The following is a 121,896-nucleotide window of genomic DNA, read 5'->3' on the forward strand; positions in this document are numbered from 1 at the left end:
AAAAGAAATAAAAAAGTAAATCCATTTATAATAGCCACACAAAAAATTAAATACCTATGAATTCACTTAACCAATGAAATGAAAGATCTCCAAAATGAAAAGAATGAAACACTGATGAAGGAAATTGAAGAGGGCACCAAAAAAAAATATTCCATGTTCATGGATTGGAAGACTCAATATTGTTAAAAAGCCCGTATTATCCAAAGCACTTTATAGATTCAATGTAATCCCTATCAAAATGTGAATGACCTTCTTCACAGAAATAGAAAAAACAACCCTAAAATTTATATAGAACAACAAAAGACCCAAATAGCCAAAGCCATCCAAAGCAAAAAGAACAAAACTGGAGGAATCACATTGCCTGAATTCAAATTATACTACAATGCTATAGTCACCAAAACAGCATGGTACTGGCCTAAAAACAGACATAGACCAATGAAAGTGGATGTGAAGACTGCTGCCCAGCCACTTGGGGCTCCTCATACCTCTAAACCAACAGGCAAAGAAGGGAGTTACCTTGCTGGCTGGGGTGACTGATCCTAACTACCAAGAAGAAATTGGACTACTACTCCACAATGGAGGTAAGAAAGAGTGTGTCCAGAATTTAGGAGATTCATTAGGGCATATCTTATAACCATGCCCTATGATTAAAGTCAATGGAAAACTACAACAATCCAAATGACATAGTATTACTAATGGTCCAGACCCTTCAGGAATGAAGGTTTGGGTCATCCCACCAGGGAAAGAGCCATGACCAGTTGAGGTGCTTGCTGAAAGGCAAAGGGAATGCAGAATGGGTATGGAAAAAGGTAGTTATAAATTTCAGCTACAACCACAAGACCAATTATAAAAATGAGGACATAATTGTCATGAGTATAAAACAAATGTCTTTGCTTTCTTTCCTTTCTTATTCCTTTATCATGTAATATAAGATACACTGAGTTTATATCATAGTATTCAGATATTGTTAATTTTACATCATAGTAAAATTACAAGATATAAAGAAGAGTAATTATCACTCAAAGACTTTGCCTTCTCCTCTGGAAAAGGGGTTAGTGAATATACAGTCGTATGCAGGACAGTGGTATCATGTTAGATGGAATTATGACCTTGTTATTGTCTTTATTTGGAGATTAAGTATGCTTAAAGTGAGGTGATGCGTATGAGTGCTGAAAAGGAAAAACTCTGGTTTTCTTCTGTACATTCCCAACACTCTCAATACTTCACTCCTGACATGGGATGTGTGTGTGTATGTGTGTCTCTGTGTGTGTGTGTGGTTTTATTTTCCACAACAAATCAATTTAATTATCCAACAAACACCAACTGGATGTCATCTGATTAAATGCAATTCTGCAGCCATCTACTTGTAGTTAGCATCATATCCCCAGATTAAGGGCTCAGTTCCACTATACTACTTCCTATCATCTCAGATGCCAATTGCGAGTAGTGTCTCCTCAGGTTACCCACAACATCTCTACAACTTGGCTATAGAACAAGGGTTCCCATACCCCATTTTCAGTTTTAATAATTTGCTAGAAATACAGAATTTGGGGGAAAAGTCTACTTACTAGGTTACCAGTTTATTATAAAAGGATAAAATTCAGAAACAGATAGAAGAAAGAATTAGGGTGAGGTATGGGGGCAGAGTGTGGAGCTTCCACACTGTTTCTAGGAACACCACTCTCCAAGCACCTCCACATGTTCACCAACCAGGAAGCTCTCTGAACCCCAGCCTTTGGGATTTTATAAGAAATTCATTACATAGGCATGATTTATTAAATCATTGGCCATTTGTGATTAAGTCAACTTGCAGCTTCTCTCCCCTCCTTAGAGGTTAGAGGGTAGGGCTGAAAATTTCAACCTCCTTATCACATATTTGATTCTCCTGGCAACCAGGAAAATCACTTTAGAAATTACAAGGGGTTTAGGAGAACTACCCAGGAATCAGGGATAAAAAGCAACTATTAACTTCTTACTATATCACAATATCACAGGTGCAGTTGACAAAGGGTAGTTTATGATGGTTAGTTTTATGTATCCACTTGACTGGGGCCATGGGGTGCCGAGTTATTTGATCACATATCATTCTGGGTGTGTCTGTGAGATTGTTTAAAAAGATTAACATTTAAATTAGTCAACTGAATAAGGTAGACTGAGATGAGTAGACCAAATGGATTAACATTTAAATTTGTAGACCAAATAAAGCAGATTTCCCTCCTTAATGTGGGTGGGTCTCATCCAATCAGTTGAAGGACCAAATCAAACAAAAAGTCTGAGTAAGAGGGAACTCTTCTTGCATAACTGCCTACAAGATGGAACACTGCCTTTGGACTCAAGACTGAAACATCAGCCTCTTTCTGGGTTTGGAGGCTGCTGGCCTTTGGAATGGACTATACCATCAGCAGTCCTGGTTCTCACGCCTTCAAACTCAGACTGCAATTTTGCAAGTGACTCCCCTGTGTCTCCATCTTGCCAACTGTAGATCTTAGGACCTGTCTCTCTCCATAATCACATAAGCCAATGCCTTATAATATACCTCTTTATTTATAAATATAGGTTGGCAGATTAGATAGATAGATAGATAGACAGACAGACAGATATCCTGTATTATTTTTGTTTCTCTAGAAAACTCTGACAAATACAACTAGAAAATAAAATTAAAGTAACCTATATTGGAAAACAAGATGTGAAGCTATCTCTATCTATAGATTACTTGGTTTTATTTATTGAAATCCTAAATAATCCATTTAAAAACAATGAGAAGTAATAACCAAGTTAAGCAAGGTTGTAGGATAAATGATTAATATTATCCCACAAGCACAGGCGACCAAAGCAAAAGTGACAAATGAGATCACATCAAGTTAAAAAGCTTCTGCCCAGGAAGGGAAACAATAAACAAAATGAAGAGACAGCCCACAGAATAGGAGAAAATATTGGCAAAGTACCCATCTGACAAGGGATTAATAACCAGAATATATACAGAGCTCAAACAACTCTATAAGAAAATAATAATCCAATTCAAAATGGGTAAAAAATCTGAATAGACATTTCTCCAAAGAAGATATTCAAATGGCAAATGGATATATGCAAAATGCTCAAATCATTGATCATCAGAGAAATACAAATCAAAACTACAATGAGATATCTCACCCCAGTTAAAATGGCTTTTATCCAAAAAAAAAAAGCAATAACAAATGCTGGAAAGGATGCGGAGAAAAGGGAACTCTGGTACACTATTGGTGGGAACGTAAATTAGTACAACCACTATGGAGAACAGTTTGAAGGTCCTTGAAGAAAAACTAAAAGCTACGATATAATCCAGCTATCCCATTTCTAGGTATATACCAAAAATAAAAGAAATTAAGATATCAAAGAGATATCTGCACTCTCATGTTCATTGCAGCATCATTCACAATAGCCAAGATTTGGAAACAACCGAAGTGTCCATCAACGGATGGAAAAGTAAAATGTATTGATACCCAATGGAGTACTATTCTGACATAATAGAGAATGAGATCCTGTCATTTGCAACAACATGGATAGAACTGCAGAACATTATTTTAAGTGAAATAAGCCAGGCACAGAAAGACAAACTTCCCATGTTCTTCACTTATTTGTGGGAGTTAAAAGTTAAAACAACTGGGCCAGGCCCAGTGGCTCATGCCTGTAATCCCAGCACTTTGGGAGGCCAAAGTGGGTGGATCACAAGGTCAGGAAATCGAGACCATTCTGGCTAACAGTTGAAACCTCGTCTGTACTGAAAAAATACAAAAAATTAGCCAGGCGTGGTGGTGGATGCCTGTAGTCCCAGCTACTCAGGTGGCTGAGGCAGGAGAATGGTGTGAACCTGGGAGGCAGAGCTTGCAGTGAGCTGAGATAACACCACTGCACTCCAGCCTGGGCAACAGAGCGAGACTCCATCTCAAAAAAAAAAAAAAAAAAGTTACAACAATTGAACTAATACTGATAGTGTAGAATTATGGTTGCTAAGGCTAGGAAGTGTAGTGGGGAGGGGGGTTATGGAAGTGGGGATGATTAATGGGCATAAAATAAGTTAGAAAGAATGAATAAGATCTAGTATTTGATAGCACAACAGAGTAACTAAAGGCAATAATAATTTAATTGTGCATCTTAAAATAACTAAGAGTATAGTTGGATTTTTTGTAACATGAAGAATAAGTACTTGAGGTGATAGATACCTCATTACCCTGATGTGATTATTACACATTACATGCCATCAAAATATCTCCTGTACCCCATAAATACATACATTGACTATGTAGCCACAAAAATGAAAAATAAAAAGTTTTTTAAAAGATCAATATTAAAAATTCAATTATATGCCATACAATAACAATGAACAACTTGAAAATCAAGTTAATAATACAATTCCATTTCAGTAGCATTATAAAGAATAAATATCTAGGAACAAATTTAACAAAGCAAATTCTAAATGTATATGCCGACAATGGCTAAACATTGTCAAAAGAAATTAAAGAAGATCAAATAAATGGAAAAATCCCTTCATGTATAGGAGACTCAAAATTGTTAAGATGGCAATGCTCCACAAATTGATCAAAAGATTCAATGAAATCCCAGCAAAATTTTCAGGTGTCTTTTTAAGGAATTTGCCAAGCTGTTCCTACACTTAATATGTAAGCAGAAAGGACCCAGAATAGCCAAAACAATCTTTAAAAATAACATGGTTGGAGGACTGACACTTCTGAATTTCAAAATTTATTATAAAGCTGCATTAGTGTAATATTGTCAGGAGAATAAACGTATGGATCAATGGATAAACATATGGATCAAAATTGAAAGTCCAGAAATAAGCCTTCACAATTACAGTTAATTGATTTTCAACAGAGATGTTAAGAAAATTCAGTGAGAAAAGAATCATCTTCTCAATAAGTGGTTCTGGGACCGCTGAGTATCTACATGCAAAAGAATGAAGCTGGGCCCCTTCCTCACACCATATAGAAAATATAAACTCATCAACCGAAATGGATCACCAACCCAAATGCAGAGGTAAAGCCATGAAACTCTTAGGAGAAAACATAGGGGTGTATCTTGTATCTTCGTGAGTGTTTTGTTCTGTTCAAACTGCTAAAATAACATAGACTGGATGGCTTATAAACAACAGAAATTTATTTCTCACAGTTCTGGAGGCTGGGAAGTCCAAAAGGAAGCCACTGGTCTTAAACAAGTCCAAATTCCAAGACAGCAAACAATATTAAAACTGAAGTCTCAAGAATAATCTTCTTTGATGCTCTGCCCTCTAGGTCCACTGGTGTAGAAATCTCACCCTGCAAATGTGGGCAGCCTTGACTGCATGGCTTTGCTGGATGCTACCCATACAGCAGCTCTCACTGGTTGAAGTTAGATGCCTGCAGTGCTCCCAAGCTGTAATCACAGGCTCTTGGCTCTGTCTGTATGGGATTGTGGAGTTGGCACTACTCCCATGGATCTGCATTGTCCTAGTGGGGAGTCTCTATGGTGGCTCTTCCCAACAGCAGTGCTCTGCCTTGGAGATCTAGACAGAGGTAGCTATACCCTCACAGCTTTGCTAAGCACAATGCACACTGCATCTGGCTTACTGGAGCTGCATCTGGGGTGGCTGCAGAGTGCTGTGACAGAATGTGGGGAACAAGTCTGCCATGTGAGGTGGCACCAGCATTGGTGGCCCCTTCTTTGAAATAGTTTTGCCTCCTATGCCCTTGCACTCTGGGACTGTAATAAGAGGGACAGCCTTGATTGCCTCCAAAATGGCTTTAGGGTCATTCTTCCATTGTCTTGGATAGTATGTCCTGGCTTCTGTTTAGATGATTGACAAATCTCCCCATTGTCTACAAGAATATCACGTAGCTTTTGATGGGATGGTTGATCCATAATAAACTCATTAAGTTTTGTCACACCATTTGTATTCTTTCCCAAAAAGCTTTCTCATTTTCTCCAGTATGGATAGGCTGATAATTTTCCAAATTTTTACATTTTGCTCCTTTTTGATTAACTATTTCATTATTAAGTCATCTCCTTTCTTGCGTTTTACTATAAGCACTCAATTAAAAAGTCCAACCATGCTGCTCCTTAAATGCTTTGCTTAGAAATTATCACAGCCAAATATCCAATTTTATTGCTCAAAGTTCTATCTTCCACACATGATTAGGACATAAACATAATTAAGCCAAGTTCTTTGTCACTTTATAATAAGGATGGCCTTTTCCCAGTTGTCCAATATTATATTCCGCTCTGTCTGAGACCTCATCAGAATGGCCTCTGCTATCTATATTTCTATCAACATTATGTTCATGACCACTTAGATGTTCTCTAAGAAGACTGAGGTCTCTCTACACCCCTCTTCTTCTTCTATTTCTTCATCAAAATTTTCTTTGATGTTCTGTTCACCGCAATTCAGTCTTTTTCTAGAATGTACCTCAAAATGCTTCAAGCCTATACCCATTACCCAGTTCCAAAGCTGCTTCCATATTTTTAGGTATTTGTTACAGGAGCACCCCCACTTCTCAGTACCGATTTTCTGTTTTAGTCCATTTGAACTGCTATACCAAAATACCACAATGGGGTAGTTACAAATAAACAGAAAGTTATTTTAAAGTTTCCAGAAAATTTAATGATTTCCTTTTGGAGCCTGGAAAATCCAAGATTAAGGTGCTGGCAAACTCAGTGTCTGGTGAGGGTCTTACAGGTTCATGGATGGTTATCCTTTTACTATAACATCACATGTCAGAAGAGACTAGCTTTCTGGGGTCTCTTTTCTCTTTTATAAACACACTAATTCCATTCTTGAGTACTCTGCTATAATTATCTCATCATCCTGGGAGTCAGGATTTCAACATATCAACTTTGGGAGGCACTAACACTCAGACCATAGCAATGATCTAGAATTAAGGCAAAACTTTCTTACACATGACACTAAAAGAACAAGAGTAAAAATAAATAAATTGAACACCATCAAAATTAAAAACTTTTTTTATTTAAAGGATGTCAACAAGGAAGTGAAAAGACAACTCATAGGATGTGAGAAAATATAAGAAATGTGAGAAAGTATATAAAATATAAGTCATAAGAGACTTCATCTATAATTCTAAGGAACTCTTATATCACTATAATAAAGACAAATGGCCAAATTTAAAAATTGGAGAAAGGATATGAATAGATACATTACTGAGAAGATTAACAAATGGCCAATAGTCATATGAAAAGACGCTCAATATCATTAAACATCAGAGAATGCAAATTAAAATCACAATGACATATCACTTCACATTCATTAGAATGGCTATAACCAAAAGGAAAATACCAAGTAATATCAAAATTGTGAGGAAATTGGAATCCTCATATACTGTTGGTGGAAACGTAAAATGGTATGGCTGCTTGAAAAATCAATCGGATAATTCCTCTAAAGGTTAAACACAGAGTTATGACATTGTGACAGGATCCTTGGGGTGTTGCTTTGCCAGCTGGAAACCTTGGTGGCTAGTGGTGGCCTTTGCCAGAGTTTTGCTGGGGATCACTGGGCTCTTTCTTCCCATTTGGCCTGGCAGGCTGCACTCAGTTTGCACTACTGGCCCGAATCCCATGCCTGTCAAGGATGAACCAAGTGTGGAGTGGTGAGGGGTGCATGAGTGAGCAAATGTGGGGTCCAGACACACTGGCTGTGGTGGGGCAAGCAGCTCCAGGTACAGGCACAGGTGTCAGCTCCCTGTGATCCTGAGGCTGGACCAGGTGTACTGCAAGTGGGTTCCACTGCTGGCACCAGGGAACATGGTGGTGCATGGAAGCTTGGAGATGCCAGAAACTGCAGAGCCTCAAAGAGAGTGTCAGAGACCTGGCTCAGGGAGATCCTAGGTCTGGGCCCCCAAAGGGCTGCAGCTCTTCTCTTCTCTCCTCCTCTCTTCTCTCTTTCTTGTCACCTGCAATGTGGTAAGCAAGGGGCAAGTTTCAGCCCTGTTTGTGTTACAACTCTTTCAGTCCTGCCGTTTGGTGGGTCCTATGTTCTTGTCCCACATCCAGGAAGAATGAGGTACACGGACAACTGGAGGGTCAGTAAGGTGATGAGGTGCTTTACTGAGCAACAGTACAGCTCTTAGGAGATGGGAAGTGGGTAGCTTCTTTCCGCAGGTAGGTCATCCTGACGAGTGCAGCTCTCAGTGGAGAGGCGAACGAGAGTGGGTAGCTCCTATCGGCAGGCAGATTGTCTTGTCCAGTGTGTAGCTCTCAGTGGAGAAGATACCTGGAGTGGGTAGCTCCTATCCACAGGCAGGTCGTCTCAATGTCTGCTCAGCTCTCAGCTACAGGAAACTCAACAGTGGGTAGCTCCTCTCTGCAGGCAGTTCATCCTGATGTCTTCCCGAGTCTGGCTGAGTCAGGGGTTTTTGTGGGCTTCGGGTGGGAGGAAGTACATGCTGATTGCTCTGTGGGCAGCCATGTGTGGCTGGGAAAAAGCACCATGAGTTCTCATGTTGGTCCATGGAACTGGCAGCCTGGCCCTCGGGCTTCAGGCTGTCCCAGGCCTGAAGGTGGGGCATTACCAGGGACCCACTCCTTTCTGCCCAGGAGCCTGTCTGCCTCCCACTGCCATCAACCTAATGTCCCTGGCACCCAGGATGTTCGTGCTGAGGGGCGCCTTCAGGCCCACACTGAGCCACCCTCAGCTCCCCTTCAGCCTCCCACCAGTGCTCATCGGCACCCAAAGTCCAGAGAGGGGGCCAAGGCAGCAGGGCCCTGGCATGCCAGCACTTCCCTGAGTGCACGCACACTCAGCTGGGCCAGGACAGGGCCCAGGCTTGGCCTCAACTTTGTACCAAAATTGGAATGGCAGTGGGAGCGGGGAGAGGCTGGGCAGTGGGAGCAGGCATTTCTGAGTCTGCCAGGGCAGAGGGACTTCCAGCTTGCCCAGGGAGGCGGGGCTCCCACCCCTCCAACTCAGAAAGGGGCGGGGCTTCTGCCTGTTCTTGGCTCCAGCTGGCCTGTGGAGTGCACATCCCCAGTAGTGCCTTCCCAGCTGCAGCCAGTGTCTTTGCAGCAACTGCTCCAGGTGGGTCGTTGCTGTCATCAATATGACCTAGTAATTCTACTCCTAATGTACCCATGGGAAATGAAAATAGCTGTCCATACAAAAACTTGCATGAATTATTCATAGCAACATTATTAATAATAACCAAAAAGTGGAAACAACGTAAATGTCTATTAGCTGATGAATATATAAATAAAATGTGGTATATCCACACAACAAGATATATTATTTCGTGATAAAAAGGATGAAGTACTAATATGTGCTACAGCATGGATAAACCTTGAAAACATTATGCTAAATAAAAGAAACCAGCCACAAAAGACAATAATTATATGATTCCATTGATATGAAATGTGAAGAATAGACAAATGTATAGAGATAAAAAGTAGGCTTGCAGTTCCAGGGGCTGGGACTGGGGACAAATAGGAGTGACTGCTAGTGAGTGTAGAGCTTCCTTTTGGGGTTGATGAAAATGTTTTATAATTGATTTTGGTGATGATTGTACAACTCTGTGGATATACTCAAAACCATTGACTTGTATGCTTTAAGTGAATTCTATGCTATGTGAATTATATATAAATAAGTCTTATTTTTAAAAAAGAAAAAGAAAATAAATGTCAGAGTCTTGCTTTTAAGATATGGTTCCTCTATATTCTAAAACACCTTCACTTAAGGCCATCAACAAATGTATATGATTTATTAAAACAATTTTTTTCTAAAGTTTTGTTAAAGGAAATACATTCAAAGGAACTCTTGTTATAGTAATGAAATGAACAGCAGATAAATTTTCATTATACTGGTACCACTTAAATGAAATTCTGTGATAGCAATGATCTGTCCTGTGAGTCTGTCCATGGAAGCTGAGTACAGTGAATCTGAGAAGCTTTCAAAAACAGCTAAATATTCATTTTAAGTTAAAAACATCAACACTTTAGAAAAAAGCTTGGCAATATTAAGCCATGTTTAAATTAGTTCATTTATAGAATTAATTAGGTAATATTTACTGAACAATTATCTCACTGTGCTTAGAGTTTGACCTACTCTGTATTTTCAGTTTTGTTAAATAATAAATTTGCTTTTTGTTTTTAAAGAAAATCATTCCTAGATTCCTTTCTTTGGTAGTAGGATTATTGTATCCAGTTTAAGAGAAAAGCAGGCCATAATAGGTCACGGAATTACATGCGTATTCCATATCCTTTGGGTTTTGCTAGTCTAAAGATGTTTAAAATCATGTTACCTTATTATTCTAACACATTTATTTGTTTGTTACAGTAAATGACAGAAGACTTGAAATTGCCAGTTTCCCATAATAGTAAGGAAAACCTTTTTACAAAACGCATATTCTAGTCAAAGCTACGAAGCATTATGTTACATTACAAGAACTAACCCAAATATTATTGCGAGAGAGTCCAAATGAAATTATGGGTCAAATTTGGCAACCATATGCTACAACTGAAATTAATAATATTAACAGTAATAGTAATAACACAATTAAAATTGATATAGGTCTTTAGTTCACAAATGATTTCACATATATTAGTTTCTTTGATTCTCATAACCTTTGAATATATATTTCAATTATCTCTACTTTGTTGATGGGAAAATTGAAGCTAATAATTTAAAATACATGCCTGAGTTCTCTAAGCTAGTAAGGAGTTTCATGTAAAGATCTGTCCATTTGCAGAATAATTGGGTGTTAATCACAGGCTTAGGGTTATAGCCTCTCCATCATATTAGCTATACCTCATTTTAATCACCCAGAATTAAGTGCTTTTAGGTTGTAACTGTCATTTGTGCTATTCAAGTATTTTTGACCTCTGACTACTGAGCACAGGGTATGATTGTACTTCATGACCCCCTTTAGGTTGAGTGGAGCTGCGCAATCATTTCTGGCCAATGAGTCACAAGCAAAAGAAACATGAGTTACTTCTGGGCCAGAAGGGGTAGGATGGAAAGCAAAAATTCTGCAAGTGGATTATTAGGCGTAACAGCAAGAAGAGTCACTCCTACTTCCACTCCTTGATTCCTGGTCCCATGTGTTCTACCTATGGGAGAGACCACACCATATAATGGACTCTGATGCAAAGTGTACATTGCATCCTCTAAGATAGAACCCCATTATTTCAGGATGTTGTCTCCAAAATGGCAGCATAACTGAGTCTACAGTATGCCAATCCACCTTTCAGTCAAGCCAGCTACTTCCAACCTATGAAATATATAGTAAGAACAGTTGATTTTATGTGCATTAGCCCACAGTGACTTCTTTCACCATGAAGTGAGTTCCTTGATCAGATGTGATGCTCTATGGAATGCCATGGTGGTGAATAAGACATTCTGTGAATCCATAAATAGTGGTGCTGGAAGAAACACTAATGGCAGGGAAGGTATATTTATATCCAGATTGTGTTCATTTCAGTGAGGATGAATCTCTACCTACTTCATGAGGGCAGAGATCCAACATAATCAACCCGCTGCCAGTTGGCTGGCTTGGCCCCTATATCCCAGGAATGGTGCCATATTGAGGGCTCAGTGTTGGTTTGTGCTGTTGGCAGATTAGGTATTCAATGGTTACATTAGCCAGATCAGCCTTGGTAAAGGGATGTTCATGTTATTGAGTCCATGCGTAGACTCCATCCATGCCACTATAGCCACTTAGTTCGTGGACACATCAAACAAAGAATATAATGGCTAGGGAGAAAGGTTGACTGACATCCTGGAGTGCATAATTCTACCCTCTTAAAGCTACCTCTGCAGTAGTGGCCCTCTGGTGGGGCAGTAGTGGCCCTCTGGTGGGCATTTCACATTCACAAATATTTTAATCTGTGGCCATTCTGAAAAGTCAACTCACATACTTCTTCTGTAAGCTCCCTTTTGACTAATCATCTAAAACTGTTCCTTCCAAGTCCTTGACAATCCGACTAAACTATCTGCAACTACCCATGCATTATATGAACCTGTATTTCTAGTCATCTCTCTCTCCAGACATATAGATGACCAAATGTCACACTTGAAGTTCTGGTCAATGGGACAATGTTCCTTCACCACTGCCCTTCAGGTTTACCCTTGAGTGGGGCTGCAGTGCTGCAGCTGCTCTTTTCAGATGGTGCTAGCATATTGTGAAGACCTAGCTCTATGCCAGGCTCAAGGTTTTTCTTCCTCAGTCACCTGGTTGTAAGGAGATTCCCAAAATGCCATTTTTGTAGGTCTATCTTCTGGGACCATTCCTGGTAGCAATTCTGTATTGTTCCAGGTCCAGTCAGGCAATAAAAATCACACAGTCATTTGAGGAGGCAAAATTTTATATAAAGCATTATTAACAGGGAATTGGAGTGATGAAGAATTAGCTAATGAGAGTCAAAATAATTCTAAAAGTACACAAATATAATATAAAATGCGACCACTACCCATAGTGCTGAGATAAGTACCCACGGACAAGCCCTTTCTTGCTAGGAGTGAGATCCAGATGTCACCACCTTAGCTCCACCTTAGCTTCCTGAATGTTGGAGAAGTCAATGAAGTACCTCGTGGTAGGACTCAATGGAAATCTACCCTCTGGTAGGTGTTGAGCTTCAGAACTTGTTAGATGCCAGAAGAAGCTGCTGCCTGTTGGAAACTATCAGACTCAGGAGTCTCACAAAGTCCTCCTCTTCAGGAGTCTAGTGCACTGGGTCAGCTCTGGGCTGCTGTGCTTGACAGACGTCAGGGAATGGCTGGACTACAGTGTCCTGGTGTGTGTCCATGCCTGGAACTAAGAAGAGGGAAGGGGGTGCAGCAACCTGGGCTGGGGGCAGGCCCACAATATCTGGGACTATGCCAACACAGCTGTGTGAGTTTGATAGTGAGTCAAATATCATAAAAAGTTTTGCCCTACAGGAACCTCACATTGAACAGTGGAGAAAAAGAGCTCTCTGCAGGACACTGGTAAGAGAGCACACCAGAAACATGAAGAGGAAAAACCTTTCCTTCTGCAGTATCCCTCCAGATTCTCTACTGACAATGTTTAACATCTTGACAGGTGGCAAAGGAGAAATATCTATAAGGCTCATCTCCATTATCACAGAGCAGGCAATGAGAGTCCATTTGGAGCAGAGAGGCAAAGAATTAACAATCAGCACACTGACTATACTTTTCATTTCTAGACTTTTTGGTTCTTTTTATAGTCTGTTGTAGTTATTCTTTTATTTATTTAATAATGTATATTTTGTATATTGTTTATTTAAAGTTCTTTGAGGCTCTACTCCTAAAAGTTTTATATGATGCTTCTGATCCATGATAGTTTCCTCAAATGCTTTAAATTATGTATTATGATCTCATCTGCAGTATAGTTTTATCTGTTGAAACTGTCGAGAGTGAGTTGAGAAAGAGATCTTTTTATTTGATTATGCCAGAGTTCCCAGTTATATCACTAACTCAAGAACACTTTTAATATTTTGAACTGTGACTTCCCAAACCATGAGTAAGATTTTCGGGCAGATATCTTTCCTACGTGGAGCCCAGGCTGATCCAAAAGAGTATTGTTATTGACTGAATCTCTTATAAGTTTATATTTCCCTTATTCCCATGATAGCTCAAACACAAACCTTTAGATTATTGAGACCAATCCTACACATTCCACCCTGGGGACAGGCAGACTAGCAGCCCAAATATTTACAAATTTCATTCTCTGACATAAGGTTACTTTGTTTCTTGTCTCCTTAAAGTTAATTACTTTTTTGCAAATTCAACCATGAATTTAAAGATTCTTGTTACAGTTCTTCAGGATTGGTAGTGGAAGAATTTTAGAATTATCTGTTCTGCTAAATTCCAAGAGCTGAGAATCCCTGAATATCCTTATAAATCCTCCTTTATATTTTATTTTTCTTTAGAGTCTTACTCTGTCACCGGTCCGGAGTGCAGTAACACAATCATAGTTCAGGGCAGCCTCAAACTCCTGAGCTCAAAAGATTCTCACACCCCAGCCTCCCTAGTAGCTGAGACTACGGGCATGCACACCACCACCAACAGCTAATTTAAAAAAAGTTTTTTTTTTTTTTTTTTTTTTTTGAAGCAATGGGGTCTCCTTATGTTGCCCAGGCTGGTCTCGAATTCCTGGCCTCAAGTTACTCAAGTTATCCTTCTGCTTCAACCTCCCAAAGTGCTAGGATTACAGGCATGAGCCACCATATTTGGCCTCTTTTCTATTTTTAAAGACAACATTATGTAACATTCTTTTCAGTGAGGAGTAAATTATTTCCCACTTATTACTTACCTTGGGTAAATTACTAAACTTCTCTGTTCATCAGTCTCCTCATCTGTAAAATGGGGATGGTAATAATAGCGTCTACATCCTAAGGTGTTTGTGAAGATTAAATGAGTGCCCATGCATAAAGCACTTATAAGAGTGTCTGACTCAAGTAGACATTCACTACCTTTCACTGTTTTTTTTTTGTTTTGTTTTGTTTTTTGTTTTTTTGAGACAGAGTCTCGCTCTGTTGCCCAGGCTGGAGTGCAGTGGCGCGATATCGGCTCACTGCAAGCTCCGCCTCCCGGGTTCACACCATTCTCCTGCCTCAGCCTCCTGAGTAACTGGGACTACAGGCGCCCACCACCACGCCTGGCTAATTTTTTCTTTCTTTTTCTTTTTTTTTTTAGTTGAGACAGGGTTTCACCGTGTTAGCCAGGATGGTCTCGATCTCCTGACCTCGTGATCTGCCAGCCTCAGCCTCCCAAAGTGCTGGGATTACAGGCGTGAGCCACCACGCTTGGCCTACCTTTCACTGTTAATATTACTGATGAGCCTGTAGAGAATAAGGATACTCTGTGGGGCCTGTGACAAGTTCTGAAAGAAAATCAAAAAGACTAATGTTTTAGAGCAAAATGTGCTCTCTCTGATAGATTTAAGAAACCAGCCATTGGCTTGTTACCAGGTTTTGGCGAAGATGAGTGCGTTAGTCTGTTTTGTATTGCTATGAAGGAATACCTGAGGCTGGGTAATTTATAAAGAAGAGAGATTAATTTAGCTCACAGTTCTGAAGCCTGTACAAGCATGGCATCAGCATTTTCTTGGCTTCTGCTGAGGCCTCAGGAAGCTTACACTCATGGCAGAAGGCAAAGGGGGCACAGACAGGCATGTCATAGGACAAGAGAGGGAGTGAGCGAGAGAGAGAGATTCAGAAAAAGAGTCAGAGTGAGAGAGAGAGAGATAGGTGCTATGCTCTTTTTTTTTAAACAATCATTTCTTGTGTGAACTAATAGAGCAAGAACTCACTCACTACCACAGGGAGGGCACCAAGCCATTCATGAGAGATCCTCCCCCATGACCCAAACATCTCCCATTAGGCCCCACCTCCAACATTTGGGATCACACTTCAACATAACTTTAGGAGGGGACAAATAGCCAAACAATATCAACTAGATACATAAGCATGTGACATCAGGTGACTATGTGATCCAAGCAGCTCCTCATGAAATGGGTGCTATAATGAAAAAAATCCTAAAATTGATCCAGCCTTACTTCAGCAAGCCATGCTCATGTGGAAATGTAATATTTGAAAGTGGTCCTATAAGCATACATTGCATGAGCATTTGGCTTTTACTCTCAGCAGGTCTACCCCTATGATCTCATAGGGAGTTTTATCTGAACAGTTAACTAAGGGGTAAAAACTCCAAAGTTGGTTTACAGATGGATCTTTATCATTTGCGGGAATCAGTTAGTAGTTATTGCAGTGCAAAAGGGCAGTGGACAAGGGAAATCCTCCTCTTGGTATACAACAGTGCCCACTATGCTTCAAAGGGCAGTTAGAATGAGGCTTCTATGCTCTTTCCAGGACAAAGGCTAGAGGTTTGACTTGATGAGACTTAGAAGAAACAAGGTAGGATCTCGGGGTCAAGAAGGTTTGAGAAAATGTATGTAGGTGACTTTCTTGGAATGGCCCCAGAATAAAAGCATATTTGTATGTAGCCCACAACAATGCTCTCCAAAAAAGCCTTTTCATTTGATGAATTTATGTCATCAGAAATAAGTTTGAAAATAATGCTTATTCTCCTGTGGATGTTAATCTTACTGCTTTTCTAGAAACTCCAGTGCTTGTTCTATGGCTTCACATACCATGTGGCCATGGTGGCAGGGATTTATGCTATGCATTGGCTCAAAAATAAGGATTTCCTCTCACTAAAGGATAATTGGCTGCTTCCATTGCTCAGCACTCAGCTTGCCACAGCAACTATGCAGGACCCTTACCCTGCCACACTGGAGGATGCCATGATTTGTCTTTAGTGGAAAAGTCAAATTGGCTTTGCTTTTTCTGCTCATCAGATTTCCCTCAACACGCTCGTCCATGAACTTATTGACTGGTCTATTCCTCAGTAGATTTTGCACATTATATTTTTTTCTAACTAGTTAAATCACTTTCTAGCAAAAGAAGTAAAGCCTTTGGGCAATGCCCATGGGGTAACTTGTCTCATCACAAAACCCATTACTAGAAACAGCAGACTTCATAGATGGTGGAATTGAATATTAAAGATCCAGTTATGGTCTGAAGAGATCCCATCTGGAAAGTATAAGGGAGAGAAAGCTTTTTGACAAGATGTATATTCATGAAACCATAAATTAATGTATGATATTATTTCTCTTAAACAGGACAGGAGTGGGTAGGGCTGCTCTTAATATTATACTTGCACTCCAAGTTTTGGACTATGCTGGTTTAAAGGCTTTAGTACCCAAGTAAGAATTCTTCCATTAAAAAACCTAGTGATAGGCTGGGCACGGTGGCTTAAGCCTGTAATCCCAGCACTTTGGGAGGCCGAGGCGGGTGGATCATGCAGTCAAGAGATCGAGACCATTCTGGCCAACATGGTGAAACCCTGTCTCTACTAAAAATACAAAAAATTAGCTGGGCGTGGTGGCGCACGCCTGTAGTCCCACCTACTCAGGAGGCTGAGGCAGGAGAATCGCTTGAACCCGGGAGGCGGAGGTTGCAGTGAGCAGAGATCACGCCACTGCACTCTAGCCTCGGCGAGGGAGTGAGACTCTGTCTCAAAAACAAACAAACAAACAAACAAAAAAACCCAGTGATAGTCCCACTTAATAGGAAGCTGAGACTACAGGAGGAATAGACATACTGCTTTGGAGTTGTACTAATAATGAGTAGGTTTGGGATTATCTCCCTTTGAGGGGCTGTGAACTGCATGCTCAGGTGCTCAAAGCATGGAGGTAGGGGGAGTATGTGAAGAAAGGTAATATTAATTGGACAGCCAAAGGGGCAAATTATAGTCACGTTTTCCCTACTCTTCTTCCTCATCCTACCCCTCTTCCTATTTTTCTTGTTTTTGGTTGACAAGCATCAATATGGCCTTTCTATGTTTAGAAAATTCTCTGCCTTAGGAATTTCCATGAAACTTGGCCAGATTGGCCAAGCACACATACTCTCCAGGGTTTTAATACTAGAAAAATCAACACAGAGAAACAGGGTGATGGAGACATTTTTGTGGCAGTAATAGCAGGGAAGTTCTCAGAGGTAGCTGTGGTACTGCTGCCAGGGAAAGCAACTGGAGTCCAGTAACATCAGTGTTAATGACAATATTGACACTGGTGAAGATGGTGTGGCAACCAGTATCAGGCAATGGTAGCAGCAATGTCTGTACCACTGGTTCTGTGGCCTTGCTTTTGGCTATAATCCAAGCTGTGCAGCCTTGCTTTATTCTGCCCATTTTCTGAGCCCATTCTCTATGGTTTCTAGCAATTCTGTGAGTTACAGCATTATTAAGAATTTCCTGGTTCAGATTGCAATTAGAAAACCTTGAATCTTCCTTACTAGTCAGAATAAGCTTATCAAGGAAAAAATAAAGTCTTTTAATAACTTATATTATTTACAGAAATTAGCAGAGAGCATTTTGAGAGTACATCTGATACTGTGGTTAATACATATCAGGATCCTCAACCTGAAAATGTTATCATTTACTAAGGAATGGAAAACTTGTACATGAAACAAATACAATCTGCAAGATGGAATAAAATTAAATGCTAAATTGAGAACAGACTGTCATTTAGAAAGTCTTTCTGAAAGAGATGGGACTATATTTAATTTCTGAAGGATGGGCAGGAGATGGCATTTAAAGTACAGAAATCATCAAGCACAGAAACAAATGTGGATACTCATGGGGCAGTGACCAACCTGACTGAAGGGTGGGTGCACGTCTGAAATCAATGGGAATACATTTGAATGATTAGGAGATAATATATTATTAAGGCCTTGCCTCTAATCAGAAATAAAGATATTCTCTATTTCCCCAAATAAGGAATTCTTACATAGAGCTTAATGTATTTAAAAATTTTTAAATGGGCCTACAGAAAAGAGGTGGGGCTGACGGAAGTAAATAAAACCTGAAGATAAATTAAAGAATATATCAACGTGGGCAAAATTTTCCATTAGTTTTGGAACTTAGTTTTGTTTTTGAATAATAAGCAGTTAAATAATTAAAGCTTTGCCTTGGCAATGCAAGGACTGAAGATTATTTCTCGGTGGCAATTTTCCAGACTTGCTAGTTGTCCTTGGGTCTTGGTAACATTCTGCTCATTAACTTCAGGAAGACGTCCAGGAGTAAAGATGCATTTGAAAGTGGCTGAAAATAGTTTGTAAAGCTCAGCTTTCCTGGCTCGACAGTGAAATGACCGCACAGGCCAGTCACTGGGTCAAAAATCAATTAACAAAACGGGAAGTTTTCATGTCTTTATTTTTACATTAGCTCGAAAATCACAACCAAGAAGAAAGGCAACCACTGAATACAGGAAATACAGTATTGTTATTGCTGTTTTTTTTTTTTCTCTTGGCAAGGCTGGGTCGGGTGCCTTCCAGCCTCGCTGTGGATCCCGCGAAGTGGACGGTTCGCTTCGTGGCTTCTTCCCAGACCCCGCCACTGCGGAAACCGTCACTCGGTGGCCCCCGACTGGGTCAATGCGAGGACGCCCACCTCCTACCTTTGAGTCTCTCCTCTTCTCCAGGGTACAGCCAACCCTTTCTCCAACGTAGCCGGAGTCCGAGAGTCCCAGTTCCGCCCCTCCAGCCCGCCCCAGGCCAGGTGGGGATGCGCCCGGCCCGGGCCAGCGCTGGTCCCGGCAGTTCCGCGTCTGCGCAGCGGGCGAGGGGCTGGAGCGGGGCCGGCCGGGGAGGTGCAGGAGACGTGGGAGCCAATGGGCACGCTCGGGGGAGCCGGGCTGGCGGCGGCGGTGGCGGCCGGCTGGGCGCGCACTCTCGGGATGGAGGGCGAGCGCCGGGCATCGCAGGCGCCCTCCTCGGGCCTCCCGGCCGGGGGCGCCAACGGGGAGAGCCCGGGGGGCGGCGCCCCCTTTCCGGGCAGCAGTGGCTCTTCCGCCCTGCTGCAGGCGGAGGTGCTGGATCTGGACGAGGACGAGGACGACCTGGAGGTGTTCAGCAAGGTGAGGGCGGCGGCGGCGAGTCCCGGGAAACTTCCAAGGCAACTCCGGGCGTTGCCAGCATTGCGCCGACGGCTGCCTCTGGCGCGCTTGCCCTCCCGGGGCGGTGGCTCTGAGCTGGGGACGAGTGAGGTCCCCCGGGCTGCTGGACCCCGCCTGCCAGCTCTGGCCGCACCCGGGGCCGCGTCGCCTCGGGGCCTCAAACCGCAGCCGCTCCCTCCTCCGCACTTTGACCTTCCGTTCGGCGGGGCTGTGGCTTAGTGGAGTCTGCAAAGTTGTGATTTGTTTTCCCTTTCTGCTTCTCTGACACAGACATCTTCCTCGCGGCAGCTCCCGAACCTGGGAGGCTGGTGGCTCAAAACCGCTCCCGCCAGCTGCTTTTCGGGCGAGGCCAGCCCTGAACTCTGGGAGAGCAGCCAAGTTTAGAGAAATTATTCTTAATTTAGTGTTGTTGCTTGTGGATTTGAGACTTGGGTGAGTCTCGGGTCTTGTGGGAATAGGTTCTAGGAAATCTCCCTGAACAGGAGAAAACGGTTGTTTCTAACAGGAAGCTCCTCCGCTGAGGAGCTAAGGATTTTTCAGATGGTCAGCTACTGCCACCCAACCCACAGCCAGTGCTTTCGTTTTTCCTTGCCCCCGGGAAATTTAGGACCAAAGGCTCTTATTTGCTTATTTTACTGTTGGAGGGAAATTGACTTGTGGGGGCTAGTGGTAGACTTTTGGTACGTGTAGACTGGTGTTTGTAATTTCTTAAAGGGTTTTAGAAAAGAAAAATACCTTTCTTGCAGGGAGGTTGAATGTCACTCCAGTTTCTCAAGTTGCTGCTGAGAGAAGACCTGAGTTCAGATCACAACGCTGTATTCATTACTAAGAAGCCTGTTCATTTTAACGTTACCTGGAGATATTAGGTAAAGCAAACGACCTACTTAACCACCGCATTTACTCTGGGAGAGCAAACCAAAGTTAGGAAGTGACCATGCATACTCTGACTCCAAAGAGGAGTATATAAAACTTATTTCTACTTCGGTTTAAATGGAATGATAGGCCCAGGTTTGTATTCCGAATATTTAAACAGACTATCACAGTTTTGTGCTCTTGACTTTTCTGTTAAGTAGTAAAACAATGGAATTATTTTATGTTTAGTTGTAAACTCTGCCTTTTTATATTCCACACATACTTCATGTTCAGATCAACGACAGTTGGCCAGTTGGTTATTTACTTTCTTTCCTTCTTTACATTGCTGTTTGGATAAGGAATATTAGTCTATGGTTATGCATTGTGAAACTTTGGGATGGGATGTTGGAAATAGCAATGGTGTATCAGAATCATCAGGGTTTCTTTCTGGTTTTTTTTTTTTTTTTTTTTTTTTTTTTTTTTTTTTTTTGTCGGGGCTGGACCCATCTGGCCTCAAGGGATTCTACCACCTCCAGCACCCAAAGGGTTTGGGATTACAGGCTTGAGCCACAGTGACTCGGATTGTTTTAAACTTGTCAAGTGGTTTCTCTTTCCCCAGATTCTAGGTGTTCTAGCTGACTCTTAAGAATCAATGTTTAAATGAGGTCCTCTTGTCAGAGGCAGATCCAAGGTGAAGCTAATGAAATTGAAGCTTCAGCGCTATTCGTTTGCTTAGACCTCTGGGCGTGTTGGGGGTTGCTGGAGTCGCAGATGTTCTAGGTGGGAAGGAAATGACAGGTCCCGACCAGAAGCATTTCTAAATAAGCATTTCTGGTGAATTGCCTAAAGCTCTCTCAGACTAAGGAATCTAGATCTCCATGGCTCCAATCATTTATTGAGATTTCTTTTCTCATTCTGAATAATGTGTTTTTCCACCTAATTTTGTATTCTTTTAAAAGGGGACCTTCCAAACTCTAAAAGCCCGTACACCTGGGTCCACCCTGCTTGTTAGTGTTAACTGCGCGTGTTGGATGCTTAGAAAAAGTTAAGAACAACTTCTGTAGAAACTGCCCACATAGATTAAGGCAAAGATATAATATTAGTGAAAATCCAACAAGAGTAGTTGGAAAAGTTTAAAATTAGCCACTTTCATCCATTTCAGTAAGTTGAATTTCTCAACCGTTATCTGTAGTTAAGCAAATTTAAGAAAGCCTGCTCCACGTGGCCTTCCCTTTCCACTACCTTCCTTGCCTGCTCCTCTATAAAACAAACACCACTGCTGTTCAGCCTATCCTAGGATGGAATCTCACAATTACTTATGAAGCAAACTGTCCTTCCCTTTTAGTAATTTGAGATTGGCAAACTACATATTTAATTTACATTCACCTTTATAGTCCCCTTATTCTCTTAGATTATTTGTGAATATGTGTCTGGTATACTCTTCCAGAAGCTTTTTAAAGAGTATGAATTTCCCCAGCACTTTGGGAGGCTGAGGCTAGCGGATCACTTGAAGTCAGGAGTTCACAACCAGCCTGGCCAACATAGTGAAACCCCATCTTTACTAAAAATATAAAAATTAGCCGGGTGTGGTGGTGGGAGCCTTTAATCCTAGCTAACCGGGAAGCTGAGGCAGGAGAATCTCTTGAACCCGGGATGCAGAGGTTGCAGTGGGCTGAGAGATCACGCCACTGCATTCCCACCTGAGTGACGGAGTGAGACTCTGTCTCAAAAGAAAAACAAAACAACTTCTTATTATTTTTTTTCCACAACGTATTACAAGTACATGGCAAATATACATTTTGTGTTAAGTATGCTTTAAAAAAAAGAAATACAAGATTTAGTTCTTGCTATCACAATCTTATACTCCAGGTGGGAAGATGTGACAAACTCTAAATGGCAATATAAATCAAGAGGGATGGAAAGTAAAACAAAGTTGTTCTGAATTTTCTTATAATCCAGTGAGAAGAAAATGATGCCAGACCTCAAGAGAATGCAGAGGACATTGATTTAAAAGAACGGGGATAGATGTTAGAAGGAAGAGAACAGAACCAATCATACAAAAACAGTAAAAATAAAAAAATAAAAAAGATACACAAATGGTAACAAGAGCCTAAGAATTATTTTAGAACTAGGTCACAATGAGATGAGGCTTCCAAAAAATTTAACTGGAGAAAAAGGGCCAGTTTCTTCACGTTTAAAGGAAAAAATCCTCCTCTTTGGGGAAAAACAATAAATTAAAATAAATTGCCTTTATTTTTATTGAATACTGTATAAAAGAAACAGCTGTGGATACAGTGTATGTGATTAGGCCACAATGAAGCACTGAGATGCTTATCTGGTACTCAGTAAATGATAGCTCTAATTGGCCTCTTTAAAGATATTCGGGATCATAAAAGTGAGATATATATCATCTAGGATAATCAGGGAACTTACAGGTGTAATCATCCTCATCACCACTAGTCATCTTTGAGAAATCATGAAATGCAATAATGGTTCCCTGAAACTAGAGATAGGTAAATATTGTTTTTAAAAATAATGGGCAAAATGGGAGTTCTGGAAGGTAGCGAACAGTAGGTTTCATTTCAATCTCCAAAAAAGCCATGAAATGAATTATTTAGTATGTTGTTTATACACACTTTGAAAAAAACATGATCAATAGAAGCTACAAGTTTTATAAGAATAATGAAAGACTTAAGATTGTGTTTATGGTAAATCAGAGTTATAATGACATGATTGAGCAAGGCTTTTGAAAAAAATCACTCATTTCTTCAGAAAAGGTTATTTATTTATTTGTTTATTTTTTGAGATGGAGTTTTGCTCTTATTATCTAGGTTGGAGTGCAGTGGCACAATCTTGGCTCACTGCAACCTCTGCCTCCCGGGTTCAAGCAATTCTCCTGCCTCAGCCTCCTGAGTAGCTGGGATTACAGGCATGCGCCACCATGCCTGGCTAATTTTTTGTATTTTTAGTAGAGACAGGGTTTCATCATGTTGGCCAGGCTGGTCTCAAACTCCTGACCTCAAGTGATCCACCCGTCTCGGCCTCCCAAAGTGCAGGGATTACAGGCGTGAGCCACCGTGCCCAGCTGAAAAGTTTATTTCTGAAAGAATAAAGTTGAGACATCTAACATACACATGTATACATATCTTTATATGTATATATATATTTTTTTCTTTGTCAATTTGGAAATTCAGTATAGTGATGGAGCGGCATAATTATACTATTCATCTATTCTATCAAATAATTAGAAAAAGATTAGGAAGTCCTGCTTACTAATTTCTCACATATATTCTCTGCACAGTCTATTTGGTTTCTGTTGTGTGCCTATATCAGTCATCACTCTGATAAAAATCAGAATTCTCTCCAATGATTTAAATGAGAGTTGAATGCGGGGACTATTTATGGAATTATTGGCAGAGTTAGTGAACAAACAAGGAATACTGAGGCATTTAGAGAGTTGTAGTGGGAAAAAGCTATTAGCATCCCTAGCTTTAAAGGGACAAGAAATGGAAATAGCATTGCTGGAAACCAGTCAGACCTGGAGCTGTGGAGATGGGGACACTTCTTCAGGAACTGCATTTACAGAGAGAGGTAGCTACTGCCGGAAACGTGCCAAAGCAGGAGGAAATAAGGGGTATGTTCCCTGAATTCCTCTCCTCCTGCCTTTGGATCTCCTGCTTGCACTCCTCTTTGAGTGGTCTTGCTAAGGTGATGTCATCTATAGGTGCCAGCCTCCTAGGGCACAGAAAATAGATGGGTGGGGTCGTAGGACATAGTACAACAATGTGGAGAGTTACTTTCAATAAAGGTGACTGTGTCAGTATCTCTCATTGTATATGCTCTTCTATGATGTGACCTGCCACTCTCCTACGGAGAGATGGTATAAGTGCTGCTTTCCTTGAACTTGGGTGGGATTATGACTGCCTTGATCTATAGGATATGGTGGAAGTGATGCTGTGCAACTTCCCAGGCTAGATCATGAAAGGGAATGTAGGTTTCGTGTTGTCCAGTGGGACACTGTGCTTTTTGGAGCACCATGTAAGAAATGCAACCTAAAACCTCCATGTTAGGAAACCCATGTTACATTGAAACCATATGTAAATGCTTGGTCAGCAGCCCTAGCCGAAGTCCCTGGCACTATCCAGCATTAAGTGGCAGGCTTTCATGTGAAGATGTCTGTATGATTTCAGCCTCCAGCATTCATGTGCCCTCAGCCATCAAGTCTTTTCAGTTGAGCCCTCATGTATAATGGAGGAGAGACAAGACATTTCTGCTGTGTGCTTCCTGAATTCCTGCATAAACCAGTGAGCATAATAAAATCTAAAACAATAAAATCGTTTTATACGACTATGTTTTCAGATTGTTTGTTACACAGCAGTAGTAACTATAACAATAGCTAATAGTCTGTATATCATAATCAGCCTTCCAAATCTTTTGATAAGTTAGAACATTGTATTCAGAAGTAGACTATGGAATTTAATTGGGATAAATATGAAGTTCTGAAGAAAGCTCCATTAGTCATTGTAAGTAAAAATACCATTAAGATATAAGCTTAGTGGTTAGGAGTAGAAACTCTCTTTTCTTTTTATTTGAGACAAGGTCTCACTCTGTCACCCAGGCTAGAGTGCAGTGGCGTGATTTTGGCTCACTGCAACCTCCACCTCCCAAGGCTCAAGCTATCCTCCTACCTCAGCCTCCCCAGTAGCTGGGACTACAGGTGCACACTGCCACACCCAGCATTTTTTTTTTTTGTATTTTTAGTAGAGATGGGGTTTTGCCATGTTGTCCAGGCTGGTCTCGAATTCCTGACCTCAGGTGATCTGCCCACCTCGGCCTCCCAAAGTGCTGAGATTGCAGGTGTGAGCCACCACACCTGGTCCAGGAGTAGGGACTCTAACTACATTGCCTGCATTTGAAATCCTGGCTGCACTGCTTACTAGTATTATTGCCTAAGGCAAGTAACTTAATGTCAATGCGTCAGATTTTTCATCTGTAAAATGAGGATAAATACTAATGACGATTACATGCCCTAATATGTATGTTCCCCTTTCCCTAAGGCCTACATCCTGATCTTGTCTTAGTGGGCCTTACCATTTTGATGATTAGGAAAAAAAAAACAAAAAAAACAAAACAAACAAACAAAAAAAACAATAAAACAAAATAGGGCTGATCCAGGACTACTTATATTTCTCTTGCAAAAAATTTCACTCTGTGCCATTATAGCTCTCTTATAGGTTAAGTATTCTTTTATATTTCTCCTTGGGGAGGAAGTCTAGGTAGGTGAAATAGAAAGAAGGTGAAAAGCTCTAAGTTTCTCTTTTTGAGGTAGCATATATGATCAACAATAAAACCAAAACAAGGAAACTTCAGAATAAGTTTGGGGAGACCTTGTATAGGACCATTTTATGTGCAAACATTCCTAGTGGTTTTCAGTGACTGAAAAACCAGTATACACAAATGACATGATATTGAATTTAAACACCATATTTTCAAGGTCATATAGGGTATTAATTTTAATGTAAATTTGAACTCTCCATGCCACTTCAGAAGATCCATTCCACTCTCAGCATTTTAAAAGGAGAATTAACAGTTGATGTCAAAAAATGGCAGAGGAATAAGGCCTCATCTTCAGATGCCAGTGCCTTGTTATGGATTCTTTGGAATACTGTGTTAAGATGGAGCTGAAATCTGGTCTGAGCTTAGAAAGAGGGCTTAGATCCATTAACACTGTCTTCCTTTGGCACAGGAAGTAGCAACAGTTTTGACACACGTATTTGCTATCCATGAAAGAGAGTCCACTAAGGGATTTCACTGATGATATGTTCTGTTAACCATGGCCTGTGAAGAAAGTCTGGTGAAGAACAAAAAGTGATTTAGCTTGGAAGAGATGGGTTAATTCTTTTAATAACTCCTTATGAACACTTACTATGATCTAGGTGGATTAAATGTTTACAGTTTTGAAGGGCAAAACTAGGACCACTGGGTCAAAAAATAGAAGTTTCAGGTTAATTCAGAAAATAGATTTCTAATTAAAGTTTCCAAAATGAAAGGGATTGCCCAACAGGATCGTGAATTCTGTCACTAAAAATGTTCTGGTACAAGCTGGATGACTAACTGTCCCAGAGGAGAGGAGGGTGTGACAGTTGAACTGTCCTTTTTTACTAAGGCTGTTCCAGTGGAATTTTAACTTACTAAATTTAACTGTAAGAGCAGTGGAAAGTCTTAATTAGATGGGCCTATTCATCCCTTCAGTTTATTTCCAACTGGACTATGTTCTGCCATTCTCCAATTCTTAATTTCTCTTCCCCAACCCGTTGTCTTTTCCATTTAATTTTCTCCTAGTGATGTAATAATTCCTTAGGTGTCCAGGATAAAATCCTCAGTGTTTACCTTCTAATCATCCCTCTCATGCACTCTCCATGTCTGTTCATATATCTGAATGTCCCCATCATTTTTACCTTTTTGATATCTCTGGAATTAGTGCCTCCTTTCAGTTTCCTCTCCTATGTTTGGGGTGGTTGTGTAGTTACCTCTGAGAACTATTGAAATAGCCTCATAAGGTCTTCATTCTCCTAATATTCTGCCCCCATTCTATGTGTTCCCAGCAAATCAGTGTTTCCAGAGCACACAGCTCTGATCATATTGTCACCATTTGCCATTCACAGCTGTTGATGTTTAGGCTGTCAGCCTTCTCCTTCACCCCCACTCTCTTTCCTGGAGAGCCTCACTATTCAGTTCCATGACTGTTACATCACCTGGGAGCTGGTTACAAATGCAGTCTCAGACCCCAGTGAATTGGAATCTGATTTAAACAGGATTTGTGGTAATTTGTTTCCACCGTACAATTTGAGAAGCACTGATCTAGGTTGGTCCACTTGCCACTATGTGAACTTACTGTGTATTTTTCTACTTTTGTGTAGTTATTGTTAGGGCAGTGAAACAAAACCTTTTCTGTTACTCATCATCCCTAAGAACCTTCTTCAATCCTCAGCTGGAATTAATTTTTTCCAGTCTGTGCTCTCCATACTAGTGTTTTGAATCATCTAATGCTTAATACATTCTGCCTTATAAATAGATATTATTTCTCTTTTCCAAAATCTTGATTGCTTGTCTGTTTTCAATAGATTAAGCTCTCAAAGGTAGGAGAGTAGGAACTCTATTTACAGAATAAATACATAAATGAATGACGTAGCCTCTGACTTTTTTCATATTTATAGAGACAGTTATTACAGCAATTTGCTGGTGATCTGTTTTTAGTGAATTCAGTTTGTATCATACTGGTCTTTCCTGTCAGGATACTAAACTACATAGAATTAAATTAGTCTTAATTAATGGTGAGTAATGTTATTGTTTGATGATACAGAGAGCTATGTTGAGCCTCAATCCTGAACAAAATCTCCCATTTAGATTATATTAGAAGAAATAAACACAAAGCATAAAAAATCCAAGATAACAATTTAGAAACATTCTTTTACTTGAAAAAAAACCATATTAAGCTATTAATACTATAATAGCACCTGCCTCAGGGAGCTTGATTACAAGTAGTGGAAGCCAACTCTGGCAGGAAAGAAGTGCAATCTTGAATATTAGATTGCTCACAGAGTAGATGTAAAGGCTGGAAATGCAGCTGCAGAAAGGGACAGGCGCTAGCAGAAACTATAGCCAATCGTATATAGTCATGTGCTGTGTAAGGAACGTTTTGGTCAATGATGGACTGCCTAAGATTGCAATACTGTGTTTTACTGTACCTTTTCTAATCATGTGTTACAGCTGCCTACAGTTTTCATAACAGTAACATGTACAGGTTTGTAGCCTGGGATCAATAGGCTATACCATCTAGCCTATGTATGAAGTAGGGTATATGATCTAGGTTTGTGTAAGTGAACTCTATGATGTTCACACAATGACAAAATTTCCTAAGGATGCATTTCTCAGAACCTGTCCCCATCATTAAATGACACATGCCTGTATTTGGAAAGGGGATTGGATGTTGTATAAACAAAGAAAAAAAAATTATGAGGACCTATAGGAAAGAGAGCTACAGCTCTTTTATGTAGAGACAGTGAGTTTTATTTATTTATTTATTTATTTATTTATTTATTGGTCAGGAGCAATGAGGAAAGTTATTACAAATATTTTGAGAAAATGATGTTAAAAGGCTCCAGATTTAAACTTAGTGTACTCTAAAAAGAATACTTTATTTCCGTGAGTTTTAAAGATAAAGTTTTATGTTTGTATCCTTGAGGGTCCTCATAGCCTGCTGTAGTTTTACAAGTAGCTAGTGTGATCAAAAAGAAACACAGATTCAATAGCTATGTGGTTACAGTGTTAAAAATTTATTTTATTCATGTTTATTTATTTGTGTCCCACACTTTCCAAAGAAGATATGAGACTAAAAGTTAAACATTTTCATTGGAGTCACCTTAAGTATATACAGTTTTCTCAATAAACAGGTAAAGAGTTATATGCTTAAAAGATTTTGCTCATTTTAAACAGAATATTTGATTAACTTTGGATTGCATGTATCAATCAAGCTGGATAATAGTGTGTTACCTCTAGTATTAATAAAAAAAGACAATTAAAATTATTAGCAAATACTGACATAAAAATCTGCTTGTGTTAAAACATAGGGTTAAACCAACAGTTTTAACATTGAAATGGAAAAATTTTATTATTTTTGACTTTGAGAAATGCTTTTATATGACATGCTCTTTTTTTCTTTTTAAATTCAATTTTATTGAGTATAATTTACATACCATAAAATTCACCCATTTTGGGTGAATGATTTTTTTAAGATAATTAACCAGATTGTACAACTATCACTATAAACCAGTTTTAGAACATTTTCATCTCCCCAATATGATCCATTATGCCTGCTTACAGTTAATCTCTGTTTTCTCTCTGTCATAGACAAAAACCACTCATCTAAATTTTCTGTTTATATAAATTTGTCTTTTTAGGTAATTTCAAATAAATAGAATCATATCATATATGCTTTATCACAATTTTGAGATTCTTTCATTTGTCATATTTTTAGGTTCATTTCTATTAGAAAAATGATTTTATATCATAGTTTTATTTTTAGATAAGTTTTTAAGATAAACAAGCTGAATCATTTAAAGTGAAATATTAAGAAAAAAAGTCTGTTTAGAATGAAAATTAAAGCCTTATGTGTAACCAGAAACAAATGGCAAATTCTTGTTATATGAATCTTGAAAATTAGAAAAAATGAATCCCTAATTTGTTCTGAGAAAAATGTGCATGTGTATTTTGTAATCTAATTGAACACTGAATACTCTCTTCATCAGCTTTCATTAGGTTATGCTGCAGTACAACCTCGAGATTTCAGTGGCTTGCTTACAATTAAGTTTTCTTTCTTGCTCGTTTATCTGTCAGCTGTGGCTAAACTGTGATTCTGCTCTCGGCTTTGACTCTGTTCCACATATCTTCTTCATTTTGGGATCAAGACTGAAGCAGTAACCCCTAACTGGGACATGCCACTCCTGTGACAGAGGGAAAATAATATGAGCACTGGTGGAAATAGACAATGGCTCCCAGATCTTCTACCCAGATACTGCCATTGTCCAAAGCAAGTAACTGGTCAAACCAATTGGGAGGCACTGAAAATCACCTGGCAGCTGGCCAGGAGATGTAATCCGCTCACAGGAAGAAAGAAGAGGGATCATTAGGAACAATCAGACCACCTCTAACAATGGTTTTGTGGCAAAGTTATAGGCAAATGGCATCTTGGACCTTTCTGAATGAATAAAACCAAATTTTTAGAATAGAGTATTAAATACAAGAGGTAAAATTTTCTACTAAGTAAGAAATTATTCAAGTGGCCGGGCGCGGTGGCTCACGCCTGTAATCCCAGCACTTTGGGAGGCCGAGGCGGGTGGATCTTGAGGTCAGGAGATCGAGACCATCCTGGCTAACAAGGTGAAACCCCGTCTCTACTAAAAATACAAAAAATTAGCCGGGCGCGGTGGCGGGCGCCTGTAGTCCCAGCTACTCGGGAGGCTGAGGCAGGAGAATGGCGTGAACCCGGGAAGCGGAGCTTGCAGTGAGCCGAGATTGCGCCACTGCAGTCCGCAGTCCGGCCTGGGCGACAGAGCGAGACTCCGTCTCAAAAAAAAAAAAAAAAAAAAAAGAAATTATTCAAGTGTAATCAAGATAAATGGAGCTGCATTTGATATGATTAATCACCTCCAATTGGCTAATGCTCATGAAGAGTCTGAATAAGACCATACACATGCTTAACAATCTCTAGCTGTGCAACAAGTGTTTTACTTTGGGATTTTCAGGTGTAACATTCATTTATCACAGAGTGCTCCTCCCTTTTTAAAAGACTATTAGATAAAATGTATGAATACTTGAATTCTGATACAGCAAATGTGAAAATGAGCTTTGCTGGTCATTCCTTCATCACAGTCTATGTTCCAGCCATATGTCTTCTTTCTGTTCCTCAAATATTCTTCCTGCCTTGGGCCTCATTGGTTGGTCCGACTGGAATCCTGCTCTCCAAGTGTTTTGTATAGCTGACTCCTTCTCACGTTACCTCCTCAAAGAAGCTTTCCCTGACAGCTCTATGGAAAGCATTCTTCCTGCTCCCTGCAGCCCCTTTATTCAGCAACCTGCTCCATTTTTTCCTAACACTTATTCTTCTTATCTGAAATTATCTTACTTATCTATATATTTATTTGCTCATTATATGTACCCTCCCCTTCCCTCTCAACTAAAGTATAAGCTTCATGAGAGCAGGAACTCTACCAGTCTTGACCACTATTGTATCCCCAGCCCAGTGCCTGACACCTGGGTGACATGCAGTGAACATTTGTTAAATGAAATCAAAATACTATACTGAGTGCTTTTCATGTGCACATGGATGGTGAGGGTGGTTGAGTCTTGCTATCAATTAAGAGATAAGTGATTTGGGGAGAATGCTTATCATCCCTATACCACAAATTTATTCACCTGTAAAATATGGACAATGATAATTATACTTCCATCAGATTGTGGAGAGGATTAAATGAAATAATGCATGTATGTGTTGCTAAGGCACATAGTCTCTGGCACTTAGAAAACTCTCAGTATTTGCTATTATGGTATATAAGATTAATATTTTGTTTTTGACTTGTGTAAGCAGCCACTTTGAATTTGTAGTGAGATCTTCAGAGGATCACAGAAATATACTGGTTTCTATCTTTGAGGAAGCTATGTGTTTTATTTATTTCAGTGGTAGAATGTTGGAATCATCTAATTGCATTAAAGGAGGGTGGAAAAAAACATTCCCAGAAATTCCTGGAGTTGACTACTAACCTGTTAAAAAGAATGGAGCAAAGTTGAAATATTTTAATCATGATTTCTTCCTTTTAGCTTTGCCTCCATCCTCAAATTTTTATTGTGTACCATTTTAAGTGCAGAAATGCTGTGTGAGTTTGCCAGGGCTGCTGTAACAAAGTACCACAGACTGAGTGTCTTACATAACAGAAATGTATTGACTCACGGTTCTGGAGGCCAGAAGTCTGACATCAAGAAGTCAGCAGAGTTGGTTCCTTCTGAGGGCCGTGAGAGAGGGATCTGTTCCAGACTTCCCAACATGGCTTATAGATCCATGTTCTCCCAGTGTCTCCACACATCCTATTCCCTCCATCCATGTTTCTGTGTCCACATTTACCCTTTTTATAGAAAGATAGCAGTCGTAATTGGATTAGGGCCTATCCTAATGACCTCATTTTAACTTTATCAGATCTGTAGGGACCCCATGTCCAAATAAGGTCACACTCCACGGTACTGGGGATTTGGGCTTCAGCATATAAATTTGGGTGAGGGAACAATTCAACCCATAACAAATGCTTATAATAAACCCCGAGTAACAACAGAAAAACTTACACTTAATTTGTGATTTTTGCAATAAATTCTATTATCATGCTAACACCAATCTAATCCATTTATTTCAGTTAAGTTATTTAAGTGGTTTTTCTGACAGTGGATGTATTGTTTTGGAGTAAGGATAAAAGACCATGAATTCTTGCAACACAGGCTTTCTTCTCTATGAAACTCACTCAAATCTCAGCCTGAACCCATCCCAGGACTTTCTTGTGTGTGTGCATTTTCACTGTTCTAGCTACAGGAGTAAACGTGATTTAAGAAGTAGAGATTTGTCACACAGATAATTTTTATTATGCTATAATCTGTTGAAGGAAAAAATAAAAAGATATATTTTCACCATTTAAATGACCCTAAGATAATGGTCTTATATCCAAATAGAGACAGAGAGACACACATCCATTATTGTGGAGGTGAGACCTTTGTTTGGAAAGAACAAATTTTATTGATCCATTTCTCCTGAAACGCATCAACCGCAAAAGGTTAAATGGAGTTCTTTTTGGTTAATTGCTACTTTGGATCTTCCCAAACACTTATTTTCTTCAGTTATTCATGTCCAAATGTTAAGTCTTTTAAGTATTGTTAGTATATTTTCTTTCCTTTTATTGAAGTGAATATAAAACACTTTAGATAGTCAGTTTTATTGAGGTTTTAAGAATGCTTTTGAGTGATTCATAGTAATTTAAATCCTTCTACTGAAATCTTGGATGTTGCTAAATTTCAGCCTGTAATTTTCTGCCTTTGCTAGATATCGAAGCATATTTTTATGACACCACACTGTACTCATTGGAATTGTGAGCCTTTTGTAAATTCATGCAGATTTTTCCCACTCCACAAAAGGATGCATTTCAAGCGGAAGAAATAGAATGCTAAATTATGTAGTAGGTAAAAGAAGTAGGCTGTGGTGAGTTGGGAGGATGAGCAAAAAGAATGCCAAAGCACGTTTGTACGTAATGTCAGTAAAATACAAAGTACGTTTGCCCACCAAATTAAAATTTGTCAGCTTACAAAGTTGCTATTTATATACAGTGGTTTTTGAGAGAGATTTTTGTACATGCTGATTACACATTTATTTGGAAGCTCTAAATTCTGGTTTTAATGGCTGCTTAGTATTTCATTGTGTTAGCATCCCATAACTTATTATTTATCTATGCAACCTTGTTAAGAAAAAAATCAAATATAATCCGAAGTATTCTGCCAAAACAACTGTTTTATCACTACGGTTCTTACTGTCTCTTAGCACATCATGTACAATGTTGACTCTAACAATTTTAACGGTTTTTCTGGTTATAAAATATAACATATGTTTTAGAATATTTGGAAAATAAAGAAAATCACATAGAAAAATATTAAACCCAACAGCAATCCCAACATCTGGAATAATTCCTGTTAACTTTTTTTTTTAATAGCTGCTAAATTCCCTCTCTCCCTCCCTGCCCATCCCCCCAGTCATACACATACACACACATTGGAATCTGGTTTTACACAAATTTTATATTTTGCCATTTTTTTCTGAATAACATACTGTGAAACTTTTTCCAAGTTATTGTATGTTCTTCTAAATCATCTTTAAGTCACTATGTTGTATTCTATCATATGGATAGAATTCATTATACCCTCCCATAGAGATATAAAATGATTTATTTCACTGAATTTTTTTTGCAAGACATTTATTGCTTCTAAATTTTCTGTGTCTGATTAATCCAACTGAAATTTGTCTTCTACTCCTTGTGTAATGCTTAAATGATCACAAATCTTTTTGTGATAATAGGCTGAACCTTCGTAATCTTTATGACTATTGTTATTCTTCTTTCTTCAGTTAGCATATCCTGTGATAATCTCTCTTCTATTATTACATTGAAGGATGACCTAAATGTTGCATTGTAGTTCACAGAGCTAAACTTTTTGTGGGAAGAGCCTTTAAAGCAGTGCTCTGAGTATTATCGATGCTTCAAAAGCATTTTTATTGATTTGGTTTGAAGAGAAAACAAGTCCATATTATGATTTCATCTTTTTTTCCTATTCATAGTTTCACAAAAAAGTATCTCTTCCTAAAACATCAGAATTTATTACATTGTACTATATTAATGCATTTGGATCTGAGATATTTTGGAAATCATCAGGTCCAACTTTGTAATTTAACATAGAAAGGCTGAATTAGTGGTTCAGTGCCTGCTTAGTCAATGGCAGAGATAGGACCAGAAGCCATTTTTGGCCTCCTTTATGATTTTTTTTTTACTCAGTACTGGCCAACTTTGTTGCTAAGCTAAAATGGGCTTTGTTGCAGATTTAATATTCAAATACATCAGTTAACTTTATAATCTTACACATAACAACAGACAAAACTTTTGATTCCAACATCTGTATCACTACTTTAGGGGAACAAATGTATCTAAAAGAAAAAGTATAGAGTTGGAGAACAAGTTCTTACTACCACTGCAGAGATAACTCAAATATTCTATTGAGAGTGTTAGTTTTATCTTTGCATGTGAAAGAACCATTATTTGAATTTAAAGTTTACTGTAATTATCCTTATGTTTCAGTTAATTTTATTTATAAAGAATAACATGTAGCCCTTCCTTTCCCATCTTTTTCTTTCTTTTATTTAGACAAAACTATTGAAGGTGACTGAGCAGATGACCAGTGTTGCCAATTGAAATTGAAGCTGAGGAGGCATCCTGCATGGTTGGGGTTGAGAATAAGGCTGCCTTGGCCTACGTGGTCAGAGCAGAGGAGGAAGCCGGTGTGGTTGGGAGATTGGTTACATACAGGGGAATTGAGCCAATAAGTAAACATTTGGGATAATAGGAGCCAGGTTTCTCACTGCTGACTAAAAGAGTTATAAATATGGAAAAGGGAAAGGCTAGACAAGCCATGACATGTCAAATTAGAAATAGAGGTATATAGGCCAGGGGCAGTGACTCATGCCTGTAATCCCAGCACTTTGGTAGGCCGAGGTGGGTGGATCACGAGGTCAGGAGTTCAAGACCAGCCTGGCCAAGATGGTGAAACCCCGTCTCTACTAAAAATACAAAAATTAACCAGGCGTGGTGGCAGGCACCTGTAATCCCAGCTACTCGGGAGTCTGACGCAGGAGAATTGCTTGAACCCGGGAGGTGGAGGTTGCAGTGAGCCCAGATCGCACCACTGCACTCCAGCCTGGGTGACAGAGCGAGACGCTGTCTCAAAAAAAAAAAAAAAAAGAAATAGAGGTATATCATTCTAATTTGTGAACTCTTGGTATTTTATATCTGTATCTAGCCATAGATCTAGAGCTGTATGAGTCTGTGTGTGTGTGCGTGTGTGTGTGTGTGTGTGTGTGTGTGTGTGTGTTAGTCTGTTCTTGCATTGCTATAAAGAAATACCTGAGGCTGGGTCATTTATAAAGAAAAGAGGTTCATTTTGGCTCATGGTTCTGCATGCTGTACAGGAAGCATGGTGCTGGCATCTACCTGTAGTGAGGGCTTTAGGCAGCTTACGATTGTAGCGAAAGGTGAAGGACGGCCAGCATGTCATGTGGCCAGAGAGGGAGCAAGAGAAAGAGGACGATCCAGGGTCTTTTAATAAATCAGATATTGCCTGAACTCATAGACTGAGAACTTACTCATTAACATGAGGATGGCTCCAAGCCATTCATGAGGGATTCACCCTAATGATCCAGACACCTCCCACTAGGCCTCACTGCCAACATTGGGGGTCACATTTCAACATGAGATTTGGAGAGGGCAAACATCCAAACTATATCAGTGTACATATGTATGTGTATGTCTCATATATTTATTTCCTAGCATTAATATCTTGGTTTTGTAAATACCAATCTTCTCTAAAAGGAACCAGAGCTCCTCGGAGAAATGTCTCATTCCAGAGCTTGGGCAGGGAAATAACAAAATATTATAAACTTGAAACATCTTGTTCTAAAAAGTAAAGTGCTCAAAGAATAATGAAGACATAGCAAAAACATACTGGTGCAGCTTTAAGGGGCTCCCACTTGTCAAACTTGGGACTGTTTAGACATCAAAATAAATTATGATGTTAATGAATTATATCCACTGAATAAAATAGGAATCTGTGAATCTGTAGTCATATAATTAATTTGAGTCTATAGTCATATAATTAATTTAAACAAAATATTATACTCTTTAGTCTCCTTAGTGGAAAACCTATTGATGGTATCAACATTGAAAAATAAAAAATAGCAGTATACATATATACACTAATATAGTTTGGAGTGAGAGGGAATGAATAAATGAATAATGAACACTCAGGAAAACAAAAACTGGGCTGGCACAGTGGCTCACACCTGCAATTCCAGCACTCTGGCAGGATGTATTAATCTGTTTTCACACTATTAATGTGTTTTCACACTGCTGATAAAGACATAACCAAGACTGGGCAATTTATATAGGAAAAAGGGTTTAATGGACTTACAATTCTGCATGGCTGGGGGAGCCTCAATCATGGTGAAAGGCAAGGAGGAGCAAGTCTCATCTTACATGGATGGCAGCAGGGCAAAAGAGCTTGTGCAGGGAAACTCCCATTTTTAAAACCATCAAATCTCGTGAAACGTATTCATTGTCATGAGAACAGCATGTGAAGACCTGCCTCTATGATTCAATTACCTTCCACCAGGTTCATCCCACAACACATGAGAATTGTGGGAGTTACAATTCAAGATGAGATTTGAGTGGGGACACAGCCAAACCATATCACTCCACCCCTGGCGCCTCCCAAATCTCATGTCCTCACATATCAAAAACAATCATGCCCTCCCAACAGTCCCCAAAGTTTCATCTCATTTCAGCATTAACTCAAAAGTCTGCAGTCCAAAGTCTCACGTGAGACAAGGCAAGTCCCTTCCACCTATGAGCTTCTAATATCAAAAGGTTAGTCACTTCCTAGATACAATGGGGGTACAGACATTGGGTAAATATACCCATTCCAAATGGGAGAAATTGGCCAAAACAAAGGGGCTACAGGCTCATGCAAGTCTGAAATCCAGTGGGGTAGTCAAATCTTAAAACTCCAAAATGATCTCCTTTGACTCCATGTCTCACATACAGGTCACACTGATGCAAGAGGTGGGTTCCCATGGTCTTGGGCAGCTCTGCCCCTGTGGCTTTGCAGGGTATAGCCTCCCATCTGTCTGCTTTCATGGGCTGGCATTGCGTGTCTGTCTGTGGCTTTTCCAGAGGCACAGTGCGAGCTGTCAGTGGATCTACCATTCTGGGGCCTGGAGGATGATGGCCCTCTTCTCACAGCTCCACTAGGTGGTGCCCCAGTAGGGACTCTGTGTGGGGGCTCCAACCCCACATTTCCCTTTTGTACTGCCCTAGCAGAGGTTCTCCATGAGAGCTCCATCCCTATAGCAAACTTCTGACTGGACATACAGGCATTTCCATACATCCTCTGAAATCTAGGTGGAGGTTCCTAAACCCTAATTCTTGACTTTGGTGCATTGTCTGTCCCAACACTGTGTGGAAGCTGCCAAGGCTTGAGGCTTGCACCCTCTGAAACCATGACCTGAGCTCTATGTTGGCCCCTTTCAGCCATAGCTGAAGCAGCTGGAGTGGCTGGGACACAGGACACCAAGTCCCTAGGCGGCACACAGTATGGGGACCCTGAGCCCAGCCCACAAAACCACCTTTTCCTCCTAGGCCTGTGGGCCTATGCTGAGAGGGGCTGCCATGAAGACCTCTGGCATGCCCTGGAGAGATTTTCCCCACTGTCTTGGGGATTAACATTCAGTTCCTTGTTACTTATGCAAATTTCTGCAGCTGGCTTGAATTTCTCCTCAGAAAATGGGATTTTCTTTTCTATCACATTATCAGGCTGCAAAAGTTCTGGACTTTTATGCTCCGCTTCCCTTGTAAAACTAAACGCCTTAAACAGCACCCAAGTCACCTCTTGAATGCTTTGCTGCTCAGAAATTTCATCCACTAGATACCCTAAATCATCTCTCTCAAGTTTAAAGTTCCACAAATCTCTAGGGCAGGGGCAAAATGCCACCAGTCTCTTTGCTAAAACATAGCAAGAGTCACCTTTGCTCCAGTTCCCAACAAGTTCCTCATCTCCATCTGTGATCACCTCAGCCTGGGTTTCATTGTCCATGTCATTATCAGCATTTTAGTCAAAGTCATTGAACAAGTCTCTAGGAAGTTCCAAACTTTCCCACATTTTCCTGTCTTCATCTGAGCTCTCCAAACTGTTCCAGCCTCTACCTGTTGTCCAATTCCAAAGTTGCTTCCACATTTTCAGGTATCTTTTCAGCAGTGCCCCACTCTTAGTACCAATTTACTGTGTTAGTCCATTTTCATGCTGCTGATAAAGACATACCTGAGACTGGGGCATTTGTATAGGAAAAGGGTTTAATGACTTACAATTCCACGTGGCTGGGGAAGCATCACAATCATGGTGAAAAGCAAGGAGGAGTAAGTCACATCTTACATGGATGGCAGCAGGCCGAAAGAACTTGTGAAGGGAAACTCCCATTTTTGAAACCATCAGATCTCATGAGACTTATTCACTATCAGGAGAACAGCACGGGAAAGACCCGCCCCCATGATTCAATTATCTCCCACCAGTTTCCTCCCATGACACATGGGAATCGTGGGAGTTACAATTCAAGATAAGATTTGGGTGGGGACACAACCAAACCTTGTCACAGGTCAAGGCAGGAGGATTGTTTGAAGCCAGGAGTTTGAGACCAGCCAGGGCAACATAGCAAGACCTTATCACTATAAGATATTTTTTAAAGCAGTAGAAGAATGAAAATGTAATCATAATTCACTATATGGCTTGGCTGTGAATAAAAATAATTTTTTTCTTAAACCTCTATCTACCTTAAAATGGTGATAAGATGATGGGAGAGAGAAAAACGTATGTATATATTTGAGAGAAAGGAAACATTGCCTATAAAGTAGCTTCGAATAGGTCTATACCATAATAGAAAGTGAAAGGTGAGAAATGGTTCCGGATTGAAGGGGACCAGAGATATAACAGTTAAATGTAACAGATGAACCTGGATTTAGTTCTGTACTAGAGGGGAAGAACATTTTAGGATATTTTTGGGACAGAGAAATTCAAAAGGGTCTGTGGATTAGACTGTTGTATTGCGTCAGTGCTAATTTCCCGATTCAAATACCTGGATCGGTACTATGGTTAGGTAGGAGAGTATTCTTGTTTTCTGAAAATACACACAGACCTATTTAGGAATAATGGGGCAACATGTTTCTAGCTTACTCTCAATAAGTAAAAGTTTTCTCATCCCTCCTTTTCTCTCTTTTGCTTTCTCTCTCCTTAACTTTCTTACACCAATTATAATTTATCTACAGATCTAACATAGGCATGCTTCCTATCACATTTATGTCATTATCAGTTTTCTTTTCTTCCTTTTTTTGTCCTTCTTTTACTTCCTTTTTTTAATTCCCTTTCTTCCTTGTTTTTCTCTCTCACCTTCTCTGTTTCCTTTCCTCCTCTGCTTATTCCCCTTTCGTATTCTGTTCTCCACCATCCCCTTTTCCTTCATCCCTCGCTTCCTTTATTCTTTCTCCTTGTCATCTCCTTGATACCCTGGATATTTATTTTCCTGGTCCAGTGTATATGGGCTGTTCTCTAGGTTTGCTGCAAAACTGTCAATGTAGAACATTATTTTCCAGGGAATTCCCTTTACTTTGATCTTCTGTTGTATCTCTTGTTTTTAGATTCTATTTTTTTCTTTCTTGGCATATTCTCTTATTTTGGAGAAGTAAAGAAGCTTCCAAAGAATAGGTACATGGGAAGTAAGTTTTTGAAATCTTCTATTTCTGAAATGGCTTAATTCTACCTGTATATTTGAATGACAATTGCCTGGATATGTATAATTCTAGGTTGAAAATACTTTTCTCTCAAAATTTTGAAGACATTAGTTTATTATCATGTAGTTTCCAGCATCACCATTTAAGAACTCTGATGCCATTCTGATTCCCAAGATTCCTCCTTTATTTTACTTATATTGTTTCTTAAATCTTTAGGGAATTTAAAAATCTCTAGTGTTATGAAATGTCATGGTGATGGATGCTTGTAGGAGTACTACCTACCCAACCAGTGTCCTGTTCATTTTGGGGAGACCTCACAGGCCCTATCAACTTTATGTCAAGGATATTTTTCTTTCTCATTTTCTGGAATTCCTTTTATTCAGGCACTGCCTGCCTGTATCCTTCAATTTAAAAAATCTTCTCATTTTCCATCTCTTGTTCTTTTGGTTCACATAGTAGGACAGTTCTTGAGCTCTGATTTTCAGACTTTCTGTTGCATTTTTATATTGCTATCATATTTTAATTTTCATGAGTCTCTTTTTTGGTTGGTGGTGTTGCTGTTCTCTGAATTTTCTTTTTAAAAAGAGCATGCTTTCATTCATGGATTTAATATTTTCTCTTATCTTTCTGGTGATTTCATGGTTTTTTAAAAAGTGTTTATGCTCTGTTCTATCTGCTTCCTCTAATCTTCTGTTTTGGTTTGTTTGTGACTTTATTTCACGTCAGAGCCTTTCCTCGTGTTTGGATGTTTGGTAGATCCTACACCAAATAATAAAAAGCAGAGTAGACATTCTGCATGCATGGTAGGGGCTTTGATGTAGGGTGGTTATGCAGAGACCTGGCTAATTCATTAGGGGACTACAACTGTCAGTTTTTCTCCAAGATCAGCTAAGAGAGGAAACTTCCAACTATGGTGGGTGCTGTGGTATGAATATTTGTGTCCACCCAGAATTCATACATAGAAATGCTACTGCCAAGCTGATGATAGTAGGAGGTGGAGCCTTTGGGTGGTGATTAGATCATGAGCGTGGAGCTCTCATGATTAGGATTGGTGCCCTTATAAAGGACCCCAGAGAGACCCTCCCCCCTTTTACCATGTGAGATTATAGTGAAAGGAAGCTGTTCTGTAAAGTGGGCCCTCACCAGACGCTGAATCTGCTGACATCTTGATCTTGGACTTCCTAGTTTAGAACTGTGAGAAATAAATTTCTGTTGTTTGTAAGCTACCTAGTTTATTGTAGTTTTCTTTAATAACAGCCTGAATGGACTATGATGGGGTGGGGGTTGCACCTTCCTGCCAACGTTCTTGGGACCAGATGAACAGGTTTGCATGTCTTTTAGTCTGGTATGCAGGACTTTCACTTGATATCTGTATTTTCATAGGACTTCTTCCCTATCCTACTGGATGCCCTCGAGCTCAGACCTTTCAGAAAGTAGACTTCCAGTGTTCTACCAAATTGGGGTGGGAAAGTTACCTGATTGCCTAGGGTAGGTGAGGGAATCTGAGGTTCTAACTCTTGTTTTATTAGATCTTCTTAATAACCAATCATCTGGTTTCTGCTCTGCCACAACCTTTATGTCCACAGGTTCTTGGTGCCTCCAATTCTTGAACCTTTCTGGCATTCTACATCATAAATATCCTTGCCTCTTCCTAGTTTACTGTTCTCTTCTAGATTACTTTTCAGTTTTCTCTGCACTGCTATTTTAGTTACCACTTGACGATCAGATCTCCAGTTTCCAAAAAGCAGTTGGCACATTTCGTTTACCATAGTTTTTTTCTTCTTATTCTTGCCTGAGTCCATTAGTGCTACTGTGACAAAATATCTGAGACTGGGTAATTTATAAATAATAGAAATTGATTTCTCACAGTTCTGGAGGCTGGGAAGTTCAAGATCAATATGCTGGCAGTTTTGGCCTCTGGCAAGGGATGCTCTCAGCTTCAAGATGGTGTGTGTCTTTTTGTTGTGTCCCCACATGGCAGACAGTGAAAGGGCAGGAGAGGCACTAGCTCGTTCCCTACAGCCCTCTTATAAGGTGGCTAGTACCATTCATGAGGGCTCTACCCTTATGACTTACTCACCTTTAAAGGCTCCACCTCTTAATACTATTGCATTGGGGATTAAGTTTCAACATGACATTTGGAGGGAACAGAAACATTCAAACCATAGCAATCCTTGAGGGTTTATACTTTTCATTTGTTTGTTTCTTTCTTTACTGTCATCTTTTGGGTGGGATTTTCAAGAGGAAACAGATAAAAATACATGTTCAGTATACCACATTTAACTAAAAGTCCAATAATCCCTTTTGTTCTTGATATATTTCATTAATATTGATAGCATCTAGAAATAGAAGAGTTTAATTTTTCTATTGATACTAATTTTTGAATGTTTTATTTCTTAGGATGCCTCATTGATGGACATGAACTCCTTCAGCCCTATGATGCCAACATCCCCTTTATCAATGATAAACCAAATCAAGTTTGAGGATGAACCAGATTTAAAGGATCTCTTCATCACAGTTGATGAACCTGAAAGTCATGTTACTACAATAGAAACTTTCATTACGTATAGGATTATTACTAAGGTAAACATTTGGTGAATATTTTCTTGAATATAGCTGCTTTTTTTTAAGCTTTGGAAGTAAGTACCTCTTGTTCATTATAATTCTGAACATTCCAAGATCTTAGCTGAATTGACTTTTACTTTTTCAAACCTTTTGGCTAACACATTGCTTCTTATCTGCCCTTCACTTGTTCTGTATTAAGTCAGTGAAATTCAACTTGACTTGAGAAATAGTCACTCATTTTATAGCAGCTATACTTCTTAGAATAAGAATATCTAGGTTTTTAGTTTAAAAAAGTATTAAGAAATACCTTTGGAAAAGATGGGCCTCAAGTTGTTAATAAAAAAAGAAAATGCTTAAACAGTTCGCAATATTATGTATTCAGATTTCTTTGGAAGATTATAAAATATGGTACCATTTGTTTTTCAAAGTGGGACAGGTGGCCACTTTGTCTCATGTATGAGATACTGTTATGTGTGCAATAATTCAAGAGCAAAGTAGATCTAGAACACAGATCTCTTTAATCGTAGGGCGAAGTGCTACAAAGACAATTTACCTCAGACACAATTAAGCAACCACCTAGTATAATCTGTATTTTAAGTCCTTTATTTAATAGCATTTGAAAATAATTCTCTTTATAATATTTTGTTTATGAAGCGTCACCCTAGACTTTTATATTTCATAAATGTAAAAAGTACATCTCTTTTTTTAGCTGAAAAAGTTCTGAACTATGTTTCTATAATCACTTCTTCCAATGAAACTGCCACACTGCTATTAGTTATGTTTCCTGAAGATATATATATCTTATTTCTTCACTTGAATTCTTAAAATCCTTTCTTGGCCCCTTATTTCAGGCAGAGCAAAGTGCCGACTTTCTTGTATGACATATAAAGAGGCTTCTCAGTCTGGTGCCCACTTACCATATAAGACTTATTTGTTACACCTCACATTCAGTACCTTGCTTTCCACTCAGGTAGAGCTGCTTCTGTTTTCTGAATATTTAGGGGATCTCTTGCTCTCAAAACTGCATATAGTTTTCCTTCTGTTTGCTGTGTCCATCCCCTTCTTAGACAGAAGAAGTCATGCTTAGTTTTCAATATACAACTCAAAATGTTAGATGCCTGTGAAAGCTTCTCTAGTTGTTACTGTCCCCTGGCTGAAATAGTTATTCTTCCTCTGTTTTCTCATACTGTTCTATTGAACTCTTAAGGAATGTAAAACATAAGAGTCAATATAGCAAAATATCAAAAGCATATATTTAATCCAACTAAGCTGTTTTTTTAAATCAATGAAACTGAGATAATAGAACTCACTTCTGTAGGGTTGCAGTAGAATAAGTAATCAATGCACACCCCACTTAGTAAAGTGCCTAACACACGATAAGTGTTCAGTAATTGCCATCTACCTGTATGTGAATAGATGTTTATTTGTATTTATTCTCAGTGAGTTTGTGAGTTTCTCAAGGAAGGTAACTATATTTTAAGTTATCCATAATTCCAAACACAAATCTTAGGACATAATAAGTAAACTATTTATTTTGTTGATGAATGAGTGAAGGAATTATCTTAGCTATATCAAGATGTGGTAGAGCAAGACAACATGGAGTTGAATCTTGATTTCTCTCCTTCCTTGCTATGTGACTTGGACAATTTAATTAACCTCTCTATATTAGTTTTCTTGTTTGTAAATAGGATAACAGTACTAACCTCATAAGGTCTTTATGAAGATTGAATATGTTAATACAGGCATACTGCTAGAGTAGAGCCAAATTTCTTCTATTACTACTGTTATAATTATCTATTGTCATTATCCATTCTAGCAAATAATTTGTGAAACTGAATTATTTTTCCATCATTTGCGTCTCTCAGAAAGACACTCTTTCTAAAGCCACCTTGTGAGTTTCATTCTGATCATAGACATACTGCTCTTCTGAGTTTTTCTATTTACACATACTTTAAATGGACTGGTCTTATAGAAGTAGTAATAGTAGTAGTAATAATAATATGAAAATATATAAACTAGCAAACATTTACTGTGTGACTGCTTTGTGCCAGGTAATATTCTAACCAGTTTCTACATGTTAACTCATTTAGGCTCACAGTAATCCTCAAACGTAGATATTATGATTTACCCCCATTTCATGCACGAGGACACCGAAACTTAGTAGCTTGTTAAAGGTTACACAACATTGTAATTAGCTGAGCTGGGATTTAAATCCAAACAGTTTACTTTCATAGTATACATTTTTTCTATTATATTTTTGTGCATTTAGGTATGGATGTGGTAAACTTTCAGTTTAACTATTATAAATGACTTCCATTGTTCTACTTCTAATTACTTTTACTATTTCATAGTATATAGACTATATCTATATATACAGAAATATATATTACAGATACAAATATATAAATAGTACATGTAGATCATGTTATCAAATAGTCTTTTCTTATTATCATTTACTTACTTATTCCACAAGTTTTATTGAGTACCCCGTTTGTCCCAAGTATTGTGCTTATATATTAAGAATATATCAGTGATCAGGATAGGTCTGACAAAAGGAACTTTCTGCTTTCCTGGTGTTTTCACTCTGAAGAAGGGGTGTTTGCATATGATGATATTAAATAATTAATTTTGTACTGTGTTAGTTTGTTCTCATGTTGGTAATAAAGACATACCCAGTACTGGGTAATTTATAAAGGCGGGACATTTAATTGACTCACAGTTCCACATGGCTGGAGTAGGGGGCTCACAATCATGGCAGAAAGCAAGGGGGAAGCAAGACACATCTTACATGGAAGCAGGCAAGAGAGAGCTTGTGCAGGAAAACCCCCATTTATAAAACCATCAGATATCATGAGCCTTATTCACTACCATGAAAACAGTATGGGGGAACTGCCCCTATGATTCAATTATCTTCACCTGGCCCCGCCCTTGACACATGGGGATTATTACAATTCAAGATGAGATTTGGATGGGGACACAGCCAAACCATATCATATACTAAGTAATTTCTTTATAGTTATAAATATTTTGAAGGAAAAATATTGGATATTATGAGCATGGGATACACCATCTAATTTGGAGGTTGAAAGATGGCTTTCCTGGGAAAATCTTAGTTTTGTAAATATTTATATTCATGGGTACTAAGGATTGTAAGGGTAAATGAATATACACATACATACATGGACAATCACCTATTTAGGAATACTTAAGAATGATCCAACTGTGAATGATTGTATCGGGAAGACCACATTTGTGGCATCTGTTCTTTTTATGGGAAATTACCCTTTGTTGTCTAGGTTAGCATATTTTAAGTGACTGTTATAGAGAAGTATTTTCTCTTTTGGAGATCTAAAGATGTACGTTCTCTTAGTACATATAAGAGTAAGAATGAAGAGATTTAACAAGGTACTTTCCTTCCACTTCCTCTTTGTGAAAACAAACCTATAAATGCCTGTCATTGTATAGTTAGGAGTTAAGCTGTATTCTTGATTGGCTGAACTGACTATTAAGTTTCATTTTCCCTCAAAAAAAGTTTTCTAAATAATGAGTTTAGAATAACTGTTCACACTTGACTGAAGGTTGGTATTTTTGGAATAAATGCTTTTGGGGGTAGAGATCACACAAGTTCATTAGTACTAAACTTCAAATACCCAAGCTTTTATGGTCAAACATGAAAAATTGGCCAGCATTTTCAATGTTGCTTCCATAGAAAACTGTATTCTATGTTAGAAGCATTATTTATACTCCAAATGCACTTTATGAAATACATGATATTTCTAAGTTGGATATATGTTATCAAACCCAGTTATTTCTACAGTTTGGAAGCTTTTGTTTGGAAGCTTTTGTGCATCTTTTTTCTTTTTTTCTTTTTTCGAGACAGAGTCTCGCTCTGTCACCCAGGGTAGAGTACAGTGGCGTGATCTTAGCTCACTGCAACCTCTGCCTCCTGGGTTCAAGTGATTCTCCTGCCTCAGCCTCCTGAGTAGCTGAGATTACAGGTGCGTGCCACTACGTCTGGCTAATTTTTGTATTTTTAGTAAAGATGGGGTTTCACCATGTTGGTCAGGCTTGTCTCGAACTCCTGACCTCGTGATCTGCCTGCCTCGGCCTCCCAAAATGCTGGGATTACAGGCGTGAGCCACTGCGACATCTTACAGTGATCAAATTTGTCCACTTTAGAAGGGACAATGATTCTATTACTTGCTGTAGGGAAATTAGTCTTGTTCCAAACCCTGCTGATAATGACTGTTTTCCTTATCATATTCCTACATATGTGTCTCTTACAACCCTTCAAGAGAAGAATGAAATCTTACAGTAGGAAGAAATAACATATTCTTCTCGTTGCTTGCACTTATCCTCTGTTTTCTTCTTCTGTTGCACTACATTAGAGAATTCTTTTGAGTCAGTGACAGAGTGATGAGGATAGACTGAACCAATTATTTGACTTGATTTTATATCTTCTTACTGGAATTTATACTAGATTGTTTTATGCTTACTTAAAATGTTGGATATTCTTAGGGACGTATACAGCTCAATCTTATTTTAACTGCTGGTTTTTTTCTTTTGAGTGCTTCATTGTTCGTTATGGCAATTTATATTCTTAGAAATTGGTAGTGGACCTGTACGTATGTACCCGGTACAAGGAGATGCTCAGTAATATTTTTTAATGAGTTACTCTAAACCATGTTTTGGGTGCATATGTATGTGTGCATGCATCTATTTGCATATGGACATACACTGACCAGTCTATATTATTAAACTGTGCTGGTATTTGATATAGTTTTCCTGTTTTTACCATTTCCATATCATGTACCATGTTGCATAATAGTTAAGATTTTGTAGTGTTTTGTGAACATTTAGTTTCTTAGATTTCTGCATTTCATTCGCTCCCACTTTTTCCCATTATAAAGGGAATGTTGTACAAAGATACATTGTATGATATTCTGAACATTCATTTTAAGAGAATAAACTTTGGAAAGTATAGCTTTCATGGACCTTATTTTATGACATTGAAGATTGCATCTTATGACTTGGACTGTTTAATTTACAATTGTGTACATCTGTGTGGGTGATGGATATTTCTGGTGAGTGTGAAATATATATGCAATGTGTTATTCCATGTTTACTTCTGCAGGAAAATTTCAACCTAAATATTACTGCATGTAATTTTTAATATGCAAAAATTCAGTTAAATAAGGTATTGGTGTGAGTGACTGTTTTCCTATGAGAGGTGAGTGTACATTAGATAACTCATATTTTTATCTTTGGCTTGGGACTCAGGCAATAGAAATGAGGTTGATATTGTACCCATGTTCTTCTTGTCATATGTGTTGGCATGGATTTTTGGTTTGTTGAGAACAGATATTTTAATGTATTTGCTTAATTTTTAGGAGTTTAGGCATATAACCCAAAATAAAATTCTTTGAGAAATGACAGGAAGATTTTCTTTTCACATCAAATGTCTATTAATTACTTTTTAAACAGTGGTAAAATCACTCTAAAATGTTAGAATTTTCATATACTAAAAGCAAATCCTAGCACAGCAATTCATTTGAGCAAATTCCAAGAAAACATTTTTCTCAGTTACATTCAGGTTATTTTCCAAATTGCAAAAATAGGACTTTCCTCAAATTCTGAATTCTAATCATCTTGAGAAAAGAAATATATTTGAAACCTAAATTCAGAACACACTTGCTTGTTAGCAAGAAAGTCATGCCAAAGATAATAGTAGTTAAAATCTTGTGGAAGGCAGATGGTTGTTGTAAGACAGATTTTTCAGTTTGGATTTTAAATTTAAGTATGATATTTGCTTTCTTTCTGGAAATACCAGAAAGTTTGCTTTATTTCATCTGCTACATGAATAGATGACAAAAAAGAAAAAAATTACAGGCTGACAAACACTGAATAATTAGGATGTGTTAATTTTTCTTAGAGACCCATTTATTTCACAATGTCTAAAATAACGTTAGGCAAATACCTTCTATCTTATATTGCATGTGCTGTTATTTTCTCTTACTTTCTTCAGACATCTCGTGGGGAATTTGACTCCAGTGAATTTGAAGTTAGGAGACGATATCAAGATTTCCTTTGGTTGAAGGGAAAACTGGAAGAAGCACACCCCACTCTGATTATTCCAGTAAGTTTGCAAAATTTTTTTTTTCATAGAATAGCTACCAGTTTTCTAGTGAGTCTTTTTGAATGCCTAAAACCTAATTTCAGACCTTAAGTTCACTGTAATTCATTTATCTTAGGAATAATATTTATTTCTAAGTGTTTCAATCAATGTACATTTTTTTTTTAAAAAAAACTCTTCATAATGTGTTATGATTTCTCATTTTTGGTTCTAACATTGTGAATTTTTAAAAATTATTTTTATAAGAAATGATCAGATGTTCAACTAGTCTTCCAAACAGGGAAAGCGTAGAATTGCTTATAAACCTATGGCTAATAATACTTGAATACCTTTTTAATTTTTTTTGCCTTAGCCATTGCCAGAAAAGTTTATAGTAAAAGGAATGGTGGAACGCTTTAACGATGACTTCATTGAGACACGCAGGAAGGCTTTACATAAATTTTTGAACCGAATTGCTGATCATCCAACTTTAACATTTAATGAAGACTTCAAAATTTTTCTCACTGCACAAGCTTGGGTAAATGATTTTTATTTATACTCATATAATCTTTGGGTGTCTGTATCTATAGTAGATTGTATTGTTCCTCTTGTTTACCGTTACAAATCATGCAGTGGTGTACTTGAATTGAGATGGAATTTTTCAGAAACACTGGAGAGTTATCCTTCAGATATAACCCTGTGTCAAATCTACATATAAATATTACAGAAATCTTGTATCTTCTCCATATATATACACACACACACACACACACACACTCTCTCTCTCTCTCTCTCTCTCTCTCTCTAATGTTTTTATGTCAGGGTGCTTCTTGCATAAATAGCAAATACTGAACAGGTATAAATATATTTCTTTCATTGACACTGTAGTTGACCCTTGAACAACATGGCGGTTAGGGAAGCCAACCCCTTATGAAATTGAAAATCCATGTGTAACTTTTAATTTCTCAGAAACTTAACTACTAGTAGCCTCCTGTTGATTGGAAGCCTTAACTGTAACATAAACAGTTGGTTAACACATATGTATACCTTTTGTGTATTATATACTGTATTTTTTGCAATAAAGTAACCTAGAGAAAAGAAAATGTTATTTAAGAAAATCCTAAGGAAGACAAAATATACCAACAGTATTCTACTGTATTTATTGATACCAAGTTTATGTTGTCTGTTTACAAGATGAATTGTCAGTCTGAAATGGAGGGCAATGACAGTGGCAGACCTCAGTCTATGGTACTTAGCAAGCAATTCAACTTTTTTTGTAATGACATGACTTTTCTCTGCTTCTTGGGAACATTTCCAGCATCACTAGTGGCACTTCATATGGGTCCCATGGTATTATTTCAGGTTTATAGTATTGCACTAAACACAATAAAAAAAATACATGGGAACCACAAGAGATCACTTTTTACTGCTACACCCAATTTAATGGAGAGATGAACTACTCACATGGAGATGATCAGCGTCACATGGCATTTTAAGCAGATATTCACAACACTGGAGCTCACCACAAATAGCAACAGGAGGGCTACAAAAATAGTACAATAGTACAGTGTGTAGTGTAGTTAATTTTAAGCAGTTTTGATTTAATACTGCATCTTTATGTTTGTTTACATTTCTCTCAACTGCATATGGTGGCATGTAAGTCAAAATATGTGCATACGTTTTGATAAATTTTAACTTTTTATAATAGATTTATACACATTTTAGGGTAGTAAATGATAGACTAGTATCCACATACATTTTGTGGATTCATGACATACCTTTCTCTCAGTTTTTTCTACATTTCTGGACTATGTGGTTTGTGAGGTTTTTTTAGTTGTCACAAATCTCCAAAAAATTTTCCAGTATATTTATTGAAAAAAGTCCACATGTGTGGACCTGCTTAGCTCACACCTGTGTTGTTCAAGGGTCTACTTTATTTTGAGTAATAATGGATCAGGGCTTTTTAAGTTAGGATAAAAGTCCTTATTAAATGGGTAGATGGATGAATGGAGATGGATGGATGGATGGATGGATGGATGGACGGACAGATAGATAATATAATCTCCTTACTTTTCCTTTAATTATCTAAGTGGGGGAGTGTCTAATTTCTAATACAGAAACCTTATCCATTCTACTTGTTTTTTCTTTTATTCTATAAAGCTATAACTCTGCAAGAAAGATACCAGACAGGACAAAGGGTCAATATTAAACAGTTACTGGCAAATGTTGAGTTTTATATCTCTCAGTTGTTGCCAGTGGTAGAAGCTAAAAAGTGGTTCATTTCAATCTTGACAGATAGTCCTCTATGGAAGCCCTTTGTGACTTATGTGAAATGAATATGCGGCCTGACTTCAGAACCTTAGAAGCTGTTAGAAATATTTTCTACAGTCAACAGTTTCAGTAACAGCTTGCCAGTTGTGACGTGAGCTGTCTCTGATAATGTTTACTCTATCAAATGAGGCTGTAGCACTCTTGGATGGATGTATTGCCTGGTCAAGGATGGCATCTGTTATTATTGGCACAAAAGAAATCACACAGAATTGGAAATAAACAAGTTTACTTTGTATGTATTCTGCAAGATATTCAGGAATGAAAACCTGAAGGAAGATAGACAATGTGTTATTTAATATTTGGGTAAATAATATATAATATTTTTATCTGTAAATTAGGTAGTCAGCAGTATTTTATTTGATCATATATTTTATTCGATCCCAAGCTTGTGTCTCAACAAGGGCCACAATGATTATTAAAATCCCTTGTCCTTTTTTGTTTGTATTTGTTCTTTTAACTTATGCCATACTTCTCAAGGGATATGTTTCTGTGCAGTATATTCTTTTATAGGATGTTTTCTATTTTGCAAGTCTATAGTCGTCCCTCCTAGGTTAAGTATGAAATAACTAGTTTCGTATCTTATTACAAGTTTTCTCAGCTGGGCGCGGTGGCTCACGCCTGTAATCCCAGCACTTTGGGAGGCCGAGGCGGGCGGATCACAAGGTCAGGAGATCGAGACCATCTTGGCTAACACGGTGAAACCCCGTCTCTACTAAAAATACAAAAAATTAGCCGGGCGCGGTGGTGGGCACCTGTAATCCCAGCTACTCAGGAGGCTGAGGCAGGAGAATGGCATGAACCCGGGAGGCGGAGCTTGCAGTGAGCCAGGATTGTGCCACTGCAGTCCAGCCTGGGCGAAAGAGCGAGACTCCGTCTCAAAAAAAAAAAAAAAAAAAAAGTTTTCTCTGTAGACAGCCAGTTGGTGAAGGTGGTGTCACTGTTTACCCACTTCATTTGGCTGAAGTGCTATGTTCAGGTAGTATCTATTTACAAACCATCCTAATGACTTTAAGCGGGCAGAGCAAGTTGGTGCTTAATAATGAAGCCTCTGGAATCAGACTTCCAGGATTCCAGTTCTTGCTCTACCACTTAATTGCTCTGGGATTTTTTTTTTTTTTTTTTTTTTTTTTTTTGAGATGGAGTCTCGCTCTGTGGCTCAGGCTGGAGTGCAGTGGCATGATCTCGGCTCACTGCAACCTCTGCCTCCTGGGTTCACGCCATTCTCCTGCCTCAGCCTCCCAAGTAGCTGGGACTACAGGCACCTGCCACCACGCCAGGCTAATTTTTTTGTATTTTTAGTAGAGAGGGAGTTTCACCGTGTTAGCCAGGGTAGTCTCGATCTCCTGACCTCATGTATGCCCTCCTCGGCCTCCCAAAGTACTGGGATTACGGACGTGAGCCACTGCACCCGGCCTGCTCTGGGATCTTGAGCAAGTTAGTTAACTTTCCTGTGCCTCTATTTTCTTCTGTAAAATGAGGAAAATAATAAAACCTACCTCATAGGTTTATGGTGAATTACGTGTATTAAAATGTCAGTATAGTGCCCAGAATGTATTAAGCTCTAAATAAATGTTAGCTACTATTACATCTAAAGAATTAATGAAGTTTTCCAATTTTATTTTTTGGAGTATAACTTAGGCCCTGAGAAATCTTCTCTCAATCATTTTCCATTAAATTCCTATTATAAAATATAGATGGTATGTCATATTATCCTTATCTCCTCTAGTATCTCATTGAGCACTATTCTGTCGGTTAAACCCTGTTCTTTTAAAGATTTACGGTCTGAGGAAAGACTATATACCTGTTTTACATGAGTAGTGTGAAAGGGAATATTATTGAGGCTGCCACTTAGAGGAAACACTGTACCTTAATAAAGCTCATCTGCTTCAAGCTAACATTAAAAAAGATTGATGCCTATGAAACCATTTTATCTTGATTTTATTCTCCTAATTAGGTTTATTTTTGTATTGAGTCTCGGAATATTGAGACTTGTTTCACTAGAAATACTTGGTTTTTTGTTTCTAGGAACTCTCTTCTCACAAGAAGCAAGGTCCTGGCTTGCTAAGCAGGATGGGGCAAACCGTCAGAGCTGTTGCGTCCTCAATGAGAGGAGTTAAAAACCGCCCAGAGGAGTTCATGGAAATGAATAACTTTATTGAACTATTTAGCCAGAAAATAAATTTGATAGATAAAATATCTCAGAGAATTTATAAGGAAGAAAGGGGTAAGTAGAATTACTGAAATGTGATTTCAAAGTTGTTCAGTTTCTGATGAATCTTCACATTTGTTGGTGTAATATAGCAACATTCAGTTAGAATGTCAGCTTCAAAGTGTGGCTTATTCCTAGCCATCTTATGGACATTTCTGATTCCTAAATGATTTCGAAGGTAGTTATGGCCAGTCTCCATTTTCACTTTTATCAATCACTAGCTGCTCTACTTCCCATTCATAGATAATAGTGGTAAAGTAAGCCCGAGTTAAAGATTGTGGATGTGGTTGTTTGTATTCAACATGGAACAGAGCTCAGAATCAAAGAAGTGATGTTTCAGGAAATAGGGTTTTCATATTTTCTGGTAATTATTTTTTTCTGGAGGGAACAGATACTCTGTATTAAACCTGTCGAAGTATGGCAGAGAGATTTACGTATTGGAAAATCTGCCTCTTTTCCTATTTTCTTTTTTTTTTTTAGTTTATAAATCAGAATTGTTGGTGAATTTTTTTCTAATTCTAATCACGTGATGATTTTTTCCCCTAATTTTCTAATTGCATTTACTTACATTAAAAAATAGATAACTGAGTCAGCAAATAATTTCCTAATATAATTTGTTATTAGAGATGAGGAACTACATAAAGACAAACAAAAGTTCCTAAGTTGATGGCTTATTTGTTAATTGACCTCTACTTAACTGTACTGCCAGTCAGGATAAGCTGGGAAATATCTTATTTCTAGTATCCGGGCAGTGTTTAAACATAATAAGTACTTAATTAAAATTTGTTCAGTGATTGAAAAAAAACCACGAATGAACATAAGATTTGGAATGGTGTAGGAAAAGGTGCTTTATTAAGAATTGATTGGTTTTAAAAAGAGATATAGAAAAAAATTATAACTGCATGTACTTTGCCCCTTTTCTAACTTTTTTTCATGCATTGACCCCTGATGAGATTACTGTAGTGACTGAATGTAGTATAATAATTTATTTTAAACCTCTTTGGTTTGCCCTTACATTTATTATTTGTCTTTTTTTTTTAACCTGAATAAGTGAATTATTTTAACTAGGTTCTGTGATTCCAGTTCTATTAAGTAGATTCTGGATGCATAGTTAGGTGGTATGGCAATTCAAAGAGATGTCTGGAAACTATTGGTAGTTAAGAGCTTTATAAACTATCAATGAGTATCAAAGAGTAATTAAGATGGTACCTGTTAAGCTCACAGTCTAGTTGGGAAATATGTATATTAACAGATAAATTACAGTGCAGCTAACTAAATGTTTGCATACAGATTGATTTGAGTGGTATGTAAGCACAGTTTAGAATTTTAGGGCAGCTTTGCATATAAACATAAATATTGTTCAGGTTTAATGACTGACATTGACATATATTGAGAAAATGAGAAATTTGAGATTTCTCAATTGACTCAATTGAGAAAAGAAAGTGGAAAATTTTCTTTTCCAGAAATTAGTTCAGTATGGTCATTATTTAACATAAAGACAGGCCTAGGATCAGGAAGGTGGAGTTTGGAAGGACTACAGAGGTGATTAAATGTTCATTACATAACAACTAGTATCTCCATTGTTTTTAAATTTCATATTTTTAAACTTTTTATTTAATACAGACTTTTAAAGTTTTAGTAGTTTAGAGAAATATGACAGATATCAGCAAACCCTAATGAGTTGTAAGATGGTTAAATATAGATAATTTGATTGTATTTATATGGATAGTGAACAAAAAACGGTCACTGCTTATAAATTTTCCACCACAAAAAGCTATACATCATTGAAAATTAAGTGTGAAAGTAAGAATGTAAAATTGTAAAGACAGTCACATTTTAAAATGAAATCCAAAAATTTTTGAATACATAGCGTATCAAACACTGAATGGTCTTTGGTTACTCATGTATGCATTCTTTCATTGATATGAAAATATTTATTGAACTCATTACATATAAGGGTTTGAGATAGAAAAATAATAAGACTCAGTCCCTGTTTTAAGGAGTATGTGGCCAAGAGCATTTGAGTTATAAGACATCTATAATACAGTGGGATAATGCTTTAATAGAAGTATAAAATTATGATAAGCTCATTGAGGGCCAAAGCATCTATGAATCCTTTGGAACAGAATCAGAGGAGATTTATTTGAACTGGAATTTAAAGGATTAGAAGTAGTTTGTCAGGTGATAGAAATGGAGGACAAGGCAGAGGGACATGTGCAAATGTTTTTGTAAAGAGAAATCATGGGTTATTCATGAATGAACAAGCAATTTGGCTTGAGTTAAAATCTTTGGCAGAGAATTTCACATTGGACCTGGAGAAGCAGACGGTGAGGACTAATTTAACTAATTTAATTTAACTAATTCTAATTTAGCTACAAAGAGTCAATGTTTCTATACTCTGATAAAAATAGAGGGAGAATAGTTAGGAGACCCTTGAAGCAGTACAGATTAGAGATGCTGATGGTGGTGGAAGTGAAGATAAGTACATAGGTAGATGGATAGTTTAAGATCTCGAAGTTTTGGAATTGGTGATTTACTGGCTCTGTGTAAGTATGATTCTAGGATAACCTCCCAATTTTTTGCTTAGATTTATGGATAGTAATTACCACTAAGTAGAATATATAGTCAGAAGAAGGGGAGAAAGAAGATGCTAAGTTTTTTTCAGGGCATGTTGCCTGTCAGGTACTCAGATATAGTTGTGTGGTAGGCAGAAGCCTAAATAGATATGATGGTCATATAATTTATTTTTCAAGCCAAGACATTTTTGACACTGAAAAGGTATGTTATTATTGATTACACTTGGACAGTAGTCATTCAAAGACTGACCTGGGGCAAACTGTGATGGCTGGTTGATTTAATGAAGGATGATATCCGTTTTCTTATGTTCTTGTGTAAGAACATGTGCACTGTGAGAGAAATAAGGCCCTTTCTTACTCTCTAGGATACAGGTATTTTGAAAACTTTTGTTTATTGAAGAGCTTATTAAGTCTTTTTTTTTTTTTAGAATATTTTGATGAAATGAAAGAATATGGCCCAATTCATATTCTGTGGTCAGCGTCAGAAGAGGATCTGGTTGATACTCTAAAGGATGTTGCCAGCTGCATTGACAGATGCTGTAAGGCCACTGAAAAGCGGATGTCTGGACTCTCAGAGGCCCTGCTTCCTGTTGTACATGAGTACGTGCTTTATAGTGAAATGTTAATGGTAAGAACACCTAATTCTAATTTTACCTCAGTCCCTTACCTGATTATAAGCTCCATAAAGGCAACTGTATTTCTTTTCTTTAAAACCACTATCTTTTTGTCCTAGCAGGTTGTTTTGCATGTAGATGTTCAATAAATATTTATTCACTGTGTGTCTAAATAGATGAAGGAAAGAATCCGTTGTTAAAAAGCAGGAATACTCAATAGCAACACCAACAATTTATCAGATTATACGTAGACTTGAAGCATCCTCAATCAAAATTTACATAGGGAATATGATTAGTTTTTCCAAACCTTGTGAAATTTTACTTTAAAATTTTTTAGTGCTTTGGGGATTTTGAAAGAACTGCTCTCCTGCTTCTAGGTACATTTGATTTAGCAATATATTTAGTACCATTATGTAGAAAGTACTTGAGTTGGATCTTGATGTTCTGCCTTCTGGTTGCTTTTAAAAGAAATCTTTCAAGTTAAAATGTTTTTCTTTCACTACTTGAAAAGGCTTTTATTCCTCTTATATCAAAGTTTTGCATTTTACTTCCTCAGTTCAAGTTAAGGTTTCCAGATATTTGGAATTTAGCAATGCTATCTGCAAAGCTAATATTTTTCATCCAGTATTTTTCTGTGCCTACAATACTTTACACAGGCAAATTGGCACCCTCAGTGTTTTAGGGTGGTGATGGGGACAGGAGTCAGCTTGCATTCAGATACAGCTCCTTTTTTCCGTTCTTTATAATTGGAACCATGGTTTCTTTGGACATGTACCCTTGATTTCTAGAGATTTCTTTCAATTTTTTTCTTTTTTAAAAACTTTTCCTTGTTTTGGTCTGAAAAGCTCACTTTGTGTTTCAGCATGAGATCTGCCTCTCTCTTGTTGATCATGTTTAGGTTTAGTTTGACAGAGTCATTAAATATTGCACAGACATTTCAGGCTTTGGCTGTACTTAACTTTATTGGAGTCCTCCTGTAAACAAAGCTTCTTGCTTCCCAAAAGCCTTCGATGTTTCACTGTTGATGATTCTCTTTCCTCTCTCTATCCATTTCCTTGGCTACATCCTTTGGTTTCACTTCATTATTGGGGTCACCCCCTTGTGTCAATCTTCAAGAAGATCAGATTTGTATGTTCTGTTCCATTAATTAGTGTTTTCTCCTATATTATATCAAGATGGAAATTATGTAATTGAAGTATTACATTATTAAGGGTATGGAAAAATAAGAATTATTTTATAGGTCCTCGTTTGATTGAATTAATTTTTAGATGCCTAGGGTATAATAAGTAGTACTTATATTGCATTTCTTGTTCTGTTTGATATTGGAACATTCTCTTCAATTTCAGCTAAAGTAATGAAAAATAATCCTTCCATAAAAATGATTAATTTCATGTAATTTTCACCAGTTGTCCTCTGAAGCAACCTTTTACTCAAAATGTATTTGTGCATATGAAAACCAGTGCTTCATCTTTTTTGAAACAAACCTTAAATAAATAGGACTGAATTAGAGAGTGAGTCATTTTGGTCAAAGAAAGGAAGGGCTTTCTTGACATTAATGGTATTTAAACATTGAGGTAAATATAAAGGAATTTGAGATATCAGTTGAATTTTCTATGGACTTCTTTGCAACTAGGAAAAATGTTAGCTTCCTTTGATTTTTTTTTTTTTTAAGAGACATGGTCTCACTCTGTTGCACAGGCTGGAGTGTAGAGGCATAATCATAGCTCACTACAGCCTCGAACTCCTGGGCTCAAGTGGTCCTCCCACCTCTTTCTTCCAAAGTGCTGAGATGTGATATAGGTGTGAACTACTGTGCCTGGCCTGCTTTGAATGTCTTAAGAGTCATTCCACCAGGTGCAAAACTGTACTAAGTGATTCTTAATCCTTAATGCTTTTTGGTTATCATTTAAATAGTGTAGAGCCATCTTGTTTGACCTCCATGTAACTGATTTGTGTCTAGTTTCTTTCCTTCTTCTTTAAAACACCAGAAGGCCCTTCTCTTTTATGTCCTGTACTTCTCTAGCTGGTTGAATTGTTTGCTTGTCCAAACTTAGTTTTATTTTTTCCTTAACCTGTTCAGGCCATTTGTGCTTCTTATTAGAATTTCATTATTTAATATTGTGAAAACCAGTAAAAGATGAGTACAAATAAAAAGAGTCCTTGTATCCTTAAAGTCTAAGTTACATGTCTCGGAAGAAATGTGAATCACTTAAAGACATTGTAAAAGTTCGGCAAAAATGAAAGATGTAGTTGAATTCTGCACTCAAATTTCTTCACATGGGTGCTTTAAGTTTAAAAACTCTGAAACATGAAATCAAGAAAACAAGAAACTCCTATCAAAGAGGAGGCTATGATCTCTCATCCAAAGCTTGGCTAACTGATGAATATTTTATATTTTGAGCTAAAATAAAATGCTTAGGATATGAATGCATACTTCAATTTTCTGATTTCCTACCATAATTTCCTGTTTGATTATCTGATCCTTTGGAGTCAGGTAAGAAGGTTGCCACAGAGTGTAGATATGGTCCATGTGACATCCCACCCATAACTAGTTTATGCCATAGTGTATTTCTCCAGTGCTTCTACTATTTTTTGTTTGTTTTGCTCTTTACTATTTTTGAAGAATTGTACATGCGTATTCCACCAAATGTAGTACATATGTACAATGCTTAAATGGGTAAAATGTGCATTAGGAAAACTAATAAAACATTTATAGGAAAAAAAACCCTCTTAAATACTTGCTTTCAATTTAGTTTTTAGAGAGTAACAAAAAAAAAAAAACAACTTTTTAAATGTATTATATCCCCAAATGACTGATGGCTTGGGGAAGAGATGCTATTTATATTCTGAAATATATATTTTTGCTATAGGAAAGATTATTAAAACTAAGTACAGCCTATTTTATCTGTGTGTTTTAATGTAAAGGGTGTTATGAAAAGAAGAGACCAAATACAAGCAGAACTGGATTCCAAAGTTGAAGTTTTGACCTATAAAAAGGCAGATACTGATCTGGTAAGTTTTTAAGTTTCTTGATACAATCATATAGAATTCATTGTCTAAAATTTTTATTAGCAATGTCCTTACATGATTGTCCTTACATGATTGTTTCTTATATGATTGTTTCTAAGCATTAAGCAAATTATAGTAAAATTTCTTCCTAAAATCTGTTATACATTGGATACCATGTGAGTCTACAAGCTTAACAATGACGGTTTTCTGCCTTTCTGACTTATGTCTCATACTATTAAGAAAGTATAATTTTGTAAAAAGGAAATAATGTGTTAGAAGAAAGTATGAAAGGCAATGCTAGCATTATTCCAGGCTAGTAAGTACTCAGTAAGTAAATCTACTTTTTTATAGTTTTTTGAGATATTTATATACATTAATGTTCCTGTATACTTCTTTTCTAAGTGTTGTTAAAATCTTTATGAAAGGGAATATCTTTGCGTTTGCAAGTTTAATCTTTCCCTTAAGATATTTTATTATGGAAATTTTCAAACAAAATGAGATCTAATAATACAATGAGCTCTCATATACTCATAACTGGGCTTCATTAATTCTCACCATTTGGCTCAACTTTTTTTATTGTCTCTCCTCATTTTTAAATTTTTACTGAAGTATTCTAAAGCAAATTCTAGATATAGATTATTTTACCCATGGTATTTTTATATTTATATTTTAGTATCTTTGCATTTTCAGAGTAATACTATCAGGTTGGAATAATTATTCTCACTTTAAAGGTGAGAAGACTCTTGAAAGGTAGAGTAATTTGCCTAAGTTTATATATAGGTCTTGAAATGCAGAATAGGATTGGAGGTGATGACGTCTCTTGCCTGCCTCAGACAGTGCTGCCTATCAGAAAGCAGGTATAGAAGTGGGAAAAATGGACTTTTAACCTAACGAACTTCTACTGAGTGCATTATGAAATATTTTTAAAATTTTTCTTTAAATTTAAGGATTTAGGTTGTTATTGAATACAATATTGAGTGCACTTACATCAGGTGAGCGGGGGAGTCCTTGAAACTTCCCTGTAAATCTGTAATATTGCAGCCTCCTCAGCCCTGACCTGGCCAAGGACTCTGCATCCCCCCTCCCTGCTTTAATTTTCTCCCTAACTTTAATCACTTCCTAACATATGACTTCCTAATTAGTTTTCTTTGTATATTTTTCTCTCTCTTTCCCTCTCCATAATTGAAACTCCTTAAGGGCAGATTTTTTTTATTTGTTCACTGGAGTGCTCCCAGGCCCTTGTGCACTGCCTGGCACATGGTAGTCACTCAATAAATATGTAGTGAAGGAATGAGTGGAAGCCACAGGGACTACTCTGATTTGTGCAAGCATATTGAAGGCTTGAAGCATGAAGTCTCTACAAAATCAGAATGTGCAATTATTTCATTATTTAATTAATATTGTGAAAACCAGAAAAGATGAGTACAAATACAAAGAGTCCTTGTGTCTACGAAGTCTAACTTGCATAGTTCTATGCAACTTAGAATTATTATACTATGAATTACTCTCACGTTTCTTGACTATGTATATTAACTGAAATTCTGTTCTCTCCAGTGGAATGTGAGTGGGGAGTGGTGGGCTGCTGTAGACAGAGTAGGAGAAAGGAATCTGTGAGAGGGAATAACAGAAAATGTAGAACTAGATGAACTAGTGCTCAAGGGAAAACTCATCTTTATTATTTAGAGAGAACCCCAGATTAACCTTTTCTATTTGATAAGAAACAATTGACTCCTAACACTCTTTCTATATATAGTTAAGAAACATATATATACATATGTGTATAAACATATATATACATATATACATATAGTTCTTAACTATATATAGAGAGAGAGTTAAGAGTCAATTAGAATTGACTGTGAAAGGCTGCACATGTGTATAGAAATTGTAATTGCATCTTTTGAATTTTAGAATTTGTTTTTAGGTGTTAAGTAAGGATATCGAAGTTAGTGGTTAGACAAAATTTTGCTCTTGATGAAATACTAGAAACAGTAGAATATTTTAAAGTTTCAGGAGAATAATAGCATGGCTGAAAAACCAAGCATATGTTAAGAATGGCCTATATTCATGTTTTAAAATGAAAAGAAGATTAATCGGGATTGTTCCAAACACAAAAGCACAAGGAAAAAAATAGCCTGGGTCCAAATATGGCTGGGATTTCCCAACTCAGTTAAAAAAAAAAAACACATTATTTTTCCACTGGGCTTGCAAATATTTTGTCTTCTGCTGTATAAAAATTTTTTTGATATTTTGTTATAACTTAATCAGTGTATATTTATGATTTCACTTGGGTGTGTGTGTCATGTCTACTCTAAAGTGTTTAATACCCATGTAGCTGCTACATTGTAAGACTGGAAAAATTTGAAACTTTAATTATCTGCATTATATTCTGTAAGATACTTTTGGTTGATTAAGTTTCAAAACAGACACATTTAACAGAGAGATTGCAGGTATTTTTTTGTTTATCATCAAAACAAATTTTTCCTAAAGTTTATGGGGACTGAGTTAATGATTTGTGAATGGAACTGTTTATATTTTCAAATAATTAATTTGTTTATAGGCCTTCTCACTTTTAAAATCCCTGTGCCTTATGATGGTATCTTCAGGAGAAATCTACCAGAGTTACTCTAAAAATGAACCGGCCTTGATTGGTCACAGAAAGACTGAAAGGAAGTTGCTTAGAAATATGCAGGATAGGGTCACCATGGCAACGTGCCCTTGTGAGGTCCTTCTAAGGAGCCATCCTTTGCAGTCACCATGGCGACCCTGGCAGAGAACTGAATATAGCTGTCTGCCTGGTTGTTTACCATGGCAACTCAGACAGGGCCATTTTGGAGACAACCCAGGGGCCATTTCTATGGAGACATTGGGGCAGCCTTCAGAGACTCCATCAAAGTCACCTTTGGGTGGGATGCTACGTGCAAACCCAGCAAAGCAACTGATAATGAAAAGGTCAGTGAAATGAAGCTCTAGTAAGAAAAGCAAAGATTAGAGGAGTTATAGTTATTGGGTAGAAAGACAGCAGTTATGTAACATTCCAGAGGACATTTGACTATGTCAGATGACCTTTGTGTGGATTTTGTGGCATGCAAATACAAGGGCTCTGGTCTTTTTACCTTGCCTATAATCCTGCATTTGAACAATAATGGCATTACAGTTACTTTTTCTTACCACACAGATATACCCACAAAAGGTATGTGTTTTTCTGCAAACTAAAATAATATCTGACAGTGAGTCCTTGATGCATTACATGGTTAGTTGCAAAGTGGCTCCTTCTTAGAGTTTGTGGTTTGTAGTTCTTATCTCACAGCAATAAAATTAATGGTTTCAAAATTACCTAAGTCAGTAAAGACATTCGGAATATTCATTTGAAGGTCAGTTCAGCTGTTCATGTAGAGTTTTGTCATCTAAGCTTTGGAACTTGATAAATCAAAGATCAAATCCTAGCTTACCTGTTTATGAATTTTGTGACCCAGGACAAGTTTTCTAACTTCTTTCAGCCTCATTTTATCATGTATAGGTTGAGGAAATTATTAGTACCTTTCTAATAGGCTTGTTTAAGGATTAAATTGTGTAATGCAAATAAATTGCTTGGATCATAGTAAGCACTCAGTAGCTTTTAGCTGTTGTCATTTTGATGACAGTATAGAGGTAATGTTTGAGATTGGTCCTATAAAATGACTATGGAATTATTCATTGCAAAGCACAAGGAATATTTCAGGTAGAATGGGTATTATGAAAAGCTTTAGAAGCTCAAAAAGCATGCTAAATTGATTAAACCAGATTGGTTTGTGGAGGGGAGGGTACAGTAAGGAAGAGGGGATGTGACTTAAAGATGGACTGTAGTCAGGTGGGAAGGAGGCCTTATCTGTCAGGTTGAGAAATATGTACTTTATCCTTTGCTCAGTATGGATGCAGTGGGAACCTGAACTGAAGAGGTGGCAGTGGAGTTGCAGAGAAGAGTTAATATGAGAAAGACGTAGGCAGAGGGTAGAATCCACATCACTTAAAGAATGAAGGGCAGCCAATGTTTCAAGTTGTTAATAACTAACATTTCTAACTTGCAGCAGGGCAGATCGTGGCTCTCTACACTGAGCTACAGAATAAAAAGTGAAGAAGAAATCTGGAGGTGTGCAGCTTTACATAATGATAAGATGATATTTAAGATGAGGTATTCAACAAAAACTTTTCAGCAAAGTTAATTGACTATTTACCATATGAACGTCACTGTTCCCAGCACTGGGGAAAGAAACCAGGTCCTCATGAGGCTTATGTTTTAGTGGGTTAAAAAAAGAGTAAATAATTAAAATTTATAATATATTATCATATAGTGATAAGCGTGGAGGAGACAGAGTGTTGAGGAGCAGTGCAATTTAGGATTAGGGGTCAGTAAAATATTCACCAAGGAGGTAATGTTTTAGTAATATGTGTACCTGGGGGAAGAGCCTTTCAGGCAGAGGGGACAGTACATGCACAATGAAAGTATGCTTGTACATTCCAGAAGAAGCAAGAAGACCAGTGTTGCAGAAATGAAGTGAGCAAGTAAAAGAGTTGTGGGAAATGAAGTCAGGTCTAACCAGGGGTTAGACCATATAGAGCTTTATAAGGTTTTGGTCTCAGTGAGATAGGAAAATAGTTGAACAGAGGAGTAACATAATCATATTTAAGTTACAAGATGATTATTGTGCTTGGAGAAAGCACAAGATGATGTGCATGTGGTATGTGCATGGGATGGAGGAAAGCCAGAGCCGGAGAGTAGCTCTTAAAGTATTTCCAGTGAGACATAATAGCTTGGACCAGAGCAGAAGTGATGTTAAGGGGTCAGAAGCTGAGTATATTTCGCAGGAAGAGCTGTTTGCTATTTGGTGGGCTGTGGATCGTGAGCCAATAAGGAGAGGCAAGGATGATTCTGAGGTTTTAGACAGAGCAACTGGAAGGTAATAGTTGGCATTAATTGAGATGAGGAGACTTTGGAAACAACAGGTTTAATGGGGAAGATAATTTTCTCAGATTTGGAAAGGTAAAGTTTGATTTGCCTATTAGTCACCCAATGGAGCTATTGAGTAGGGAGTTACATGTAAAAATTCATAGGTTCAGCTGAAGATATGTATTTGGAAATTATTAGCAAATAGATGGTATTTAAAGCTATAACATTTGTCAAGGTCATTAAAGTATGAGCCTTTACTTTATCCTGTCAGAGCCTTGGCATATTTCAACATTAAGAGATTAATGATAATGGAAGAATCAGAAGTTTTGGCTGAGGAGGAGAAGGGAAAGAATTTGATGTAGCTTTGTCTGGTGATAGATCATTGCACCAGTAAGATTAACTAAACGGATCTGATTAGGGTCATCCAACTTTTTAAACCATTTCTCCATTTATGAGGCATTTCAAAAAATAATTTGATATATGATAATTAAAATATTTCAAGAGTAATTGAGTTGCATTATGTGCACCAGTAAAGAAGATATTCAATGTGATAGATACCATCCTATGAAAGCCATAATTTTTGACTGGGATGATAAAGGTATAATAATAACTGAGATTATGAGGAAACTCAGATATTTGGAGAAACTTGTGGGTTTTGCCATTTTGTTATAAGTTTTCAGAGTCAGAGCTTCTGTTTGAAAATGCTTATTCACTTCACTGCTTAACTGTAAAATAAATAAGGTTCATCTGTGGTGCTAAATAATACTGCATATCTATTTTATTTTTATTTCTGAATGGATGATTTATAGTTTTCCACTGAAAGCAGCATTCAAATATAAATGAATATGAATACATTTGACATTTAGCAATATGTGCATAGAATTGGAAAGTTGGATCTAGATATAATGCCATAGCTGTTTAGCAGTATATTTATGTGAGCAAAGAAATGCATTTTCATAAGATCATCATAGTCTGGAATTTTGCACAGCCACATTCAGTAGATAGAAACAGATACCAGATTATTCAAGCTGGTCCTTATTCAGTATGACATGCTATTTTTGGCTGGTGTTTTACTCTCATCCTTAAATAGAGGTTATTAATTTTCAGATGATCTTGGTAGTGTATAAATGGTGCACAGAGCAAGATTGCCTTCTCTCTCTAATTCTAGGAAGCTTTAAAGAAATAATTTTGACATAGCAAGCCTTGCTTGTGATCAGAGGTGAAGGTTGCTTCTTCCTTTTCTTAAATATTTTCTGGCTCACTTCTCTCCTGAACTTTTTACAAATTATTCCTTTCTATATGCCTCATTTCCTAATATAATCTGTTTTCTACTCTGCTTCTTTTTGTCTGTTTACAGCTATGTGTCTGTCTCTCATGCACAGATACATATCCATCCACACATGTATACATATACACACACACACAGCAGTAAAGAACATGACAGTGTCCAGTGGGATGAGAAAAGGCTTTTTTTCTTGCATATTTCCTTTTATCAGTTTATCCTAAAAGGCACCTGGCTGACATTTCCTCAAAACTTGTTGGTCAGAATTGTGAAAAGTCAGGATCAAACCAGTCACATGGAGTGGGAATGTGGCCATCAGAATTTACTTATCAGCTACAATACACACCCAGTTACAGATACCTGAAAAAACTGGGGCCTTTGCAGAACGTAACGTGGAGAGTAGAGGATGGATTCTGGGTAAAACACTAATAAATGCTGGTCACAGACAGTGCAGCAGGGTAGTGGGTTTGCACACACACAGCTGGCGGGGAATTTGGAATGGTGCATGAGTGATGCTGTAATCAAGAAGGCCCTCAGCAGCCAGCTCCTCCCAGAAGAAAGTACCAGGGAGTACCTAGAATTCCTCTCCCTTTCTGTCTTCTCCGGCAGCCCTGTCTCATTCAAGGCTTCATTGGCTTGAGTGGTAGGTACAAAAGCAAAACTGTGTTCTCCTATTTATATAAACTTGTAAAGGATAATAATGAATATTTGATTAAATTGCAAAAATCACCGTATCTACCTTATGAATAGGAGTCTGTTGAGCCTGAGATCTCTGGTTGGAATTTTACCATATTGGATTTTTCTCTCTGTCATTTATTTTTGTGCCCCTGGCCACTTCCCAACAGAGCAGTCTCTGTAAAGTATTTAATATAAGGTCTTAATCCCAGTTGCAGAGTTGTGTGTAATTTAAAGCACAGCATTTTGTGGCATCTGGGCCATTTACTGCCTTTGTAGTTCTGGGCCAAGTTCCTTAACATTCTCCATACTTTAGTTTACTCAACTGTGAGAGATGTGGGTAATGCCTTCCGTAGAGTGTTGTTAAATGAGCATATTGAAACCTTAGCCCAGTGCCTAACCAGGATTAGATTGTAAATATTTCTATAAACGATGTTAAAGGAACTTTCTTTGAAGTATATATTAGTTTCATTCTTCTAGATCAAAGTTTGGAAAGTGTTAACTGCAGTCCTGCTTCTGAGACCTCCACAGTGTTAAAATAAGAAAAAAGAAAAAGCGAGGCAGCAATTAGCTTTAGCTGTGTAGTGACCACTCCCATTTGCCCTACCTGGTCGCTCTAGGCAGTTGCATAGATACTTTAAATTGTATCTGAATTTATGCAGACTATTGAGAGGTTGTGCTTTGGACTCCTACGGAATTATTTTAACTCAACTCACTCGATGTTGTACCATTGATGCATCAGAAGGACATTTTAAGGAGAACCATAAATCTATTTATGATAAACATCAACAGCACTATTTTATATTTTTCTTTTATGAGACCTCATGAGAAAGCTTTCATTTACATCTCAGCACCAGCAATATGGTTTCATTTCTCCTGAGTAGCTAGTGTATTTTCAGCTTGTACACATCTTGGGTTTTATATCTGATCTTATCCCATTTATCTCACTTTTTACAGTAGTTACTAGACTATTGAGAGCCCCAATTCTGATCCACTTCTGTCTAGAAAGTGTGTCTTTTTTGTGTCAAACTCACCCTTGGCTTTACCTTGTTTTTTTCCTTACTCTCATGTTCTCATTGCACTAATGTCTTTACTTTCTGTCTTTAAACTTGTAGAGTACAATTGTGGAAGCTCTCTTATATGGAATATGGAATCTAATAAGGAATAAATTAGAAACAAATTAATAAGAACTAGAGGTAAAGTATTCCAAATCATTTTAAAGACCACACATTTCTTACAACATACTGTGACCCACCCTGCCCAAGTGTGTTTTTAGTCATTTCTTTTGAAATTCATAAACAGCAGCATGTCTGTTATGAACACAAACCTGAACACGGAATGACTCATGTAACCGTTACCCAGAAAACTTGTCAAGAGATATTAGAGGGTGAGGTGAAAAATACCGTACTATTTTCAAAATTTTACCAATGAAATTTGCTTAGGGAAGTAACTGCATATTAAGGTTTGCTAATTTGAAAGTAGAACATAAAAATGTACAGTCTTGATGAATAAGGCCTGTGTAGGTTTGTGGTGGGTGAGGGTGAAAGGGGAGAAGAAGGAAGAAGACAAAGACTGTGGAAAAAGAGAGGCAGCGTAACAATGTTGCAGATAATTTCTAACGAAAGACTAAGCTCTGTGTCTTTCTCTAGGAAGATTTTTTTTTTCTGTTGCCTTAACTGCAACCGAAAAAGTAACAGATGGACAAGTAAAAGGGGTAGTTTAAAATTCCAGTCATTTCTTCTCAGGGTTTTAAGAAATTCTACTTACGGTGTCCTTTGGATTTGTGGTGTGTTTTATGGGGTTTGCCTGCCGTAGATAGAAAGTTTAAATAGCTTTCATATATAGAAACTCAAACCAGATTCAATTTCTTTTTAATTTAGACTTTTTGTTAATAAGAAATATGTCCTAAGGTTCTGTCTTACGTATCTCTTTCACTCCTGGCCCTGCCTGGGCACTTAATAAATATTTCATAATGCTTAGAGCAGTAACACACTAGGAATTAGAAGCCAGGAGAAGGCTTTGATTCACTTTTATTTAACTTGTGACCTTAATCAGACATTAATTATTCTTTATCCATTAACATGCAGAAATTACGCTTAAAGAATTTTTTTTGAAGATGAATTAACGTTTATATATCTAGGACTTGTGTTAGTAAAAATTTTGGTAAGTTATAGTATGAATATGTAAAATGTTAGATAATTCATCATAGTGTTATAAAACATTATTTAAAGTATAAATAGTTATTATTTTGAGACAGAATCTAGCTCTGTCACCCAGGCTGGAGGGCAATGGCACGATCTTGGCTCACTGCAACCTCTGTCTCCCGGGTTCAAGTGATTCTCCTGCCTCAGCCTCCCAAGTAGTGGGGATTACAGGTACACGCCACCACGCCCAGCTAATTTTTGTATTTTTAATAGAGACAGGGTTTCGCCATGTTGGCCGGGCTGGATCTCGAACTCCTGACCTCAAGTGATCCGCCTGCCTTGACCTCCCAAAGTGCTGGGATTACAGGACTGGCCTAAAGTATAAATAGTTTAGTACTAAAAATCAAAAATTGTATTCCCACCAAATAGAGAACCAGTAGTTTTCCTCTAGCACATTTGGATATATTAAATTAAATGCATTTTGATTTATTACAGGCATACCTTGGAGATACTGTGTTCAGTTTCAGACTGCCACAATAAAGCAAGTCACAAGAAATTTTTGGCTTCCCAGTGGATATAAAAGTTATGTTTGCACTATACTGTAGTCTATTAAATATGCCATAGCATTATGTGTAAAAAATGTACATAATTTAGTTAAAAAAGATGTCATTGTTAAAAATGCTAATGATCATATGAGCCTTCAGAGAGCTGTAATCTTTTTGCTGGTAGAGTGTCTTTCCTTTATGTTGATGGCTGCTGACTGATTACGTGTTGGTTGATGAAGATTGGGGTAGCTATGGCAATTTCTTAAAATATGAGAATAAGGAAGTTTGCTGCAGAGATTGATTTTCCTTTCACCAGTGAATTCCCCGTAGCATGCAATGTTGTTTGATAGCATTTTACCCACAGAACTGCTTTTGAAATTGGAGCCAATCCATTCAAAACTTGCCACTGCTGTATCAACTAAGTTTTCATAATATTCTGAGTTCTTTGTTGTCATTTTAAGAATACTCACAGCATCTTCACCAGTAGATCCCGCCTCAAGAAATCACTTTCTTTGCTCATCCATAAGAAGCAACGTCTCATCTGTTCAAATTCTATCATGAGATTGTAGCAATTCGGTCATCTCTTCAGGCTCTACTTCTAATTATAGTTCTCTACTATTTCTGCCACACCTGCAGTTACTTCCTCCACTGAAGTCTTGAACCCTTTGCTCAAAGTCATCTATAAGAGTTAGAATCAACTTCTTCCAAATTCCTATAAATGTTAATATTTTGGTCTGTTCCCATGAATCCCATATATTTTTCATGGAATCTAGAATGGTGTATTCTTTCCAGAAGATTTTCAATTTACTCAGTTCCATCAAGGGAATCACAATCTATGGCAGCTACAGCCTGACAAAATGTATTTCTTAAATAATAAGACTCAAAAGTCTAAATGACTCATTGACTCATGGACTATGGAAGTTACATTAGCTGACATGAAGGCAGTATTAATCCCCTTGTACATTTCCGTCAGAGTTTTTCAGTGACCAAGTACATTGTCAATAAACAGTAATATTTTGAAAGGAATCTTTTTTCCTGAGCAGTAGATCTCAAGAGTGGGCTTAAAATATTCAGTAAACCATACTATAAACAGATAACTCTGTCATCCAGGCTTTGTTATTTCAGGTATAGAGCACAGGCAGAGTAGATTTAGAGTAATTCTTTAGGGCACTAGGATTATCAGAATGGTAAATGGACATTGGCTTCAACTTAAAATCACCAACTACATTAGCTCCTAACAAGAGAGTCAGGCTGTCCTTTGAAGCTAGGCATTGACTTTTCCTCTCTAGCTATGAAAGTCTTAGATAGCATCTTCCTCCAATATAAAACTTTTGTCAGCTGGGCACAGTGGCTCACACCTGTAATCCCAGCACTTTGGGAGGCTGAGGCGGGCACATCACCTGAGGTTGGGAGTTCGAAATGAGCCTGACCAACATGGAGAAACCCTGTCTCTACTAAAAATAGAAAATTAGCCAGACATAGTGGCACATGCCTGTAATGCCAGCTACCCGGGAGGCTAAGGCAGGAGAATTGCTTAAACCTAGGAGGCAGAGGTTGCAGTGAGCCGAGATCGTGCCATTGCAGTCCAGCCTGGGCAACAAGAGCGAAACTCTGTCTCAGGAAAAAAAAAAAAAAAAAACTTGTCTACATTGAAAATCTGTTGTTTGTAGTGTAGCCATCCTTATCAATGATCATAGTTAGATCTTCTGGATAACTTGTTATAACTTGTACATCAGCATTTGTTGCTTCATCTGGCATTTTTATCTTACGGAGACAGCTTCTTTCCTTAAACCTAGTGAACCAACCTCTGCTAGCTTCAAACATTTCCTCTCCAGCTTCCTCACTTCTCCTAGCCTTCATAAAATTGAAGAGTTAGGACATTGCTCTGGATTAGGCTTTGGCTTAAGGGAATGTTATGGCTGGTTTGATCTTCTACTCAGACCACTAAAACTTTCTCCATATCAGCAATAAGGCTTTTTTTTTGCTTTCTTATAATTCATGTGCTTATTGGAATAGCATTTTTATTTCTTCCAAGAACTTTTTCTTTGCATTCAGAACTTGTCTAACTGTTCTGTGCAAGAGGCCTAGCTTGCAGCCAGTCTCAGCTTTTGAAATGCCTTCCTCACTAAGTTTAATCATTTGTAGCTTTTGATTTAAAGTAAGAGATGCTCAATTCTTTCTTTCACTTGAACACATAAAAGCCATTGTAGGGTTATTAATTGGTCATATTTCAATATTATTGTCTCTCAGGGAATACGAAGGAGAGGAACAGAGACAGGAGAATGGTCAGTGATACAGTCAGAACATACACATTTATGGATTAGATTCACTACTTTATATGGACACAATTCTGCCCCCTCTTCCAAATTACAGTGGTAACATCAAAGACTGCTTATCACAGATCGCCATCACAGATAGGATAATAATGAAAAAGTTTGAAGTGTTGTAAGAATTACCAAAATGTGACACAGACACGTGAAGTAAGCACATGTTGGAAAAATGATGCTGGTAGGCTTACTCAGTGCAGGGTTGTCACAAAGCTTCAATTTGTTAGAAAAAAAATGGAATATCTGCAAAGCACAGAAAAGCACAGTACAATAAAATGAGGTATAGTTGTATAATTAGTAGACTTTGGAGAGTAAGCCTTTTCTCTCTGGTGAATCTTAGTCAGTAGTCAATTTAGAGGGGTGTCAATGCCCCAGTCACATGGCTATTCAACTTTCAGAGAATTTCTAGACCCAAACTAGTGTTTTCATTTTATAAGCATATTTAACATCTATTTAGTACATGTTGTATGCCAGGCACTATGCTAAGCATTCACATATATCAGCCAATGTCTAATCCTGTGAGATAGGTAGTAATTTGTTCCCATTTTTGTGGACGGGAAAATTGAGTCCTAGAGAGTCAATCAGCAAATAGTTCTTGGCTCCTTAAGAAGACTGAAAAAGCCCGTCTCCCTAGGAGCTTATTCTCTAGTGGAAGGATGCTGAAAATAAGTAAAAAAATTAAATGAATATGATAATTTTAGACTGTGATTAGTGCTATAAAGAGAATAAAACAGGGTAACATGATAAAGAATACCAGGAGGGGAAGTATCTAGAGTGATCAGAGAAGGCCTTTCTGAGGAGATGACCTTGAGAAGAGAGCTGAATCATCATAAGGGGCCATTGATCCAAATTCTGGAGCACCAGTGTTGGAAGAAGGAGGAAAAGCCATGATCCTCTGAAATGAGAATGAATTCACATGTTCCAGGAGGTTTGTTAGGTTGCAAGTAGCTAGAATATGAAGGACAGAGGCGCAGCACTATGGCATGAGGACTGAAAGCGAGCGGACGAACAATGTGTAGGCCTTGAGTTTTCTTCTGTTTGCAATGGAGAGCCCCTGAAGGGTTTCAAGTGGGGAAGAGTTGTGATTTGATGTGTTACATGTTTTTAAATTTATTTCCAAGTGACAAACTTACAGAAAATTTGCAAGTACACTTCAAAGACCTGCATTTCTTTTGAACCATTGGAGAATAAGTTGTAAATCTAATAACCTTTGAATAGTGTGTTTCTTACAAACAAGAATATTTTCCTATATAACTATAGTACAACCATCAATATCAATAAGTTATTGATATATTTATATTATCAAATGCTCAGACCCATTCAAGTTTCACCAGTTCTCTAATGTTTTTTTGACAGTATTTAGTTAGATGTCTCCTTCAGTCTGGAACAGTCTTTCATCTTCCCTTAACTTTCATGGCCATTCTACATTTGAAGATTATTTTGTAGCATGCCTCCTATTTTAACTTGTTTCATATTTCCTTAAGCTTAGATTTATATTATCAGTCTTTGACGGGAATGTCACTTAAGTGTTACTGTGATCCTTTCATTGATTCTTTTTAGGTAGTATATGATGTTTATTTGTCCCATTAATGATTCTGCACCGTTTGATGACTGATTAAGGCAATGTCCGTCCAGCTTCTCCACTATAAAAGTCACTCTTTTTCCAATGTAATTAGTAAGTGTTTTGTGGGGAGCGTCTTTGAGACTGATGATCCCATGCCTTATCATACTTTAACTTTCAATTTATTCATGTATGAATTTGTTTTTATTTTAAGACATGGGTTTTATTATCATTACTTGTTTTGATGCACGAGTTACCCAAATTTGATGAGTGGGACCATCTTCAAGCTGGCTTCTATGCCCTTTTGATATGTTCACATCATTTTGATCACCTCTTTGCTTCTGATACAACAAAACGTTCTGACTCTCGTATGCTTTACCTGGCTCAGCCCTGGAATCAGTTATTTCTCTAATGAGCCCTGGTTCCTTTTGGTAGAAAAAGTTATGTTTAGAATACAATATCTTGGCATTAGATGTGTTCATTGCTATTGAGGTATCACTATCCAAGACCTTCTGTATGAGCAGAGCTAGGGAGTATGTCTGTTTAATCATATTCACACACACACACACACGTTTTTATATCTATGATGTATTTCTGTATTTACATATATATAAAAACAATGAATTTACACCAGTGCCTCCAATTTTAATCTAGTTATAGGGATTCATTCTTGATATCTTTTATTTTCCGTATTTGTAGTTCCCTTTCTGACAGCGAGAGACAGGCTCTCATCTTTTTTATATCTACTTATTTGATTAATCCCCCTGTATATAACCAATCCTGTATAGCCCAAGTCATCTTTCCTAAGTTGGTGGCACTTCCCACTCCACTTGGGCTTTCACACCCTGCAAGGGCCATACCTCCTCTTTAACACACTTCTGTTTCCCCATGGTAGGTTTGCCTCCTATCCCCATATGGTGCCCTCTTCATCCTACTTGGGCAGTTACTCCCTACTCTAGGCCACTGTTTGCAGGAACTACCTCCTCATCTCGCTGCTTTGACAATCTGTACTAGGCCACCATGACTTTGCCTCCTTTTCTCCACCAGTGTGGACATTAGTCTTGTTCTACCTGCAGTGATTAACCTTTAGAGCTGAGTTGTTCATGAAGGGAAAAGAGAAAGGAAGAGTTTATAGTTGCTCTCAAATGCTCATTATGTTTCCTGCATGGGAAAACAGAAAGCTGTGTTGAATCCACTACCATGAGTAGGGGGTGATGATGGCATAAAAAAAGAAGGTAGTAGTGGAGATTTTGATAAGAAAGTTAAGTGATTTGCTCACAGTTATACAGCTAGTTAAATAGAAGAGCCAGAGTTGTAACCTAACTCTGTACTCCCTGATGTATCATAAATACAATTTTTTTTTTCCCAATGGGTGGGTCTGAAGTCCATGGAGATGAGAAAATTTTAAGGCAAGTAACAATTATCTGCTACTAAAATCAAAGCAAAAAGGAATAAAAGTTTGGTGTTTTCTTCTTTTATCTTCTTTAAAAAATATACTTAGATTTCATAATAAATTATAAATTGCAACTTGGAAATGCTTTGAAATACATAGGGAGATGAGAAAATTTTAAGGCAAGTAACAATTATCTACTACTAAAATCAAAGCAAAAAGGAATAAAAGTTTGGTGTTTTCTTCTTTTATCTTCTTTAAAAAAAAAAACTTGGATTTCATAATAAATTGTAAATTGCCACTGGGAAATGCTTTGAAATACATAGAGTTATAATTATCTCAGAGAGTTGAAAGTCTTTTTTTCTTTCAAGGAATTATTATATGGAATTATGTGTTAACTAGATCAACAAGTCATACTAAAACTAATTGATGATAATAATAATAATAGCTAACATTTCTTGAGCACACACGATGTGCCAGGCAGAGTCCTAAATGTTCTGTGTGTATTGTTTCACTTCAGTCTCACACAATACAATGGGGTGTAGGTACTATTATTTTCCTCATTTTATAAGTTTTATATGTTTTATAAATGTCACAGTTGAGGAACAGAGAAATAGAATTACTTGAACAACATTGCACATGCAGGAATTTTTGAAGCAGAACTTCAGAAATTGTGCTATTAACTATATTTCAGGACTTCAAAACTGTATTCCAAGACGATACTTGTACATAGCCTACTACTGCTTTACCCGTTGCAGAAACCGCTATATCTAATCCCAGAACAATCCTCAGAAAATACTTACCAACATGCTTCAAATAATTAATACCAATCAGAATTTGCACGTGATAAATTCTCTTTGCCAGAACATCATTGGTGACTTGAAATATTTTATTACAGTGAACTGGCAGTCTTAATAGTGTTTATTTTAGGTTAAATTGACCTGCCTTGTTTATCTCTCAGTCACAAAGAGGGTATGAAATGAGATAAGGAGGTACAGTTTCTTTCCTTAATGTATGTCAGTGGTTCTCATAAGCAGTGTGGGTAGGGAGAGGGTAAGAGGCATTTTCAAAATACACAAAATTACAAAGATAGTGTCCTTCCCAGGGGGCAGATTCTGTTGCTTCTGAGACCTTCTTATTTAGAAGCTTTTAATGTAAACTTAGTGAGAAAAAAGACATATATCCGTGAAATGCATTCAAAATAAACCTTAATGCATTTAAAGAGCTGTTGCAGACCCTTGTACCAGGAAAATGCAAGACATATAATGGGCACTCCATAAATGAGGAAATGAAAGGGGCATGCACATAGGTCAGATGGTAAGAGAAGTGCCAGATGTGCGAATTACTTATTGCACATAGAAGTGCAAATGTAAGGCTTCCCTAACACACTTCCTGAAGAAGGTCCCTCACCAAAAAACATAGTTTTTGTCCAATGTCAAATTTTTAGTTACAATATTTAAATTAACTTTAGGTCAAGATCACACATGAATGTGTGGTTTTTAGTATATATTAAATAATACATTAATATAGAAATAACACCTTTTCCACTTTCACATGCATTTTCAATACTTCTTTTATCATCTAACACTTTTATTGGAAGAGGAAATATATACACACATCAGGAAAAAGGAACTCAGAGTCTCCATTTTTATGCCTTATTTTCTGAATCCAGATGTAATGTGTCCCTACAAATATTACTTCCCAACAACCACTACTCATTTATATAACATTAGGTACTTCAACATTTCATTCATCCCGTAAGATATATAGTCTTCAGCTCTAACATAACTAATTAGTGCATTGCTTATAAAAATAACCCCAAATTATGATTTATTTGAAAAGATAATATATTCACATGGCTCAAAATTCATAAATTTAGAAAACACACCCAGTGAAAAGTGTGCCCATCCCAATATCCTATTCTCCCAAGTCCCACTACCCATGTTATTAGTATAAGCACATCCTATTGTTAGTTACTTCTGTAGCCTTCCACTTTCTTTATGCATATGCAATAAATACCAATATACATTCTGACTTTTTAATTCGTGTGGTAATACACTCTAAAGATTTCTGCACTGTGCTTTTTTAATGTAGTAAGATATCTTGGAGATCATTCCATTTATTGATGTTTTACAGCTACATGATATCCCATTGTATGGCTGTGCAGAATTTATTTAACCTGACCCCTGCTGGTAAATATTTATTTCTGATATTTTGTGACTATAAATAATGCTTTAATGAAGAATTTTGTACACGTTATTTGTAAGTATACCAGTAGATCTTTAGAATACTTAGAAGTGAAATTGCTAAATCGGAGGGTATTTAATTTTGATAGCCCTTTGCTAGATGAGTGATCTTGAGCAAATTAGCTAACTTCTCCATGCCTCAGTTTATTACTTCGTGGATTAGAGATAATAATAGTACCTAGCTCATAGTGCTAAATGTGTTAACCCATGTAGGGTGCTTAGAATATTGCCTGGCCCATAGGAAGGGATAAAAGAGTTAGCTCTTCTGCTGCTGCTGTTCTTGTTACCACCCAGCTGCTGTCCACAGAAAAGCTATTTACATTCTCACCAGCTGGCTTATTCCTGTACCCTCCACCCGCAGTCTTGTTAAGGGGAGATATCAAACCGTTGAATTGTTGCCTCCTCAAAAGTGAAAAATGGTATCCCCTTGTAGGTTTAATTTGGCATTTCTCATCTGATGAGTGGGGTTAAGCATTGCTTTATATATTTAAGTAAAATTTGTATTGCTTTTATCTGTCAGTGTCTGGTCTTTGTTCATTATATTTTCTCTATTAATTCTTGATCTCTGTCTTTCTGATTTATAGGAACTTCTTATTCGGGAAATTAGTCTTTATTTTTTATTTATATTGTAATTTTTTGTACTGATTTTTACTAGCAGAAGTTTCTAGTTTTTATGAAGTCAGGTTTATCTATCTTTTTCTTAAAGATTTTACCTTTAAGGATGAGTTAGAGAGTGTTCTACTTCAGGTGACAGAAAAAAATGTCTCGTGGTTTCTTCCATTAATTTTTGAGTTTCCTTTTTTACAATAGAATCTTTGAGCCATTTGAAATTGATTCTTATAAATATGAGGTTTTTGAGTCAACTATATATATAAAATATATATTTTTAATGGTATATATCAACTATAATATATATTTCAACTATGTATATTATATATATTATTCAACTGTATATATTTTAATAACTGTCCCAGTCGTACCCGTTATCTATTGAATAATCATGTTTTCCCTAGTGATTTGATGCTGCCTTCGAAATATACTTAATTCGTTTTCATATGCAACGATGATAAGACTTTCTATATGTTCTCTTGGTCTGTTAATGCTCCAAGACCATACTGTGTCAATAATGGAGGTTTTGTAATATGTTTGATAAATGGCAGGACTTGTCTACCCCCACTCTTTGTTCCTCTTGCTTGTCTATTTACAGAGCTTTTAAAAGTAAACTATAAAATATTTATAATAATAATCAAATACCTGAATCATGAGAGATTTCCTAGAAATAACTGTTGTTAATCTTTGTCTCCTTTCTTTAAAAAATAACTCCGTTAGTAGACTACTATGTATATCTAAAACTACCATTAATTGAATTTGCCTCAGGCTAATATTTCTTATAAAATATTACCTCATTTTTCAAAATGAAGTGATTGAGAAAATATTCAGTAATATTAGAGTATTTCTAGGAAAACACATGAAAGCAATTTTATCCTTATTAAAGGATACTTTTTTGAGTGAACCCCTAATTTTTATACTTGAGCTATACATATGACACTATTCCAGTTACATGATCACAACTTTCTAGAGCCATGCTATACATTATGGTACCCACTGGCCACATGTGCTGTTTACTCTTACATTTGAATTAATTAAAATTAAACACAACTAAAAATTCAGTTTCTCAGTCACACTAGCTGAATTTCAGTAGTCACATGTGGCTATTGGTACCATTTTGGACGGTCCAGAATGGAATATTTCTATCATCACAGAATGTTCTATTTGGCTGGATTTGTTTTACAGTATGTTGCAGCATTAGGAGCTGTTTTTTATATATGGTAGTTTGGTTGATCGAATCAAAGAAGGGAGATCATTTCTCATGGAAGTTTTAGCTTTGGTAGGGATTCAGACAGAAAAGAGATGAATGTCTGAAAGAAACATCAGGGGAATTCACCTGATTAAAACTACAGTGTACACAGTACTAGAGCAAAAATACTATGGTAGTCATCAGACTCTTGATCACATACTCCATCAAATAAATATTTTTTAAGCACATCTCCCAATAGATGTTCATTTTTAATTTACAGATTATTTACTTGCACCTCAAGTTTGTGTTCCCAATGCATTTCTCCAAAACCCAAAATGCTCCAAAATCTGGTACTTTTTGAGTACTGACATGACGCTCACAGGAATGCTCTTTGGAGCATTTTGGATTTTGGATTTTCAGATTAGGAATGCTGAACCGGTAGGTGTAGTGCAGATATTCCAAAATCTGAAACACTTCTGATCCTAAGCATTTTGGATAAGGGATACTTAACCTGTACTATACTCATGTTTTACTTGTGTTATAAACTGTGCACGTAAGTAGACATTAAAGACAATGCATAGCAGTTAAATATAAATGGAAGTTCCTTTGTGTAGTATTGTGAGCTGTCTTGTATATGCCTTAAACCTCATCTACCCAATTTTGGAGTTTTGTAGTATGTTAAGGTTTGCATCACAAGCTATAGAGAACCTAGGTTCTAGATCAAAGTTTCAAAATAAGTCACTTTTATACTTCAATAAGCCTTATTTTTTCTTGTAAGTAAACTGGGAAAAATAATATTTACCTTACAGGGTATATTGAGAACTAAATGAGATAATATATGAGATATTGTTTAGTTAAGTAGTGAGTAAAATAAAAATATTTAATAACAGAAAATTGGCCTGTGAAGTTCTGTGAAATAAATAAATTTTGATTTTTGGCTTTGAAATAATTTTTAACTTTGGAAAGCCTAATGGTAATTGAACATACTGCTTTTCTAGGCTTAGGTTATATTTTGCAGAAAAGTACAGGGAATTACATCTAAAGAGGTAAAGGACTGTGAATTTTTTTGTTTTATTTTTAAGGAGCCACATCATTTCTTTTTAATAGAAATATATTAATGACTGATAGAAGCACCTAGAAAGAAGTGAATCCTTTATATTCTGATGTATATTTAGTGGCTTTTGTTGTATAGAAGATTCTGAGGAGATCTCTACCTGTTCTAAAATGTGGCCCTTTAAATAATTGGTTTTCTGTTTCCTGCAATGTCACAAAAAATTATAATCATGATTTGAGGGATGTTAATGGTGTTGAAGGTGCTGGCTTGAAACGTGATGCGTTAACTACATTTGTGGGTGTTTTATGACTCAATTTGTCATTTTTAGAAAATGCATTGTGTTTTACTGAACAAGTTACGTTTGGATAACAAAATCTGCAGTGGGTTTCAGAGAGAGAGGTTTCCACTTTTTAAGAAAAGTATGTATTGTAAAGTATGTAAAAAAGGTACTACTTAGTAATCACATGTATGCTTAAGCAGCATTGTATAATCAAGCATCTAATTTCTTTAGACACATCTCACCTCTCTCACGAATCAGAAAATAATACAGTTTTATTGTTAAGAGCCCTCTTATCTTTCCCCTGCAATTTAATTAATACTTGTTAAGAAGAGGTAGCTGTCAGATTAGAAATGAATTTCAGAATTTTCTATTGTCTTCTGATGGAGTGGCAATCTTAATCCTTTTATTTAGATATATTATTTTCAAGAACTTTTCAAAATGATAATTTCCCAGCTTTTCTGATTATGAAGAGAAATTTTTAGCATTTGAATAAATGGATTGAATGGTTGATTTTTTTTTCCATAAAAGGAAATAATAGATAAGCCATTTAAAAAGGAAAACAATGATGATATTTTTAAGTAAGAATAACTATCATCCTCAAATTTTATTATTTTGCTCAAAAATGTTGGTGATATAGCTTCCATTTAAAAAGGAAAACAATGATGATATTTTTAAGTAAGAATAACTATCATCCTCAAATTTTATTATTTTGCTCAAAAATGTTGGTGATATATCTTTACGTAGATACACATCTATGTAAAGAAATAATACTCATAAAGCCAGTAGGAGAAATAAGCCTGGATTAATTACTAACCTTTCACTTTCCTAAAATCACCCATTCAATCTACACATATTTACCAGATTCCCACCTAGTGTAAACACTGGGGATAACAATGAAAAGATGAATAGACCCCAGGCCCCTCATGGTAGACCTTACATCCCAACAGAAAAGTACAAGACAAATAAATAAAATAATTGCAAGATCTAATGAATGCTAAGGAAATGAATGGACTGAGATAGGAAATAGCAAAAAACAAAGACAAAAAACAAAAAGAACAACAACCCTGCTTTGTACATAAATGTTTTGGGAAGCATTATCTGGGAACTATTATTTAAGCTGAGATGAAAGAAAACCAGAAAAAGACTTAAAATAGATGATTTGTTTTAGATACTTCACTCTTTGAAACTCCTTCAGTATCTCTCAATAAAGTTTTAAACGGTTTTTTTTCCCCAAAAAGGCTGTGTATACTTTTTGTTAAATTTATTACTAAGTACCTTATTTTTTTGGCTTGTATTTATCATAAATTTTGTATTTTAAAACATTTTATGGCCTTTTTTTTGGCCAGAATTAGAGAAAAGTAATTCACTTTTGCATACCTATTCTATATTTAATGATTTAAGTTATTTTTAATTTTAATAATTTATAGATGGGTTTTCTACATAGAAAATTCTAGGTCGGGTGCAGTGGCTCACACCCGTTTTGGGAGGCCTAGGTGGGCGGATCACCTGAGGTCAGGAGTTCAATAGCAGCCTGGCCAACATGGCAAAACCCCATCCCTACTAAAAATACAAAAAAAAGCAGCTGGGTGTAGTGGTGCATGCCCGTAGTCCCAGCTGCTTGGGAGGCTGGGGCAGGAGAATTGCTTGATTGATCCCGGGAGGCAGAGGTTGCGCTGAACTGAGATCGCATGACTGCACTCCAGCCTGGGTGATGGAGCAAGACTTTGACTCAAAAAAAAAAGAAAGAAAATTCTATTACGGGTGAATATTGGCAGTTTTGTCTTATTTATTCAATAATTAGACTTCATATTTTCTTTTTCATTGTTAGCTGGCAAAAAAAAATTATAATGTTCTTAGTGATAGAACATTCTTGTATTTTTCCTGATTGTAAAGTAAATGCTTCTAAGATTTTTGTCATAAGTAATAATGTTTGCTATAGTTTTTTATCCTATATATTTTTAATCAGGCTGGGGCAGTTCTTACTCCTATTTGATGAGAGTTGATTCATAAGTTAATATCGAGCTTTCAGAATGATTTTCTGTGTCTACTCAGATAATTGTACATTTCTTATTATTTTCTTGTGGCAACTTACACTAGAGATTTTCTCATGTTAACCATTCTTGGGGCCCCGGGTAAACCCACTCTGGCCATTGCTGGGTTTGGCTTGCTCACTTTCTTTTTTAGGACTTTTGTATCCACATTTCTGAATAAGAATGATTTGTAATTATAGTTGCTTCTGCCAGAAATGCCGCTTTTTGTATCAAAGTTATGCTAGCCTCGTAAATTTTTACATACTAGATTAATTTGTATGAGAATGTTATTATTTGTTAATGAAGAAATAACTCTTTTCATAATGTATTAGGAGCAGACCTCATAAGATGTTTAGACATTAGGGGCTTAGTAATAATATTGGAAAGACTCTAAATTTTAATTGTGCTAACATATGACCTTACTATTGTATGTATAGAGACAATCACGGAATAAGGATAAAGGATGCTTATTTGCTCTAGTTCTAGATTACAAAATCAGGGATAAGTGATGGAAGATTATTAATTAAATAGTCAACATGGGTGGCTCTTTCTTAGAGAGAGAACTGAAATTTCTCCCTAGATTGCTTTTTAGCAATAATAAATTGCAGTGATTTAAAAAGGTTTTGACTGGATATTTTCTGCCATTCTGGCAGCTATTCCTAGAGAAACAGACTGTAGGGAAGCTGATTTCTCAATCCATAATTTTTATAATTGATACTTTGATAAAACTGTTAGTGATTATGAAAATTAACTCCTCTAGAATCATCATGCTAAAGTATATTAATTATTTATTAAATGTATAGTTTAGCAGTCAAGCAGAGTTTCTTTTAACACATATTTTAATATGGTGTACGGTTCAAACATTTTTACCAAAGGAGTTTACTTTCTATGGTATAGGAAAGTTGGAATATATGCTCCAGTAAGTCTGAGAGGTACCCCCTCATGGGCAATGCAAACTCAAAATTTCTTTAAGCTCTCCTGTTTTAAATCTTGTGTGAATATCACTACTCCATGATATATTTATATTTGTTAATTTAAAAATGGTTTAATCTCTGTAAAATATCTATGAAAATTATTCCATGTTTATTCATGACTTTGGCGATCCTTAGGCCATCACTGTGTGTTGATGTAGATATAGGAATCCCAATTTGAGAAAAACATGTTAAAGCATTCCTTAGTGGTCTCATCGTGAGACTATATCCGGATTGGAAGGACTTTGTGATATTAGGCAAATATTTGCCTCTATGAAAGAAGTGTTCCAAAAACGAATGAGAAAGGAAGAAAAACATTTCACAAGGGGGCACTGTGCCTGGTATGGTACTTGGCATGAAGTAAGTGCTGAAGAAACAGTTGTTGGTTGAGTTAATATACTTTAAAAAAACTGATCTCTAATAAAAAACTAAAGGCCTAAAAAGATGTTTGGAAGTCGAAAGGGATGGTCTTGGCTTTTATTCTTCTTAGATTGCTAGACAGCTTTTTTTAGTTACCAGGAAGTATATTCTAAAGTGCTTTCAGATTCAGGGGGAAAACATCCATTTGCATATTTTTGTCTTAGGGTATTTACATTCCATAATTTGCAAGACACTAAAATGTCTTGGATTTGAGAGGAATAATTTATTGAGGTAGCGTGGCAACCTAAGTTTCTAAAATAGAGGTAATTTCTGGGCTTTTTGGCTTCAACTATCTGATTTGGAGAAGGGTCTTACTATAATAGAAGACTTTTTGGCCTGAAACATTTCATTGTTCAGTTCACCCACCAACACTCTCAGGCTTTGTCAGGGCTATTGAGGAGCTTACTGAGTTATTAATAACATAGCTCTTTGTTTCTCCTGTGGTTTTCTTTTCTTACAGGTCCTCAGTTCCTTAACACAGGATAAGTGAGAGGGCAGATTCATTTAGGACAATTCTGATACCTTAAGAAAAATCTTCTCATAATCACACCAGGGTGCCGCATTTTACAGAGGGGGAAACTGCACCCTCTGAAGGAAATGACCTTGTCTGCATTCACACAGTTAGGACTCGAACCCACAGGACTTCAGAGCCCAGACTTTAGATCACTGACTGATAAATGTGTGTCTTTGTAAATTTTTAAAGTTCAGTAAGAAAGGAGCAAGAGAAGCAGGTAACACCAAATTGTTAATACCCTAAGGCAACTGAGAAAGATGGAATGTTATTTCTTCAAAGTGGAGCTGCCTGAGTGGCCAGTATAATCTGAGTCTTGACCTAAAGCCAGAAGCATTTGTTATTAGGAGACAGGAAACTTATCGTTGAGGCAGGTGTTGCATCCTCTTCATAACAGGTACATGTCTTTCTCACCACATGTAGCAGAGCACTGGACATGTAAAAATGTCCTGGAAATAAAGATGTCATTCAACTGAGCTTGATTATGTCTGATTGTTTACTTATCTATATTAGTATGTACCTTAATTTCATCAAGTGAATATTTAGTCCAGTAAGGAATATCCATTGAATATGGAGATATATTTCCTTTTTAAGGGGATTTTTTTTGGATCTAGATTGTCTGGATTTCTTAAGATTTAGTTTGGAGGGTACTTATTTTATTTTAAAAAGAAAACTCATTGAGAAACTCTAAGGCAACTGTTAAGGTAGAATGCCAGGGAATGCCCAGTGCAATGTGAATCTTAAGTCCCTGCTAGACTGTAAGCTCCCAGAGGCAGGACCTTCCCTCTCATATTCATCCTGTGCCCTTTGTCCTGTGTCTAGGCCAATGCCTGGCACATAATAGGCACTTAAAAATAAAGTTTTTTTGGCCGGGTGCAGTGGCTCATGCCTGTAATCCCAGCACTTTGGGAGGCTGAGGCGGGTGGATCATGAGATCAGAAGATCGAGACCATCCTGGCTAACACAGTGAAACCCCGTCTCTGCTAAGAATACAAAAAATTAGCTGGGCATGGTGGCGGGCACCTGTAGTCTCAGCTACTTGGCAAGCCAAGGCAGGAGAATGGCGTGAACCCGGGACGTGGAGTGTGCAGCAAGCTGAGATTGCGCCACTGTACTCCAGCCTAGGTGACACAGCGAGACTCTGTCTCAAATAAAGTTTTTAAAAAATGATTGTTTACTTTTCTACCAAATTTATTTTGCAAACCACAGCAGCCCTGTAGAAGAGAGGCCTGACTGTTAAAAGAAAAACAAACAGCAGCAACAACAGCATCAATAAAAGTGTCCCCACAAAAACCCATCCAAAGCTCAGCAACCTCAAAGATTAAAGGTAGATAAACTCAGGAAGATGAGAAAGAATCAACCAAAAAATACACGCTGAAAACTAAAAAAGCCAGTGTACCTCTTCTCCTCCAAATGATCACAGCACCTCTCCAGCAAGGCCACAGAACTGGGCTGAGGCTGAGACGGATGAACTGACAGAAGTAGACGTTTCAGAAGGTGGGTAATAACGAACTCAACTGAGCTAAAGGAGCATATTCTAACTCATTACAAAGAAGGTAAGAACCATGATGAAACATTACAGGCATTACAGGAGCTGTTAAACAGAGTAACCAGTTTAGAGAGGAACATAAATGACCTGATGTAGCTGAAAAATGCCACATGAGAATTTCACAATGCAACCATAGTATCAATAACCGAATAGACCAAGCGGAGGAAAGGATTCCAGAGATTGAAGACTATCTTGCTGAAATAAGACAGGCAGACAATATTAGAGCAAAAAGAATGAAAAAGAATGAACAAAACCTCCGAGAACTATGAGATTATATAAAAAGACTAAACCTATGACTGTTTGTGGTACCTGGAAAAGATGGGGAGAATGGAATCATGTTGGAAAAGAAACTTCAGAATATCATCCAGGAGAACTTCTCTAACCTAGCAGGACTGGCCAACATTCAAATTCAGGAAATCCAGAGAATCCCAGTAAGATATTCCATGAGAAGATCAATCCCAAGACACATAATCTTCAGATTCTCCAAGGTCAAAATGAAGGAAAAAATGTTAAGAGCAGCCAGAGAGAAAGGCCAGGTCACCTACAAAGGAAGCCCATCAGAATAACAGTGGACCTCTTAGCAGAAACCCTGCAAGCCAGAAGTGTTTGGTGGCCAATATTCAACATTCTTAAAGAAAATAATTTCCAACCCAGAATCTCATATCTGGCCAAACTAAGCTTCATAAGTGAAGGAGAAATAAAATCCTTTTCAGACAAGCAAATGCTGAGGGAATTCATCACCACCAGGCCTGCCTTGCAAGAGCTACTGAAGGAAGCACTAAAGTCTATAAAATAACCAGCTAGCATCATGATTACAGCATCAAATTCACACATAGCAACATTGGCCTTAAATGTAAATGGGCTAAATGCTCCAATTAAAAGACACGGAATGTCAAGCTGGACAAAGAGTCAAGATCCATTAGTGTGTTGTATTCAAGAGACCCATCTCACAGGCAGAGACACACATAGGCTTAAAATAAAGGTATGGAGGAAAATCTACCAAGCAAATGGAAAGCAGGAACAAGCAGGGGTTGCAATCCTAGTTTCTGACAGACAGACTTTAAACCAACAAAGATCAAAAAAGACAAGGGTATTACATAATGGTAAAGGGTTCATTTCAGCAAGAAGAGCTAACTAATCTAGATACATATGCACCAAATACGGGAGCATCCAGACTCATAAAACAAGATCTTAGAGACCTACAAAAAGGCTTAGATTCCCACATAATAATAGTAGGATACTTTAACTTACCACTTTCAGTATTACACAGATCATCAAGACTGAAAATTAACAAAGATATTCAGTACTTAAACTCAGCTAGGGATCAAGTGGACCTGATAGATGTATGCAGAATTCCCCACCCCAAAATGACAGAATATGCATTCTTCCCAGTGCCACATGGCACTTACTCTAAAATCGATCACATAATTGGAAGTAAAACATTCCTCAACAAATACAAAAGAACTGAAATCATAACAGTCTCTCAGACCACAGCACAATCAAATTAGAACTCAAGACTAAGAAGCTCACTCAAAACCACACAACTATATGGAAACTGAACAACCTGCTTCTGATTGACTCCTGGATAAATAATGAAATTAAGTCAGAAATCAAGAAGTTCTTTGAACAAAGAAACAACGCACCAGAATCTCTAGGACATAGCTAAAGCAGTGTTAAGAGGGAAGTTTATAGCACTAAATGCCCACTTCATAAAGCTAGAAAGACCTCAAGTCAAAAACGTAGCATCTCAACTAAAAGAACCAGAGAACAAAGAGCAAACAAACTCCAGAGGTAGCAGAAAACAAGAAATAGCCAAGATCAGAGTGGAACTAAAGGAGATAGAGACACAAAAAACCCTTCAAAAAATCAGTGAATCCAGGAGCTGATTTTTTTTTTGAAAAATTAATATTAGTAATGAAGAAAAGAGAGAAGAATCAAATAGACACAATAAAAAATGATGAAGGGGATATCATCACTGACCCCACAGAAACATAAACAACCATCAGAGAATACTATAAACACCTCTATGCAAATAAACTAAGAAATCTAGAAGAAACTGATAAATTCCTGGATACCTAGACACTTTAAAGACTGAACCAGGAAGAAGTTGAATCCTTGAATAGACCAATAATAAGTTCTGAAATTGAGGGAGTAATAAATAGCCTACCAACCAAAAAGCCCAGGATCAGACAGATTTACAGCTGAATTCTACAAGGGGAACAAAGAGAGGCTGTTACCATTTTTACTGAAACTATTCTAAACAACTGAAAAGGAGGGACTCCCCCCTAACTCATTTTATGAGGCCAACATCACCCTGATACCAAAACCTGGCAGAAATACAATAAAAAAAGAAAACTTCAGACCAGTATCCCTGATGAACATCAGTGTGAAAATCCTCAGTAACATACTGGCAAACCAAATCCAGCAGCACATCAAAAAGCTTATCCAGCATGATCAAGTAGGCTTCATCCCTGGGATGCAAGGCTGGTTCAACATATGCAAATCAATAAATGTAATCCATCACGTAAACAGAACCAAAGACAAAAACCACATGATTATCTCAATAGATGCAGAAAAGGCCTTCGATAAAATTCAACATCCCTTCATGTTAAAAACTCTCAATAAACTAGATATGAATGGAACATAACTCAAAATAATAGGAGCCGTTTATGACAAACCCACAGCCATATCATACTGAATGGGCAAAATCTGGAAGCAGTACCCTTGAAAACCAGCACAAGACAAGGATGCTGTCTGTCACCACTCCTATTCAGCTTACTATTGGAAGTTCTGGCCGGGGCAGTCAGGCAAGAGAAGGAAATAAAGAATACTCAGGAAGAGAGGAAATCAAGCTGTCTTGTTTCCAGATGACACGAGCCTATATCTAGAAAACCTCATTGTCTCAGCTGAAAAGCTTCTTAAGCTGATAAACAACTTCAGCAAAGTCTCAGGATACAAATAAATGTGCGGAAATCACAAGCATTCCTATTCACCGACAGTAGACAAGCAGAGAGACAAATCATGAATGAATTCCCGTTCACAGTTTCACAAAAAGAATAAAATACCTAGGAATACAGCTAACAAAAGAAGTGAAGGACCTCTTTAAGGAGAATGCCAAACCATTGCTCAAGGAAATCAGAGGACACAAACAAATGCAAAAAACATTCCATACTCATAGGTAGAAAGAATCAGTATTGTGAAAATGGCCGTACTACCCAAAGTAATTTATGGATTCAATGCTATTCCTGTTAAATTGAGCTGGAAGCCATTATCCTCAGCAAACTAACACAGGAACAGAAAACCAAACACCACATGTTCCCACTTATAAATGGGAGCTGAACAGTGAGAACACGTGGACACAGGGCGGCAGAGGTGGGGAAAGAGAACATCAGGAAAACTAGCTAATGCATACTAGGCTTAATACCTGGGTGATGGGTTGATAGGTGCAGCAAACCACCATGGCACATGTTTACCTGTGTAACATATTCCCCTCTCAGGAAAAATAGTTTTAACTAAAAACAATTCAGAATGTATTCCTGCCTTTTTTTTTTTTTAGAATGAACAAAAGAAAACTCCAAAGTATAGGAATACTGTTTTTTATAAGAATAAAAATTTTTTAAAAAGTATAAGAATACTGTTTTATTTAGCTTCAAGTGCCTCAAGGAACTATGTGCTTATTGGATTGTATCTCTCATAACATCTACCATGTGACTGGCCCATAGTAGACAGGAAGAATATTTATTAACTAAGTGAATGAACTTCATAGTTTTAGTTCATAATTCTCACAAAGTAGTTTTCTTGGTGAGCATGAGCTGCTTCAGAATTCCCTCATGTTGCCGTCTTTGTCTTTGGACTTCAGTAGAAAAATTTTCAGTTATTTTTCATGTCAAACTTTCCATAACTCAATTACTATACAGTCATATGTTATTAAATGATTGGGATATGTTCTGAAAAAATTTGTTTTTAGGCTTTCTCATCATTGTGTGACTATTGTAGAGTATACTTACACAGCCTTGAGATGTCATACTCTGCTGCACACCAAGGCTCTGTGGTGTAGCCTGTTGTTCCTGAGTTAAAAACCTGTATAGCATGTTATTTTAGTCCATTGAAACACAGTGGTAAATATTTGTGTATCTAGACATAGAAAAAGTACAGTAAAAATAGCATATGATTATCTTATGGAATCACTGTCATATATGCAGATTGTCATTGACTGAAATGTTGTTATGTGGCACATGACTCTACAAAGTTTCCTGAATTTGTTTGCATTTCTTATTAACTTGATTCTGCTATGGGTACATCAAACTTAAAGCTTTTATGTAATTAAATGTAAGTTTTCAGATAGCCCTGAAAGCTTAGCACTTCAAAATGCAGATGGTCCCTGAATTCTGATGGTTCCATTTAGGATTATTCAACTTTAAGATGGGGTTACCGTTTCTATTGAATGTGGTTGGCTTTCTCACTATCCTAAAGTCAAAAAATCCTAAGTTGAATGATTTTAATTTGGAGACCGTCTGCTGTGTTGCCAGCATTAAATACATTTTTGGCTTACAATATTTTCAACTAACAGTGGGCTTATTGGGAGGTAGGTGTAGCCCAAAAAGTATCTGAGATGTGTCTTAATCCATTTAGTTTATTTTGCCAAGGTTAGGGACATGCGTGGAGGAAATAAACATGGAATCACAGAAACAGTCTATGGCCTGTAACTTTCTCCAAAGATGATTTTGAAGGCTTCAGTATTTATAGGGGAAAAGTGGGCTGGAGGGGAAATAGGGAGGGTACTGTTATCCACTTGTTGCAAGAGAAAAGGAGCAGGTAGGGGAGTAGTCAATTATGTATTCCTCTCCGTCTCAGTGATGGGCACTTTACATAAGATAAGGTGAACATAGAGTAGCGACCTGTGGAGATAATTTAATCTTTTTATCTATAGGTATCTGCTTAGGAACAAAAGGAAAGGCAGCTTCTTGCATGACTCAGCTTTCAGCTTAATTTTTTTCCTTTAGCATAGTGAATTGGGGTTCAGATTGGAGTTTTTGTTTTCTTTCACATCGGTAAGTCAAGAGCATCCATAATTGATTGTATCCAAAGAGGTATCAAAGAGGTCAGGGTCAATAAATAAAAACAGATTTATATATTTACGTGTTTGAGGAGGATTATCATTTTAGAGGACCAAATGTTTTAACAGTTTCCAAATGAACAGATTCCAAATCAGTTTAAGCATCATTGAAACATCAAATAAAAAACCTTGATAATGGAGAGAGGTCTCTCCCAAAAGAGCAGAGCTGCACATCAGTTTTACTTATTTCCTTAGACATATTCCTGTAGCTTTTAATTTAAAATGTCAGGTCTGCTTCGGTGCAACTGGTATGTCAATCGGTGTATCCATATTACCTCCCAGCCTGCCCAAACCACCCAAATTAGTGTAGCAAAGTGTTATTGGAAGCTTCAAAGCTTAACTTTAATCTTGATTCCTGCTAGCCTCCAAAAATTCTTTGCTCTGTATGCAACTGAGTGGTTTTGAATGTTTATATAACAGTGTCCCTCACTTTGCGATACTATTTGGCACAGTGAATGTATTACCACTGTTAACCTTCAGGCCATCATCTCCTATCACACCCTACGGTATTTGTTCTTCCAGTTAACCTTATCAGCAATGCAGACTTTTCTCTCAGTGCCCACCATCTAGATCAGGGCTAGACCCTCCTGACTCTGCCTCCTAGCATTTCAGTTGCTGCTTTTCAGTTTCTGTGGCATCAGGAGTCTGATCTTTACCACTGGTCTCTAGTCCTCTTTCTTAAACTCCTTCAGCGCCTCCACTTGTCCTCTGTGAAAAGACGAACAACCTGCAGGAGAAATCCCTTTAGGACCTGGCATTGCCTGCCTCTCTGTCCTTTTCCTTAGCTCTTCACCTACTCGTACTCTAGGTATCAACCTTAAAGAACTATCTGTAGTTCTTCAGAAACTCCAAGGTAAACATGCTTCTGTGAACTAACGTCTGCAGTTTGCTTTGCATGAATGCCTTTCAAGTTTCCTTTTCCTGATTACTTATTTATTTCTCCCCATTAGCATGAGTCTGTGAGGGCAAGGTCCATTTCTTCCCCCTCCATTTTCGTTCCTAACGCAGACTAGATGGATGCTGAGTGGAAGCTGCTGGGTGAATGAGTGAGAACCAACCAGATCCTCCCTATTGCTTTTTATGGTTGATTCCTTAGTCCCATTTCAGATGAACTGGTTTCCTTTCTTCTCCTCCTTTGTTTCTCTCTTAACAATTTCCACATATCTCTGACTCAGTCTGTCTGAAGTACAGCTCTGCCTTGATCAAAACCTTCAGTGGATTATCATCTCTTGCAAAATCCTTTTCATGCTCAATATCATTTCCAGCCTTTACTGGTCAGTCTCTAATATGCATTTGCAGCTGTATTTCCCATGCTTCTCCTTGCCAACTCCAGACCAGCCTCTTGTCCATTCTTCTGTCACACTCTGCAGCATACTATTTCTGTGGTTGTGTTCATATCATACCCTCAGATAGGTGTTTCATTGTCCCAGTCACTGCCTAGTGAATTAAAAGTCAAAATGTCCCCTACCCCACAATCAGAATCAATCTTCCATTCTGTATCTGTAAATACCACTTCTACGTTTTTCCTTCCATTATGGTATGTATCCCATTCTACTTTTTATTATAGCCTTTGGTTTTTTGCTTTACTTTTGTGTATCTGTATCTAATTGATTATCCTTGAGATAACAGCTATATCAGTTTAAGCTTGAAAGCCACAGACAAGCTTGTCCAATCAATGGCTGGTGCTATTCAGTCCGTATGAATAGAGCATGTGTCTTGACTGGCAGACATCGGTTTGAATCCCTAATATGCCACAAATAGCTATATAATCTCTGCCTCTTCTTTCTTCTAGTTTCCCAGCTTGTAATAGGAAGATGATAATACCAAATTTGTAACATGCTTATGCAGATTAAGTGGAATAATGTATGGAAAGCATATAGCCAATGACAGAATGCAAAAAATAGTCATGATTACTGCTGTTACTGTTACTATAGATATGTAGTCACCATCGTAGAAACATATTGTTTTGTTTGAGCTTTTAGAATTAATGACTTTGTGTGGCTAATTTCTAGCTGAATATAACTGAAGCTAGAAATTACCCATTAGTCTTACGATTAAATATAAAGCATTTTTTCACTATCTTACAGTCTTTTATTATTACTTATTTTGGCATTACAACGTTTTGCTGGCAACAAGGGTTGCTTGCTTCTTCAATTTTTCCAATAACAGAGGGCTAAACTGCTGTCAGTACTTGTGAAAAGAAGAATAATACCAAGCCTTAAATCCTATCTAGCCCAGTCTTTTCCATGCTATTTTGCAGTATATGGATTGAATTTCCTATGGTTAGAGTTATTGAAACCCGACATCTGGTGTTGGAGGGAACAATAAAATACCAGAAGGACTTTAGCCTGCCAGTGGGCTATTCTCCCCCTCAGATTAACTTTTGTTGAGTATATTTGTTCTTTTAGAACTTGGATGGACAGCACAGTCAGAATGCATAGTCTTTGTACCAAAGAACGTAGTAAAATTGAAGTCAACTAAGGGGAAGGACATCTAATTATATTATGCTTTTGTAAGTTGTTAGGAAAGATATAGTGCAGATTATTCTTAATTTGAATTAGGTGTTTTGTGCTTATTATGTTAGTGTTTCTTAGAATTGAAATTATGGAAAGATGATTCACTGTGAGGAAATACCTAATTTTTTTACCTTCCTTTTTTCCAACTAAACTTATGAATAACTCGTCAAAGAAAGAAGAAAACTCTGATATAGTCACCAAAAAATGACAAGAATTGATCATACATATTTAAGGCATATGTGTCATTTTCTGCACTGGTGAAAATAGATTGAGGAAACTGCACTAGAAATTGACTTAATACCTAGACACTAGTAGAAGAATGACATATTACCAGAGACTAAAATACTGGAAGAAGACAGTGAATTAATGTCATTTTCACCAACTGATGATGATGGTGATGATGGTGGTGAGAACATTTAGTAGGCAAATTTTCAGGCCCTGTGTAAGTCAATTAATGGTCATTGTTTCATGCTGCAGTTTTTATAAGAATCCCTATGAAATGTATGTTATTATTTTACCTTTATTTTACAGATAAAAATACTAGGGCTTCAACAGATAGTCTTACCCAATGTCACATAACTTGTAAAAGACAGAAGTGGGACTTAAACTGAGACCAGGCTAACCTACTGTCAGTCCTCTTAATCCCAATGCTGTACTGATAAGGCTACAGTCCTTCTTTCTGCAGGTGACAGTGAGGGCAAAGTTCTGAGAGTGAGTTCTTAAGTTCTTCTCTAGGAACACAGTACCTGTTGGTTAGAGCAGAGCCACCAACTAACCAGACCACCACTTCAAAGGCTTTAATGAGGGAGATTTACAGATTGACATGAAAAAACTCTCTGCAGTAAATCCTTTCTGGCAGTGACACCATTATAAGCTCCATCAGGCAGAAGAGGAAGATAGACTATGTGATTTAGACACAGTGTTTCCTGAAAGCCGATATCAGTAGAACCACTCTGTTGGCATTCTATGCCATTGCATGGCAATTTAAACTGCAAAGCCTAAGCAGAGGAGAGTTAACAGTGTGGTTACAATTGATGTACGTACCCCTTGATCCTAGATGGAGGCATTCTGTTAATAATCCCCACCTGGCTCTGCAAATGGCAGGATTCCATCCAACAATCCAGAGGAGGCTCTCTAACGTCCCTGAGGTCTCCTAGCAGACCCAGATCCTGTTTGAGTTTGGCCTTTCAACAATTTTATTATGGCTGTGGGTGCCTATTTCCAAACACCCACAGCCTATCATTATTAGTTATTCAGTAACATCCCATTAGACATGTTCTTTAAGATTCAGCAAAATACCCAGAAGACTACAGATTCCCATACAGTATTCTCGCTGATATAGTTTGACCCTACAAACTAAACAAGAGAGTGAAAAAATAAAACACAGACACAGACATGAAAGTCAGCCTTTCTACTGAAATACATCTTACATTGGTCATGAGAGATTTATGTAATACCAAATATCTATTATTTCAGAAATGAAAGCACACATGGCTGCTGTGAAATAAGAACAGAAGTGAAATTTCATATTTAAAAAGGAGCTAATTCAAGCATCAGAAGTAATACATTTTATTGGTTCTAAGACATTTTTACATTTTAGCATCTTGAAATGGGAATTCTTTTTAAAAGATGGCCTCTCACAAATACTTTGTCATGAAATGGTAGTAACATATAAGGCCCCTTTTAAAACATAAGAGAGATGATGTCATTTTTGCTCAAATCTTCCTGGCTTTGAATCTCCATAAAATCCAAGAACCTTACCATAGACTACATGGCTCAGTGTGATCTGGCCACTCACTGCTTCTCTAACCTCACTTCCCAGGACTTTTCCCCTCGCTTTTTTTTTTCTCTTTTTGTTGCAACCATGCTGGTCTTTCCGTTCTTAAATCACCTAGGCATGCTTCTACCTCCAGGTCATTGCCCTTGGTGTTTCCTCTGCTGGGAATGTGTTTCCACTGAGAGTCCCATGGTTCATTCTCACATCTACTTCAGATATTTATTCAAGTCATACTTATTTAGGCTTTCTCTGGCCACCTTATCTAAAATTGCAGCATCCTAACATTCCCTGTCTACCGTTCTGCTTCATTTTTCTCTTTAGCATTTATTACCAGCTGACAGTTCCCATTTTTTATTTACCTTGCTTGTAGTTTGTCTCTCCCCAGTACAGTATAAGCTGTGGTAAAAACAGGGATTTTTGTGTATTTTCTTCACTACTGAATCTCCAGGTCTTAGACGAATGCCTGCTACAGACAAGACACTTAGTAAATATATACTGAATATATGAATAGCTATAAATATAAAAATACATATATATGAATATGCCAAATATAAAAGAATAAATCAATGGATTACATGCTCAAAAGTTGATAAGGTGGGGAAGAGGGTAAATATTACACTAAGCCTGTCCAGTGGCTCATGGTCTAGGATTTGGGCATCTTGAATTATAAACTTGCCTCTGTTACTAGCTATCTGAGTAGAGTTTGCAGGTTAATCCCCTGGGCCTCCAGGTGGGACTACAGAGTATGGATGTTATAACCTCTCAGTTAGTTGAGGCTTCAGCTAAAAACCATTAAAAAATGAGGGCCAGAATGGGGAATCTGAAGTGAAAGACACCATATCTTTTAATATAAATATTATCACCAGAAATGGTAGTTGTAAGGAGAGTCTTAATACAAAAGACTTTGGAGTTAATTTTTGGTTCAGTTGCCTTTGTTTTATAAATAGTGAAACTGAAGCCCAGGATTTGAGAGACTTAGCCAAGGCCAGGTGCTAATTGGTGGCCAACCATAGAACTGTACTCTACAACCCTGACTCAACCTGACTGAACCCCTGTTCTTTTTACTTTAATTAGTACACAGAGTAAATACTGGTGATTAAAAACAAAAAAGAGTTATATTTAGGCTGTTTTGGTATTTTGTTCAACTTAAATTTGATGAATTCACCTGATGGAAAGAATTCATAGATCAATGTATCTCTCTTTGTGACTTAATTCAGCTTCCAGAGGAGATTGGAAAACTTGAAGATAAAGTGGAATGTGCTAATAATGCCCTGAAAGCAGATTGGGAGAGATGGAAACAAAATATGCAAAATGATATCAAGTTAGCATTTACAGATATGGCTGAGGAGAATATCCATTATTATGAACAGGTAATTAGTGTTGTTTGATATTGCTTCATTTTAAAGTTATATGCTCATTTACTTTTGGTCCGTCCAATGTTGAAAGAGTGTATTAAAGAACAAGTGTCACATTCTAATGCCTCTCTGGTAGCTTGGTTTTGATGAAGTTGTCAGTTACCATTTGGTTTTGTTTATCCTCAGTTTGTTGTTTTGGATTTGGATTCTTCAAAAGCATTTGATAATGCTTTCTAATGATTGTCCTAACTACTCCTCTTTCCTCTCCCTTCTCCATTTATGAAGAGTTTGCAAAGGAAGGAAAGGAGCAGAGACTTGAATGAGCAGAAAATCATTTCAGGGCCTGTTCTCTATGTCCTTGCTATCCCTGTCTTCTGTAGCTATTCTGAAACCATCAACAAAGGAGCACACCATTCCATCAGCAAAAGAGTAACAACATCTTTTTTTAAGTTCATTTTGTTTTTCAGATGATTGTATTTCAATTTTTTTACAGCTGACTTTTCTCAGAGAAGTTTTTTTTTTATTGTAAACATACTTTTTCTAGAAAGTATATTTTAAAATAACATCTTTAACCTTATCTCTGGCTGAATTAATGAATATATGAAATTATTACATTAACAAAATTATGTCTTACAGCAGTGGTCCCCAACCTTTTTCGTACCAGGGACAGGTTTCATGGAAGACAAGTTTTCCTAGGTGGGGGGCGGGGTTAGTTTCAGGATGAAACTGCTCTACCTCAGATCATCAGCCATTAGTTAAATTGTCATAAGGAGCACGCAACTTAGATCCCTTACATGCGCAGTTCACAATAGCGTTCACACTCTTGTGAGAATCTAATGCTGCCTCTGATCTGATAGGGAGTAGAGCTCAGGCAGTAATGCTCACCCGCCGCTCACCTCCTGCTGTGCGGCTGGGTTCCTAACAGGCCAATGACCAGTACCAGTCCATGGCCCAGGGGTTGAGGACCCCTGTAATTTATAGTATGTAGTGCTTATCCGTTTAAAAGAACTTTAAACTGAAATATTATATATCTTGAAAGATTAACTGATATTGATGTTTTTATTCACCAAGAGTTAATTAAGCCCCTTCTATCACCAGACATTGTGCCTGGCCCTGGAGAGACCACAGTATGCAAGACAAACACAATCCGTTTCTCATGTAGTTACAGCCAATGAAGGAAACAATCACAAAGAGAGCATGATAAAATGGTATAAGGTTCGGTATAGAAAGACATTGCAGGGTCATATAACCTAATCTAGAAAAAATAAGGATATGTTTATGCAGAGACCTGAATGATGAATAAGGAGTTGCCAGATAAGAGTGTGAGAAATGGAGTTGGAGCAGAGAAAACACATGCACAAAAGTGTAGAAGGGAGAGAGAACATGTTCAGATAACTGAGGTTCCATTTTGGAGGAAGAAGGAGTGAAGGTAGTGTTGAATTGAAAGATTAGGCTGAAGAGTGCATTATAAATTTATTCTTTTACCTTTAAGGGAAATGGGAGCCATTGAGTAGTTTTCAGGAGGAAACTGACCGGATCAGACTTGCCTTTTGGAAAGATTGCTCTGACTGTACATGGGTCAGAGTTAGGCAACACTGGACATGATGAGACTAGTTAGGAGGCAGGAAAGGCAGAGATGTGAACTGACCTAGGAGTTTCATGTTAGTGGGCTAGAGATTATGGAACAGATCCATGGTTTTGTTTTGTTTTGTTTTGTTTTTTAACTAGGTAGAACTGGAAAGATCATTTTCTATCTCTCCATAATTTTTTATTCTGGTAACAACCCTAAGTAAATTCAAGTATCTAAAATGAATTTCCCATAAATCTCAGATTTTGAATGATATAAAGTATTTCTTTTTAATAAAGCACATTTATCAACATAAGGCTTTATTACCATTTAACTGTTTAAATCCACAGAACTAACCTTACCTCTCCTTTATAGTAGAACTTGTCTACGCTTACATTACAGAATTGTTAAGAAAGTCAACATGTGATGAATAACAAAACAATAAAACCAAAATTTTAATTGAGATAATTTATAAGAAAATGCCTTAAATTAAAGCATGCAGTTTTCTATAAATGATTACAAAACCTAAGTATATTAGGGTATAAAAATCACATGACAAATGCACTTAATATTATTTTCCTTTAAATGTTAAGATCTGCCAATTTTTCTAAATTTGGATTTTTTTAAAAGTGTTCATAACAATTCCACAGAATTTCAACTAAAATGTTTGGGTTTTTACCGTACTTCTCACATAAAAATGTATTTTTTTTCAGTCTCATTGATTGAATTCAGTTTATACAAAATGTTCCTTTCTTAGAAACAGCTAAATGAGCATCGCTGTGCCATATTGCAAATTTTGTTTTTCACAGCAGTTTCTATCAGTGTGTGATGTTTTTAACTCTTTCCCCAAGTGTACTACATTTCTAAATGTTACAAAATTATATTGTGTCCTCCATCTTAAATGTATAAATTTGGAGGGATCATTGTTTCTCTTTTGTATAACTTCCAGAGATCCTTATAGCTCCAATTGTTTGTTGAATTTTTTCCTGAGTGGAAAACTTTTAACAGATTTGGCACATCAGTCCAGTAAAACAAAATCAAGAAGTTGGAGCCCTTAAATGATCAGGGATTCTTAGCAGAAAGATTAAGGCCTAAACAGCAACAATCTGTCACTAACTATTAATATCAGAAAATCTCAGATATACAGGGAAGTGAAATGTTCCAGAGGTCATTCATTTCCTGTTTAATTTCATCACATTCTAATGGAAATACTTCTTTTTTCATCAGTATTCCCAAAACGGTCTGTTCCTAGTGTGATGGATGAAACAGGGTATACATACATTTGCCTTTGGATTTACCTGTATTAAGTTCTGGTCACAGATTGTTTAGAAATTAAAAGTTAAATATCAAAATGGCAGAGGGAAATTATATTATAAATACATGGTATGGGTCTGTATCCAACTCCAGTTATTATCATATTGTGCAATAATTGTGTCATGTTATATTTAGAGGCATCTATTACATCTAAGAACATGTAATAATCAATGTCATGTTGTACTTAGATGTATGAATTTATTGGGAGAGAGTTGATTCTAAATCCAGAACAGGTGTCTCAAATGAAACTTTTACTAGGTAAAATGATGTTGTTCCCATTTTGTTCTGTATGACCAATAATTAAGGATAAATGTGTTGAGTCTTTTTAAACAAATGAATAACGAAACAATAAAATTACAAATCCATTTGAGCAGGGTGAATGATTTCAAAGTATATTGATACCCAAATAATGAAAGAAAATGACTTCCTGCTAATGTGAAGGGATTCTAAAACAGTAAAACATCCATGCCCTGGATACAGGGCATGGATATTTCCTAACTTTTTTCTTGAAGGTGCAAAAGAATATCTGCTTTGTTGCTGTCAATGCTGATGATGCTAATGATGAAGGCTTGAGAGCAAGTGATTCCTGGCTGATCTTATGAACTGGAAGAGCACATTCTTCTCAAAGCTTTATTTTAATATCATTGAATTCACTTGGCTATCCAATGTCCTCTTACAATTAGACTTTGAGGGCTTATTTGGAAATTCTGGCAGGAAAGTGCAGCTATTTAGGAACTGCTTTAGAATAGCTCTGGACTTGGCAACAGCTATTAATATAAAATAGAACAATTACCTTTTGTCAGTATGAGCACAAAAAATGGGGAACCATTTACCCAGTCCAGTGAAATCACCTTTGTTATTAAGGAGGTGACAGACAGCTCTGATGTCCTTTTGGTCATTTAATGTCTTTGCTTTCTTTGTCTCTAACACATCAGGGACAAGGTGGATAGTAAGAAAGGGTAGGGAATTCACAAATATTCCCAATGATGAGGGTAGGGCTAGTAAAGGGAGCTATGTTCAAAGGTGTCTATGGCACATAGCAGATTCTTAATGTGTGCCTGCTAAATTACCATTTCTGAGTACCTGCTGTGATCCGGCCCTGCTCTATATCTCACATGTGGCATCTCACATGACCGTATCTGTTACTCTTGGAGATAGCGCTGTCCTCTCTGCAGTCTTGCTGGCCCAAGTTTCTACTAATGTTAATTTTTGCCAAATTACGCAGTTTGTCGTTAAGTGAATATGATAAAGGAATATAGTTTATTCCTTTGCATAGCTTATTTTATAATATAGTTCATTCCTTTGAATAGTTTATTTTAAAATTATTAGTAAATATATGGAAATGCTTGTTTTATTATCTTATTTTTCTGGTTATAAAATTAATACAGGCTCACTGAAAACAATTACAGCAACAAAAGCTCAGTACACAAATGTATGATGAGGATAAAGAATACCCATATAATCCTTTCTCCTAGGGAGTGGTTCATTTAAATATAATTATAGAAAATAATTTGCTATTTTAAGATTAAATTATTGTTAGATTTTCTGCATGGGTCTTTGGAATGTGTCAGCATAAAAACACATATGTTTACTTATTTTGTGTCACAATGATTAAAATGAATAGTATTTTGAGTTCCATATTTTTCATTTATTTTACATATGTTTCCACATAGTGTCATAATTTTCTTATGATACATCATACTGATGTATATTTATTAGCTTAGATAATAATAGTTAAACATTTGTTTTTTTTCTTTTCTTCTATCATTACTATTAAAAATAATTATAAATATTAGCTTTTTGAAAACTTGGTAAGAATTTCAAGAAATAAGCAGGTCTATCTATGATTACTGCATTTCTTATTCTATCAGTCTTATTTAGGAATGTCAGTTCCCTCATGTAAACTCATTTATGTGAGATTCTGTTATCATCAAAGCCCTGTGCTAATAAACACAGGGGTGGCGTGGCATGGGGAGAGGTGATCCAAATTCACACTTAAGTCTTGCTGTTAGGAGGCTAAAGTTGATTAGGGAAAAATAATATATAAAAATATTTATTCATTTATTTGATTAATACAGCCCTAAAGTTATTTTTTTCTAATGGTGAAGTATTTAAATTAGTTTTTTTGCTTGATTGTAATGGATAGACTGAATAAAAGGTTCTACTCTTAGCAGATAACACAAATATATTTATATGGACATCTAGCAAGCAGAAAAACAATTCTAGCAAAGGAAAATTTCTGAAAGATTTTGAGGAAAAGAAAAAAATCGTTACAAGGGTATCTGTCTAGCCAGATGAACAGTACTACTAATGTTTTCTTAAAATCCAAGTCTAGTTATTTATGGCTCATTTAAAAATTACAGAAATTTTGTAAAAATAGATCTCACAGCAGTCCTCTAAAAACTAAGTCTGAATAAGCACTGAGTGTCCAGAAGGTTCTTCAAGTGTAGTTTTACTTATTTAGGGATTTATTTCTTGTTGTGTTGGGAAAATGGTGAAATAAATTCTAGTGACATGGTTGTTTGTTTTAAACTTAATACTACACTACATACTTCGGAACATTTTGTAGATTTTGTAAATATTTACTTGAAAACATCCTGGTCCAAATTAGGACAATTTCCAAGTATTCTGACCTTAAGAGGTTAAACTATATTGATAATGATGATAAAACTGCTACCTAAGCAAGATTTGGATGGATGGCATTTAGATTCCTGTCAGAAATTTCATTCTATTCAAAACTGAAAATCAGAAAAAGTATTGATATGTGCTCATCTGTGAGTTGAAAGGAGCAATGAGGGGAATAGTCTCCCTAGACTTAATTCTGATTAACAAAGAACTGTTATCTTAACATGACAGTTCCATCAGGAGACAGTACTATTTCCAGAATCTGGGAGGTGAAAGCAAAGGAAGGAAAATTTGGCCATTCTCAGTCATATTTCCTAGAATTTAGTAAAGTAGCTTAAAAAATTAGATAAAAGTTAGTTATACTTTCTCAAAATCATACACTCTAAATGAGAATATGACTTGAGAGGAGTGGACAATTCTAAAAAGTGAAAAGAATGAAGCAGGTGAAGAATCTGACACAATTGTACCTGTGGACCATGGATCATGGAAACAAAGATGATAGAGGAGGATACAGTCAAGAAGGAATACAGAAAAAAACAGGCAATGTCAGTGAAAGCATATGTCAGGAAGAAGAGAGTTTTGGGGGAAAAAATGTGAAGAGTTTCCAAACAGCACCAGAGTCAAATGAGAGTAGGTATGAGGAGCATCTCTGGAAGCAAGAAAATTAGGAATTAATATGTTACCAAAAATATTAATAAAAATGAATTGCTAGTGGAAACTGTGTAATGGAAACTAAGAAAACAGAACTAACTCATTTCTATTTCACTGCTGTTTTCTCCATGAAGGAGAATGAAAGTATAAGATGAAAGGATTAGGCAAATACAAATAAACGTTAACTAAAATCCAATACATTTGAAGAGGTAATAAAACAAAAACTATCCATTGCTGCAAAAAAGAGATGGCTGGGTATCTTCTGTTTTTCAGTGAGTGGTGCAAAAGCCCACCCTTTACCAACCTGAAAGCAGTACTTACAAAGCCCCAGTTGAAGCCCTTAATTCTAAATTTACTCATAGAAGGAAGACTGACAGACCTTTACTTACCCAGAAGAAATGCAGGCCATGTTACTTTCCTAGGTGAATCCTAAAATTACCCCCAGAGAAGGTTTTCAACAATACTGGAACAATGTTTCCAAAGTAACCTCCTCTGTAATTTCTGATACACACCATGCACAGTCATCTAATACTTGCTCAACCCTTTGTCAATAGCCTGTCTTAGAGAAGGATGGATATGGTAGGAGAGTTACCCAGATAGAGTTGTTCAGCATAGTTTTGAGCCTAAGAAATGGCAGGTAGTGTTTGAGTTTTCTTTTAAATTGTTGCAATAGAGGTGTAATAGATGGTCTGTATTGAATCATTTTTTTTTATGTTGGCCATAAAAAAGGCTCCTAGGCTGAACCTCTGTCAAGAGGCACATTCTTTAAAGTTAAATTCTCTTTCCTTATTATGAAACAAAGAAGTTGACTAGAGCTGGAATAATCCGGAGTTATCCAGGACAGGGAATTTTGAATCCATAACAAGGTGCATTTCTTTTTACAGTCATGCCTCCTAATAGTTACTGAAGCCTGACCTAAACCCTAGACCTCAGGAGACAGACGCCCTGATGGTGCTAAAATGGGCCTTCAGAAAAGAGCAGTCTATATCTTTGGAACTATGTGCAGAATATCTCAGAACTACATTATACACCCTAAAATTGAATAGATTCCACTTACATGTAGGCTATATTTCTGGCAAAGCAAACACACCAGCTTGAGAGGATAAGAAGCTTAGAAGTTTACTCAGTCTAGCCATTTTTATACCAGTTAACTTTTCCAATTCGTTACATCCTTGTACCTGCATTATCTTACCGTCTTATTCATTGGGAAGTACTCACTGGAAGCCTGAATGCATTAAGAAATTCAGGTTACATCATTGCTACTTTTCTGTGGATCATCTAATTTATTTAGGGATGATCATCAAAAGGAAAACAACAACTTTTCATCTTTTTAATGCCATTAAATGGCAACACATTTAATAGAGTTTTCTCCTTGTGTTTCGAGAGCCCAGCATTGTTATTGATTATTTAATGATTAACCTTGTCCTTTTAACCAAATATGTCACTTTTTTGTTGAGCAATCAGTTCTTTTTTCAAATAGAATCTGAAGGCACATAGAAATGATCAGAGCAAAAGATACAGAAATGGAATAGCCTTCTGTGATTCTAGAACATCTTTGGAGGCAAGCCACCATAGACTCCGAGAAACTGCCTTCTCAGTTTGACACATTATTACCAGGAAATTTGGATAAGTGAAGAAGCAAGAATTGTAAGCTGAACTCAGGGAAATCTACATTTAAGACATTTCACAAATAACTTTTTAAAAATTGACTATTATAAATATCAGAGGAAGTCCCTGGGCATAGTTCTTTGGGTCTCGAATTATTGTATATTTGTGGTATACATGATCCTACAATCCTTTACTTCCACTGATAGAGGATGGCAACTTGATAGCCAGATTACTCCCATTTAGGTTATACTGTTTCATTTTGTTGGAGAAGGTTGGCAATGCATCTTAGCCTGTTTTAAGTTTCTAAGAAATTCTTAGGAAAGAAACCTAGTCACCTTTCTTTATCCTCTCACATACTGAATTTGTTTGCTCACAGAAGCCATTTATGGAGTAATTGTCTGAAATGTTCTCTAGAAAACAGGGAAAACACATGATAGAGATATAAGATTTCTAATGCTCATTAGAGTGTTCATTTTAACACCACTTGAACGAGCTTGGGTAACCATGAGGTCTTGACAGAGTAGATTTTAATTCAACATGGCTTAAAACACTGCTCTGTTATAGCCAACTGCCTTTGAACTTATGTTTGCATAATTTGATGCAACTTTTCACTGATGTATAGATGAATATTCCCCTACCATAGCAAATAAGAAGGTAAATATTATCTTCTATGTTATTGATAAGGTCCTGCTTTCACATTCCGGGAGGTAAATCTAAAATCTAACTAGTTTCTTTCTGCAGGAATCTTTATATTCAAGCCAAAGTTAGTTTGAATAAGATAATCTTTAGCATGGAGAATGATAATATGCTTTTTAGAGGTCAATTTATTTAATTTTCTGGGTATTTGTTTTGGTGACCTCTTAATTAATTTTGAAAAAAACTTAATTTTCTTCAAAAGTTAAGTTTTATGAGAGTCATATTAAGGTCCTGTTGTATTAGAAGACACTTCTGACTTAAAAAAAGTAATTATTAAGTAGTTAAGCAGGTTTATTTACTAAAGAAGTTCTCAGAGTACTTTATGTGCTTGTATGGTTGTGATTGTGAATCTGAAGACATAATAATTTTCTTGACTAGATCAGTGTTTCTTCTTGCAGAATGAGTGTTCTACAGAACATAGTTTGGGAAATCTTGGGTAATAGTGTTGATCTCTAATGCTACTTTAAGTGTGGACTGATATTCATTCCATAAGTTATTACAGATTCAATTTAGAAGTTGAAAGTAATCAGTTGGAATCTTCGATAGCAATTAGACATTGCCAAGACAACCAAGTAGGTGATTAGGAGGTTTCACTTGTTGAATTCTATGGAACAATTCAAATATTGTCCAGCTTTTGTGGTGATTTGCATGTGGCATGAATTACAGACTAGTCATGGCCAGTAAGACCATTTAATGGTCCTTAGATGACTGAAAGAAGAAAAAACAAAACAATTGTTCTTCACCACAGATAGTTTAAGAAGCATTGCCTGAAGTTCCTTCTGGTTTTTACAAGTCTGTTGATCTCTTACACTTAATATAGTGTCCTTTCTCATTTAAAAGTTTATAGTCGATTTAATATTGAAGCATCATATAAAGCATGTAAAACACAGTCAATGGTAGAATTAAGTTTAAATGCAGCAGGATTTTATTTTTATTTATTTCTAAAGAAACTTTAGAATCAACTAGTTGTCATTTTTAGAATTCTTAAGTATTATGTACTTATTTTGTTGTTTGATTAAGTGTGATTTCTGTTCTGAATTAAATTTTCAAAATCCATAGCTATAGCTCATGTTTCCATCTAGTTTTGAACCTTTTATTATGTGTCGTATAAGTCTTAAATATTTTTGTTTTACAGGTTTTTACTTTTTTTTTTTTTTTTGAGATGGAGTCTTGCTCTGTCGCCCAGGCTGGAGTGCAGTGCTCCAATCTCAGCTCACTGCAACCTCTGCCTCCCAGGTTCAAGCGATTCTCCTGCCTCAGCCTCCTAAGTAACCAAGTAGCTGGGATTACAGGCACCTGCCACCATGCCTGGCTAATTTTTTATATTTTTAGTGGAGACGAGGGTTCACCATGTTGGCCAGGCTGGTCTCAAACTCCTGACCTCAAGTGATCTGCCTGCCTTGGCCTCCCAGAGTGCTGGTATTATAGGTGTGAGCCACTGCACCCAGCTGGGTTTCTGCAGTCTTAAAAACTTCAATTGAAAAATATTCTCATCAGTCCCCTATATTCTGTAATGTAATTTGTTCTCGATTATCTATGCAAATAAAGTGAGCCTAGGTATGAAATAGACAGTTATATCATGGCATAGTCTGTGCTTCTTCCCATCCTTTGGGCTACATAAGTTTTTATGTAGTTAATCAGGGATTTGCGTAGAAGGAGATTACACATAATAATGAAATAATTTCTAAAAATGTCTAGTTTCTGAATCAAGGACATTCTGCTTATTGTGCTTTGTAAATGACAGACTACATACTATGGGCCAATATAATAGTTTCTGTATAGAAAAGGAAGAAATGATTTAAACACACACACACACACACACACACACACACACACACTGCATTTTATCACAAATAAGAAAGATGGGTCTTCTAATGGAAAAAATTAAAGTTGGGTACCATGATGCCTGCATTAGCTAATTATAAAGTCCTAATCATGTCTTCTCTATATACCCAGTTTGCTAAACTGCCAAATAGAGGTATTCCTCCCTTCCCCCACCCCATATCCCATTCACATACACCCCTTACAAGTCTTTAGGAGAATAAAACTGGAACACATATATAACATGCTATAAAATAATGTGCTTAAACATCATAGTTGCACCTTAATAATTTTCTAATAATCCAGAGGTAAATGTGCTTATCTGTACAGTTGGTTGTACTTTCAGCGTATGCTAACACAAAAACAGATAAGCTTGATGTCTGAAGTGTCTAGCATTAAACTGGATAAACTTCATGTAATTGGCTTAGCTGTAAGTAAACAACAATGATGTGGTATAGAAAAAGTATGAGTTTGTAAGGATATGAATTTAAATTTTGGCTCTTACGTTAATTTCTCCTATAAAGATTTCCAATATATTAGACCTTTCAGAGCCCCAATTTCCCCATGTATAAAAATGAGAGAAATGGAATAAATTTTATCTAGGGCTCCATCTGTCTTTATCAATCTTGAGTTAGACATCTACAGAATAATGCTACAGAATAATAAAAAAATGGACCACAAGATGGCGTTTGTAGCTAATGAGTCCTTTTGCATTAACTATCTGTGTTGCAGTCATTTAAATATTTGCAATAATTACAAGTGTACACTTATCACTTACATTCTTGAGAGATATGTAAAAGTAATTTTTAGAAAAATAATATGCAAATCCTGTTATTTTTAAGTTATTGGTATTTCTAAAATTATAAGTTGGCAGATGATTCTCAGAAGCTGAATTTAGACTTTTCCAAAAATGAAATATAATGAATAATTTTGAGCTATTGCAAAATAATAGAAGTTGTTTTTCTCTGGCAATATCAACTCTAATTTCCAGATTGATTACATTTCAGAATTTGAAAATATGTAGCTCCTGAAAGTTTTAATTAGTGTTTCAATTTTAGGTTTAGGAGATTTAAAAAGTTACTAAAATGTTACACACCCTATTGCCCTCATTTTAGGCATAACCTAATAATTTTTATAGATGATAAATAATTTCGTGGTGCTATTGGCCTAGTATAGAAATGATTGCGAATTTGGGCTTCAACGTTTTCTCAAATGTAGGTGATATCATCTGTGTCCAGGATCATTTGAGACAATGTTAAAATACTTAGAAGAAACTCAGTCATATTTCCAATTGGTAGCTTACTGAGAAAGATGTAATTATCATGGTACTCTCTCTAAAAGTTGCTTTTTGATTAGAGGTGAAAAGTAGAAGCACAACAGCTTTATATGGCTTAATATGGGAATTTCCAGTTTTAAAATAAATATATGGGAAGGTGTGGCTTTTACATATTCTATAATAATAAGTATCATTATTATTATTAGGTAAATGTCTAGTTATTTTACTTTATTACCACAGAAATATATAATTATATTTTATTTTGACTTATATAATAATTCGAATGAAAGTAAATTTTCTATTAGCTGTTTCTGTCAACAGTGTGGTGTCATTACCTATGGCGATATCAACTTGTTATGTAGGCATCACATGGTGGCTAAGGGGATGGGCTTTGGACAGGCATGACTTCTGACTTTTAGCTGAGTGACCTTGAGGACTTTTTTTATTTTAGTGAGCCTCAGTATCCTCATCGATGAAGTGATGAAAATGCCATAGATTTGTTTGGGTGTTAAAATATAAATGTACATGCATATACATATATGTATTTATGGAAAGGAATATGTAAAGATGAAAGAAAAGTCTTAGAAGCAAAGTTTAACATTCCCAGTGAGTCACTAAAAATAGTTTATAAGATTTTATGCTCATCAGGTATTTCCAGGAGTCTTAACCAGCATATGCCTTAAGCCACTAATTTTACTTGAGCCCAAAATTGCCACCATAGAAAATAGGTTTCAAAGCTGCTAAACGAATGAATGAATGAATGAATGAAAGAAAAGCAGTTAACTCAGTGTCTAATAAGGATTCAGTAAATGTTGGCTACTAGTAGTACTAGCAGCTGTAGTGGTACTGAAAATATTTCTCATATATTTATGAATCTTATATTTGGAAATTATAATGACAGTTATCTTATAAATACCAAATGCTAGGAGGAGAAGTAAAATTTTATGTTTGCTGTATTCCACGCTGGGTCAAGCAAAGCAGAGCGAGGCATATTTATACATTACATATGATTTCATTTGCCAACTTTTTGTCAGCCACAGTTAGCCTCTGGAAATCTTCAGTTTTAGTTCTGGGATGAAGCTTAATGGACACACATAGTTCAAACCCCTTACTATGAATAGGTAAACAGGCCCAGAGCAATAAAGAAATTTGCCTGAAGTCACACTGTAGGACAGAACATCTTCATATCCCACAAGCTTGAGAAAATAGTGATTCTCAAATGTGGAAGCTTCCATTGAAAGCTGTATCGTATCTGTAGAAATACCATTATTGTCACCATTTACTCTTTAGAAAACTTGATCACATCTGCTTGTGGGATTACTACCCACTTATGAGAGCCGAAGAGACATTTACCTCTTCTAATGCAAAATGTCACCACCTTTACTGAAGTAGCAAGAGATTTATTTTCAAAACTGAAAGTCAGTTTTGGAATTAAAACTTAATTTTCTATGTATTCCATCTGTGTGTACTGCATTTAGGAAGGTTTTCAGCCTGTGTGTAGAAACAAAAAGGCTTTGTTTACCTGTTGGGTCTGTTTTCCCCACCTCTGGCTCACCTTCCTGTGGTGGCTCTCTTTCTCTGAGTTCTCTCCTCAAAGAGAAATTGCACTTGACTTTGGCTACAACTGCAGCCACCTGGGGGAAATGTGTACTGGATTCTCAATTAACAAGGATTTGTGATAAGCTTTTTTTCTGGTCAACCCACATCCTGGCTAATTGCATGTATAGCATATTTATCAACTTAATTTTTTCTGCAGTGAGAAGGAGCTGTTCACCATGGTTTCATGTAGTAGAGCACTGGAAAAAACACAGTACTGCACTATGAGAGTCAGTTTTCTTAACTGTAAAATGAAATTACCTGATTTCATCAGAAGATTATTGCATGAAATAAAACAGTATGTATGGAAAATGATGACATCTTATTCAAATGGAAGTGGAACTCCTGTTGTTCTTGGTTCTCCCATGATAGTATGAGAATCCAAAGCTAGAATGAGCTAACCAGAACTATTAAATGTCAGGCCAGCAGTGATGCTGGATATTTTTTATTACTACTCTGATTTTGACAGATACTAACTTTTTTCACTCACTGTAATGATTTAAAAGTGAAAAAAAATTGATGACAATGCAAAGCCAAATAACAAATAGAAACATGTTTTAAAAATACTAACTTATAAGCAAGTCTCACACCAGGTTTTGAGATTTTTTTGGTTGTATTAATGATTCTTTATATCCTCCAATTATGATCCTGAGGACAGTAAATACTCACTGTAATAAATTACCTAACTATATGGTATAAACAATATATTTCTTGAGTTTTTCCTTAGGTTTCGTACTCAAGAGCAAAGAAATTTAAGGAGCCTTAGAGATCATCTTTTTGTTGTTTATAAAGATTTGTGTACATTAATTTGATATATGTGCAGGATATCAGGTAACACAGGTGAATATTAAACATTGGTGGAAACAGGCAATTACATTTATTTAATTAAAAATCGGCTATCAAGAATCCCAAAGTGATCTGGTAGCGTCAGGAGCTGCATAGTTCAAGGTCAGATTCTCAGCTTTACAGGCCTAGAAAAAAACCATATTGGTCAGCAACATGAATGGGGATCGGGCTCTTAGGGCAAAACTTAATATTTACATGTTTGGAGAGCAATAGAAACCAAGATATCAGTTGGTTAGTGTTCAAATAGAAAAGTGCAGTTTTCTGATGGCCAGCATCTTAGCATCAGTTGTTCAATATATTCCTTCTCTATAGAGTCATCTGCATTTTCTGAGCACTTACCATATTCCTGGCATGTATTAATTCAGTCTTCTTCAAAGTATAGATCTGTTCCTAGAAATATATGCAGAATTTCCAAGATATATAAAGGGAATTAATTTCCATACCCTCACCTTTTGTAAATACTCTTTCCTAAAATGTGATCAGCCTGATGCCCCTGCAGTCAGGGTTTCTTACCTACTTCTCCTTCCAAAATCATCCTTCTACTATGTGAAAGAAAGGCATCTCATTCTCTTGGCCCAGTGACTTATTAAATGTACCCTGGTGATGGTTCAGGACATTGACTATCCATTTGTTAATGGATAAATACTGGCATACAATTTACGAGATTTATCATATAAACACACTTAGACCATTTGAGCCTCAGCTTTCTCACCTGTAAAATAGGATTCACAGTAATCATTATGAGGCTTAAAGAAGGTGATACATAAAGCAATCATTATAATGCCTGACCAAGTATTCATATCAGTATATGGCAGTTGTTAATGTTATTTCTGTTGCTATCCTATGTCAGTTGTTCTATAATGTTCTGTATTTCAAAACACATACTTTTTCTGCCTCTGGTATGGAAGATAAGGAAATCGTGAAGTAGCTAATTTGTCTGTCTTACCATGTTTTACTGTCCCTTTTAGTACTTAATTTAGAAAGGAAGATGTTAATTCACATCACTAATTAGCATGGACGACTACTGAATATCTTAGATCTTTATTAAACTAGTATCGTTAATGCAGAATATGAAAATGATAGGAGTTTGTTCACTTGAGGGCTAATGCCATCTTTGGTGCAATTTGAATCACTTATTTGACAGGAATTCTAAATAGAGCAGACTGCTTAGAATTTCATTTTGAATTTTACCTGGAGAATGTTCAGAAGTTTATTTAAATGATAGTTTTGCAGTTATTAAAAATATATCTTCTGAAAGTAGTAATTGCTTTGGGGCTGCCCTGTAGGGGTACCAGATACAAGATTGTGTATGGGTTTGCAGAGAGCAAACCAGAGCGGTCTAGTAGAAAGATGGTTTGCAAAGGAAACTGAGGGCTTTTCTCTAAATGTAAAGTGTGGTGCTGTTCCTGTCAGCCCTTTCAACCCAGTTAATAGTTTTCTGTTTTATAAACATTGTGGGTAGATTTTTTAAAGATATACTTTGGCATTTTTGTATTTCCTTCTTTTTTATACTTGACATTTGGTGAAGGAGATTTGTGAGTGGTTTATGAAACTGAGTTTTAATTTCTTTTTTTTCTTGGTATTGAAAAATCAATAAAATACTAATAACAGCTAATATTTACTGCATATCTGCATATGATGTTAATTGTAGCTTTTTGTAGATGTTCCTCGGGTTGTGGAACTTCTCCTTTATTCCTAATTTGCTGAGAAATTTTTTTTAATAAGCAATGGACATTGGAATTTGATAAATTTTTTGTCTGTTGAGATAATATTGCATTTAATATCATCATTTGATAAATACTTGAATGTTAATCCAGTCTTGCCTTCGTGGGATAAACTCCATTTGGTTATGATGCATAATTCTTTATAGAAATTACTGCCTTTGATTTACCAAAATTTTATTTAGAAGTTTTGCATCTATGTTTAGGAGGAATAATGGTCTGTAGTTTTCTTTTCTTGGAATGTCTTTGGCTCTGGTATTTTGGACAGCATCCCCATGTCTTCAATTTTCTGGAAGAGATTATATGGAATTAGTATGATTTCTTCCTTAAATGTTTGCTATAATTCTCTAGTGAAGAACTCTGGGCCTAGAAATTTGTGTATGTGTATGAAGATATTTAACTACAAATTCAAATTCATTTGGGTTATTGGTTTCTTCTGTGGTGAATTTTGGTAGTTTATGTCTTTCAAGGAATTGGTCCATTTCATCTACACTGTCAAATGTATAGGCATAAAGATCTTCATAATTTTCTTTTTTCCTTTAGTGGAATCCGAACTAACATTAACTCTCTCATTCCTGACCCTTGGCAATTTATGTCATCTCTTTTTTTATGATCAACATGGCTAAAAAGTTTAATAATTTTATTAATTTTCTCAAGGATCTAACATCAGTTTCATTGATTTTTCTTTACTGTTTTTGTTTTTTCTTTCATTGAGTCCCACTTTGCTCTTTTCTGTTTTTTGTTTTTTTTTCTTCTGCATTTAATTGTTCTTTTTTTGGTTTTCAAGGTAAAGACTAAAGGCATTGATTTGAAATCTTTCCTCTTTTCATGTGTAGGCATTTAGTGCTAAAAAATCTCTCTGTTCTACTTTAATGGCATACCAAAATTTTTGATGTGTTGTGTTTTCATATTCATTCAGTTCAAAACTCTTTCTGATTTCTCCATTGATTTGTCCTTTGACACTGGAGGCTTTTTATAATTGTCCTGTTTAGATTTCAAATATTTGGTGATTTTAAAGATATCTTTCTGGTACTGATTTATAATTTAATTCCATTATGTTCAGAGAACATACTTTATATGACTTGAATCTTTTAAAATTTATCAAGACTTATTGTATGGCCCAGAATGTGATCCATATTGGTAAATGTTTTATGGGCATGTGAAAGAAAATATGTATTCTGCTTTTGTCCTGTAGATCTCAGTTAGGCAAACTTGATTGATAGTGTGGTTCAGATCTTATATATGAGTGCTGATTTTCTGTCCACACATTCTGTCAGTTCTTGAGAGGGGTATCAAAATCAATTATAATTGTAGATTTGTCTTTCTCCTTGTATTTCTGTCAGTTTTTATGAAACTCTTTTATGTGTGTAAACATTTTAAATTATGTCCTCTAGATGGATGGCCCTTTTATCATTATGAAATGATCATCTTTATCTCTGATAATGATCTTTGCTCTGAGATCTACATTTCTAATACTAATGTAGCCATGCTAGCTTTTCTTTTGACATATGTTACAATAAAACATATATATGTATTTTTAATTAAAAAAATAAACCCAGGATCTCACTGTGTTGCCCAGGCTTATCTCAAACTCCTGGGCTCAAGTGATCCTCCCACCTCGACCACCCAAACTGCTGGGATTACAGGCATGAGCCACCATGCCTGCCCATATATATATTTTTTAATCCTTTTAATTTTAACTATATTTGTCCTTATATTTAAAATATTTATAAGAAATTTAAACAAAGTATAGGTAGGTCTTGTTTTTTTATTCAGTTGGCAATCTGCATCTTTTAATGGTGTGTTTAGCATGTAGACATTTGAGTAGGATTATTGATATATTTGAGTCTTTTATCTTGCTGTGTTTTATTTGTTCTGTCTGTACATTGTTCCTATTTTCTTCTTTTGCCTTCTTTTGAATTGATAGACAATTTTACATGATTTCATTTTACATCTCTTTGTGGTGTATTAGATGTAACTCTTTTGTATTAGGTATAACTTTTATTATTTTAGTGGTTATTTTTAGGTTACTGTATGTGTCTTAAATTTATCATAGTCTACCTTCAGGTAGTATTATACTTCATATATAAGAACCTACAAATGTGTTTTTTCATTCCCTTTCATCTGGCTTTTATGCTGTTTTTGTCATACATTTTGCCTATACATGTATTATAAGCCCTGCAAGATTTTGCTATTTTTAATTCATTAGATTTTAAATACATTTAAATAATAGGAAAAGTATGTATCATATGTACTCATGTCGTTACTATGTCATTTGTTTATAGATCCATATTTCTATCTGGTCTCTTTTTTTTCTGCCAGATGAGTTTTTTTTTTTTTTTTTTTTTTTTAATATTGGTTGTAGTGTGTTCTGCTGGTGATAAATTTTGCAGATAATGAATTAAGTGATTTTCCAGTCTGCCTGATGGGATTCTGTACTATTGTAGGCCCTATGAGAATGCTGGATACTGTTTAATCCTTCCCGATGGCTTTTTCCCCTGTCTCTGGTAGTCTTCTCACATGCATGTGCCAGTCAGTACTCTGCTTGGTGTGGGGCACCCTCCGCATATCTCCAGAGCTTTCCATGCACCACTCTCTTCTCTGATACTCTGGTCTATGAACTCTAGCTGCATTTTCTCGAACTCTTAGCTCTATCCTTTTAACTCAGTGAGTCAGCCAGGTAATGTCTCCCTTCACCATGGCCTCGAAATTCTGTTAAGGCAATAAGCTGGCATATTAGAGGGATACTAATATAGTTTAGATATTCGTCCCCACCCAAATCTCATGTTGAAATGTCATCCGCAGTGTTGGAGTTGGGGCTGGTGGAAGGTATTTGGATCATAGTGGTGGATCCCTTATGTATGTCTTGGACCATCCCTTTGGTGATAAGTGAGTGCTTGCTCTGAGTTCACAGGAGATCTGGTTGTTTAGAAGTGTGTAGCACCACCTCCACCACTCCTGCATACGCCATGCGGCATGCCTGCTACCACCTCACCTTCTGCCATGATTGTAAACTTCATGAGGCCTCCCCAGAATCTGAGAAGATGCTGGCAGCAGCTTCCTATACAGCCTGCAGAACTGTGAGGCAATTAAACCTCTTTTCTTTATAAATTACCCAGTCTCAGGTATTTCTTTATAGCAATGCAAGAACAGCCCAATACAGATGCCATAACAAAATTCCAAAGACTAGGTGGCTTAAACAACAGAAATTTGTTTCCTCACAATTCTAGAGGCTAGAAGTCTAAGATCAAGGTGTCAGCAGGCTGCTTTCTTCTAAGGCCCCTCTCCTTGGCTTGCAGATGCCCACCTTCCTGCTGTGTCCTCAGATGATTTTTCCTCCTTGCTCACATTTCTGGTTTCCTCTCTGTGGCCAGATTTCCTCTTCTTATAAGGACACCAGTCATATTGGATTAGGGCTCACCCACATGACCTTATTTTACCTTAATTACCTCTTTAAAGGCCTTATCTGCAAATATAGTCACTTTCTGAGGTACTAGAATTAGAGCTTCAGTCCATAACACTGGGGTAATCATGGAGCTTACTCTTCCCCACCCCACCCCAGGGACCACTATCCTTTGTTGCCTGATTTCCAGGGTGTTGAAAACCATTGCTTTATATATATAGTATCTACCTGATTGATTGATTGATTGATTGATTGATTGAGGCAAAAGAGCCTTTCCAGTCCCTGTTATACCCTCTGGGTCAGCAACAGAAGTCCTGAGCCTGAGTTCTTGATCACTACACTATACTTCCTCACATTGACCTTTCACAAACATGCAGAGATTTATGGGATCTACCTTTTGCTCATCTTTTAGTCTGCATTCAGTGATTACTTCCACTAGGAAACATTAGGACACTCCAATGTGACTTAGATCCTATTACTGTTACTCCCATCATGTCCTGTAACATCACAGACCCTATACTTGATTATATTTGCTTACTTAGGTTTCATGCTAAATCATAATTTCTATTAGTTTGTGGGCTGTGTGCTAGCATCATCACAGTGCCTGGCATATAGTAAGAACTCCAAAATATTTGTTGAGTGAAGAGATTTTTGTATGTCTACCCTCCATGCCCCCCAAATCATGCATAGTTTGGACAATTATAAATTACAGTCCAAAATTTGAAAAATATACTAAATGTGAAGTATTCATCTTTTATGCCTTTTCATGAGTATAGACATTTGGATACACTTAAAGATATCTAAATTCTTCTCCTGTACCGTCTAAGAGGAGGCCATTCTTACTAGTTGGCTCCTGTAGTAACTACCTGACCCTGACTCCTCTACTCCCCTCCCCTCCTCTTCCTATTTTATTTTGTTATTTCTCCATCCCTATGAGAGAGGCTATTATTATTATATATCTGAGGAGCTACAATATCATAAAGTTAGTAACTTACTGGAGGATAAAAGCAAATCCCAGAATCAATTCATTACAGTGACTGTGCTTCTTGGATTGTACTTGGCTTTCAGTACCTTCTAAAGCTATTTAAAGCAAAAAGTATCCCTTAAAGTCTTGATAAACTTGATTATTCTAATGAGGCCTACATTACCCCAAGCCTGGCCTTCAAAATATATGACAAAATAAATACCCACTATTTAATCCAGTAATTTATTGGGTAAATTTTACCCAGTATCTTTTTATTTGACAATTAGGTCTTTCAGTGTTTTACTGTTCTCATGTAATTATACGAATCTTTTAGCTTTATTATTAGCTTCCTAAGTTATTAGAGCCTATCTCAGAATTAAATCACAGTATGTAATCTTTATGAAAATCAGATTTGACATAGTATTTCCCATATTCTAAATCTTCAGTTTGAAAAAAATGTGTTTGTGCATACACACACACACACACACATAAGTATATACATACATACTTTTTGAAATGCAACACACTTATAATTTGAGAGCTTTAAACATTTGAGTTTTTACAGTGTTTGAGAAATCTCTAGTCTGTTATTAGTGCTGGTTGTCCGATATAGACACTTTAAAGCTGTGAAAGCATTAGAGGCAGAAGAAGTGACATGGAGGTAGTTGAGCCAGGTGGACCAGTGTTAATCAGTCCAGCTTTGGAGTGTTTATGTAGAAACATACATGTCTATGGCAGTCTATCCACATTTGAAAAAAAAAAACATAATTTCTTTCCAAATTCATTATAGCTCAGGCTGAATATATATTAGAGTAGTTATGATTTACAAGAATCCTAAATGTGTACAGACTATTAAAATTATGCTGTAGATAAACTTCATACAGATACTTGAGACTAGTCTATTAGGAGGATCATCCCCAGGCAAAATCAAATAGGCCACATTTATGTTTATGTGTTCCCAGCGCCTTCAGACCCTTACAATCCTGTTTCATTTCCTGTGGCACATTAATAACTAAGTCTTTCCACCCAGTCCCAACAGACCATCATAACAGTTGCTAACTTTTGGAGCATTCACTTTATGCTAGGCATTCTGCATAGAGACTTATACAGATTATATACATTTAATTCTCACAGTTGTGCTAGTGGTAAGTACTATTATTAACCTAAGTTATAGCTGAAGAAACTCCAATAAAGATTAATCAACTTTCTCAAACTCACAATTGACGTAATGGGATTCAAATCGAACTGAAGTATGTTTGTATCATCACTCCTCCTCAGCTCCAGCTGGGTCCATCTTTGCCTCTATAACGTGAAGCTCTTATTTTTCTCTTAATATGGGGTAATAGTAGATTATTTCAGCAAACTAATCCTTGCTAATCTTTTTAACCTTTAATATGTTTTCCCCTTACTTAGCAGTAGCATCCCTCATTAAGAATTAAAATATGTAGAAAATGACAAGGATTCTGACAAGCTGATGGGAGAGAAGAATAGAGCAGATTGCAGTAGGAACAGATGTGTTAGAATTTATTAATCCTTTAACACTGAAAGTAAACTATTGTTGATTGCCTCATGGTGTGTTTCCATTATTCAGTGCCTTGCTACGTGGGAGTCATTCCTTACATCACAGACCAACCTTCACTTGGAAGAAGCCTCTGAAGATAAACCTTAATCCCATTGAGGACTTCTGTTTGATCTTTGGGAGACAGCATTTATTAACCAAAGTTATTCTTTCTGGATCTGCCGTGTCCTTATAAAGTGGATGAAAAATGTTTTGTACCCATCTGGAAAACCAACAACTTGAAATCTCAGGTATTCCAGGTCACTGACATGAATTTGAAGATATATCTATCTGTATGGATATATATCTATATGTATATAGATATATAAATACAGAGAGATATCTGGCTTGGTTTTAATTATGTTCTTAAATTTGTGTGCCAATAATTGCATATAGATTTTTTTTCTTAAATATTTGACTGTGGAACATGCCATTTTAAATATGTTGTAAGGACTGTTTTAATAAAAAGTTTAGTATGAAGTGGTTGGCTGCAGTGTATTCTTTTCCTCCTAGTAGCTCAAGCCTCTTAAACATTCTAAAATGAGTTCAGCATGTGTTAACAAGTATACTGCGTATTCATTTTTATTTCATTATCATTTCCTCTGAAATACTATTCAGTTTAATATTAGGAACTCAAAGTAATATCTAAAAATTGACATTATTAAAATTGATAACTGTTCAAAAATTAATTTGTTAAAAGTTAAGTAATTGTTTTCCACAATTAAAAAGTTTCCAAGATTTAAATTGTTATTTGAGTTATTAGTTAGAAATCCTTATATAATTATATTCCCACTAGTAGATATATTTGGGCTTTGTAAAATTTGTGCATATTCTTTACAATTCATACCTAGCTTTTATTTGTTAAGATATACAGTGTTTATCCAGTTTATTTTCCCATTCATTTATTGTCTACTCCATGCAAGGCACAGTTGTAGGTGCTTATGTTCTGTAGTGATGAAAAAGATACTTTCAGAGCTTACATTCTAGTAATACTGATCATACAGATTTTTTCTATTAATTTTATAACCATATAAAAAAGCTAAATGTGTTGATTATTTAATTTTTGCTGATTTTCAGAAATAGATATTTCTCAGGACTGAAATTTGAGGAGTTTGGTCATGCTTGCTGTCTTACACATGTGACTTCATATTTTGGGTATTATCAAGTGTCACAAAACTAGACATTTAAATTGTTTTAACTGAGACACGAGATTCACTTATACACACACAGCTATAAATATAAAATGAAACACTTTTCTTAAATATTGGCAAATATAATTTTTAAACCATTTGTAATAAAAAAATCTTCCTCCATTTTTTGACCTTTGGCTGCTGACAGCTTATAAGTCCCACGCCTCTGTCTTCCTCTTCTGCCCCACATCTTCTGGGCAAGCTGCTTGGAGAGCCCAAGTGCTCCCTCCTTTGGCACTGACTGGAATAAAGTTCAAACTGTGCAAGCCCCTCCCGACAGATGGGAATCTACCTGCTAACCACCATAAAAACCTTAGCTGGTCTGCTTTTCCAAATGTCTCAAACCATTTTTGAATCAGTCCAAGAGGCCAGCCTTGCTCTCCCCAGAAAGCCTCATGATGTAAGCGATAAACCTTGTCATATCCTCTTGGTGTGTTTGTGGCATCATGAGTCTTGACATCCAAAACAAATTTTAGGTGGGAGTCCTTCCTGTTTATCAAAATTGCCCCAACAGTATTGTTTTGCAAGCTCTTTAAGCCTTCTGAACTTCAGTTTCCCCATCTGGAGGTAATGGAGATAATAATCTCTAACCCACAGGTTGTTAAATGATACAGTAAACTTAGAAAACCTGGCAGAGAAATGATAGTTAATCAGATCATTAAATGATTCAATGGGATAAATGAAATGTGCTTTGTTTTTAAGTGCAATACCTTTTCCCCCACTCTTTAGTGCACTGTATGCCTTTCCTCATCCCTCTCCTCCTTTTCCATCCACGTGACTGCTATCCCAAATACATACCATGCATAGCCGCACAGGTAACCCATGTTAACTAGCATGTACCCTTACACTTTTCCATTCTCATAATATACTGTACATACTTATACACACATAGCTTTTATCTTTGATCTAAAAATGACATCATACTATACATGCTATTTTGCTTCTTTCCTCAACAATATCTTCTGGAAAGCCTTCAAAGTCAAAAATAGCTCTACTCTTTACATGACTGCACAGTATATATGACTGCACAGTATATCATGCAGTAAATGAATCTACAGCAATTTATGCAGCCATTTTCTTGTTTATAATTATTTACTTCGCTTTCACTTTTTCATCACTGCAAAAAGAATCCCCATCCCTTTTAACTGTCACTGTCTTAGTCCTCAACCCCCATCTCCCAAGGCCTAAGGAATCTTCTTTCTGTCTCTATAGATTTGCCTATTCTGGATATTTCATATTAATATAATCATATGTGATCTTTTGTGACTGGCTTCCTTCACTTAGGTTCATCAATGTTGTAGTATTTGTCAATACTTCGTTATTTTTATGGCTGAAAATGCTCCATTATGTGGTTATACCACATTTTGTTCATCTATTATGTTTATCCTTTCACTGATGGACATTTAGGTTGTTTCCAACTTTGGCTATTATGAATAATGCTGCTATGAATATTGATATACAGGATTTTGGGGGGACATATGTTTTCACTTTTCTCTGGCCTATACCTGAAAGTGGGATTGCTGGGTTATATTATAACTCTGTTTAGCCATTTGAGGAGCTGCCAGATTGTTTTCCAAAGTGGCTGCACCATTTTACATTCCCTCCAGCAGTGGATAAAGGTCCTAATTTCTCCACATCCTCACCAATACTTGTTACTATCTGATTTTTTTATTATAACCGCCCTAGTGGGTATGAAGTGGCATCTCATTGTTTTTTATTTGAATTTCCCTGATGCATCTTTTCATGTGCTTAATGGCCATTTGTATACATATTTTTGGACAAGTGTCTATTCACATATTTTTCCCACTTTTAAATTCAGGTTTTGTGTGCTTTTATTATTGAGTTGTAAGAGTTCTTTATGTATTTAATGTACAAATCTCTCGAATTATGAATTTCATTTTCTTGATTATGCCATTTAAAGCACAGAAGTTTTTCATTTTGATGAAGTCCAAAGTATCTATTTTTTCTTATGTTGCTCATGCTTTTGGTATCATATTCATTGCCAAGTATGAGGTTATGAAGATTAATTCCTGTTTTCTTCTGAGAGTTTTAGGGCTTTAGTCCATTTTGATTTAAAGTTTGTATATGGTGCGAAGAAAAAGCCCAATTTTATTCTTTTGCATGTAGGTATCCAGTTGTCCCTGCATTACTTGTTAAGAGACCATGCTTTGTTTCAGGATTCTTATTATTGCACTTGACAAAAGAACAAATCAAACTACTTTAAAAAAAAAAAATATATATATATATATATATATGTGGAATTGACTAGTTTACATAATCAAAAAGAAAAGGATATATTTGGGCATGACTGGTCCTAAACAGATATCTTTTTCTTTCTGTCTATTCCCTACTTCTCTTGAATGGTTGGCCTCACTTTCTTCTATTGCTGCCTTTACGTGAAGCTAATTCTGTGGTTCTCAGCTGGCGCAATGTGATCCCCAAGTGACAATTAGCAGAGCCTAGAGCTATTTTTTGTTGTCACACTTGGGGAGGAGGGTGCTACTGGTATCTAGTGGATAGAGGTAAGAATGCACAGTAGAGCTTCCAACTACAAATAAATTTTTAACCCCAAATGTCATTGCTGAGGCTGAGAAATCCTGGGCTAGATTAATGTCTGCTAGTAGCTCCTGGCTCTCCAGTGCCCAGCTTTGCTACTAGGAGGGAGAGAGCTATTCCCTTCCACCTTCAATTCAGTTAAAACTCTTGAGAGAAGAACTGGCTTGGGATACAGGCAAACCCCTTCTTATCCCCACCCCCAGGTCTGAGGTCAGTCTTTGTGGCTAGGAGCCAGTGTGCTATTATTATCATAGCCAAGGTCGGTTCCTACTTTTTTACACAAATTACAGTAGGCAGAAAAGTTATGACCAAAGGGAGATGGCAGTTTTCATTCAACCACCTTATGTGTTCACCATCTAAAGGAAGGGGCTGCTTTATCCAGAAGAAAGAAAAGTACTGGGGAAGATAGAGTAATACATGTCCACACGATAATTTTAAATGAACATACATTTTTATCTATCTAAAATTATATTAGTTCTATATATTTATATAATTAACACTTCTTACGCCTAAAATTCTTCAACAAGCAAGGACTCATGTAAAAATAGCTCTTCGAAGAATATCTATTCAAGATTACAAGTGTGAATAAACCA

At 36.7% G+C, this 121,896-nt stretch overlaps 1 protein-coding gene and 1 long non-coding RNA gene across 10 annotated transcripts, besides 3 other annotated features; one reads left to right on the forward strand and one right to left on the reverse strand.

The window, feature by feature from the left end:
* Positions 1-17,843: 17,843 nt before the first annotated feature.
* On the reverse strand, positions 17,844-18,309 carry SNX7-DT (SNX7 divergent transcript). Its single transcript, NR_189290.1, has one exon. It is a non-coding gene; the product is annotated as an SNX7 divergent transcript (long non-coding RNA).
* A 546-nt stretch (positions 18,310-18,855) lies between these two features.
* On the forward strand, positions 18,856-118,037 carry SNX7 (sorting nexin 7). 9 transcript variants are annotated; one of them, NM_001364903.1, is made up of 10 exons: positions 19,258-19,448; positions 20,234-20,353; positions 42,422-42,604; positions 48,612-48,722; positions 49,072-49,236; positions 53,055-53,253; positions 56,243-56,442; positions 59,354-59,440; positions 95,774-95,926; positions 117,591-118,037. In NM_001364903.1, the coding sequence occupies exons 3-10, from the start codon at positions 42,434-42,436 to the stop codon at positions 117,666-117,668; spliced, it is 1,164 nt and encodes a 387-aa protein (NP_001351832.1). In that variant the 5' UTR covers positions 19,258-19,448; positions 20,234-20,353; positions 42,422-42,433; the 3' UTR covers positions 117,669-118,037. The 9 variants fall into 9 exon arrangements, 8 of the variants coding, with proteins under 8 accessions (XP_016856914.1, XP_016856917.1, NP_001351832.1 ...); XM_011541564.4 differs by having other exon boundaries at positions 19,358-19,919; XM_017001425.3 differs by lacking the exons at positions 19,258-19,448; positions 20,234-20,353 and adding an exon at positions 18,856-19,090.
* Positions 19,060-19,199: a silencer, noted in NCBI's record as "silent region_1111". NCBI's record gives its function as "represses an Ori minimal core promoter by ATAC-STARR-seq in GM12878 lymphoblastoid cells {active_cell/tissue: GM12878}" and the evidence as "EXISTENCE:reporter gene assay evidence [ECO:0000049][PMID:35858748]".
* Positions 19,220-19,339: a silencer, noted in NCBI's record as "silent region_1112". NCBI's record gives its function as "represses an Ori minimal core promoter by ATAC-STARR-seq in GM12878 lymphoblastoid cells {active_cell/tissue: GM12878}" and the evidence as "EXISTENCE:reporter gene assay evidence [ECO:0000049][PMID:35858748]".
* Positions 19,570-19,639: a silencer, noted in NCBI's record as "silent region_1113". NCBI's record gives its function as "represses an Ori minimal core promoter by ATAC-STARR-seq in GM12878 lymphoblastoid cells {active_cell/tissue: GM12878}" and the evidence as "EXISTENCE:reporter gene assay evidence [ECO:0000049][PMID:35858748]".
* Positions 118,038-121,896: the final 3,859 nt, after the last annotated feature.

Source organism: Homo sapiens, chromosome 1 (assembly GCF_000001405.40).
Source record: "Homo sapiens chromosome 1, GRCh38.p14 Primary Assembly".
NCBI classification, from domain to species: Eukaryota; Metazoa; Chordata; class Mammalia; order Primates; family Hominidae; genus Homo; species Homo sapiens.

Excerpts from the sequence above, each read along its gene's own strand:
- SNX7 (NM_015976.5), top strand. The coding sequence starts at position 19,269 with ATGGAGGGCGAGCGCCGGGCATCGCAGGCGCCCTCCTCGGGCCTCCCG. Across the intron at positions 49,237-53,054 it reads TTCTCACTGCACAAGCTTGG|GAACTCTCTTCTCACAAGAA; the intron begins GTAAATGATTTT and ends TTTTGTTTCTAG. Across the intron at positions 95,927-117,590 it reads ATATCCATTATTATGAACAG|TGCCTTGCTACGTGGGAGTC; the intron begins GTAATTAGTGTT and ends TCCATTATTCAG.